At 43.6% G+C, this 144,179-nt stretch overlaps 4 protein-coding genes and 1 long non-coding RNA gene across 13 annotated transcripts in view; 2 read left to right on the top strand and 3 right to left on the bottom strand.

Annotated features, from left to right (window-relative positions):
* The window catches only part of NRG1 (neuregulin 1), a 513,412-nt gene extending 507,738 nt beyond the window's left edge, over nt 1–5,674 (bottom strand). For 7 of the 9 annotated variants that reach the window (XM_081176446.1, XM_081176444.1, XM_081176448.1 and 4 more), the window contains exon 1: nt 5,403–5,674. In XM_081176446.1, the coding sequence (XP_081032572.1) occupies nt 5,403–5,565 (163 nt within the window). In that variant the 5' untranslated portion in view covers nt 5,566–5,674. The remainder of the gene's footprint in view (nt 1–5,402) is intronic. The other 2 variants (XM_081176431.1, XM_081176435.1) reach the window with 2 other exon arrangements.
* A 12,441-nt stretch (nt 5,675–18,115) lies between these two features.
* On the top strand, nt 18,116–18,719 carry LOC308577278. Its single transcript, XR_014003565.1, has 2 exons — nt 18,116–18,470; nt 18,566–18,719. It is a non-coding gene; the product is annotated as an uncharacterized lncRNA (long non-coding RNA).
* Nucleotides 18,720–50,941: 32,222 nt separating this feature from the next.
* On the top strand, nt 50,942–86,071 carry LOC308576845 (uncharacterized protein). Its single transcript, XM_081176854.1, has 9 exons — nt 50,942–50,977; nt 52,466–52,734; nt 55,877–56,006; nt 63,559–63,674; nt 71,379–71,484; nt 80,560–80,703; nt 81,580–81,710; nt 84,118–84,288; nt 85,747–86,071. The coding sequence occupies exons 2-9, from the start codon at nt 52,651–52,653 to the stop codon at nt 85,870–85,872; spliced, it is 1,008 nt and encodes a 335-aa protein (XP_081032980.1). The 5' UTR covers nt 50,942–50,977; nt 52,466–52,650; the 3' UTR covers nt 85,873–86,071.
* Nucleotides 86,072–89,712: 3,641 nt separating this feature from the next.
* On the bottom strand, nt 89,713–106,168 carry ENAM (enamelin). Its single transcript, XM_081175954.1, has 8 exons — nt 105,935–106,168; nt 101,376–101,860; nt 101,233–101,277; nt 99,674–99,715; nt 98,643–98,984; nt 96,508–96,536; nt 96,241–96,326; nt 89,713–93,964 (listed from the first exon to the last, which is right to left on the bottom strand). Exons 2-8 carry the CDS (start codon nt 101,427–101,429, stop codon nt 91,143–91,145), a joined length of 3,420 nt encoding a protein of 1,139 aa, XP_081032080.1. The 5' UTR covers nt 101,430–101,860; nt 105,935–106,168; the 3' UTR covers nt 89,713–91,142.
* An 11,568-nt stretch (nt 106,169–117,736) lies between these two features.
* On the bottom strand, nt 117,737–135,228 carry AMBN (ameloblastin). The gene is made up of 8 exons (XM_081177240.1): nt 135,134–135,228; nt 131,916–132,034; nt 127,896–127,943; nt 125,913–126,032; nt 124,866–125,105; nt 122,033–122,077; nt 120,760–120,804; nt 117,737–118,735 (listed from the first exon to the last, which is right to left on the bottom strand). Exons 2-8 carry the CDS (start codon nt 131,967–131,969, stop codon nt 118,253–118,255), a joined length of 1,035 nt encoding a protein of 344 aa, XP_081033366.1. The 5' UTR covers nt 131,970–132,034; nt 135,134–135,228; the 3' UTR covers nt 117,737–118,252.
* Nucleotides 135,229–144,179: the final 8,951 nt, after the last annotated feature.

Below are 144,179 nucleotides of genomic sequence, written 5' to 3'. Positions count from 1 at the left end.
TAACATTCTCCTTTCCCTTCCTCCCCCACAACAAACACTCTGTGAGGTGAGTGGGGCTGAGAGACTTCACAGAAGTGTGACTGGCCCAAGGTCACCCAGCAGCTGCATGTGGAGGAGCGGAGACACGAACCCGGTTTCCCAGATTATGTGACTACCGCTCTTAACCACTACACCACACTGGCTCTCCAGTAAAACTGGCAGTAAAGTTATTGCTATTCTTAAAGCTTACTACTTAATACAGCTTTATAAGAAATCTCTTTAGCTCTGGACAGAAAATCCTTTGCAGCAATATTTTATGTAAATGGAGGCACATAGTCAACATACACTGACAAGTGCAATGTTTTGCTTTTAGAAATCCCTCACAGTAGGTAAATGAAACAAGGCAACAAACTACAAGAAAGAAATAGAAAATGCAAATGACTGGATGCCTCAAAAACAGCAGATCAATAGGCACAAAGGGAATCCGTTCTCCAAATACCTGATATATATGAACACAAAGCAAGTTCATGCATGCTATTTATTAATCTTCTCCTGCAGGCCAAATCAAAACACGTAGTACAGAAAGAAGACGCCAACTTTAATTTTGGCTGGACTTAAGGCTGCTTTGCACGATTCAAGAAAGAAGTACACAGATGTTTCTTGGCTCATTTAGAGTCCAATCAAACAAACCCTGGGCCAGATGGTCCCCTGTAATCAACTGCATGGCATTCCCCTGCCCGTTTTTTCTTAAAAAGGACCCAAGTAGAAGGCACTGGAATGTATGTAGGACAAAGGAATGGAAGCCATCCACAAGGACTAGGAAGCTACACTGCATACCCCATCTGTATGAAACAGATAATCAAGGGATATGTAAAACATCTGTGTATAGTGGTGTGCAGCAACAGCTGATCCACAAATTATGCAGACTGAAATGGTACTACTTCTCAGCCATAACACTTCAGGTTGCAGGTGAGGAAGACATGCTTCTGAATGCTTCTCCACAGACCAAAAAAACCCTCCACACATCTATGCTAATACATCAGAGAAAAGGTTTTGGTATTGTCTGATCCCTGGTTTATTACACAGAATGAGCTTTTTACAGGGTGAGTATTTTAAAAGAGGCCCTGTGGAACATGTGTACTCTGTAGCCACAGGGTCTCTTTTAAAGGATTCACCCTATATATCTGAACTTTCAGGAAATATCACACACAGAGAGAGACATGTATAGTCTAATGTAGTACAGTCCAGAATTCTAGCACTTCGGTATTGGTTTTCTTTTAGGGTGGTAGTCAGCGTTGGCCAATAAAGCCCTAACGAACTGCTAGATGCAGCTATCAAGTGATCAAGATGGGGAGGAGAATGCCCACATTTACCAGTAACTGTTGGAAGGTGGCAATGGAGACAAAGGGCACTTCTGCTAGCACTGGGTAACTACACTAATGTTGATGGGCTATATCACTATATCAGTGTGGGCAAGGGACCTATCAACAATCTTACACTTGCACATGGCTGCAATGCCCACCACCTGCTTTCAATGCCAAATCCTAATGATTACCAACCAATAGATGAAGGAATTGACATCCCTCCCTCCCCCATAACTGATTGCCCCCCCAGAAATGGCTGGCATTTTCCTCTAGCTTGACCAGCTGCTGCTAGTGTTAGAGAAGAATTGTAGTAAAATATGCACTGCGTGGAGAATGTATGGTAGCTGGCAGCATCTCTGATATTGGAAGCATATAATTTATATAGTGTGGACTTTATGCAACTAATGAGAGAGTAAGGGTGCACACAGCTAATCATTTGTACATTACAAAACAGGCAGATAAACAGCTTCTCCTTCATCAGGCAGCTTGTGTAAGTTTTACCGCAGCATGAAAAAAGAGCTTTATCTGACTGCTTTGATCTCTATATAATCTATAACCCACGATGTCAATAGAACATCTTATTTTGAGTAAGGAGCAATCACATCATCAAGGTTTATAGTCTTTATCTTTGAGTTATGTATTACTCCTGAAATGCAAGTAACTTTGGTGATGGTTGAGATAATACCCCTTCTTCTGTGAGATTTTACTTGAAGTCAAAAACCAGTTTTCTCCTACAATCCTGAACTGGGAAGTGGGGGGGGGGGAAATCCTCTATATTTAATGTATGTGGGGGGAGAAGGTTGCTATTAAAAAGTACACTTATAAAGAGAAAGGATTCATTCCTTTCAAAATTAAGTAAACAACAACATAAAATTAAGAACTTGATTGATAGATGAAATAAAACATATCAATCTATAAATAAAATCTCACAAGCATGAGACCTAGTTATCTAGATTCAGAAGTTGGCCTTTTGAATATATGGTAATGGATGTTCTCCATAATTAATACACCCTGACAAACCATATCAACCACTAATCATATAGTGAATCTATTCTGACAGACCTCACAGCTAAATATAGATTAAAACTCAAACTATGGTTACAGCTTCCCAATATGCAAGCAAACCATGGTTACAGCTTCCCAATGTGCAAGCAAAACATGGTTACAGTTATTCATCAGCTTTAATTTTACGTATGCTCAGCACACCAATCACTAGATGCAGTGGCCTCCAAAGGCAGCATGATGGCTGTTTCTATCTTCTGTTAATTCACACATCATAATTAGTACAAGCAATAATTTACAAGCCTATTTTAAACATTGTTTCTGATTCTGAACTGCTGATCAATAGCAATCCATGGTTTATCTGTTCAGGCATCACACTAAACTGTAGTTAAACTTCCATTAGTCATGATTCAGCATGGTATTAGAACTGAACTGCTGAGTTTGAAGCCAGAGATATTAATGCCATCTGATATTCCATTTAACACTTCTCCACCATTATTCACTAAATACTGTTATAACATATGGTTTACCCTAGTCCTTGACTTGAAAAACAAACAAACGTTTAGGGCCTCACTGCAGTGTTTAGAGCATTTGGAGCTCACCAGGTTTGACTTTTATGGAAGTCAAAGGCTGTCAGATGCTGAGAAGTCACAGCAGCAGGGTAAATTCAGTTTATTACAGACTAAGCAAAAGGGGTGGAATCCTATCTTAAGATGAAAGGAGGCAGTAATCCTGAGTCAGTAACTGCCTTAGATAAATAGTAAATATTTTAAATACATAAACAAGCATCAATCTATGGACAGAAAGATGGGAACTGAGACGTCAGCAATGAGACACCATCCATTCTTTCATTAATTTTTCTGGGAATGGCTAAACTCAATATGGTTAAGGCAAAAATCTGCTGAGAGCCCCCCCCCCCGTACCTCAGCAAAGGGTGTTATTCACATTTTATTACTTAATCAACAGCAGATACACACAATTAACCAACACCACAACCTACATTTTAAAATTCTAGTTCTGCAAAAAAAGAGAGAAATTGCCATCTTTATGTTTTCACATTTCAAGCTGAGAAGAAACTCAATCATGCTGTATATGTTCATTTGCATACTTCAAGTCCACAGCAGGAAAAAGGGAACAAAAACATTCCACTCTGGTTAACTCTTATACATTAACTCGCCTTTGCATATTTCCTCATTTTCCATAGAATGCCTCAACTACTGAAGTATTCAGATTTTTAAACACACACGCGTGTGTCTGTGTGTGTCTCAACAACAACATTGTATCCTACATGTAATGGAATATATATTTCAAGTTAGCTTGCAGATCACAGGAGCCTCAAAACTGTTATGAATGGAAGTCACAGGAAAAGCAGAAGCTTTATTAATGTTAACACACCTGTGAGATGTATGGCAATGTTTTGGAATAGACAAGAATAAACAGGATTCTAATACTCCCACAATTCTTCCCCCACACTTAATTCATATTATGCCAGTGTCCAGTTTTGTTTGCAGCAGCCCAATCCATTGTTGTATCTTGTTTAATCACACCAAAAACCTTACTACAAAGGATTGATAATGACACGTTCTTTCCTCACTGCACCATAAGAAAAAACAACCTGATGTAGAAAAATGTTCAGCTTTTATATCAGCCAATATGTCAGGTCCCCGCAGAGTATTTCCCTTGTTTTACAGTGACATCTATCCGCCAGTCCTGGGGAATCCCGACGTCATTCACTCAACATCAGCACCGTTTAATGTGGACAGCTCCCTTCTGCAGCTATTCTGAAGTAATTTGGCACAGGGTGGCTAGAAAATGCCGAAATGATTATGGTAACAATTACGAATTAAACAAACAGGAAAACAGAAACCGATTGAGTTGAGGTGAAAGTACACAAAATGAAAAGGATCACCAGGATTCGTGGATTTGGTTGGTCAGCCTCAACAGCTCTGCCTCCAACAACCATTTACGTTCTCCCAGCCACAAAACAAAATCATCTTGAAACCCTCACGTTAACAAGAGCTGACAGACTGAATTTCAGGTGCTATAAAACAAGACAGGGCACTGCATTTGCAAACAATCCAGTTAAATCCAGTGGCTCTCATGAGTACTAACACATCTAGAAATGGGAGGGCAGAATTACGTCTAGAGGACTGTTAACATTTGAGAGCCACTGAATTTCCAGAAGCTGAGAGAGAGAGCAATTGCTTCTTTTGTTGAGGGAAATGATTTTGGAGGCATCAAAACACTTTAAGAGTGGACACAACGTGAGCAGTTGAAAATGGCTGGGCCCTGCTGGATTTATTTACAATACATATCCAATCCCATGTGCCAAAGGAGATCCAGGCAAGGAAGTATTCGCCACGACCAAAGAGCAACCTTTCCAGATACAACATGCAACCAAATTCTTCGTTCGTTCTGCTTCAAAAGCCTACAGCTTCATCTAAAGTTACACATCCAACAACATACCAACGTAAACAAGGGTTGGAAAGCATCACCCCATCAAGCACCTTCCTCCTTCTAAGAAAGCGAACACAGACAAACAAACAGCCAAGGCCTTTATTCAGGTGATGTAAAGACACCCTGCCCCGCACCAAGGAGCCTTCCAGTTTCCTCCCTCTTTCTTGATGGCCTGAAATGCAGCCTTCTCTTAGCAAACTAACTAAAAAATAAATCGGCAGGAGAGATAAAGGCTCCATTCTGTTGCAGTAATATACCCACTCTCCACAACCCCAAACTCGTAGCCTGCTTGTTGCTGTGTGTATAAGAGAGGGAGCTTTCGCAAAGTTTCCCACCCATGGTTGGCACCCAACTTGAACGACCTGCGACCCACATCCACCTGCAAATCGCTCCAAAGAGGAAAGATCCAGAGCGGGCCACAAGTCCCACACCTCGGGGACGGAGGTGGCGAGAAAGAGGGCGAGCAGCGAAGGAACGAAGAACCAACCAACCTCATCCTTCTCCCCACCTTCATCCCCCCACCTGCCCCGCAAAGCGGATGCGGGCCAGCCCAGCGCAGGCACCGCTCCTCGGACACCCCTCGCCAGCCAGCTCACTTACCACATCCCCGGGTACACAGCGCCCTGCTGACCTCCTTCTTGAGACTCCTGCCCGTCTCCAGGGGCGGGGAAGACGCCCGGAAGAGCGGCGAAGGCGACGGCGACGGCAGCAGCAGCGAAGGCGCCCCAGTGCCGTTGACGCTGGCGGCGGCGACGGGCTCCATGAAGAAGATATAGCGGCTCTCTTCCTTGAGGCTGCTCCCGCAGGCGGAGCCGCGCTCGGCCAGCAGCACCCACAGCAGCCCGTCCTTGCGCAGCCCGCCGCTTTTGGCCGGCCACACCTGGTGCACGCGCACCCGAGTCACCCAGGAGACGGGCGGCGGGCTGGGGCTGGGCACCAGCGCGCGGGGAGCTGGCGAGGGGACGGTCCCTGAGAAGGTGGTGCTGGAAGCAGAGGCGGCGGTCGGCTGCTGCTGCTCCTCCGGCAGGGTGAGGAGCGGCGGCGGCGACGGCAGCAGCAGCAAGAGCGACGTCGCTTCTTCCCCTCCTCCTCCGTCGCCGCCGCCGCCGCCTCCGCCTCCTCCTGGCTCCACCACGCTGTGAGCTAGCACCTTGCCCTCGATCACCACGGAGGCGCGCCGGGCCAGCCCCTGCACCGAGTCCACGCTGGGCGGCGAGGAGGGGCACGGCGGGGCCGCCCCCGCCGAGGCCGAGGCGCCCAGCAGCAGCAGGAGGACGACGACCGGGCGCAGCAGGCGGATGCCACAGCAACAGCGGCGGGGGGCCATGGCCGGCGGGAAACGGCGAGGGCAGCCCCGAGCTCTCTTGGCGCCGGCCGCCGCCAGCGTGCCCCTCAGCCTCGAGCTTCGCCACCTGCGCGCCGCCTGGCCTGGCCGAGAGGGAGGGAGGGGGAGGGTGCCGCTGCTGCCGCCGCCGCCGCTGACTGAGGAGGGAGGAAGAGGAAGGCGGGAAAGCGCCTGAGGGGCGGGCGGCGGGGGGGGGGAAGGGGCCGCTGCTCTCTAAGCCCCACGCGCCTCGCCGCTGCGCGCAGGTGGCGACCGTGGCCGGGGAAGACGCTGCTTGGTATTGCCCAACTGTTAGCAGTCCTCTCTAGCCTCTGCCGCCAGGAGCAGCTCCTGCAGTGGCTGAAGCCGACTGACTGAGGAGGCAGCGAGAGGCCGGGAGGCGGCGGAGTTGCCGAGCTGCTGAAGGCGCGAGGCCACCAGCAGAAGCAGCGCCGGCAGCCATGTGTTTCCTGGGCTCTGTTTACGTTCCGCGCGGGCTCTGCGGGCGCCCTCTTTTGCGCGCGCTTTTACCTCAGCTGCTTAGGCTATGGGGGAGGGGCAGCATGTTTTCGCCTCACGCGCCAGTTTTAATGCTTCACCTGCATAGAAGCTCCTCCCCTTTCGGCCTTAGCCTGACCCCTCCCCCACTTCACTAATACAGGGGTGTGTCTGAGGATGCGACGCGATGCCTGAGCTTAGGTGCTGAGTACCTCTGAAGCATTGCCTTCAGTCACCACTACGCCCCCTTGGAGTGTGGGCATGATGACACCATTCTCCCCCACAGTCACGTGGGGTTATTTGTGTGCAGTTTGTTTATATGTGTGCGTCTTGAGAAAGATGCCTTTCAAACCCATCACTGATGTGTAAACTTGGTCAGGCGACAAGTGTGGGTGTAGCTGGACCACCAATTAAACCCGTGGTCTGAACCACTACCCATGAATGCTCATCACCTGAGGACTGTCTTGAGGTGATGGGCATTCATGTGGGTGCGTCATTAAGACAGCAATTGTACGTCCACTCTTGCCTAGGAGCAGTGCTATTTTTTTAGAAAAAGAGGTGTGGGAACTCATCACGAACTCCTACCTCTTTCTCTTAGAATGGTAATGGTCAGGCCCACCTGAGAGGTGCCGGAACTGAGTTCCTGTGAATTTTGGCTGGAAAAAATTCCTAGAGTAAGCATCATTTAACTTGGAATTACTCCTGAGTTGGCCTGCATGGGCTCTGCATAGTGAATGATGCATCATCATGTGGTGCCTTCATGCGACAATGAGAAATCGTACAACAAACACCACAGATGGAGCTCATTATTACACTTATGCTGTGCTCATGCTCCAAAGCGTTCAGAACACCTTACACGTGGTTCCCAGGTGAGTTTGGGCCAAACCTGCTTAGCTTTAGGGGAACTTCAGTGGTGTCAGGTGCCTCCATTTCAATGGAGGTGGTTCATACATTCATGTCCATACGAATCTGAACATATGTGTTGTTCAGCCCTTAGAATGCGGCCCCATAACAAGCAGCCATCTAATCTGATGGAATTATGAAAAGATATGTTTGGCAACAGTTTGTACTTGTATATAAACGAGGAGGAGAAATAGAATGTGTTGCCAGGGCTTTTTTTTTTCCAGACAGAACTCAGTTCTGGCACCTCTCAGGTGGGTGCCATTGCCATTCTAAGAAAACAAGGGAGATGTTCATGGTGAGTTCTGGCACCTCTTTTTCTAGAAAAATAGCACTGTGTGCCATTGTAATTGCTTTTCATCACCCTTCCCTTTCCTGGTTGACCACTGAAGAACCACAACAGAAGCTTCAGCTATATTTTACCTTCCCCCACATGAAGATCTTAGTAGCTTCAAAGTAATAATGTACAGTTTGTGCAAAGAGCTCCATAGTGGGAACACATTTACCTGGGTGCCTGTGTTGACACGAAAGGCAGTGCTGTCCAGACAGGAATTGGGGCAGAATTCCAGGGTCCCACTCAGCAAAATGAGCAGGAGCCCCACTACCCAAAAAAAAGCAGCAGGGCTGATTTACTACATTTTGAAAATTAACTGAAGTAATTAACATTACCATCTAAAGAGGTCCCCACTCACACACAAATGCTATTTGAAGTTAATGCCCATTACTATCTAAAGAGGTTGGGGAGGCATAAAAGCACGGGGTCCAGAATCTAAAATTACTTAACTGAACTACTGAACATGAATTATTTCTCAGTCCATATGCATCCATATATATTGTATTGTCATATGCAGAGAGGGGCAGATAAGAAGCGATATGAAGAATGCATTTTGAGTTATGCAACTTAACTTGTAACCTCCCAGCTGAGCAAAAAGCTATCTGTACTATTATTATTATTTTAAAAAGCTATTTATAAGCAAACCTGCCGTATAGAGAGAGAAAGAGAGGGACTAGTCAGGATTTTAGCCAAGAGAAGTATATTCCTTCCATTATTTTGACAAACCCACAAATATATCTTATTTGATTCAAATAATTAAATTGTGAGAACATAGAGTGGAACATTGTGTTATAGTGGTACAACCCCCCCCCCCGCCCCCAAGCAAAACTGTAGCACATTACTTTGTCATCCTAACAGCAAATAGAAATCACTTTAGGCGAAACTCTAAAAATCTGTCCCTGGCCATAGTAAGCTCAGCTGTTAAGAACCAAGCTACCCCCTGCCTGCATAGCCTCTTGCTGGATCACACTAGTGCTTGTAGGAAAACCAGGAACTTGAGTTCAGAAATACCAGGTCAGCCTGCTTAACATCAGGAGGCATACCGTTCCTAGTTTTCTACTAGGGCGGCAGAGCAGCCTCTGCTGACAAGTGGCTGTAGCTGCGTTTCTCAGCCACTTAATGAGAGTAAACAGCCAATCAATACCAACTGGGCAAGGATGGAGGGAGAGCCTGCTCATCACGGCTATTGCATAAATATGTCCTCACTGCCTCTATAGCTAGCCAGATGTCTCAAGATTCAAGAGGCAGTAAAAACTCCTGCTTTCCTTTAAGACAAATCTAGCATTTTCTTTGCTCTTCTTTCTCCCTCGCATGCCATCTGCAACAAAAGATCCCTCCTAAAATGGATTCGCTGTATGTTTATGTGCAGAATGTGGTTGCCTGATTGGTCCCTAGTGAAGTACCAAATACCAGGGTGATGCCTTCTATTAAATCAATGTGTGCTTATGGAAGAATATGCAAATAACAGAGGGAGAACAGTTTCACAGGCATCTTACATATAAGTATAATAAAGCACGGGGAACTTGTTCCATTATAACAGTATCTCCAAGCTTCTTACAAATAATAGCATAATACAAGATAATTAAATGGGTTCAAACGATAAGAAAGGAGATGCCAACTAAACATTAGGAATAACTTTCTGACATTAATGGACCCCCTCAGAAAGTGGTGGGCTCTCCTTCACTGGATTTTTTTTTTAAGAAAGGTTGGAAGGCCATCTGTCAGTGATTCTTTAGCTGTGATTCCTTCATTGCCGAGGGTGAGACTAGATGTTCCTTGAGGCCCCTTCCAACTCTGCAATTGTATGATTATAAAATCAACGCACAATATGAAGAAGAAGAAGAAGAGTTTGGATTTGGTATTCCACTTTATCACTACCCGAAGGAGTCTCAAAGCGGCTAACATTCTCCTTTCCCTTCCTCCCCCACAACAAACACTCTGTGAGATGAGTGAGGCTGAGAGACTTCAGAGAAGTGTGACTAGCCCAAGGTCACCCAGCAGCTGCATGTGGAGGAGCGGAGACACGAACCCCATTCCCCAGATTACGAGTCCACCGCTCTTAACCACTACGCCACACTGGTAATCAAATCTTAAAAACAATCCCTTGGTCTAACCACACACAACACAAAATCAGCCCCAAGGGGCGAGGGAAATATTGACTGCAAAATGCTAAGCACATCAACCACTCCATGTAGTGTATTTAGTTATTTTTTGGCGAAGGTCGCCCCATGTATATTTTAGGAAGCATGCTAAACTTTGCTCAAAGCAACAACATACATATTAAAGTTAGAAAATGAAACTAGGGGTTTTTCTATCAACCAGAAAAACAATGTGTTTCCGTTTAGTGTTATGGGAGAGAACCATGTCAGCCTTATTTCTACAAATAATCTCATTAACACCCCGCTGTTTTTGCAAGGTTCAATCTGACATAATTGAGGACATTTTAAGAGCACAAGCTGAATTAAGATGCATATGGAGCCAAAGTGCCCAAAAGGCAAACAAGACATTTGGACCAGATGTCAGCCTTGGGGGGCATTAAGCAGCTCTCTGCTGGGTGCTCCCACTGCTCCCAGAAACTCGCTTCTATGGAAGTCCACTCAGTAATCTTCCAAGGTTGACTTATAGGTAACATGAGGACTTTGTTCTATAGTTGCCTGGCAACTGCAAGACAACAAGCACAAACACTGCTTTATCACAGAATAGCAAAGTGGCCATTTAGGAGCTTGACCCAGGCACAAGTGCTGGTAAGGTTCACCCCCACCCTACCCCCCCCCAAAAAAACCTGGAGAGGCAGCAAGTACTTAGAAAATAAGGGAGCTGCCTGCTTGTGTTCCATTAAAGGTACCCAAGTAGCCCTTTCTCCAGACAAACTTGCCCATACAAAATGAATGGAGCAGAACTTGGCGTTACAAAGCAGGCAGTGGCTTGGCTCAGCTGTCTGTGACTATCTGATTCAAAGGACCAGGAGGACTCTGCTTCATGTTGTTAGCATTCTGGCTTGAAACGGTTGAAGTTCTCTCCTGTGATCGGCTGCTCTGGTGGCACAGAGAAGGGATGAGGAGCCTGTGGCCATGCTGGCTGAGGCTGATGGAAGCAGGAGCCCAGCCACATCTGAAGGAACACATGCTCCCTGACGTGGCTTTTGGGCTAAGCAGTGATACACAAGAAAGGTAAACAAAGGTGGTCAACAAAAGAGGTTTAAAGACTGTCTCAAGGCAAATTTTTTAAAAATGTATTATAAACACCAGCAATTGGGAAACACTTTCCTGCGAGCGCTCCAATTGGAGAACAGCCTTTACCAAAGGTGTCATGGGCTTTGAAGACACTCAAACTCAGGATGCAAGGGAGAAACGTGCTAAGAGGAAGACACGACTGGCAAATCCACACCGTGATCAACTCCTGCCCAGAAACCAATGTCCCCACTGTGGAAGGACATGTGGGCCCAGAATTGGCCTCCACAGTCACTTACGGACTCATGGTTAAAACCACGTTTATGGAAGACAATCTTACTCAGCTATGAGTGATTGCCAAAGAAGAAGACATGCCACAAGATCTTGGGGTTGGGAGGAACTTGAGGCTGGGGTGCAGTACTGTGCCATGGGAGGTACAAAATTTGTTGAGAACAGGTTTCCAAGACATCAACACATTGGATGCCATTATAAAGCTCCGTACATCGCTTGGGGTTAAATATGGTGCCACAAAGCCAGACTATGACCTGTCTTTCATTTATAAAACTAAAGCATTTCCCACTTCCATGGCTGCAAGGAGAGATTTGAAAAGGTAATAGCATAAGGACGTAAGAGCTTTGCTAGATCACAGTAAACATTCTCTCTAGGTCAGGATTCTGTTCATTCCATTTCTTATTCTTATTCTTGATTCCTTTCCTAATGGTCTCCAGCATGGAGCCCATCTTTTCACAGTGGACACACACTGGGTGTCAAACTTTTCATTGAGCTATCCACCATTAAGATCTCTTTTCTGGACAGTCATTACTAACTCTACCCTCTGTCTTGCAGGACATCTTGGGGAGAAGAAAAGGCTAAGGAGAAAACCCTACACAATCCGGAGTCCCTAAGATGGTTGAATTGCATCTTGTATGCCTCCTTCCAGCAACTCCTGCAGCCAAGCTGAGAGGTCTTGCCAGATGGGCAGCCCGAGGCCTCCACACACACTGCCCAGGCTTGCTCCCCAGAGAAATCACTTAGGTGCTGCTGCAGCAAAACCAGTTTGAGAGGCAACAGTTACGAGTTACCGGTCTCTGCAGCCACAGCGGGCGTTGTGATTCTCCAGCGATTTGACTTCACCCTTGGAGGTGCACTCCATTGTTTCTTGAGACAGATGGATGCTAACAACTGCCAACTCAGTGCCCATCAGTGTATATGCAAAGTTGGGATTTGTTTTTCTTTAGCATGGCTCACTGATGTTGAACTGCATTTACCACACCAATGTTAATTGGTGCATGTTGTATTGTCCTATATTACCCCCTCAGTCACCCCGGAGGCCCAGTCAAGCACTGAACGGCATTCAGAATCCTCATGCTCCATTGACTTGCATGTAGACTGCTTGCACTTGTAAATGTTCCAAAACTTTTTTTTTTAATGAAAACAGGGATGCCTGTCTTTGACACTAAATTTTGTTTTTTCAACCCCCTTAGCCACAGACGCCAGCAACATATACCTTTTGCTGCAGGTCTCCAGCTGAATCTCTCTAGCAATGTGTTCTATTCCAGCTAAACAGAATGACATCGCACAAACAACATTGTCTGAAAAGACATGGAAGCCAGTTTTCAAAAAAAGAGAGATACGGTTTGGTCATTTTCTCTTCAGAATAACTTGAGAGGCTTCTAATATAATACACACCAGTGGAGAGCTGAATAAGGTTAATAACTCTCCAAGAATTTGTTCTTTCAGGAGCCTTGTTATATATTAGCATTTTAAGTCAGTTAGTACTATTTAATTTGCAAGTGTAGAAACTGTGCATTGTATGTATCTAATCCTATTCTGAATCTTACCATTAGCCTTCATACTGTCTCTTGGCTGATAACGAGTTCTACAGGATAATTGCATGCCAGGTGAAAAAAGCTTTATCCATTGGTTTGCTAAGATAGGACCTTCCGTCAGAAACAGAAGGCTTAGAATAGCCTCTGGGTTTAGTGATGGGACTGAATTAGTTGTCAGCATGCCACTTTATTCATACCATCTGCTTATCTTAAAAAAAGGGGAAAGACCACCTCTGTAGTCTTGGCTCCAGTGGGCTGCCTCCAATTATACTGCTCTTCTGCTTCTTGTCTTAGCCTGAGGCCCAATTCATATATGAGCTCAGCAGTGTGGTTGCCACCTGCATTGAAATTATGTGGGCTCTGCTCCATGTGGCAAAAGTGATGTGTGAAACAAAACTGCTATGTTGTGGTAGCAATTGGAAGTGGCAACTATTAAACAAGCTGCCTCAAAAAGGAGAGGTTGATTTAGTGCAGGGGTCAGCAAACTTTTTCAGCAGGGGGCCGGTCCACTGTCCCTCAGACCTTGTGGGTGGACGGACTATATTTTTTTTTGGGGGGGGGAGGAAATGAATGAATTCCTGTGCCCCACAAATAACCCAGAGATGCATTTTAAATAAAAGTACACATTCTACTCCTGTAAAAACACGCTGATTCCCAGACCGTCTGTGGGCCAGATTTAGAAGGCGATTGGGCTGGATCTGGCCCCCAGGCCTTAGTTTGCCTACCCATGCTTTGGTGTGACTGCCACAACTGTAAGGGAGGTGCCTAACCCCCAGATGTTGCGCCCGGTGCGCCCGGCCCCCCCTGCACCCCCATGCTACGCCACTGATCATCGATCATCAGATATGCTACATACACACCATTTGAAGGGCAACTTTTGGGGTGCCCCCCTCAAACCTTTACCCCTAGAAGTTGGTGTTGCAATGTATGGAAGCACTCAGGAGTCAAGCTATATTTGAAGTAGGGCTTTATTTCAGTTGCAGTCTTCTTACATCCAGGAATCAGCATACACAGGTGGGATTACTTACAGGGGAGAAGCCACCACAGGGAAGTCAACCATACCACTTTATAGGTAAAGGTAAAGGGACCCCTGACCATTAGGTCCAGTCGTGGCCGACTCTGGGGTTGCGGTGCTCATCTCGCTTTATTGGCCGAGGGAGCCGGCATACAGCTTCCGGGTCATGTGGCCAGCATGACTAAGCCGCTTCTGGTGAACCAGAGCAGTGCACGGAAACACTGTTTACCTTCCAGCCAGAGCGGTACCTATTTATCTACTTGTACTTTGACGTGCTTTCGAATTGCTAGGTGGGCAGGAGCAGGGACCGAGCAATGGGAGCTCGCCCTGTTGCGGGGATTCGAACTGCCGACCTTCTGATCGGCAAGTACTAGGATAGGTGGTTTAACCCACAGTGCCACTAGCTGGCTATAGACCACTTGTCTTGTGATGCTGACTCAGCATTTCCACTTAGCACAGAGTGTTAACTCCTTGATACCCACAACACTCCAACAGCTGGCTCCTATGTTTTCAAGTTTATTTCAGCTGTTGCTCTAACACTTGAGAAGTTCCCTCTTTTGAAAACTAAAAATGATCATGTTATACTTTCTGGGTAATTTTTCAATTAGATTTATATTGAATTGGGTAGCATGTGATTACTGTTCCCAAGCAGTTTTGACAGCACTTACATCTTACACCAGATCTAGGACACAAATCAGGATTAAGTTCAGGGTCATATCCTCTATAGCTGACTTCATGAATATGTGTTGAAAGGTATAGTAGTTTATTGAATCTCAAAATATTATTTCTTTGTCATAACAAGAACATGTCATTGTGAAGATAATTTGTTATTACAACATTTCTTTTTATTTCTTTTAACAGCAAGCTGCTTTATGCATCAGACCATTGATCTATTTTTTCCATATTTTTAATTAAATTTTCTCTTTTACATTTTTGAATATTCATTTAAACAACCTCAAAATATCAATGACTTCCCTTCTTCTCTCTCCATGGTTCATTTTGCATAACATAAATCCCTGCATATTTTATATAAGCTAAACTATTAAGTATTCCATTATTACATCCATCAAAATTTATTTACACTGTTGAATTTATATTAATGCTACCCACATTTTCAAATATACACAATTTCCCCCATATATTCAATAAACATTTTCCAATCTTCTTTAAATGTATGTTCCTCTTGTTCTCTTATTCTATTTGTTAGGTCCTCAAGATGTGCATATTCCATCAGTTTAAGTTGCCATTCTTCTTTAGTTGGGACTTCGCTCATTTTCCATTTTAGGGCTAACAAAACACGGGCTGCAGTAGTGGCATACATAAATAACATTTCCACTATCTCAATAGTAGTCAGTTCAGTAGTACTTCCAACCAGTCTGAAAAGCACAGGCAAGCAAATGCCTACTTGCAAGGATCCAGTGAATCAGAAGTGGACAGTGATTGGTTTACACGTTGATGTGGACCTTCTCTGCTGTCACTTTCAAGAGACGCTATACTGAATCCAGATTTGACCTTTTCTTATTGATGCTCAATGGGACTGCTTCCAGGAAAGAGGCCAGCTACACTAGAATTTAACTCATCAGGCATCTCAGTGAAGCAAAGAGGTTTTGCAGTGGACTTTTCTTCCTTCATGGTGGCTCAGCAGTTATGCTCACTTCGGGGGGAACATGACCTACTGTACTTTACCGTCTATAAGACGCCCCCATGGATAAGACACCCCCTAATTTTCAGGACTCAATATCAAGAAAATGGGGGCGGGGGGAGATTGTCCAGAATGGGAGGAATGCTGAAAAAAAGCTCACCCAAATTCCAAACAGTTACGATCAAATGCAACGCAGTAGCCTCCTATAGTATTTCCAATCGATACCAGCAGCTGCCAATCACACGCCCAATTGCCGCAGCCGAGCCCAATCACCAGCAGCCATTGTCGCAGTAGCGACCAATCACCAGCGAGCATTCTCACAGCAGCAACCAATCGCAAGCAGCCGTTGCCACAGCAGCCTATCACCCACAATAACACCAGTGATAATCTACTACTCAAGACAGAAATCATTTCCACAGTCCCCCCAACCTCTGCACTACCCATCTATAAGACTACCCCAATTTTTAAGCATTGTTTTAAGGTAAAAAAACACCATCTTATAGACGGAAAAGTACTGTAGGGGCTTAGGTGTGACTTCGAACTCTCCAGCCCTGTTCCTTGCTTGTTCACTCCTTGCTAATCCCAACTCACAGAGTGGAGAGAAACAGCAGGCCAGGAGAAATGGTTTTCTTCTGTGTGCAAATTGAGGATCAAGCCCTTGGCAATCACAAAAAGAAACGAATAATTTGCAAAATCTACTGAGGATTCAGCTTTGTTAAACGGCTCAGTAATTTCCACCAGCATTACTACAATGAGGTCTGATTCGCAGTGACATCCAAGCTTCAACATCGCATGGCTTGCCAATTATTTTAGGCTGATCTGAATGTGAATCTGAAAATTTCCCTTTATGCTACTATAGCTCTCCAAAACATATACTGCCCCAACAGTTAAAAAGCATTCTCTCTAAAATGTCCCCAGACAATACCATTTACGTTGTATGTCAACTCTCTTTATATAAAAGAGTGCACTGATTATTCTGCTTAAAAGTTATACCATGTTTCCCTCATAACTGCATGTCTTATTGAATTCCACAATTTTTGGGGGTAAATTATATCTGCAGTGCTCCACTAAAGATTAAAAATGCAACAATTAGGGTGACCATATTCAAAGCAGGGAAAAGGTTACATATCTTTAATATGTGTGTATAAGATGGATTTTATTATCCACAAGTGAAAGGGATGCTTGAAGAATTGGACCTTTGCATGTTCTTATATCAAATGGCTTGCTCTGCACTTCTTGGCACATACTGTGCGGATGGAAACTAGATGGTCCACCAGATTTCACACATCTCTGAATATTGCAGCACAATTCTCAGTAGTTTAAACATACACATTTATATGAGAGAAAACACATGCTTTAATATATATTTTGAGGGCGTAAATATCAGGGGTGTATGTAAAAGATACAGAAAGTCCCAAATCAAGAAGTGAAGCAAGGCTGCTTGGGACAGTTTTAAAGCTGTCTATGCTGTAGCAGGATCTCTCCCAAGTGCCTGAAACTAAAGTGTTAGTGTATGTGTGTGTGTGATCCTATTGATTCTTCTAGACCTCTCAGCAACCTTCAGTCATAATCTACCCCAGCATCTCATTCTTCTGGGTCATTTTGCTGAAATGGGCTTGGAAGGCACAGCACCGAATCACTTGCCAACTATTTTATGCTGAACTGCATGTGAATCTGAAAATTTCCTCTCTCAGTTGTACCGTCTGTCTGTCCATCTATCAATCTATCTGTCCATCCATCCATCCATCCATCCATCCATCCATCCATCCATCCATCCATCTCCCTTTCAATGCTTTTCAAAACATTCACCTGTAAAACACATTCACCTGTAAAACACATTCACATGTAAAACACATTCACATGTGCATTGTGTGTTCATCACATATGCAAAGCCAGAAGTGGCTGGTGAGGAGGGGAGGCACCACACACCTGGTCTTCCAGCTTCTGAGTGCCTGTCATGTATTAGAAGAGGAGTGACAATGTGGCAGGGAGGTCAGTGTTGTGTTGGTGCATCAGTTGACCCAATCTGGTGCTCCCAGTGCACTCACACAGTGCTGACCTCCTTGCCACCTCATCCCTCTCCCTCCCAGTAACAGTAGTGACTCAGCTGTCAGGAGGATGGGTATGCAGCAGTGTCCTTTTTCACTCACCACTCTTATATAAAACACACATTTTTGGGGTGACCCCCTTTTGTACTCCAAAAAGCATTACAACATTCAGTCATGTGCATAATGTGACTAGGAGCTGCATTCCAGTCCACAAGGAAGTTAGGGAGCATCAGATGAAGAAGCGGACCAAAGGTATCTTGTCCAGCCCTGGTACCAGGCATCAGAAACACTCATAGGTAGTAGTATACATTGTCACTACTAGAGCTATACTGAATGTCCTCTAATTTTCTGTATTTGCCTCATATATAGCTAATCTAATGCAACTGATCAGACTGCCCATAGCTCAGCCCCTCAATTCATATTTGTATATGATTTTTTATTGTATAATTGCTGCCACCCAGTGCCCTGTTGTCATTCTGGCTGCTTTTGGGGAGGCATCATAATCATCCCTCTCCTTTACTTTTGTGGTTTTGCACATACCACTATTCAATCATGTTGACTACTCTTAACACTCTTGGAATGAGTGTGTGTGTGTGTTTGGTTTTTTTTTTTACATGAAAAAGATCGCGGAATGTGGTGAGTAGCCCTGGCTTTTGAAACTTGAGGTGTATATTTTTAGGACTTGCCATGGGACTTTAGGCTGAAAGGTGGGTATTAAATGAAACTGCAATCTTCATCATCCTCACCTCAGCCCTAAACATTAAGAGTTGTGTTCAATGTGGTGTTATGTGAATTTTCGTAGTGCATTTGCTCAGTGGAACATTCTCCTCTCCTTCAGATCTGATCTGATCTAGGGGTTCTTCTGACCCTCTGCAGCAGTTTTGGTGAGGACCTGGGACATGCACTTGGTGAGGAGGGCAAATCCCTTTAAACAAGTGGAAATCCTTGCATAGTTGGTGGCAAGTGGGAGCTGAATACCATCCTAAACATGTTTCCTTTTCAGACATACTGAACAGATGAGTCAAAAAGAAGCCCTTTGGATTAGAGCAATGTTTGTAAACTTCCGTGGACAGCTGAGATCATTCCGACAGCGTTTTCCAAAGGAATTTCCCTGTGTTCTCAGCCACATAATTTGCTCAGTAAAACCGGCAGCAGAATTTATGGTTTATCTTTCCTCTGTTTCATTTAGCATTATTTAAAGACATGCTTATAATTCCATCGAAGCTAATAGGATTTCTGTTAAAGTATACATTGGAGTGTTTTGCTGAATCAAAGCCTTTGAATAGAACTCAAAAGCAGCATGTTTGTGTTTCAGCTCAGAATACTACTTTAAAAAGTGCCGCTGGATGAAAGATGAAAGCAGGCAGATTTGAAACATGCATTGAAAATGTGACTTTAATTGACTGCTATGATGACTTCGGCGCATCCTGGTAGGATGTTACATATGTCACCTGAATTGGGTAATTCATATCCTTTGATCATTGTTTTGGATAGCATCACCACATATCTGCAGTCAGCTTGTAGAACATGGGTTTCTGTGCATATATTTTTTTTAGCTTGACATCCCATTTCCAAAATTTACAGCCATTCTATTTGCTGCTCTGTGCCGTATCTTCCTAATGTTTCTATTTGGATTAAAGGAACAACTCGCTTGGAAAATGCCATTTAAAAAACAAACGCACAAAAAATGCTCCTTTGCATAATCTGAATCATTACCTTCTCCTGGCCAGGGTACCATAGCATTCCTGCTAATAATCTGCAAAAATACTTTCAGCCAAGCAACTGGCCCATCAGTAGAACAGATTGTATTTGCCAGAATGCAATCAAAGCTACATGTAGATCCGTACCATTATTTCCCCTCCCTATGCCTTGACACTTTCAACACAGCTTAACCTTGTATCAATGCAGCCTCATCAGTCATGATTCATGTGTCTTGCAAGGATTCTAGCCCAGTGGGCTTATTCTTGAACAGGCAACTGGAGCATGCAGGGATTTAGTCTGTGCACCACTATGTGGCTCTTACCAAAGAGGGAGCTTCAGGGAAAACAGGCACATCAGCAAGGATGCATATTGACATTGATTGGACAGGTAGTCCTTCCTAATTCCTCATAAGGGAGTTCGGGTCATGACTGCTGTTTGCTGATCCACCTGCACAGCTCTGACTCCATCTGCCTTTTCTAGGTTTCACGAAATGCTAATTTTCCAGGCACATCAGAAAACATATATTTTCCTACAGAGAATTAATAGGAGGAACACACTATTCTTGCATTGGTACCTATCCAAATAGTTAAGGTAAACTGTAGAGCCTTATTTTGAGGGAATACGTTTTGGATTAAAAGTAAAGGGTGGCATATCTCAGGGCTGATTTTTAACCATGCTGCTCTTGCCCACAAGGCAGCTGCTGTGTCAGGAACGTGCCCCCCCCCCGAGTGCAGCAGAAGACTCAGCATCAGAAAAAGCAAGCAGGGGACTGACTCTGCAGTTGAGAGCTGGCTGTCAGAATCTAGAAAGAGCAGTTTGGCCCCCCCTTCTTCCCAGGGAAGACGCTGTTAGCTCCCAAGGAGAGGAAGACTTGGAAGGCAGCCAGAGCATTGCCAGGTAACCAGCAGATAAGCCAGAGTCTGAGGCTGTGTCCTCTGGGAGTGGGAAGGAGACAGGCCAGCCATTCAGGCCCCGTACTAGGAGACTGGAGAAGCTCAGAGAACAAAGGAAGGGAAGGAGAATAAAGGCGTGGTTTTGGTGTTCTTCCTGTTGGTGGATGGACAATGATTTAGACTGATCAGCTACTGTTAATGAGAGCAGGTGGGGAGCTGATCTCTCAATGTGTTTTTCTTGTAAATAAACTTACATAAAACTGATGGAGAGTCCTTGCTGCTTATCAGGCTGCTTGCCTGACAGAGATCATTATATGCTGGTGTAAAAATAAAAACAACAACTTCCCCATGGGTGAATCTCCATGCATAAAGTTGGAGAGCCTCTTCCCGGGTACATCAGTCCACAGCATGCAAGCACTTCCAGTATAATCCTGACATGGAGCTGCTGCATGAATTTTGGACAGTGTACAAAGGGTGAAAGGCCTTAAAAAGTTATTCTTGGCCTGTCACATGGAGCATCTCCATAGGAAAATGTTTTTTGGAAGCCTTCTGACATCATCTTTAGCAGCATTGGAGCTATTGGGTGTATCTCCTTTCCGTGCTGCTCATTGGACAGCCATGTGGGAGTGTCAGGCTTCAGGGAATCCAATCCCTCCCCCGGTGGCAGCCAAAAACCAGATAAACAAGAAGAGTTCTTACCATGTAATTTATTCAGTATTCACAGAGAGAGAGTAAGGAGACAATGAAATACCGGTGTTGATCCGAGTAAAGTCCAACCCTCTCCATCTCTTCTATTCTACATCATCCCTGTGCTGGCTGATCTGAGCTTTCTGTGTCTGCGCTTTCTGTTCTCCTACTCTCAATGTCCTCCTAGTCCTGGGAGAGGGGGCTCAGAAATGCTTTCCAAAGACACTCAATCTGTCAGCTGTCCCTCCCCCGGTGCTGCTTCTTCCTGCTCTTCCTCTCCCAATATTTCCCAGCTTTCCCCCTCTGCAACCTCTGAAATATGGCCTTCTGGAGGACTTCCGGGTTGACGCGATCTGGAAATGGCGGATTCCCTCCGAGCTGCGGAGGGAATCGGCTCTACTGAGGACGGGTCTTTGCCGCGCCGGCGACGCGGGGACCCTTAAAAACCGCAGGCGCGGAAGCCTGCGGACTGAAGACTCGGCGGGTGCCTTAAGCGCCCCCCCTGATCCACGAAGAGCCTTTTTAAAGGCTGCGGAGAGGATACGGGGGTGGCGTGGCACTGAGAGTCGACCGCTACCTCGGTGGAGCGAAGCCGCGAGCCATGACCAGAGAGCGCTGACTTTCTTCCTTGAAAATTTGGACTGAAAGAATTACCCGTGAGTAAGACGGATTGGGACTTTAAAAATTTTACCCTGAATTGGAGACGACCGGGGGGTGTGCTAAAAGGAAGTCCGCACCCCCCCCTGCAGACGATCTAAGCAACGACATAAGAGCTAAGCTGGAGAGCCTACCCTTGGTGGGGTGAGTCAAAAAGGACACTAACTTTCAAGATTTAGTTAAAGGAAATTTTGTGCTGGAGAGTGGAGTTTTGGAGACCCTCTTTATGTTTTGAACAACCCCCCCTCCCGGGCTCGGGAACGTCCTGCCTTTGTGCCTGTGTAAGAGCTGCGGAGTTTTGACAGCTGTCAAAGCTGTCAAACGGGCAGTTTAAAGCGGAAAAATCACTATTTGAGATCCCTCTGGATTAAGACGAGTTATAATTGAGCTAAAATTGTTGGAAACAAAGTAACAATAACAAGCTAAAGGACTGTTGGAGAAAAGACTAATAAGTAACCAGATTCCCCCTAGGGGGAATTCTGTGAAACTACAATGGATACAATGGCTGTGGATGGAAAGTTACTAGTGGAAATCGAAAGGATGTTTCAATTGGTGGGAATCTTACAAGAGCAGAGCTTAGCCATGAATAAACAACTTAACATTATGACCTTGGGAACAGGCAACTCTGCTGTTTGTATTGAGGACCTGAATGAGAAAGAATCCACAGCTGAATGGGAAACAATGTCTATAGAGGTGGAAGAGACTAAACAAGAAAAAGAGAAAGTAACCTTGGGAAGCAACAATCAAAAGCTGACATCTGTGGAACACAAGCAAGGAGACTCTGGGAACACATCTACCACAAGTCTGCGAAAGATGCAGAAGAAGAAGGAGGAGGTTCTGGGACAATATGGAATACAGGAACTTAAAATAAAGAAATATGATTGGGGCCTCCGTTTGGACTTGGACTTTGAGGATACAGGCTTTGTGGAAATACTCCAGCAGTTGCTTTCAAATCTCCTTGTGGGAAGAGAATATGTTTTGATGGTGAAAGATCTTTTTCCAGACTCGATGACTGACATAAAGGACTACCAACAAGACCGGCGGAGAGGGACTGAAAGGGACTTGAAAGCCTCGGACGTGAGGAACCCAGGCTGAGAATCTTGACTTTGGATTTTTATTGGGAAGGGACAAAAACCGGGGATGGGAGGGAGGGAAGAGGAGATTTTTAAAAACTCTTAAGACTTTCAGGTTTGGTTAATATGACTTTTAATCAAGACAAAATGAAAAATCGATGGAAGAGAACTTAAGTCCAACTTAGGAAAATCAAAATTTTTTTTTTTTATTAGAAAAGAGGTAACAAAATGAATAAGATGGTTAAGAGGAGAAATACCAACTTGCTGATATAATCCTGGGAATTGGGATGCACGAGGGGGGGTGGGGGGAAGTCAGGGAACAAGGTTATGAGAAGAGGATCTGCTGAATTTATACATGTTTGTGTTTTGTGTTATTTTTGTGTCTGTATTGTCTTTATAAAAGCGGAAAACCCAATAAAAATTTTATATATAAAAAAAATGAAATATGGCCTTCTGGAAACCACTGTTCTAAATCTATACTGTCTTCCTGTTCTCAGGAAGGTTCAGGAGAAGGGGAGGGCTCCACCATTCCTCCTCAGTCCAGCCCCTGACAGGGAGGGCTGCATAGTGTGGTTCTTTCCCACACAGGGAAATGGGGCAATACACACATGGTTTAAACCCGGCATAGGCAAACTCGGCCCTCCAGACGTTTTGGGACTACAACTTCCATCATCCCTGACCACTGGTCCTGTTAGCTAGGGATGATGGGAGTTGTAGTCCCAAAACATCTGGGGGGCCGAGTTTGCCTATGCCTGGTTTAAATCGAGTAACTCCAGCAAACTGGGATAGAAGCAGCACTATTTTTCCAGAAAAAGGGATGCCGGAACTCACCATGAATGCCTCCCTCATTCTCTTAGAATGGCAAAGGCCCCCACCTGAGAAGTGCGGTAACTGAGTTCCTGTGAGTTCCAGCTGAAAAAAGCCCCTGATAGAAGTAGCAACTGGCATATCTATTTAATTAAACACATTAACAAAAGTGTATTGCCTCACAAGCATTTGCCCAATTAAAAATAATAATATTTATAATGGTTATAAACATAGTTATTAATTCCTTCTCTAGGCAGCAGGAGTTAGCTTGCAGCATGCTCTCTGAGGAAAGTAAATAGAGACATTTCCACAGAAAGCATTTGCATTCATTTCTAGTACTAGTTGTACTTTGCTTTGTAGAGAATGTTAACTGGAAAATTGGTCTCTCTTTTTTACCACTGCGTTGTCACACTGACATTTAGAAAGAAATTAAGTGTAGATGCTGAAGAAATCATCTGGATGAGAAGTAATTTTTTCTTGATATGCAAAACTGAATTGATAAGATATTGAATAAGCACATAAATTACTTCTGCTAGGAAGATCTTGCCTTTTCAGGAAGGCTGAAAAGAAAGAAAATCAATATATAAACAAATGAAATATTCACACATAAATCTTAATCATTAATAATCTTTCTTGATACATGGCTGAAACATATTAACACTATGCCGTATATTTTACTATTTCTTTTTTTACAAAGTGGTTTAAATTGTGGGAAAGGATTCTATTATTTTTGTGGGTATGTGTGAATGTTATGTGATAATATATTTAGCTACTGTTCCAGACTGCAATTCAAACCCCATCTACCTGGGAGTCAGCCCCACTGAATTTTGAGTAAGTAGAATTAGGTTTGCACTGTAAGTCTCCCTTTAGGCTAGGTCTTAACAACATATATGGCCAGTCAAATAGGCAACCCCTCTCCCCTGTTTATGCAGGCCGAGACATATAGCAACCTCAAGTCCTTGGTGGTGGACTTGACTGGTCAACCTCTTTGGGTTGGTTCATAAGTTCTTTGGTTCAGATTTAGACAAATTCCAAGAAATATCTGAGCCCACAAGGGATCCCCCAACTAATGCTCAAAATGCCAGAAGACAAGGTTTTCAAGTAATCCATCTCTTCTTAAGTCATACATGTTCTAAACAAAAATCCAAAACAACTTCAGATGTAGGTTGCTCCCCTGTGCTCCAAGACATGTGTTAAATTGTTTCTGCTGCTATTAGAGCACTGGGGCTTGGGGGCCCTCAGTGGGGTAACAAGCGCAAATAAATAGTTAAAGGTAAAGGGACCCCTGACCATTAGGTCGAGTCGTGAACGACTCTGGGGTTGCGGCGCTCATCTCGCTTTATTGGCTGAGGGAGCCGGCATACAGCTTCCGGATTATGTGGCCAGCATGACTAAGCCGCTTCTGGAGAACCAGAGCAGCGCACGAAAACACTGTTTACCTTCCTGCCGGAGAGGTACCTATTTACCTACTTGCACTTTGACGTGCTTTTGAACTTCTAGGTTGGCAGGAGCAGGGACCGAGCAACGGGAGCTCACCCCGTTGTGGGTATTCGAACCACCGACCTTCTGATCGGCAAGTCCTAGGCTCTGTGGTTTAACCCACAGTGCCACCCAAAATAAATAGTTAGGGAAGCTTAAATTTCATAGATTTATTTGAACCAACCAGCCAATTCTTTGTCTATAAGCTTCTGGTTAAATTTCAATCCTTTCCATTGCAATTTATGACGCGGATTTAGAACAAAATGCTTGTGTTGTGCTGGTTGGCTTCTGATGCAAGCTCCCTTTCCCCTGACCATGGGAGACATGGTTAAACATAGAGATTTTAGAAGAAAACTAATTTCCGACTTGATTTTGCTAGCATCACTTAACAACATTCCCCTCATTTAGCTGGATGGGAATATGTGTGAGACAGCCTGCCCAAATGAGCAATTCACAGCCATGGTCTTTCATGTGTGAAAGAAGGCTCCGTAGGGAGGTATGAGGATTGAGTGCTTCTCTCAATGCTTCCTTAAACCAGTGAGCGTGCTTGCTTGTGCGTGTATCTACGTGGATACAAAACTTGTTCGTCATTAACAGAGAGACTAAGCTTTTGTACAACTGGTCTAGACTAAGATCTTATACCAACACTTTAGCTAGCTCTTATCTCACCCCTCACACCACTTTGACATTAATTATAATAAGGGGGGCTTGTCAATGCATCTCCCTCTTTTTTGGAAATGCATAACAGGCCCCCCCAAAAAGAGGACAAAAAGTACATAGCGTTGTATGAAATTTGCATTTGCTAATTTAGTTACTGATGCAAATCTAGAAATAACAATTCAAGTTTTAATCAAAGTATTGTACATTTCTCCATATGAGCAATTACTCTGAACAGCCAACCACTAGGCTTCACTAGTTCACTAGGTTCAGTGGTAGGCAACTTCAAGGTTTCTCTTCTCCATTCCTAAGATTTTTTAAAATACAGTATTTATATCAGTCTGAATAGCACTTCAAATATAGAACTCATTTATATAAGTGCCTGTCTTCTGTAAGACATGACCACCCTCATAATAATAGCTAGCACCAATATTGATAGGTAGCCATTATTTCATCAATATAGAGAATGTGCATTATTTCATGGTTTCAAACAAGCAACCAAACGGCCTGTTCCTTGTGCTCATTTGCACACCAGAGGAGGAGTTGGGAAGCATCCACTGATTTTAAATGACCCACTGTTTCCTGTGACATCTGAGCTTGGGAAACTGCCTTATTTAAACTATAGTTGTTAGTGAAAAAAGGTCATGATTAAACCATTGTTTCAGAACCATAGTTTAAACAAGCCACATTTCCCCAAATTGAATGACACAGAAAACTGTGGTTAGTTTAACATCAGAACCGGATGCTTCTGATTCCCTCCTCATAACATGCAGAAGAAGAGATGAGGCAAGGCGAGGGATTTTGTGAGCCTGAGACTTGGTCAGGCATACTTTCCCATCTGAACTGGGCCTAAGTGCATAAGTATTGTTTATGCCCTGGGCAGTCCTGGGCAGTTACTGTTTCCTGTTGCAGGAAGTGATATGCAATATATATGTAGCAATAGTAAAACATATATTAGTCCATAAAAAGGCAAGCCTTTTGGTTAAAATTTCTGTGGATAAAGACTCCAGCTTCAGCACATCACTGAAATTTAAAGCAGGGCGTATTTGTAGCTGTGTAAAGTATGTGTTTGTTCCTATTCAGAAAATCTTCCTACCAGAATAGGAAGCAGGCTATTACTTTTCCTGCTAATTCATGAAATTCATACATGGCTGATGACTCTGTAAGCAATATATGGCTTCTTATAGTTAAATTCTTCAGAGATAGTCATGGATAGATTTCTGTTGACTTTCAGAACTATAGTCTATTTCACATTTCAGTGATCTGCTTAACAGGGTGTTGGTTTCTAATAATTTTGTGTCAGACCAGAGCTTTTTATTATGGACTTCTATAGCGTGTTTTATTTTTATTTTTATATGATCTGTGTACCCAATGCATGTTTTATTGTTGATAATTTCACCTAATATTTCACTTTATTCTTCTAGTTTCCTGGGGAATAACTGTGTGTGTGCTCAATTGTAATGACGAGTATATATGGTACAAGAGATACATGGAACTGCTTCAGATGTGATGTCACTCTTTGTTTATATTTTTATTATATTCTTTAATTCTCTGGGTAACATACAGACAACTGAAACCCGCTGAAAAGCATAGAAACCCCACACGATGCAACACAACACTAAAATCAAATTAAACCAACCAACCAACACTAAAACAGAAAATAACCAAATTATACATAGAACTAAAAGAACCTTAAAAAGGCTAAAATGCACCCTAACTGCCATCAAAACAAATGCAAAAATGCAATATCAATATTTAAATGATATTATGCATATGTTTAAATGAAGCTAAGAGGATATCAAAATACAATGCTGAAAGGCCTGGGAATAAAAAAAGATTTTAAAAAGCAATTGGCACCAAAAATACATTAGCATGGGCACCAGTCTAGTCTTTCTAGGGAAAACCACCCTCCAAAATGAGAAGGAAAGCAGAGAAGGGCCTCTGATGCAGATCTTAAGGCTCTGGTAGGCACATATGGGGTAAGGTGATGTTGATACTGAGGTCCGAAGCTGCACTGGGCTTTATAGATCAAAACCACCACTTTAAACCAGTCAGAAATGGACCAGGAGCCAGTGACAGTGAAGAAGAAATGCCGCAATATGTTCTTAATTCCCATTCCTATCGGAATTCTTGCTAAGTTCTGCAACAGCTGTAGTTTCCGGATCATCTTCAAAGGCAGCACCATGTTCATAGAAGATAGCTCAGTTTGAATACAAAGGCTGTCAGTTTGAGTCCCATGTTGGGCAAAAGATTCCTGCATTGCAGGGGGCTGGATTTGATGACCTTTGTGGTCCCTTCCAACACTGCAATTTGATGATTCCACGTACTGTATAGTGCATGACAGTAATTCAAGTGGGCAGTTACCAGTGCATGAACCGCCAAAGAGTCTAAACTGGTTAAAGGCACTCCATGCCACAGAGACCTCATGAACCTCTAATGACAGTGATGAATCCAGGAGCACCCCAGCAGAAAAACAAACAAACATCAACACCCAAAACAAACAAAACAAAAACAGCCATCTGGACAGAGGAGCCACCTACTTACAGTGCCTCTGTCTTGTCCGGAATGGATTGAGCTTCAGTTTGTTGGGAGATCAGAAGAGGAAAGATGGTTGCATCAGAACTGCTGTCCATCTTAAGTTGGTCCTGCTTGAGGGATGAGACAGAATCTTGACGTATAGATATGTTTGGGTCAAGCAAAGATCTGCCAATACCACCTTCTGGAAATGGCCACCTACATACAAACACAAACTCTGCAACATAGTGCCACCCACACCCTAATTGGACAGTGTCTCCAGAAAGATACCATGGCTGGTGGTTTTGAAAGCAGATGGGAATCAACAGACTCACACTCCCCACCTCTCTCCCACAACAGAGATCATCCCAAAGGTGGTCAAGGTGGTTTCAGTGCCAAACCACATCAGAGTATTTTATTGATATATTACTTTGTGTTTTGATTGACATTGTATCACACTTTGGGACTGCTCCCCCTGAATGTGGACTCCCAGGAGAGTGCTGTGGTGCTCAGTTCCTGCTTGGAGGCATTTTGTTGGCCCCTGTGAGAGGAGGATGCTGGACCAGATGGAAATGTAGCCTTATTGGTGTTCACCAATTGGGTCTGCGTTGCTCCTGGACAGGAGGAAGGAAGTCAAATGACACCGAGGTGGATTCAAAGAAAGAGTTTATTCTGCTCTCCGGATAGCAGAAGGCACTTGTGTGATCAAGTCCACAACAAGTCCAAAGAAATGACAAGTTTCATGCAGTATATATATCCTCCTTCCTCCCCTAGGAGCCCAACCACGTCAGCCTATGTATGCAGGTTGACATCACATATATTCCTGCTCTGGTACTCTCAACCATAAAAGGATCTTCCTTCCTGTACTTCTGACCATAAAAGGATCTTCCTCTTCCTACTCTTATCTGTGAAGAGGTCATCATCTCCGGGAACACGCTTTTGGCGTTTTCCCCGGACATCGGTCTGCGAGTATTTTGTGGTCAGCACATAAGATAAGGTACTGACATGTTTTCTTTGTTCCCCTAGAGCAGTGTTCCCCAACCTTGGGCCTCCAGCTGTTTTTGGACTACAACTCCCATCATCCCTCGCTAGCAAGACCAGTGGTCAAGGATGATGGGAATTGTAGTCCAAAAACAGCTGGAGGCCCAAGGTTGGGGAACACTGCCCTAGAGAGCCAGGGTCATCCCTTGCCGTGACTGATAAAGGAGAGAGCTTGTTTATGCAGCTGTCCTTATTATGCTTTTGCTCAACAGCTCAAGTTTTACGCATTTTAGAGTGCTCTCTTTTGAAAGAACAAAAGGGGGGTGGGTTTGAGTCAGTTTTAAACTTACTACACAGAAACCCATTCCTTCAGGACCTTGGCCTGACCCAGCTGCAGAGCTCTTCTTGTGTTCTTATATTCTTAGTGAATGAGAAATGTGTAGCAAATAAAGGGAAGGAAATAAATAAAAGCTTAGCTATTATGAAGAGAAAGAAAATAGAGAGGAGGAGGAGGAAAGAAATAAGAATGGCACTATTAACTGGGCAATCCCTTGCTCTTGCAGTGGTGATGGCTGCCCATTCATCTGGAAACTGCTCAAGGATAGATGTATTTTTATGTAAGTAGGAAATGGAACTCCAATTTTGATCCAGAAAAAAATCCCCGAAAGCCACCTGTGACCCAGGCATAAAAAAAATGGGAAATGCAACTCTATCCTTTGAAACTACACCTCATTTTTAGGTGCTTCAGCTTTCCAATTAAGGATGGAAATGAAACATTGCGACAAATGAAGAGGAGACAAAATGTCTGCATTTATGACAAACAAATCTACGGCGAGAGAAGAGGGGTAATTTCAGTGACTGATGAAATCATCCTTTTATGATGAGCTGCGGGGTCTTCACTTTTGCACATGTGCTGTTTTATAAGAAAATTGTTCTTTTTTAGAGGAACAATTTAGCAGGGATTAATCCCTGTGAAATCTGAGTGAGTCAGTGTGAGCTCCTGTTTTCATAGCTTACTTCCAACATTGAAAAACATCTCTCCCTCCTCACCCCGGTCTAGCTCCCAGTTCGCCATTGCACTTCAATGAACTCAAGCATTCCCTGGCATTGTTGGTCAGTGTATGCGTGTGTGTATATATAAGACTTTGTGCAGTGAAGATGCAGCTGCTTTCTGAATGTATACAGAAGGCAAATGCTGTAGATCTGTTATATTTTTATATATGGGTTGTTTCAGATCTGCTTTTCATTTCCCAAGTGCCACATCTCAGCCAAGTGCAGCGTTTACATAATGAGCAGGGTGTGAGTGCTCACTGGAGGCTTTCCTTTCTCATCTCTGAAGTTGTTAAAGGTTGACGGCTACCTTACGGGTTGTCACAAATAGCCTGTCATGGAAGCTGCATAATCATGGAAGCCAATTGCAGAGAGCATCCTTGGCTAATTTGCACGGTGGGCAAAATAGATAGGACACTCATCCTCGTAGTGTCCTCCATCAAATGCGAATGTTCTGTGGTCCCTTGGAGTTCACATGCATTGCTGAGCTGCCCTGGTTTTGCATTTAAGAGTCCCTCCAGTAGATTAATTTGTGGGCTTAAATTATTGCTTCACGCTCCTCCGCTTCCTTGAGAAGGAGGATATTTTAGGAGCAGCCATTACAGTGCTATCACATTCATGTGGAAAAGTACTGGAGGCTCATCTAATAGGTGTTTATTTACAAATTTGCAGGATTTTTTTTAAAAAAAGAAATATATAGGATGACAAAGAAAAATAGCCAGGCACTCAAGTGAGGAGCAGCAGTCAGCAACAGCAGTGACAGTAGCATTGGTAGGGCATTTGCAGATCTAACCTCAGTCTCTACTTTCTGAGAACTGGTTACTAATCCAGCACCCAGCATCCAGACACACCTCCACGTTCTACAATGGCAGGTACAGTGGTACCTCTAGTTAAGAACTTAATTCATTCCAGGGGTACGAATTTTTTATTTAAAAAAAATTAAAATATGTGTGTGTGTGTTTGTGTGTGTGTATACACACACACATACATTTTAATTTTTTTTAAACATATCATTTCCAACCGTCCTTTAACATACATTCTTATCTTATACAATATTTTAGACTTCCGTCAACTACCTCTGAAGATTTTCCGTTCTTTATCACTTAATCTGCATTTCTTAATTTCTCTATTACTTTTAATTGTCCTTAACTAATAATTCTCTTCATAGTCTTCCTTGCAATATTTCACCGAATCCTCCTTACAAAACATCTTGCAGTCCTGCTAGCATAATCTGTTTATCACAATTGCTTTTCAATAGTTCAAATATTTACTGACATATAAATGACACACAAAATAAAATAATGGCAGAAGTCCAGGAAATGACAGGGATACTGAGAACAATCGCCTTACATTTTCTAGTGACGGGCGAGGGAGAAGGAAGCAGCCAGGAGATGTCAAATGTCTACACATTTCTGCTATTGAACAATCAGCCTTGGAATCAAGATACGTAGATGTTGTGAATGAACTAATTCTCTTTTTATTTCTTTCCATGCAGGGCAAGGAATTTGTGAAGCCACTCATTAAGTCCAAGAGGCCAAGTGATGAGCCAGATTAGACATTGTGAGGAATGTATGACTATCATGAAGGGCAGTAGTCTTGCTTAAGTGCTCCTCATGGCTTCCCAGAATCCCCTGGACCTCCAAGGTACATTACAGTGGTGCCTCGCAAGACGAAATTAATCCGTTCCGCGAGACTCTTCGTCTTGCGGTTTTTTCGTCTTGCGAAGCAACCCTATTAGCAGCTATTAGCGGCTTAGCGGCTATTAGCGGCTTAGCGGCTATTAACGGCTTAGCGGCTTAGCGGCTTTAAGAAAAAGGAAACAAACTCGCAAGAACTCGCAAGACGTTTCGTCTTGCGAAGCAAGCCCATAGGGAAATTCGTCTTGCGGAACGACTCAAAAAACGGAAAACTCTTTCGTCTAGCGAGTTTTTCGTCTTGCGAGGCATTCGTCTTGCGGGGCACCACTGTATTAGTATCACTTACAGGGGCCAAGGATAGTCTGAGCACAATGATGTTCAGTCATGCGTCATTCTTTCACGAGACATTGCTGGGAAGCTATGAGGAGCACTTAAGCAAGACTACTGCCCTACATGACAGTCATACATTCCTCACAATGTCTAATTTGGCTCATCACCAGGCCTCACTGTGGGATGTAATCCATTGGTGCAGTCAAATGCAACATTCCTTATTCCTCCCCCTGCATGTGATCTGGGAGATGGGCATGGCTCTGGCTGACTCCATAAAAGCGCTGAGTCATGCAGCCATTTTCTCAGTCTGTTTTGCCTTTCTATTGTCTTGATTCTTGCTGTCTTGTTGCTGCTCTCCTGCAGCCATTTTGTTGTCTTAATGTAAGTTTGTTGTCTGCTGGCTCTCAGCCTGAAGCCCATGAGTTCAGTCTCCATATGAGATGAACTCACAGTTTCTTTGTGTGACTACCAAGGAAAATCTGCCTTTCTGGGATCAAACCGTGAACTGAAATGTGAGTAAACCTTTTGTTACTTTACTCAGAAAGACTCTTATGTCTTTATGCTTTTAAGAGGGATTAAAGGGGACACCAGGAAATAATCTTAACTAAGAGATTCAAATGAATCTTCAAACTAGCTTCCAACTACCGTACTTTTGCGTGTATAACACCCCCTCCATGTATGAGATGCCCCCTGCTTTTGGGGACTCCAAATTTAGAAAATGGGGGGGGGGAGAGATTGCCCAGAGTTGTTGTACACCCCTCTCCAGCAAAAGCAGCCAAGCACCCACCCAATTGCTCCAGCAACAGCCAATCAACAACACAGCTTGCCGCACCCACAAATTTGGCAGCAACCAATCCTAAGTCCACATCAAGGCACTACCCATGTATAAGAAGACACACAATTTTTCACATACTTTTTTTTAGAAAAAAAGATCGTCCAATACATGATAAAGTTTGGTATACAGTGGTACCTCGGGTTAAGAACATAATTCGTTCTGGAGGTTTGTTTTTAACCTGAAACTGTTCTTAACCTGAGGTACCACTTTAACTAATGGGGCCTCCCGCTGCTGCCACACCGCTGCTGCGCGATTTCTCATCCTGAAGCAAAGTTCTTAACCCGAGGTACTATTTCTGGGTTAGCGGAGTCTGTAACCTGAAGCATCTGTAACCTGAAGCGTCTGTAACCCGAGGAACCACTGTATTGAGGGGAATTTGCTCTGCTACATCACTTCACTAGTGTGAGGGAGGGAGGGATAATAATTATTCAATATATCCTTCCCTACTGTCTTTAACATTCCCACACTCTTGTCAAGCAACATGCCTTCTTTCACTGGGCATATGGGAAGGACACATGGGATTTCTCCTTAGAACATCTCAACCCCTTCCAGTAACTCTCGCCCTTACAAGTGCATGAGTCTCTCTCTCTCCCCTCCCCCACATGAACAAATAATTCTTTTTATTTATTTATAGTAGCACAGAGGACATACAGGGTGACTCATTTCACATCTACTATTGTATAAAGTTGCCAAATGACTGTAATAAAATAAATCTCCACGAACATAAATATATTGAGACAAGAGTAGATCACTGCGGTAACATTTAAATGTCAATAGCTGTTACAATGAAATGTGCTTATTCAGAATAAATTTCCTAACAGGTGACTGGTGAGAGCTACACCTGTGAAATGCATTGATTTAAATCAGAAAAACCACTTGACGCAAAGGCTGTCCAAGGTACGCGTTTCTACACCTATGTTAAGCAAATCTGTGCAAACATTTATTGTATCATAATATGTAATTATGTTACTACTAGCAATTTCGCATGCCCCGAAGCATTAAAAATTAAAAAGAGCCTGCTGTTTCCCCCTGCATTTATAAGCTGCATGTTAATAATAGGCTGAAAGAATATCAAGAACATGTATTATTCCTTTGTTGATTTGCAGCTATTCAAGCCATTTGAATGTACAAAGCTAGCAAACATGTTTCTAAATTGTCCAGGCAGAAAGCTCAGCATTACACCTGAATTCGTAGAATTGCTTCCCATTATCAACACTGCAGAAGAATCTAAGTGAACGCTGAAGACAATCTGTTCCTCAACTACATGGGGAATGTAGCTTATTTTAATGTATTACATATGAAAAGGAAGCGGGGGAAATTGTTCTTTTTATAGCTAAACCAAATTTGGGGAAATATTAACTACCATATCTTTAGGGAAACCCATGGTAGTTTTCTCCCATAGTAGATTGAAACAGGTCTTAGAAATTAAGGCAGCAACTGTGACCCCACTTATCTAGGTGTAAGCCCCACTGAATTCAATAGGAGTTATTTCTGAGTAGGCATGGTTAGGATTGCACTGCAAATCATGAATTTTAATTGTAATGTAGCATCACACATTCTGTTGTAATGTTCCAGAACACACACACATATACAAAAGCACTGGTCCCAATGCTGACCCTTGGGGAACCCCATTGATTGCATCCCTCCATCGTAAGAACTACCCATTTATTCTCATTCCCTGCTTACTGTTCTTTAACCAGTTAGCAATCAATAAGGAGAGTCAGCCTTTCAAGTCTTCTTAATTTAAAAATTCCATCCCTTGTATTTGTCATGGTTTCACCCACTTAGCCCCTAACATCTGAACTCCCTCCCCCCCTTTTGCGTGGTATCTGCAGCTTCTGGGCTCTGGCAGTCATTGTGGATGGTGGTGGCAGAAGTTGGTCTTACTCCTTCTCACCCTCAATCTCTTTCTTTCATTTTGTTTTCCTCATCCTCCCCATTCCTACAGAACTTAGAATTCTGCTATGACCCATGACGACAAGTGAGCATATATGCTTACTTCTGTATGTTTGGCACAAACACATGGAGGTGTTCTTGAGAAGGAGTGAACCTGCTTATCCCCTGGATTTTGATGTGTGAACCAGCCCCCCAAAACCAGGTGATTTGCAATTGTAATTTTAAGGGGGTTTACACGCATGCAGATGTATAGGTTAGCCTCATCTTTCTTGAGAGCCATTACATGCATTTGGTATTGAATTCCTGAAGAGTGTTTAGGGACATTATAATCTGAGCCAGAGAAGAACCATGGAGAGCAAGAGTGGAGGGCAAAGAGCCATGGAGGCCCAACTCAGAATATCAGCGTGTATTCAACCACATCCAATTAGTATTCTGAACCAGGCAGTTATGAGACTCTGCAACATAACTCTGTGCAAATGAATTTGTTATTGGCCAGCTGACATGTGCTAATATTTAGCATCTGATAGCAATGCCATGCTTTTTTTAAAAAAAAAGTAACTTTGTAATTGCAAAATTATTAAAGAAAGAAAATGGGGAAAGGGGGAACCAGCAATGGGAAAAACACAAAGAAAAGGGGTCAAAACTCCATCAGCAATGCTAAGCAATATGCGATTGATTACATTTTATAACAATTTACCTTTGATGCCTCTTAAAATCAAAACGATAAAACGACACCAAAACCAGATTTCAAATTTTGGGGTTAAGTCTGTGTTGAAAAGGCAAATTAGAAAGTCAAAAATTAATGTTCAAAATCTGACTTTGAAAACTGGGTAGATTTTTTTTAAAAAAAATATGTGCAAAATATTGATTTCAGCTAAGGTGGAAGCAGTCACAGCTCATGACTATGGAAATCTAGGTTTCAAGCCATTGGAATGTTTCACACATAGATATTTGGTTCATTTACTATTTCAGAGCAGAGCTGCACTTATCTCAAATGTGTGATTCCCTTCTGCTTTTGGTTCAGCCATACAATTTCCCCTACTAAGCCCTGGAACCTGTAAAACCTCTCTCCCCCTGCCTCTTTTAACCTTTTGAAAACTAGACTTATGGCTTCCCCAAGGTATTATCAATTCCTCTCCCCCCACCCTTTCTTCCCTTGTCCTGAGGGGAGAGAATTATAACCCAACATTTCCCCCTACAGCTATTCATAAAGAATAAAAGCAATGAGGGAGGATATAAATATATTCATGAATTAGTGCTATTAAAATTCTATCTGCATTAGATGGAAATAAATTGCACTTATCACACCCCCTGCAGCTGCCGACCGTCACAGTCAGCTATGGGAAGCAAAGAGAAGGGCAGTGAAAGGAAGATCCTATCAAACTGGATTGGTGTGAAAATAAATACACACACACAGCCCTGGAATCAGAATAATGAATGGTCCATATGTTTGCTGTAGGGAAAATCCACTTCACTTAGTTTCTTGCTATCCATAAATATGTACTTTCCTACTTCACTTTGGTGCTGTTTTTACCTCATTCCATCCCCTAGCATACCTGAGTGGCTATATCAGGCATAGCTAATGTGGTTCCCTGCGGATGTTATGAACAACGACTCCCATCATCCCTGATCATTGGCAATGCTGGCTGGGACAGAGGGGACTTGTAGTTCACAACATCTGGAGGCTACATGATGATGTGGCTGTTGTAAGGAAGAACTCAGATATGGACCAAAAGTGGTGCTGAAAAAACAGCTGTTCCGGGGTGGGAGGACACTCGCTTTGGAGTTTTGCTCCAAGGCAAGGTTCTGAGGAACATTCACTGCATGTCATGACTGTGCCCCCCTTTGGAACCTCATAAAAAATCAGCAAAGAGGATGGTGAGTTTCACATGGGGGAGAAAAATATTCACAAAACCTGCACCTTATTCTGACTCAGCACTCATCTTAATGTCTTTTGTTACTGTGTACACAATAAGATTTGTAAGCCTGTTACCTCATCAGGACATTTATATGCCATAGATAATAAATGGCTCTTGCTTTCAGAGCAGGTAGGCATGAATACTTATTGAATCCCTGGTAAGCATGCAGTGAAGGGTCCATTTAGTGTTTTTCCTGGAGCAAGGGGAGCTAAACTGTCAGGGACTGAGCAAAGGAGGAATGGTAGAGACCATCTCCTCATCCTGACCCTTCCAGGGAGGAAGAAGTGGAAGACAGTATAGATTTAAAATGGGAGTTTGCGGGAGGTCACAGTTCAGAGGCAGATGAGGGGAAAAGTTGGGAAATCATGGGAGATCCAGAGCAGCAGCTGGCTGACATGTTGTCATTAGAAAGCATCCCAGATCTTCCATCTCCCAAAACCCGGCGAGCCTTAAAAGTAGGAGAGCAAAGAGCTCAAAGACAGAGGGCACGTAGCAGCACCTATAGAGGAAATGATGAGAATGATGGTGAATGAGGAAGTGGGAGAGATGGGGGGTGGAGATTCACTTGGGACAAAGCCATTATCCAAGAGGCTGAGTTCTATAACCTCTCTCTGTAAAGTCTGAAATAAAAAAGGATGGTAAGAAACTTTTCCTTGCTTTATACTTTCCTGGACAACCAGCCGGAAGCCACTGAGAGCATCCTGACATAAACCATGAAACACCATTCTTCAAATAATGTCATCAGGTTAGTGCTGCTGATATCACTCTTCAGAACCAATGCAAGAAAAATTCCACAACTGGTGGAATCTGAGCTACCTTTTAAGAAGATAGTAGGATCTAAAGGAGCACTAATTTCTAAACACAGAGAGAAAGGTAAAGTATTTGGATCCAGATTCTCTTGAATTAATTCACGTTTTCAGTTCGCGCAGCTGAAATAAGTGGTGTCTGATTTGTTTGGGCAGATGGGGCAGTGCTGTTTCTTTCTTTTAACCAGCCAAAGAGGTGGCACTGTCTATCAGCTTCCTTCTCCTTAGTCTCAATGTTGCACTTCTAGAACTCAGCAGAGAGGAGGAAGATGGGGACAAGACCAGAATTATTTGGCTCTGCCTAGCATTGGCTCCCACACTGCCTTTATTTTTGTTTGTTTGTTCCCTGCCTTCTGCCCTATCCATCACAATGGGTACAGCCACCATTGGCTGCAATATTCCACCACCATAATTTTTCTTATATGAATTCTTCTTCCCACGGCAGTATCTGTAATACAAGGCAGAAATGCTAATACACCACAGGACTTTAAAGCTTGCTCTCTCTACCCAAGCTGTCAAAACTTAACTTGAGTCTTTTGCACTTTGGCACCAGTGATGCTTTTTGTCCTGCTATAGTTTGGACTTACTGGAAGAAAAGCAAAATAAACAACAACACTGGCATCCACCAGTCTGTGCTAAACTCTTGGCAACAAACTGATCTGTGATGAAGTAGCTACAGATGACATCATTGTTAAGTGGATCAAATGGGATGAATTCTTTCCAGATCCTTCTTGGCATACGTTTTATGAGATGGAATTGAAGGTTGTAGAGTTGTAGAGTATATCTGAGACAGGGCTAGTAGGTTTGCTATCAAAATGCTTGGTACACAGTGTCCAGGCTGGTATGTTTCTATCTTTAGATGGTATGAAATAATCACCTTCATCATTCCACCTGTATTCCACCTGGCTTTAGCAGATGAAGGGATCGGAAGCACATCCCACTTGATAGGCTCTGCTGAAAGACAGCAGAACTGTTTCCATTCAAGCAGGTCATTATAGGAACTGGGCAGCTTTAAGAGCTGGGGTCAAGCTTTGCTTTTCCCACCTTCCCTTTTGCATTGTATTTTTTAGTTTAAGCCTGAACGCAGGGACTGTCTTGTTTGTACTGACCTTATTAAGCTGGGCTTTTTTCAGCTGAAGAGCCTGGTAAAAATGCTTTTAAAACACAACAACAACAACAACACTATAGATGTAATGCTTTACAGAGTAACATAAGTTAATTATAGGTCCCTGCCTCAAGTTTGTAAGCCTGAGCACAGGGACTATCTTGTTTGTACTATCTTATTGTGGGACGTGGGTGGCGCTGTGGTCTAAACCACTGAGCCTCTTGGGCTTGCCGATCAGAAGGTCAGCGGTTCAAATCACTGTGACAGGGTGAGCTCCCATTGCTCTGTCCCAGCTTCTGCCAACCTAGCAGTTCAAAAGCATGCCAGTGCAAGTAGACAAATAGGTACCAATGCGGGGAGGAAGGTAAACGGCATTTCTGTGTGCTGTGGCTTCCGTCACTGTGTCCCACTGTGCCAGAAGTAGTTTATTCATGCTGGCCACATGACCTGGAAAGCTGTCTGCGAACAAATGCTGGCACCCTGGGCCTGAAAGCGAGATGAGTGCCACAACCCCATAGTATACAGCCCCTTAGTATACAGCCAATATGTAGGCCCATATAAACTTCTGTAACAACTGTAGAAACAATACGTTGGCCAGAAATATAGGTGTTCTGGACAACTGCGTATTGCAAATGTGGGAGGAGGCATGCCCACCCTCTCTAAATCATTTATCTGGGAGCAAAGTGCCAAGCGGCAAAATCGAACACAGCTGAGTAATTGGTACACAACTCAGCAGCAAGGATTACAGAACCTTGGATAGCTCCATATGGGAGCTTTTAGCTGCAGTTCGGCTGCACTATTTGGCTCGCTCATATGTTCCCTGTAATCAGGATCAACCTGTCATACTAACAGACACAAACCCCATATGCCCTTACTACCAGGGCCCATAGAGCCATCCAGCCTTCATCCTGGGATCCAAGTTTGCAAGCCTTTATCAAATTAGTTTTCCCAGTGCCTCACTTTCCTGATAAGTATTTTCAGTCCTTTTTAAATATAACATAATTCGATGGATGGCACACAGTACTGATAATGGCCTAGTTCTTATAAAGAGGTAAGGTGGTAATGGGAGGGTAAAGGGAGAAAACTTATTTGCAGCAGCTACTCTTTCTTGCTTTTACAAAGAGCTTCTTTTTCTTTCTCTCTGTATCTGCTCTGCATTCCATGAAATATTTTTTGGACACCTGGAGCAATGTGCCATATTTTCCGTCAGTTTTTACACATCTGGACAATCTGTCTGGTTTCACTTTGCCATTGCAAACCATCCTATGAATAAGTAGCATCATTTGAAGCTGTCAGAGAGGCTACTATTGGGCGGCATATGAAATACGCTAGCAGATATTGACAAAACATTAAGACGGGGCTGGATCAATTTGGATGTGCATTGATTCATGCAAAAATATTTCTAAAGGTCCATATGACCTTTCCAAGCATCTCAGTATAAAGGAGATAACTGGCTTTAAATAGACTTTTATCGTTTTGTTTAAAGTAGACCTGCAGTGGCATAAGGAAAGGTGAGACGGCTCAATAACATTCCCTACTTGTTCACCTGGACAGTTACAGTTAGTTACATTGTATTTTCCATTGGAAGAAAACTGAAATGGTCTCAATGCAAAGACAGTCATACCTCTGGTTGCGAACATGATCCGTGCGGGAGGCACATTCGCAACCCGCAGAGTTTGCAGCCTGAAGCACCGTATCTGCGCATGCGTGTGACATCATTTTGTGCTTCTGCGCATGCATGAGCGCCAAAACCCTGAAGTAACCCATTCTGGTACTTCCAGGTTCAGCGTGGTCCACAACCCGAAAACACACAACCCACATCATTCATAACCCGAGGTATGACTGTATACTATTAAAACCATATATCTGAAAAGGCAGCTTATGCACTTCGTCGGTGAAAAATCTGTATACATGAAGCAGAGATGAAATGAACTAAGTGATATTGTCTGTTGGTAAAGACATCACTTATCCTATTTTGCACCATCTTCTTTTCTGGAGCACAAGAGGGGCAGGGAATGGCATGAACTGATTGTCTCCTGTGTAAACTCTGGCTAAATAAATTAGAGACCCAAAAGAGCACAGTAGACAATGCTCTTGGTTGTAATTACTGTATTCATAGCCTGCCTTTTCTCCAAAAAGCTCAAGGTGGTGTGTGTGATTCTCTCTCCACCCCCAATTTAATTCCCACAGTTATTAGCCAATTAGTAGCACAATCTGTCACTGCTCCCCAAGCCGGGTTTACTCTTCAAAATAACACTTTATCAGGTGGATGTAGGACTTGCAAAGCAGGTGTTGGCTCTCCACTCTCTGTGTCGCTGCCTGGGCTCCTGGCAAGAGGAGGAAAGGTAGCCAGTTCCAACTGGGATACTCACAGAGATTGCCTTCACCTGGCAGTCTATTCCATTTTTATGACACTTGCCTAACCGTAAATTTCTGCATTACACTTGAGCTTTCACACGGCATAAAAGCTGTTTTCATAAATATATCAGAAGACAGTGCTAATTTAGCAGTCCTTTCTGTGTTCTTTGCTTCCAGAGGACAAAAATACTCACCAGTTTTCAAATAACATGGAAATGAGTATTAAAATTGTGCCATATCCTGCTTTTACTTCATGTGAAAGTTCAAACAGAGCACAGAACTCAACAGTTAGGGAAACATCAGGAAAACAGAATAAAGTGCCGTGTGAATGCAGCCATGGCAGCCATAAATCCTCCTGACCTGTGGAGGCTGGTGGTACTGGAAAGCTAGCTTGGTGCCACTGGCTTCCAGATCAGCTTTTTCTTGGGGTGGCATTATTTATTTTTTATTTATAAAAGAATTTCTAAACCACCAAATCTATCTATCTATCTATCTATCTATCTATCTATCTATCTATCTATCTATCATCTATCTATCTATCTATCTATCTATCTATCTATCTATCTATCTATCTATCTATCATCTATCTATCTATCTATTTATCTATATCTATCTAGCCATCTATCATCTATCATCTATCTATCATCTACCTACCTACCTACCTACCTACCTACCTACCTATCTATAATCATCATCTATCCAGAGCTTTTTTTCAGCCAGAACTCACTGGAACGCAGTTCCGGCACCTCTCATTTGGGCGCCATTGCCATTCTAAGAGAACAAGGTAGTGTCATTGTGAGTTCTGACACTTCTTTGTCTAGAGAAATAGCACTGTACTCTGTCTCTGCCTGCCTGCCTGACTACCTACCTATCATTCACCCCAGTTTCCGATAACATGTTGATCTTCAGCCTGCCCCCTGTCTTACCAACTGCTGGTAGCCTGAACTTGGCAGACTGCCTATCCAAAGTATTTTATCACCCTGGGTCTCAGCACCGGAAAACTGAGGAGCAAACCCAGTTTCCCAGCATCTCTGATGGCAACAACACCCGCACTTGCTGCTCTTCCCCCCTTTCCCCGCAGCATATTATTTAAGCATGTAGCAGCATGTTTGGTTCCCATTTGTCAGCTATATGTAAGAATAAGCCCTGAGTCGCAGTGTTTTGACTGATACTGCTATGATGTATTGCCATACCTATCAGTGTCAAACGGCTGCCTAGCTCGCCTTCCCTTCAAGCCACAGTTTCCCCCCTTACTGCAGTACACACAAGCCTAGTGCAAGAGGAGCTGAATTTTAAAACCGAAAGCTCTGAGGCAGGCTGTGGTGCGGAGACCATACTGTGAGGTGGAAAAGGTTCCCCCCCAAACAAGCATACCAGAACAATGTGTTCCTCAAAGTAGCAAATAATTACTGTTCTATAACTCTCACAAAGTGCCCACTATTGTGATGGCTGAAGTGCATATCTGACTTGTATACTGCAAGGACCCTGGGTGTGTGCAAAAGGCATTCTGCTCACAATTACAAGGTATAAACACCCTGCAGAGTTCCCACCAATAAATTCCAGGCCACTCAGCTTCATGTTTGCAGGGTAGATTTTGCTCTCTCACTGCAACTGAGTGTCCGAGGGAGCCAGTGTGGTGTAGAGGTTAAGAGCAGTAGACTTGTAATCTGGTGAACCGGGTTCGATTCCCTGCTCCTCCACATGCAGCTGCTGGGTGACCTTGGGCTAGTCACACTTCTCTGAAGTCTCTCAGCCCCACTCACCTCACAGAGTGTTTGTTGTGGGGGAGGAAGGGAAAAGAGAATGTTAGCTGCTTTGAGACTCCTTCGGGTAGTGATAAAGCAGAATATCAAATCCAAACTCTTCTTCTTCTTCATGCTGTGTTTCTGCAGCCAATCAAAAGCCGCACCTTGGTTTTTGAACTGTTTCAGGAGTCAAACAGATTCCTGGAATACATTAAGTTCAACAACCAAGGTATGACAATACTGTGAACTGAAATAAACAGAAGAACAAAGGTTTTGCCAGATATCTTGTCATAAAGATAGAAGGCTGCTTAGAATAACTTATAATTTTGGAGCCTGTGGCCTTCTCCAGATGTTGTTGACTTCAGCTCCCATCAACTCCAGCCTGCATGGCCAATGGATGGTGGGAGTTGTAGTCTTTAAATCAGGGGTTGGGAACCTGTGTCCCAATGGTCAGGGAGAATGGGAGTTGTAGTCTAACAAAATCTGGAGGATACGGGTTTTCCAACTCTGCTTTAACCAAAAGATTTAAATCAATCTTTGGATCTTTCTTACAAAATATTTCCCTTCAAAATACATCACCGGCAAGAGTCCTGGATGAAATTGCTTGTGCCAGGTCTTCAAGCAGCTTGACATGAGTTGATAAAGTCTTTCAGAGCTTTGGTTTATGCACAGAAATATCATCTGTGAGCTATATAAGAACACCTTCCATTTGAGGGAGGGGGGAAAGGGGGGGAAAAGCAAAACAGAAGTGCAGTCATGTGCAGCAAAACACAGACGTTTCATTAAAGAAAAGGCAGGCACATTATTACAATTTAGCTGTAATTTGTCATAGAGCTTAGAGAGCTAAGTTAATATTCTTAGCACAGAGCACATTTCTTTGCCACAGTAGTGTGGAGGGATGCTGATGTTCCTCTTTTCTTGCAAGAAGAAAAATGTTTCAGAGCTGTTTTTCTATATGTTATCATGGTTGTGTCCTAACCTTCCTCCAAGGGACTCATTTATCTGCCCAGCAGTCCTAAAAGGTAGGTAAGTGTGAGAGATGTGGACTGGACCAGGACCACTGTTTCTAGACTGGAATTTGCACCTGAATCTTCCTCAGCACGGGCCTGCTACATCACAATTGCCGTTCCAAAGGTTCTCCTGCAAATCAAGTGAGGACATTGTGCTTGGAGATTCAGCTTACAGAGAGGGAAAGGGAATTTAAGGCAAATTGCAGGGTCAGTTCTAAATGGTGTGAGGCCAGGGCTTCAGGAACCCTGCCTCCCCTGCAATGGAGCTATCATCCTTACTTTGCATGGAAAGCAGTGTGTGAGGATTCTGTTTGCTCACCATATTTTTTCCATATGAAGAGGATGTGGATGCCTGGCTCAAGGGCCAATCAAAATCCCGGAGCCAGCACTGGCCAATGAGAAAGCGGCCCCAGATTTGTCCCTGCTTTTGATGACAAGCTTATAAGAAGTAAGCCTTGAGATATAAGATCTATATATTATCAATCGGATAAGGTTTATAATTCAATTCATGAAAAAGAAATGACGCAGTCTTCAGCATAAACGGAGGTGAAAGTTACAGCAGTATTCTCTGTCCAGCTTCTGCTGCTGGCCTTGTAGAACGTCAACCAAATATATGAACAGATAAATCTGGGGAACATTGCAGCACTTTGTTTTCTCGTGGCAGGAGATGCAAGGCAAAGTAGCAAAAAGGGCAGGGTTGGGAGGGGGCGGGAAGATCATTTTATTGGCTTATAATTCAGCAAGGTTTTTTATAGTTCAAATCTAAGTGATACCAGAGAAAGAACAGAAGCCCCTCTCTCCCCCCCCCTCTCTCTTATTCATATATGTGTGTGTGTATCACAGAGTATATATACTGTAAAATAATAATGATGTTAATAATACAGAGGCAGAGGCATGTCTAACCTTCTGAAGTTAAAATATATGTGTCAGCTTTCATTCTTAAAGTTTGCTAGAGGTAACACCAATAAGTGTTTTACTAACCAAATGGTAAATTGGCAGGGAGGCAGAACACTAGAACTGGTAAAGTATAAAAGCTCTATAATCAAATGCTGAATTCAGTACATACAAGGGCATTTAATTTTGAAATCTACAAAATCTAGATTTAATGATGCTTTGAATAGTGGGACTCATGTTAATATCTTGCCACCAAATATATGAATTCTGAATCCACCCAAGTTTGTAAAGATTGTATGAATTCGACTTTTTGAGATATAAGAAATTGTGTGATGTATGCATCTATATCTCTAGACAGACGGACAGACAGACAGACAGACACACACACTACAGTGGTACCTCTAGATACGAACGGGATCCGTTCCGGAGCCCCGTTTGCATCTAGAGGTAAATGTAACTAGCGACGGCACGTCTGCGCCGCCACTTCTGCACATGCGCGTGACATCATTTTGAGCGTCTGCGCATGCGCAAGCGGCGAAACCCGGAAGTAACGCGCTCCGTTACTTCCGGGTTGCCGAGGAGCGCAACTCAAACACGCTCAACTCGAAGCATATTTAGCCCGAGGTATGACTGTATTCACCACTCATAAAATACAAAAATAGGTTTTCAACAACAACAAACTAAATAAAACATCAATAAAAACCAACAACACTGTTGTTGCCTTCATTGTTCATCTAAAAGTTGAGAGAGAGCGCGCTAAATGAGGGCATTCCAGCTGTCCTGCTCATCTACTGTCAGAGTCCAACGCTGAGCAGGACATCATGTCAGAGGCTACAGTGTCACTGGTTGGGCACTGAACCAGGTTTCTGCCTCTGACCCTGATGGTGGTGACCAGGGGACTTCAGAACCTGAGGTGGGCAGAAACCTGCTGAACTGGATCCCATAACACCAGGGTCCATAGAACCAGAACCAGACTCATGGGTTTAAGAAAGTAGGTACCTCCCAAATAACTCACTGGTCCAATGACGCAGGAAGTAGGCCATTGTATCATGTTCAGGCTAGATGCATGGCCCTTTCTCTAGTATTCCAACAAAGAGGACGGAGCATTACAGTGTTAGAGCCTTGAAAGACATCTGTTCAACTTCAGCGAGTTGCTTGTCCTTGGTGGTAATATGTGCCTTGTCCCACGGGCTCCTCCTGGGGAGCAGCACAACATAGCCACGAAAAGGCCCTGTCTCATATACCCACTAACCTTGCTCCAGACAGAGGAGGAACACAGAACAGAGTCACCCCCAAAAATCTCAGTGGGTGGGGAGAATCATGCCGGAGCCAGCCGGCCTTTCAATTTTGGAGCCAAACCAATAACAGCTCATTAGGTGATGACCATCACTTTGAATTGGGCTCAGAAACAAATTGGAAAGCAGTAGAGGTTGAATAATATTGGAATAATATATGCTATGAATAATGGGCCCTCAACAAGGCTCTGACAGCAGCATCCTACACCAACCTCAGTTCCTGAATGTTCTTCAAATACAGTTTTTTGAATGGCAAGTTATAATTCCTGAGATTTCCTCTTCAATTAAAAGATACTTGCCCTGTCTGTCTATGCATTGGGCCCCTCTAGAGGAGGAATCCAGTACCAAATCTGGTCTTATTTTTACAGTGTAAAGTGTATGCAGTGTAAAGGGATTGTGCCAAGATTAATCAGACCTTTTGGGAATTGCTTTGCCAGATTTTGGCTGTTTCCTTCATCATCACCATAAGTTGCAATGATGTCATCCTTAAGCATACAGCACAAGGACACAAATGGGTTGCAAATATTTTGCAGTACCCTGTCCTGAGCATGCACAGCTATAACATCCCACCAACCTCTCTGCCTCTCTTAGCTATTCCAAGTCAACCACCTTGGTCTCAAGGAAACAAACTTGTTCCTGGAGAGCCAGGAGTTCATTGCACCTTGGACATACCCATGGCTTCTGTCCAACAGGGAGATAGTTGTACATGTGACAGACAGTGCAAAACAGTGAAAAGCATTTACCCTACCCCCCACTAGCATTCTACCTGCATAATTGTTTCTGTAGTTTAAGTTGCTTTATTGAGAGCTTGGTTTTGCTTTAGGTCAAGGGTGTGCCCCAACTTTGTTGCCCTGCTGCTGAACTTGAACATCTGCTTAACTCTCCTTCACCCTTTGTCAGATGGAGCTAAGGCATTTCATCAGCTAAGACTCCCTATAGCTCATGGAGGAAGCTCCCCTTGCTAGGTTGCTCTAAATTTATTTGCCTGGCTAGTTCCTCGCTAGGTCAGGACGTGTGGGGGAATGAGCAATGGGTGCTGATTGAATGGGGAATAGTCAATGATTTTTGAGTCACCTGGCAGTTGACTCCAAGGGAGGATAGGATTTCTTTCCTTACTGAGAAGGGCTCCTGTTTAAAAACTTTTAATATTGCTTCTATTTTGTTTACTGGCAACAATATTCTAGCTCGAATAGAGTAGGCTGAGTAGACTAGCTGTGGCCATGTGGCATTCTTGGATCAGACAGATATCTTTTGTGACACACACACACACACACACACACACACACACACACACCCTCCAGTAACACCCTGAACTTCATAACTATGAGCATTCTACGGGACCATGAAAATAATGTAATGTACTCATGCACAAATATTTTCAAAAAAGCTTTTGGTTTGCACATTGCTTGAGACCCAGAGCAATTTGCAGTCATCTCGGTGATCGCAGCACAACATCCTTGTCAGCAGTTTAACGAAAGGAAGACTTCATACGGTCAGCAACACAATGCCTGCAGTTCACAGCATTTCTTGTGTGTAATGTCTGCTAATTAATTTCTTCAGTTAATTGAAAAGATTGTCAACATAAAGCCAAGAGTTCGTGTGTGAGTTGAAGATCGGTGCCAAGATCTGCCTTAAATCAATTACAAAACTCTCCACACTATTAGAATAAAAGGAAGAACAGAAATCGCTGTCACATAGGTTTTTTTTTAATAAGACTCTTTAAATGCTGCATTTTAAAGTGTACACTTGAAAGGTACAATGCAAGCTTATACGTATTTACTCAGAAATAAGCTCCATTGAGTTCAAAGAGTTTGAAGTGTGCCACAAACCCTCATGTGCTTACAAGGTAGTTCTAGAACATCTAGGGAGGGTTCACCCCTCCTTGTAGTGAAATACAGTTCAATTACAATCTTAGAGGTCAGCCAACCTCCCACTCAGACACCACGATGACTGATGGGTTCTTATTGCCTATAACTAGCCAATTGGAGTGTTTTATCATTAAGGTCCCATCTGGACTATATATTTAAAGCAGTATCATACCAGTTTAAACAGTCATGGTGTCCATCAAATAATCCTGGGTGCTACAGTTGTTTGGAGACCACTATTTTCCCCAGAGAGCCACAGTTCCCAGAGTGGTTTAGCTGTCAACCCCTCTTTCCAGGGAACTCCTGAGAACTGTGAAGGGAATAGGGGTCTTAACACCATTAACAAACTACAGTCTCCAGGATTCTTCAGGGGAATCTGTAACTGTTTAAAGTGGTATGATACCGCTTTAAATGTATAGTGCGGAAAGAGCATGCTGGTAAGTTACGATCCTGTTACGATCTCTCTTACAAAGATGTTCTTTTTGAGCAATACCAAATAAATGGTATGTGTCACTGTTAATTGCTTTACACTTTCAACATACATTGCTTGATCCCCATAAATGTTGTCAAGTCATGAAGCTATTGATCTTTAATAAGGACTTTATTAACATTTCCTATCTTTAACATCTCCTAGGGTGTAAGTACCCACACTGCAGTGTTTAATAAAGACTGTAGCATCAGTTCTCATCAGCATCCATGCAGCCAGGGAAACTCAAGCCAGAGAAGAGAGTGCGTGGATGCTGCAACACCAATGAGAATTTGTATTTGGGCTCAGACTAATTATGAAGGGAGTATACTTTTTGGTAATTTTTGGGCTCAGCTTCCAATTAGCCTGGAAGCTCCTTCCTGGCAAAATTTTGTACTCCAGCCCATCAAGTCCTGATCATTGACTGAATCACCAGTTGAATCTACACTTTAAAGAGAAAGGTGGGAATCTGCGCTTCTTAAAAGTATGAGCATATGTAACTCATGCTGTTATAGAATAGCACACTTTAGTTTTTAAGAGGTTTCCCCTTCACAGCAACCAGCCTAGGAGTGCAACCCCATAATGTTTTGTCCTTGGCAACAGATTCAGACCCTGGACCAGTTTGTACTAAGTTTGCCAAAAAAGTTTTTTGGGGGGGGAGTTTAAAAGGAAGACTTGCATTAATTCAAGTCAATGATTTGGAAACATACAGGCCACAGTTTTTGCTTGCTTGTTCTTTGCTGGCCGCCAGATATATTTTTAAATTATGGCTGCCATGGTGGCTTGAAAGGCTTCTTAACTGAAGCTCATGCTGCCGCAGTTACTGTGTGCTGCATCCTGCAAGTTGAAAGGAAAATGGAAAGCGTTGCTAGGTAGCTGCTTGGCATGCTTAGGTTTGTCCTTGGAATGGGTCTAGCCACTTGAAATTCAATCTGGAAGTAACTCTGAATGAAGAGCTGAGCAGCCCAAATGTTTTATGGATGCTCAACAAGCTGAATCCAGACTCCAGACTGGATCTCGGTTGGGTCCCTGGCAAGAGGTGCTAGGCTTAAAGGCTGAAAACTCTGTGGCATATCGAAGACAACTGGTGGCTCCAGGATCTAAACAAAAAACTCACTGACCTCCTAGACAGTTAGATATTATATGAATACCCCTAACAATACTCCAGCAAGTTAAGGTTTTGTCAGGTTTTTCACTGGCTACTGCTCTTCTGCCTTGAATTGATTTTTTTAATTGCAGTCATACGTAGGTGACAATGCATATATCCTTGCTGTGTGGAAGGCACTGTCTTCTAGTCAAAAGAGAAAGCCAGGCCACTTCTTTAGTTGGTAACCATAGTCAGCGGCGGAGCAAGGCGTTTGGGTGCCTGGGGTGGCATGTGTGCCCTGTACCTGGGGGCGGGGCCAACCAGGGTAGAACACTCTGTGGGGCCGCTGAGGAGTCTGCCTGCCTCCTCCCAATCAGCTGCCCTACAGCTGAGGGGGAGGCAGCGGGAGGACCATTTGGGGAAGCACAGAGCCTGCGGGCAGTCAAGCCATCGTGTCACTCCCAGGAGAGATGTGTGGCTCGGGCGCACTGCAGGCCCCGTGGTGAAGAAGAAGAAGAAGAAGAAGAAGAAGAAGAAGAAGAAGAAGAAGAAGAAGAAGAAGAAGAGTTTGGATTTGATATCCCACTTTATTACTACCCCAAGGAGTCTCAAAGCGGCTAACAATCTCCTTTCCCTTCCTCCCCCACAACAAACACTCTGTGAGGTGAGTGGGGCTGAGAGACTTCAGAGAAGTGTGACTGGCCCAAGGTCACCCAGCAGCTGCATGTGGAGGAGCGTGGAAGCGAACCCGGTTCACCAGATTACAAGTCCACCGCTCGTAACTACTACACCACACTGGTCTCACTGGTGAGTGCTGCCTGGCATTTTGTCACCCCTCTCAATGGTGACACCTGGGGCGGACTGCCCCCACCGCACCCCCTTCCTCTGCCCCTGACCATAGTAAAATAGGGACTATGTCCAAAGCAGAGCTCCATTGGTGCTGAGCCACTTCAGTTTCCTCTCCTCCTGCTGCATGCTGGAATCAAATCTGCTAAGAGTCCCGCAACCCCTTTGAGCTGATTTTGAGATATAGAGGAGCTGCTGGGGAGAGTTCCATTCTGCTAGTGCAAATTTCTTATGCTAGTGGAACAGGAGCATTGGAGACTGGCCTAGGGATGTTTGTATCCCCTTCTTACACCCCTTCCTCAAAAACATACTTACTTTATACTAATTTGCATTGAAATTAACTATCTGCACAATCCTATGCACACCTACTCAGAAGTAAGTCCCACTGCATCTCTAAGCAACTTTAGTAGTTGAGGGCTGCAGACAAACATCCCATATCATAGGACAGGGAAAGGAATAATCTCACTGGAAGGTGATGTAGGAGGTTGTGCTTTTGGTACAACATTTTTATTCTACTTCACTTTATATCCTGGAAATCTAGGGCTGGCCCAACAGAAAGCAATTTAGGTAAAGCTTAAACTGTGACAGGAAAGACTGACATTTGCTTATAATTTCCGTGGACAGTTCATATTTTGAAAACTCTCTCCATAATAGGGAGAAAGCAGAGCATGGGTGGTGTTTGCTCACATGTTCAATGAGCAAACTGAATTGTGTGTCCAAAGTAAACATTCTTTGATCAGAGCTGCTTTCATTTGCAGGAACACATTTTTAAGGGCAAAGGGACAGAGTTCTTCTTCAAAAGCAGCAGAAATTTGCTAAAATGTGTGTGTAGGATAGAATTAGGGGGGAAAGGGGATGGGGTGCTGAAATTTTATTTATACTGGTGTTATCTTGTCTGTTAACCACACTCTGGAAAGCTGTACAGTGGTACCTCGGGTTAAGAACTTAATTTGTTCTGGAGGTCTGTTCTTAACCTGAAGCTGTTCTTAACCTGAGGTACCACTTTAGCTAATGGGGCCTCCCGCTGCCACCGCACTGCTGCCATGTGATTTCTGTTCTCATCCTGAAGCAAAGTTCTTAACCTGAGGTACTATTTCTGGGTTAGTGGAGTCTGTAACCTGAAGTGTATGTAACCTGAAGCGTCTGTAACCCGAGGTACCACTGTAATTGCCTTATGATAGCCTTTTCCATCCTGGTGTCCTCCAGATGTTTCAGGTTACAATACTGGTTGGGGATGCTGAAAATTATATCCAAAACTTCTGAAGGGCACCAGATTGCAGAAGGCATATTATGGGATAACAAGGATTTTGTGGCTAGATCCCAAGCTCTGTAGTTAATCACTAAAATAAAATGTCGGCAAGGTCCCAAGGATGATATTTTTCACCCTGAGATGTTGTACTCTGCCACAGTGAGTGGCTGGCTGAACTGTTCATAAGCTGGCAGGCTAATAAGTGTCAGCTCTAAGTGTGAGAGTCTTCCAGATCTCAGTCCCAGAACTTGTTCTCAATGTCTTGTATAACATACAAAATCATCCTAAGGGAGAGTTCATCTGAGCATGCTCAGAGGCCATTTCTCGTGAGCCCTATGCATAGAAAGGCTTTCAGGTGCGATGATGTGCTTAATAGGTAGAGATGGGTGAATGTGTCAGTTCTAGGCTTCCCTCAGTTTCTCATTTGCCCGTTCATCAGTTCTCTTCATTTTGGCATCAATTTGTGATATATTAAAAATGTCCTCGTAAAAATTGGTCAGCATTTTAAAGTGAACTTCTACTAATAGACACCCATGTGTGCTATTTTGCCTAAGACAAACAGGTTTGCAAAGCAATTTCCCTAATATATTGCTTTTTTGTATGTCATTTTTTATGAATACGGTATATGCATTTATATGCGCACTTTACTGTAGCAGATGGATTTTTCGTACACGTTACTTGGCTTGAGAACTGCATTGCAAAATTCACGTAAGGGCAAATGTCAAAGGATGATTGGATTTCAGTTTGCACATTACTTGGGAAAGTGTGAATTAGGTAGGTTCACCTTTCAAAGTCAACTGCATCAAATTTCTCCTCCATCCCTACTTAGAGGGAAATCTTGAGCTCTCAACAGCAAGTTATTTATTCAATTTACACATTAAACGATTTAATCTATTTAATTTACAAATAATTTGACTGCATTAATTGCTGCTCACAAGTTCCTCTTAGCAATAAATAAGGAGCAGAATTTTTTTTTTTAAGCCTGGGTTGTTCCCTTAGGAAGCAACCACTTATTTTGTTTCCTTGTACAGTGAGGCATTCTCTCTCCTTGCTACATACAGACAACAAAGCCCTCCTCCAAGCTCAACTGAAGGCTCTGGTAGCTCTGGAAGAATGAGACGAAGGCCAGGCAACAGCGGGTTATGCTGTTGTGACTCTCTCCCCCCTCCCCACCCCGCAGCCACTTGCCATGAGTGGAGAGCTTCTGGGCAAAGACAAGCCCTGAGAACTTCCATCCAATAACAAGATGAGGAGGCTTTTCCTGGATACAGTGCATTGTAGCAACCTGAAAAGGTGTGTTTGTGTATTGCAGAGAGAACAAACACACGAGGTGAGTGCATTGCTGCTCTTTTTGTCCCCGCTTCCCTGCTCCATTGATCTTGAGACGTTTTCTAAATTATGCTTGATCTTTCCTTTCAAGGTGTAATATTATATGCGAGGCAGAGCTGTCAGTGTGGGGAGTACTTGCTTCAGAACTGCAACCTCTCTCTCTCCCTCTTTGTCGGAGTTCTTTCAAAAGGATTCATCAAACTTGTATGTGGGAAGAAGGGGGCAAGGGAGTCCTTTGTTTTGTTTCAGGAAAAGCACCTGGGAGCAGCAAGACTGACATGTTCCTCAGCCATTTCTCTGTCTCTCACATCAGGCAATAGCAACCCCAGGCATATCTGTAACTTCAACTGCTTAAACTAGTTTAAAGGAGCAGAGCCCCCCCCCTCTCTCGGCTTTCTTCCCTCCCTCCCCTTGCAAATCTGCTTTCCTGGAATAATTTAAAAACAACAACTCTTCAGCCATTTCCCCAACAGCATTGCCAGAGGTGAGAAGCAGCTCTTGTTCCACTGAAGTGGGAAGAAAGAACATGCCTCCACACTGCCCCATTTAGTTTCTGCAGGTGTTGCTTCTGCATAAGGAGGGGAACTAGGCAGTGGAACTATTTCAATGGGTCCAGGACAGCAAGAAAGTGTGGGGCACTAAATTGGGGGTGGCAAATTTGTAACATCTAGCCCCCCTGCTCCAGTGGCTAGCAACCACTGCCATCACTACCAGTGTTTGAAGAGAGGCGCATGGGTGTATGTGTGGATGCAAGGCCATCTAAGATGGCCTTGTTTTTGGACATTAACAGCAGCTTGGTATCAGGGTACACAGTACCACTTCTAGGGTATGGCCTGCTGCAGATAGTGGGGGTATCTGCAAAGTATTGACTTAGAGTATTTCTCTTTCGGGTCACCCCTTCAGGGAGCCACAGGGCAAGACAACTCCCTAAAACCTTTGTTTCTTTTTGCCACAAACTCAGCAAAGCTGTGTCTCAAGTTAATTCAGATTGTGAATTAACATGATGACCTCAAAGTCAGAAGCACTTTTGCTATAGTTTGTTACTAGTTTGGCTGGAGAAACACAGGTCCCTACCTACACCCAAGCTCTGAGGCATCGTTGAGTATGGGTGGTATGTTTCTCATCCCATTCTATTCACATGTTTTGGTTTCAAAACAACAACAACATGTAAACTTGCTGGCTTGGAGACAGTGATTGGTTTTTTTTCAAATGAGTATGCACACCTCAGGCAAGGATGCTTCTCTCAATTTCCTTATCTATCTTCTGTAACTCCAGGCTCAAAATCTGTTACTGGCACATTTATTTATTTATGGGGGTGGGGGTGGGATGGGGGAGGGTGGCGCTTTCCAAATGAGTGTGGTGGGAGATAACTTCTGAAATGTTAAATATCCTCAAAGAGTTTCTTAAAAACTATTGCCTTTGCATGGAGCTTGTTCCAATTTACCTATGATACTTTCTTCCTAGCATTAGAAAATAAGTAAGTAAGTAAGACTTGAAATAGAACCCTACTGGATCAGAACAAAGGACCATTTTGTGCAGCATCCTTACCCTATTCTCATAGTGGCCGATCATAGGCCTATGGGGAAGTCCACCAGAACAATTCCCAGAAACTGGTATATAGAGACCTATCTGTTCCTGTACTGGAGATGGAATAAAGCAGGGTTTCCCAAACTCAGGTCTCCAGCTGGTTTTGGACTACATCTCCCATCATCCCTAACTAGCAGGACCAGTGGTCAAGGATGATAGGAACTGTAGTCCAAAAACAGCTGGAGACCTGAGTTTGGGAAACCCTGTATACAGTCATCATGGCTACTAGCAAACTGTAGCTTCAGATGACCTATGTTTAATGCACATAATACGAATAGGTCATGAAAAGATATATATCCAGCCCCATAGTATGCAAGGCCGAAAAAGTCAATGGAATTTTTTTCCTGGCAAGCAGTAGAGTCCTACAGCCAAATTATTCTGTGAACTGCCCTGACACCCCCGGGTATAGGATGGTACAGTGGTGCCCCGCAAGACGAATGCCTCGCAAGACAGAAAACCCGCTAGATGAAAGGGTTTTCCGTTTTGGAGGTGCTTCACAAAACGAATTTCCTATGGGCTTGCTTCGCAAGACGAAAATGTCTTGCGAGTTCCTGCGGTTTTCCCCCCTCCCCCCTTTTCCCCAAGCCGCTAAGCCGCTTATCAGCTGATCCGCTAAGCCCGCTAAACCGTTAATAGCGCTAATCCGCTAAGCCGCTAATGGGCTTGCTTCACAAGACGAAAAAACCGCAAGACGAAGAGACTCGCGGAACGGATTATTTTCGTCTTGCGAGGCATCACTGTATATAAATTCAATACATAAATAAAATTAAAATAAATATACAAAATCTTATATATTTTCTCGGAAGGAAATTCCACTGATTTCACTGCAACTTACTTCCAAGCACATCTGTTTAGGATTCCAAACTTAGTTTTCCCCAAAGCTGGGAAGACTTGAAACAGGACTGTGAAGGAGCCCGTTCAAAATTAACAGTTAACAACGCAGGGAAAGGGATGCAGGTGGCGCTGTGGGTTAAACCACAGAGCCTAGGACTTGCTGATTGGAAGGTCAGCGGTTCGAATCCCCTGTGACGGGGTGAGCTCCTGTTGCTCGGTCCCTGCTCCTGCCAACCTAGCAGTTCGAAAGCACGTCAAAGTACAAGTAGATAAATAGGTACCGCTCTGGCGGGAAGGTAAATGGCGTTTCCGTGCGCTGCTCTGGTTCGCCAGAAGCAGCTTAGTCATGCTGGCCACATGACCCGGAAGCTGAATGCCGGCTCCCTCGGCCAATAAAGCGAGATGAGTGCCGCAACCCCAGAGTCGGTCACGACTGGACCTAATGGTCAGGGGTCCCTTTACCTTTACCTTTAACGCAGGAAAGAGAGGAGGGTGTTTGTATAGAACCTAGCCTTACTGTACTTACTGTAGGTAAAATATACATTCCTCACTCTGCCCACACCCACTACAGGCCTTTTGTCCCTGAAGGCTTGCCCAGAAGGAAATGGAGCTATCACACTGAAAAAGTGTCCCTACTCTGCACTAGAATAAAGTGAGGGTTTCTAGTTCTCTAGTGTAGCAGAATCGAGTTCTCCTAACAGTAGTTTACTGCACTGCTTCAGGTTGTAGGATTTGTTTGGACTATGGGAATCTATGCCAGTCACTTCCAAAAGAACGATGGTCAGATCCTTACGGCAATTACAAATCCATCTCAAGCCAACTGGATTGCGATCCATGCCGAGACCTGCAAAAGTAAGAGCATCCCTTTATTTTTTAAAAAAAGCATCAGCCACTGCTGTGACTCACATCTTAATCTTCTCTCTTGGCCTCTGAAGGATAAAGTGCTATTTCTGTCCACACCAATAATTGCTGAACACATTCCTGTAATCCTTTTTACAGTACAGTATTTGCATGCTTAAAAAATGTATCCCTTCATAGTGACTTCATACAGCGCCTTTTACCCGTTACGTAGCCAAAATAAGTTTAATTAATGGCATATTTATGGTGATATTATTAGCGGCATAGTAATAGACTGTGCTGGTTTGAGCCATTTGCTCTCCCCTTTAAAATCTGTTAGATCTGTGAAAGGAATGGATAGAGGCCCAAGTAGAAAATCCTCAGCACTTTGTCAGACTTAAGTTCCTAGGATTCCTTAAGGAAATAATGATGGTCAAAGGGGGAATGAACCCAGCATATGTTTGTAATGGAAATGGGACCTTGGCTTTGGCTGGATGGTTACTCAAGGCAACTGTCCATTTCATCAGACCTTACACACCAATTAGACTATGTATAAAGCACCTTCCTATGTTTTTGCACTTTTTACAAGGGAACAATTTGAAACAGTTGCCGAGTCAGTCATGACTTATCTTTGCTGCCATGGCATGAAGGCAGAGGGCCTTCTTGGTATTGGCACCCACTCTGTGGAACGCCCTCCCATCAGATGTCAAAGAAATAAACAATTATCTTATGTTTAGAAGACATCTGAAGGCAGCCCTGTTTAGGGAAGTTTTTAATGACTGGTGTTTTAATGTATTTTTAATCTTTTGTTGGAAGCCGCCCAGAGTGGCTGGGGAAACCCAGCCAGATGGGTGTGGTATGTATGTATATATGTATGTATGTTTGTATAAATAAATATTATCTAGACCTAGTCACCATATTCCCCACCCCCCAGATAATATGTCTTCATTCTAGTGCCACTGGTTTGTGGTAGAAACTGATGCTGGCATGGAGATATGTGGAAGAATGACATGCCGCCCAGATTCCATGTGTGATATCATTATAGTAAGGCTAGCACATGCTGTGTTAAGTCTGTTGTGAACACAAACTAACTAGATCAAAATCCAAAAAAGCAAAATCTGAAGTGAAGGCCCAAGACAGGTGTTGATCATCATGTGAGCTGCGCACAGGTGGGCTGAAGCGAGCTGCTGTCATTCCTGTGGAGCCTCCTTTTATTGAGACAAAGATGCAAGCCAGGCAAATACATTTTGGGCTGTGACCTTTACACATCTTCCGTCCCAAGATCATGGGGTGGTACAAAGCTATTATGGCAGTTTCCACCGCGTCATTTTCCCCTTGCACAGTGTATGACGAAGGAGACAAAAGGTCTCAGGGACAAAGGTTACAGACAGGACACTGCAGGAGACCGCAAAAGGTCAGACATAGGGGACGATGTTCCGACAGCCGTGGCTTGTCTGGGGGGGGGGTGTTTCCTGCACCCCAGGGTCACGCGTGCAGGCAGACTGAGGCCGCCTGCTGGTGGAGAGTGTGCTCCTTCCGGACCTCACTGTCCACTCCGTGATATCCCTACAAAAATCTTAATGATTTACTAAGAAAAAACAATGATTTTGAACTTTTGTTCACGTGACTGCAGCTGCCACGTTAATTACAAACCCAATATAAAAGAGCAGATTTCATAATGTCCCATGGAGAGAAGTAATTTATTTTTACATCCAGTAATAGGGTGTATGCACACCCTACACGTAAAGTAGAGCACTCTGCCTTGGGATAGGGTGCAGTTTCCATCGTCTGAAGCCTACAAAGTGATTTTGAACATGGTTCAAAAACAGCTGATGTTGCAGGATGTTTGTCATCGGAATGAAGCAATTGTTATGCAAGATTGTGTGGTCAAGATTATGGAATGAGGCAGTGTAAGCTGTTTGCAGTTGACATCCATTTAAGGCATCCAGCCCACTTGGCATTGTACACATTTTTCGTGTTAGCTATGTGGATTGGAGAATGTGCAAGTCAATAGAGCCTTCAAACAGTGATGATGCTGAAAAACCGCAATGCACAAGGTTTAATGCACGTGCTTTAATATTGCATTAGATCAGTTGATTGTGCCAGGGCTGAACCCTGTCGTTACCATCTGTCCACAGTGCTAGGGGCAGATGAAGGAATAATAGATGAAAGCAACCCTGCGCAGGTTCAGGATGGGTTTCCTTTCTCATGGAGTAAGCACAGAGAGCCCCCACCCCATGCCTGTTGCCAAACATACTGGGGATTTGCATACAGGCTTCCAGCTGAGAGTGCTATTTCCAGATCCAGCATCTCTTGTTCTGGAAATTAAGCACTTATTAGGACCCACTCCTTCCAACTCATCAACATATCCATTTCCTCTGCATCCAATAAACAGTGAGGCAACAATGGCCAAGTATGTACTAAATCCTCAACAGCTCTCTTGTGATGTGCTAAGTTACCGCACACATGGGAAGACCAGGGGGGGTGGTCTGGAAAGTGTAATAAAGTGTGAGAAACATTGCACAGCCACACGGAGAATTTATACACCTAGGTACTGTATTTGCTGATTCCTCCCTTGCTGGTCAGCTTAAAGTATCTAAGACGTTTTCTGATGACAAAAGGTGCAACTTTTGATGGGAAGATTGGACAGCGAGGGCAGTGGCTATGTGGCAACATAGTCATTATGAAATGACATTTCCATATGGTTGTTCCATCACACACTTGGTTTATTACATCTGATGCCATTTATCTTTGTTTTATTCATTTATACCATACTTTTCAAGAGCAAATCTTTCCAACCCATAAATAGGTATTTGTTTTAGCTTCTGATACATTTTTTTAACTTTCCAGCTTCTTACAAAACAAATAATCCCTCTACCCTGAAGCAATGCCTAGTAGTAGCTTTGAGTCCAGCTGCAATCAGTAGTTTTGCTGAAGCTGGAGGGCACTGAATGTACTCCTTTCCAGGCCTGACGTTTGCCCCATCAGCAAACCAATCACAATTATAAATTGTACGGAGGGAAAGAATTGCAAAACAAGACATTACACACTCTAGTGTCAGGCTTCGGAGAATCGGATCCCTCCCCTGGTGGCAGTAACTAAGCAGATCAAATGAAAGGAGTGTTCTTACTAGATAAGTTCTTTAATAATCACAACGAGAGACAAAGGAATGCAGATTTCTCTCTAAAAAATGGTGTCGCTCCCAGTAAAGGTTTACCCCCCTCTGTCCCCATTAATATATGTCACTCCTACATCGGGTAATCTGAGCTTATTGCTATTGCGTTTTCTGTTCTATAACTTTCCAAGCCCATCTAGTCTTGGGTGAAGGGGGGGGGTCAGGAATGCTGTCCCAGGACACTGAATCTAACCAGCTGTATCTCTCTTGGTGCTTCCTCTTCTAGCTGTTGCTCACCCAGTATTTCCCAGTTTTCCCCCTCTGGGCTGTGCCCTTCTGCAAACCACTATTCTAAATCAATACTGTACTCCTGCCCTTGGGAAGGTTCAGAAAAGGGGGGTGGGGCTCCAACCATTCCTCCTCAGCCCAGTCCCTGACATCTAGTAATGAAGCAGTAACATTGCCTTTTGAAATTTTTCAGCTTTGCAACTAATTTTTAGATTAACACTTGGCTCCTCGTCTTGAAGAGGAGAATATTGGCCAGGTATTAACATACAATCCTATACCTGTCTACTCAGAGTAAATGCTACTAAATTAAGTGCAATCCTATACAGGTCCACTCAAAAGTACTGGTAATTGTGCATAGGACTGAAGCCCAAGGTTCAAAGCACTCTCAGCCAAAAGGTTTGTTCTGTTGCCTTGGGCAAACCATTACAGTCTCTTTCAGGCATTGTGTTCTTGTTGTTGTTTAGTTGTTTAGTCATGTCCGACTCTTTGTGACCCCATGGACCAGAGCATGCCAGGCACTCCTGGATTCCACTGCCTCCCACAGTTTGATCAAACTCATGCTGGTAGCTTCGAGAACACTGTCCAACCATCTCATCCTCTGTCATCCCCTTCTCTTTATGCCCTCCATCTTTCCCAACATCAGGGTCTTTCCCAGGGAGTCTTCTCTTCTCATGAGTTAACCAAAGTATTGGAGCCTCAGCTTCATGATCTGTCCTTCCAGTGAGCACTCAGCGCTGATTTCCTTAAGAATGGAGAGGTTAGATCTTCTTGCAGTCCATGGGACTCTCAAGAGTCTCCTCCAGCACCATAATTCAAAAGCATCAATTCTTCGGCGATCATCCTTCTTTATGGTCCAGCTCTCACCTCCATACATCACTACTGGGAAAACCATAGCTTTAATTATATGGACCTTCGTCGGCATTCAGCCATTGCACTCATATGTCAAAACAACATGTAAGTATTGATGAGCATGCTAAGCTCTGCCTGCTGTTGTCACCAGCCTCCCTAAGTTGGAGGATGAACTTCCAAAGTGGAGAGGTTATGGTACTTGTGGAAGGTCCCCTCACAATTGGAACCCTCTGCAAATACCACAAGCTCATAGAGGTGTAGAATTGAAAGGGACCTTGAGGTTCATTTAGTCCATCCCCGTGCAACACAGCGATCTTTTGTCCAATGTGGGGGTTGATTGCACAACCCTGAGATTAAGAGTGTCATGCTCTACTGACTGAGGAAATTCATCTTCCAGCTGACAGAGGACAACAGGAACGATGCTTGGCATACTTGGCCCCACTCTCCCAACTCACATGTTGCATTTACACATGAGTAGAACACCCAATGCAGTATTTATTTATTTCATTCCACCTTTTGTCCATAGACCTTCATAGTGGCTCATGACATAAGCTAAAATAATTCACACTGTATGCTCAGTAATAATTAAAAATGAACCTTTAAAAAAATATATCTCGTGAACCACTTTGAACTGCAGGTCTTTATCGATGATTTATTAATGAATCTGAATTTATGACAATAGTAATGCTTGCAATTGATACTGTTGCTTGATGTCTAGAAAAGCTCTATTTTTTCAGAAGTGAAAAAATTAGCAGTTTTATTGATGCTGAAATGCAACTAAAAATGCGTGAATTGACTTGAAAGCCAAAAACAAAACCCCAAAAGATGCCCCTTCTTTAGGACAAAGTATAAACCAACCTGCTGCCTCCCAGGTGTTGTTTAAATATAACTCCCAGCATCTCTGACCATTGGCCAAGTCGGCTGGTGCTGATGAGATTAATAGCCCCAAACATATTGAGGTCTGGTGTAGACACACTTCTAATTCAATTTACTTGACTTTTTGTTACAAAAAACAAAGCAATCGTTCTTCAATCTGGAGAGAGGGGGTTGTTTAGCCTTGCTTAGATTCTTGTCTCTCCAGAAAGCCCTGCAAGCAGTCTTCTACCCAGGGTGAATATCACATCAGCATTTCTTGATGCACATCTCCAGACAGAATTTAGTAATAAAATGAGCAATACGACTCCTGTAGCTGAGAAAGGGAAGACAACATCTGTCTTTGAAGCACTTTCTTGTTGCACCAGAATTCTGTCAAGCAAATAACAGGTGAAGCTTCAGTGACTCAGAACCTCCTTTGAAAACTAGTGCTGCAGTGAAAAAAAAATCACTTTCTGTTTTTGCAGCTGAGTTGGAATCTGCCTTGACAAAAATGCCAGCACCCACCCAGCACTCGTGGGAAAATGTGGCATGATCTCTTAGTGTAATCAAATGAAACTTTAACACACGGCATGATAAAAGTCTGTAATTTTATCAGGACAAGTTAGTTGCTGATTACTGTTGTAACAATTGTTTTCTCAAAATTTATCTTCTGTACCATCAAAATAAATAAAAACAGTATTTTTTTAGAGAAGCCTATTTTTTCTTTCTCATACAATGCAATTTCAAAAACTTTGATGGTAGTGGCAGTCTGGGGACATTTTGCTTTCCTCCTAGTTGTTCTTTGCAGTAGCGTGATGGTGGGAGCATCCAACTTGAATAAATAAGGGTCAAACTGGAGCTGACACTATGCGGTTAGCAATGGCAGAAATAGCTTTTGAAAAGTAAATTGGAGTGGTGGCGGGCACTACCTTGGCATGGGTGGTGCCTCAATCTTTTGCCCGCTCCCTTGTGGTCCCAATGGCATCCCGATCCAAGCTTGGCCTTGAAAAGGCTTGCTGCAAAAGACTACAGTCTTTTGGAGAGCCAGTGTGGTATAGTGGTTAAGAGCGGTGGACTCGTAATCTGGTGAACCGGGTTCACTTCCCTGCTCCTCCACATGCAGCTGCTGGGTGACTTTGGGCCAGTCACACTTCTTTGAAGTCTCTCAGCCTCACTCATCTCACAGAGTGTTTGTTGTGGGGGAGGAAGGGAAAGGAGATTGTTAGCCGCTTTGAGACTCCTTAGGGTAGTGATAAAGCAGGATATCAAATCCAAACTCTTCTTCTTCAGTTGCAAGTAGATATATGTGGAAGTAGAAGAGGAGCAACCACCCATAGTTTGCCCATATCTGTGTGATTGTAAACGAGGGAATACATGACCTAAAATCTGCTCTCGCTGGAGCTGGAGGAGCTTATCTCCAGTGGTGTCTCTGGTATCCTTCCCTCCGGATAAAAATAGCAAGTGGGGTGGGGAATTTTCATTGACTATGGCAGGGGGGAAGGGGTTAAACTTACTCTCCCCCACCCCTGTGTCCCCAGTGCTGATTGAGCTGCTATTTACATTCTTTAAAAATGTACACATTCACCACATCAAACATCTAGCCTGGCCTTAATCTAATATCACTCAATTCATTTGAGGGTTGTTTTTTTAGTGCAGGAGTGGGAAACTCATATTGGCCCCAGGGCCACATTCCCACATGAGCAAACTTTCAGGGGCCATATACTAGGGATAAGTGGCAAAAGTGAGTGGACCTCTCCATCTAAGCTGGGAAGATGCACTGTCATAGTTAAGCACTTAAGGGAGGAGTTGAGCAGAACCTGTGATGGGTGTGGCTTGGGAAATATGGTAAGCTTAGGTTTTTGCGATTTGAGGACATCCACCTCCCATACAGGGACGTGGATGGCGCTGTGGTCTAAACCATAGAGCCTAGGGCTTGCCGATCAGAAGGTCGGTGGTTCGAATCACCGCAACGGGGTGAGCTCCTGTTGCTCGGTCCATTCTCCTGCCAACCTAGCAGTTCAAAAGCATGTCAAAGTGCAAGTAGATCAATAGGTACCGCTCCGGTGGGAAGGTAAATGGCGTTTCTGTGCACGGCTCTGGTTCGCTAGAAGCGGCTTAGTCATGACCCAGATGACCCAGAAGCTGTCTGCGGACAAATGTCGGCTCCCTTGGGCAGTAAAGTGAGATGAGCGCCGCAACTCCAGAATTGTTCGTGACTGGACTTAATGGTCAGGGCTCCCTTTACCTTTACCTCCCATACATAGTAGTAAATCTGGTTATTTTACATTCAACAGGGTGCTATAGCCAATCACAGCTACCTGAGCTACCAGCATACCTGTATAACACATATTTGGCATATCCACACAATGTTACACCTAACATGTAATTAAAAATAAATAAATTTCTGGGATGTACTCTTAAAAACGGTCAATATTTTATTTGCCTTCTTTCTCTGAACAGTGCCAGTGCCAGAGGTTCAAAGATGTTGGAGTAGGTTCCTTATGTTTCAGCCAGACCAGAAGGGGAATGTGCCTCGAATGCGCCTCCTGCAAACCAACAGTCCTTTTGCCCAGAAGGTACAACCAGCAGCCGCTGGGTGAACTTTTCTGCTCTTTCTCTTAGATAAGGTCTGCCCAGCAATAAGCAAGGGGAGAAAGGAAAGTCGTCCAGAAAATCATTAGGAATCTCACACATTTGATAGAGATGTCACTGCAAAAGAGGGGCTCAGAAAACTTACATCACAGCTATACATGCATCCTTTCAGAACAACATTGGCTTCAGTTGGCTGCTCAGGTTTTTGGCTCCAGGCTTAACTGAGTAGCAACTGCAAATCTTTTTTTCTTGCATTCATTTTTCAGTTGTGGGTGTCCCTCTTCTAGAATGCTCTCCCAGGGGAGACATGCTTGGCAGCCTCCACGCCCTTTCAGTACCAGGCAAAAACCATCTTATTTTCCCTAACATTTCCCTTGTAATGATTTGTTCAACTAATGGTAGGTTATTGTTTTTATCCTACTGTTTCACTTGTTGTTGTTGTTATTGTTGTTTTGCATTGATTTGTCTTGAATGGTTTATATATATGTTTATTATTTTGTCAGCCTTCCTGGGAAAGTTTTGTATTTAAGGGCAAGGTATAATGGTAGAAAATGAAACGGAAAAGCTGTTTTTAATAAAAGGGGGTGGAAGAAGAAAACATTGGGTGATATTCAGTTAAGTTTTACTCAGAGTAGACTTATTGAAATGAATGGATCTAACTTAGTATTTTGCTTGATTATAGTATTATTATTATCTTGGAATGGCAATGCGAAGGGATCAAAATGTAAGCTAAGAGTTCATTTCTTCTTAGAGTGTTAAAGCCGCTAGTTGGTGCAATTGCAAGAGTCACTCATGGTGGTTGAGCTAATTGACAGCTAATTAAGAGCTCCTGGGGGGAGCCAAAGAAGTTTCCTTCAGCCTGAGTTTCTTGAGTATAAAAGAATGTCCAGCATGTTCTAGTTGCAGTAATACATTCATTTATTTTTAGCAGAGCAGAGCAGATTAGGCTTCTATCTGACTGCTAACCAGATGACTCTGTACGTTCTTATTTATAGCAATCTTACAGCTAGAATTTTGTTCAGCCTACCCGCTTATAAAGTTTGCCAACTTCTTCACTTTCTGCATTTAGCCTATTTTATCCAAGCCACTTCTACGAACAATTACCCCTAGGGGTTCACAGTTTTACCTGGTCTTTTGTACTTGGATACTGCCCTTCCTTGGAAGGTTCTAGCAGAAATAGCCATTAGGTAAGGGTTATAGCTCAGTGGCGCAGTAGGTCCCTGGTTACATCTGAGCATTTTCCTGGGAACCCTGGAGATCTGCTGAGCTAGATGAGCCATGTCTCATTCTGTACAAGGCAAGCTTCCCATCTGTAAAATGTTGCAGTCTATGTTTTCCTGCCTCTGGCACCAGCAGCACTGGCTTCAGCAGATACTGAAGCAAAGCCAGGACATGGACATTGTAATGATGTTAGAAGAATGAATATGCTCAACTAAACAGTTAGTGGGGTTGGAGAGCTCATCATGGGTTTGTTTTTGTTTTTTTGCCCCCCTGCTCTTTGCAACTTTTGCTTTCCGAGCAACTTATGTGGGGCTCCCAGTGGTCTCCTATCCAGGCACTGATTAGGTCCACAGCTGCTCAGCTTCAATGACGCCACAGCCCTGCAACATGCTTTACAATGTTCTCTGACCATTCACTCAGCTCCAATAAAGTTCTATTGGCTGCAGAGAAGCTGCAGTCTAAAAAAACCAACCTAGTTTAAAGCAGTGTGTTTTAAACCCAAGGGGCATCACCGTGCTGGCTTTGCTCCCCAGTAGACAATAGCCTTAAGAAAGAAGAGGCACTGGGTCATTTTAGCCAGGACAGCGAACATAATTTTATTAAGAGAGTTAAAAACCAAGCATGAATGTTTGTAGCCAGATGAAATAATAATCAGAGGCAGTGATTGCCAGTTGACCTACTCTGGATAGTTCCACTGCTATTAATAATTGACTATAAACAATAAAATCTCTCCCCTTATTAAAATGAGACAACTGCAGAATAGCCTGTTATTGTGTAACGTCTTAATTGCACTAAAGACATGAGAGCCTCAAAGGGAACATCATTTTATCAGCATCCCTTTAAAATATCTGGACTGGAATATTATGACACATACACACAAAATAATATTTGTCCATTGTTAAAGGACTAGGAACTGCTTTTGAAAGCTGACTTAGCTGATCCATTGCAAATGTGTTGTCTGATTATAAAAGCACATATTTAAATTACAATTCTTTTAGAAACAGGCCAACAATTTTACCTTAACATCAGTGATTTGTTTGTAGAATCTACTGGTTTACCAGAGGTTTCCACCCAAGGTGAGCACTATAAGAAATATTTTTATTTGTTTGTTAAATTTGCTATTAAAAATAAAGAAGGGAAAAGGAAAAGGAAAAATGACAACAAAAAACTTCAGCTCACATGAAATAACCACCAGCACATCCATCTTAAATTAAAACATATACATTTATATAATCCATCCAGATGTGCGAAGAGTAAGGGCAGTGAGGTCCTCAGACCATTATGTAATAGACAGTGGCTGTTTATCTTTATTAGCTCTTAGTATAAGTCTGAATCACAAACATTTTAAAATAATAAATAAATCTGATGTGAACTTAAAGTGTGGAGAAGAGCCTCAGAATCATGAGAGGGTCTTGACTCATCTCAGTTTCATTTTTGGATGCGACCAGATAAATGGGGGGATTATCTTGAATATTTCAAGGTGGATGCAGTTCACTTACTAGCTGTAAGTGAGGCAGGAGTTGCTGAAGGAACAAGAAAATGTGGCATGATAATGTGGGCTCTCTAGCTCATGCACAGTAAGGCAAGAGTATGCGATTTAGGATCCAAGCAAACTTAAGAGCATTCCCCATTGCCATAGCTGCTGTTCCTTCTGTTCCCCACCCACTTCCGTAAGTTGACATGGTGGGCATCTATGTCTCCTCAGGGGGAAAGATTTGACAGTTGCACATGCATAACCTACAGGAGCGATGTTCAACCAGTCAATGTTGTTTGTTGGTGTTTTGCGAATGAGGTGAGCGGTGTATGTTATTCCCCCTTAAAAATATATTGTCCTCCCGAAAAAAAGGTCAACAACTCTGCTCTCCCCCCAGAAAAGCTCAACAACTCCGATTTCCCCCCAAAAGTTTAATAACTCTTCTCTCCCCAAGAAAAGCTGAAGAACTCTGGTCAATTCTCAGTGACAATGGATAGATCACTGCCAGTTTTTTTTTAATACTGGGAGTAGATCACATTCTCTTGGGAGTTGGATGGGCCTCACCTACAGGATTTATCTTGGGAGGAGAGGGGCATTAATGATCTAGATAGTTACCAGTCAAATGGAATGAACAATTTTAAGGAGGTATCCAGTGTAAGAACTCGGCTCATAAATCAAAATTAATATGCATAGATTTTGAAAACATACAGCGAAAAAGATAAACCTAGACAAGCTGCGACATGCCTGCCACTTGCTTGCAGATTATAGTGTCTCCTAATGGGAAATATTTCTCATTAGTGCAGATTCATTTACTGTAGATATATTTCAGTGGAAAGAAGGCACAAATTGCAAAACACCATTTTCTTGTTGAGGTACATTTTTTTTACCATTGTTAAACAGAATGCTTTGCCTATGGAACATTTACTCTTCACTGCTTTGCAGCTAATAAGGAAACGAGCTTGATATTCATGACAATAAATTGAAATCCTTATTCCCCTAGTGTGTCTTTAATAGTGTTTTGGAAACCTATCTGGTTTTTAATTAGAGTCTGAGGAATTTATAATTGCTTTGCTGTCTGTGAAGCCAAGAAGTTGTTTCTTTCTAGAGATACAGAAAAGCTCCAGAGCCAGTCAGCCTACAGATCCACCCTGCAACTGAAAACAAAGATATCGGAAATAACATAGTTGAACTTTTCCACAGGTTCATAATTCCATAAACCTGCTGCAAATCAAGGTCATGCAGAAGAGCAACAGCGTTTCAAAGCTGTTGGATCAATTGTATATTTATAAGATGTTCCAGCCTCAAGGGGTTTCAAGAGGATTCCGTCTGCTGTGAAAGAACAAAGTCCAAAAATCGGTACACAGAGAGTTTGTTTACTAGGGAAAGGACCATTCTTATTTCTGCCATGCAGAAATTGTGAATTTCACTTTGCGATAGTGAACAGTTGCTTGGATTGCAACGGAGAATAAGCCAAGCCACACATGAACTACAAGGACATGAGGCGAGACTTACCTCTTTACCTCCTTCAAATAGTATTAGATTAGAAAGGGTATATGACCTGCTTGTCATGGCTACTATAGAGCTCAACAGCCAGTTTGGGAGTCAGGAAATTGTGTGCATCCTTCTTCTCATTTGTGTTCTGTTGTCACCTAGACAACCTTAGGAAGATGTAAGCCTTCCTGACTTAACTAATGGCTCAACATTTTACCATATTTCATTCAAACCAAATGCGTGTAATATGGAGAATGGAATCCTTATCTTTGAATAAGCTTCCCTTGTTCGCTTTGCACAAGCTTCCCTTCTCACCATCTCTACGGACTTGCAAAATTAGCTCCTGCCATAAGAGGTGGGCGGTCACCTTTTCCCAAAGGCTTTCGTTGTTCCAGGGCTGGATTCTTCATTCCAGGGGAATTCAGATTCAAGCTTCTGCTTGGAATTCTGTGGTCGCAGTCCTATTTCTGCTTTTTGTTCTCTGGTCATGTCCTTGAAACAAATGGAGAATTGTTGTCTGCCTCCTAGAGACTTTTAGACTCTATTAAACTGTTATTCAGGCAGGCATGTGGTACTCATACCTCCTCCACTCGCCTCCAACAGGGTGGAGTTTAGGTTTTTTTAATATAAAAAAGTATTGTTTTCTTTTATGTTTTGAATGAAGAGATCATACAGCTTGAATGCTTGCATCTATTGGACTAAATGCCTTGATAACACTTCCACTTCCTGCTTTTTAAAGAAAGGTTTTTGGGGGATTTTAAACAAGGATTTGTCCAAGGATGGGGAAAACCTTGCTTGGCGCTGGATGCCCCACAGGAGAACATTTGCAGTGGAAGCCAAGAAAAATATGATATTTATTAGATTTCTTCCCCACCCTTCACCATAAGGTTCCAGGGTGGGTTACAATATTATTATTTTTATTTAAAAAAACCACTGTAAAATAGACAATGTTCTATGAAAATAAACATATATCTCTATATAGAAGAAGGTTTATTTATGAGTCAATAAACGATATGCTTGCATTTCACAAGTGGTATTTCTGCAACAGATAGAATGTCTTTTGGGAGAACCTAATTGCAATGAAAGTATGAAAATGGTACATTTTTTTATTACAGCCAGCCTGATATTTTTGGTCAAACTACAGTGGTACCTCGGGTTAAGTACTTAATTCGTTCCGGAGGTCCGTTCTTAACCTGAAACTGTTCTTAACCTGAAGCACCACTTTAGCTAATGGGGCCTCCTGCTGCTGCCACGCCGCCGTAGAACGATTTCTGTTCTCATCATGAAGCAAAGTTCTTAACCCGAGGTACTATTTCTGGGTTAGCAGAGTCTGTAACCTGAAGTGTATATAACCTGAAGCGTATGTAACCCAAGGTACCACTGTAATAGCGAAATGGAAAGAAAACCCATCTCCAAACTGTGACTGTGCAGGAGAATTTTCTAAGAATTTCAGGGACTGAGGTGGGGGATTAGCTTACTTCACAGACAAGGTGGTCAAGGACAGTATTCCCCCTCCTTAAAAGAATAATAAAAATATGAAAAAGTCTTGCTGGTTGCTCATCACAGCCATCAAGACTCATCAACCTCACTGCCTTCTGGAGTTTCTTCCAGCAATGGTTTCTCTTCCTTTGCCAGTCTGGTCCTTGTGTAGTGGGGTTTCCATGGAGATTCTTGGCCCTCTGAAGGTACAGTAAGTCAGCCTTTATCCCTGAACATTCCTTAGAAATTTGCTCACTACTCACAGAACTAGCTGTTCACAGAACCCAGTTGCAGGAATGTGTGCGATGCAAAAGGTCTTGCAAGTATGAGAAGAACCTCCAGTAATCGTTACGCATCGTTAAAAACTTGGAACTGTAAGCCTACTATATATTGGCAGCCAGGACAAAACACATGTGGCCAAAGGCATAAAAGTTTTTGCCTTCATTCCACAGATTAAGAATGGGAAGATTTGTGGTTGGCGGTTGAAAGTGGAACAAAAGAAACAGGAAAACTGCTGATTAATGATAAGGAATATTTATTCTATATATTGGAGACTTTAAACTCGAGTTCTCTCTCAAGGGCAATTTCTGAAGAATAGTTACAGCACATCATCCAGATGATATACTATAAGTATTTTTCAGCAGTGACCCCCCCCCAAGGAAGACAGTGTTAGAAATGTGCATAGCAACCAATCTATAGAATCAATATTTTATATGAGAAAGCAGTGATTCTCTCTCCCCTGTTCCTATGTTCCTGCTGCTGTAGAAACAACACTTTTTTTGTTTTTATCCTTTCAGCTTAACCAACCTTGGAGGGTTGTTGTGAAGATTAAATATTGGGGGGGGCGCAAGAAAATAATGCAAGATTCCTTCATTGCAGGGGGTTGGACTAGATGACCCTCAATGACCCTTCCAATTCTACAATTTTTTGAATCCTTGGAAGAAAGGTGGATGAAAAATTAAGGCGTATAAGTAACCATATTTTTATATTCTGCAACATGATGAGTCTTTAAGAGAACAAAGAGCTGTTAATTGGCAAGTAATATAAATAATTATGTTTTGAAGTCAGTTGCAGTTGACAACCTGGTGCTTTTAAATATATTTGGTTAACCTATTTAATAAAAGGAAGCAAAGAGGCAGGAAATGCTGCTTGCTTAAAATTTGATTCTAGTGCTCCCTCCTGTGGCATGGGGAATGCATGTGCTGTACTCTTAAAAGAGATATGTGCAAAGCATAATTGGTGCAACAGTCAAAGCTGCTGCCAGTCACTTCACATAGAAGAAATTGGCAAATATTGTTTTCATTCTCAAGCTTACACAGTGATGATGCTATAAATCTCCAAAATAAGGAGCTTAATTGTTAGTTATATGTGTACGATAGCAAAAACTGGGTTCATCAATCCTGAGCACGTAGCCAATGGAGAATGCAGATATTTGCATTGCGATGAGTGTCTTGCTCTGCATGGAAAACAATGTCATTAATACACAATGGATCGCTCAGTACTAATCTCCACTTTTGCTAATATTTGGGGGTTCAGGAAGGTAGACAGTCTGTGCGGCACACATAGCTGTGTCTTCTGACAGAGAAGAACAAATAGGAGGCTCAAGTGGAGTGGCTGGATGGCTGCTGCTGCTGCTCCATAACACCTGTCATTTGAGGCGATTGCCTCACTATGCCTAATGTTATGGCTGGCCCTGCATGGAAATTTAGGAGAAAAATACAGTGGTACCTCGGGTTCAGTACTTAATTCGTTCCGGAGGTCTGTTCTTAACCTGAAACTATTCTTAACCTGAAGCACCACTTTAGCTAATGGGGCCTCCTGCTGCTGCCGCGCCGCCAGAGCACGATTTCTGTTGTCATCCTGAAGCAAAGTTCTTAACCCGAGGTAATATTTCTGGGTTAGCAAAGTCTGTAACCTGAAGCGTATGTAACCTGAACCGTATGGAATCCGAGGTACCACTGTATTTAAGATAGAGAAATCATTTATCTCCTTGGTTTTGAATAAGTTTGTCTGTTTGTTTCAGTTGTTAAAGCAAATTCCTGTCACGGATGGTGACCAGTTAACATTCCAGACTTACTGTAATGCTTTGTCCTGGCTATCTAAAAGCAGCTTGGAGACCAAAGTAAAAGGTAAGACATAATTCCAGGATTTATATTAGTCCTCTCTGTTTATTCAATTGCTCTTAAGCACAACATTCCGTTAGTTTCAGTGTTAAATCTTGCAGTAGACACTATCTGCTGACACATTCGACAGAGGCCTCGCACGGCACAGTATTATCCTTGTAGAATATGCCGGCATCTGATCTTGAGCTCTTATTTGCTGTCACAACAAATGTTAAGATACTGTCCCTAGCTGGGTAAGATAACAGCTGGAATATACTTAAGAAGCAGATATGCCTTTAGACTTTTTCCTTTCCTTCTTACCTGTTAAACATATAATAAGGTAAGACTACTGAGAGATCCATTCATGTCATATCTAAGGAGGGAGGAGAAATCCATTTCAATTTGCATTTTAAGGGGAACCTGCCATATTCACACTTTCTGAAACAGTGCATAAACCAAAATGGAGCCATCCTTTGAACATTGCATATCTCTGAATTTTGTACACAAAGTAATGTGCACAAATATGCATTTACTAGGGGAAAGTTTGCATAAAAATGCAGAAATAGATGAAAATAACACAAAATGCATTACATTATGCACTTTGCAAAAAATATGTATATTAGGCAGAACTACATCAAACCTGTGTACATAAGGGGAAAATGCACACTAAAACGCTGGTAAATTTTCAAGAGTTTTAAAAACAAATCACAATTGAATGTGGAAATATGGAGAACTGAACAAGACTGGGAAAATAAGAAACCGAGAGAAGCTTAAATTGACAGATTTATTGAACAGTCATTATGATGAATCTATATGATACCCAATCAAGGGTTAACGTTCTTGAGGAAATAATAACGAAGGAAATGATTAAGACTGATATTTCACTCACAAAACTAGTTTTTTTAAAAAAAAATAAAAGCCACCTATTGTATTCTCCGCATTGATTAGGAATGTAATTGCAGAACGTGCTGTTAATGTATAAAACTCTGTCTGATGTGTGTTATCTCACAAGTCCTTACTGTTATCAGAACACCAGTAAAGAAGGTTGAAAACAATCTAAATATTTCAAGAGATTCATCTTGAAGCATCTTCCAGAATTGTGGCTTTAGCCATGACACCATCACAACTCAAATAAATGTGTTTGTCACCCATCAGAGGCTGCTAGCTATTATGGCTATGGTCCATCTCTATAAGAAGCAGGAAGTCTCAGTTGCTGTTGTGCCCAGATCCTTCTTACTGGCTTCCTATAGACATCTAGCTGGCTACTGTGATAGCTGGATGCTAGGCTTGATGGGCCATTGGCCTGATCCAGTAGGCTCTTCTTATGTTCTAAGTACTTAAAGAATCTTCTACAGGGTTATCTTCTGGCCCAAACAAAAAAAGCCAGATCAGAGACCATGCAGAATAGACCAAGCAAGCACTATATTATGACAAAAAAATAAATGAATGATTCGAATACACAGCAAGGCAGAGCCTTGGAAGAAAGAGCAAAGGGAAAAGACCTATCTATTCAACAATGAAGATTTGTATAGGTGGTTGCACCCACATTGGTTGTAGCCCAATTCCCACCTCATTGTGGACAAGTTTATGGCTTGGGACATCAAATCAGCAAATGCCCTGTGCTGCAAATGAGAATGAATGTATGGCTATTTCAGTACTGCAGTCTGCAACCTATTGGCAGACTAAGAGTCTGAGTAAGATATGGGCTTTGCCTTTGTAAATCAGCCGAACTCCAGTCAAGTCCAGGGAGGTTTGCTTGCTTGTGTGGGATGATTATACAGAAGCAGTCGTGTGTGGTAGTTTTGTCGTGTTGTCGGGGGATATTCCTCTACCCAGTATTTTGTTCTCCAGGGATCACTATCAATTTTCTCTGTAGTTTAGTATTCATGAAAAGTTGTGTCTTGTGTCTCTTGGAATGGAAAATGCCATTTACTTTTTGATGGCATCTACATGTTTTCAGACACGGGCCCCATTTATTTCAATGGGACTTGCTTCCAGATGAGTGAGTAGAGATTGAAGCCACAGGATTTTCTAGTTTACTTGCTTTTTGCATACTAATTCATTACTGGCTTGTAGTTCAGAGTTTACTCACTTTCTTATGTGTATTGCATTAGGTTGTTTTAGTCCATTCTGCTGTAGATTTAGATCAGGACTTTTATCAGAATGATTTTATACATCAACTATCTTTCCTGGGCATGGGGCTGGATCCTAAAATGGTATTCTTAGTTCATGAAATTATCATCCTCTCTTCTCCCCTATTGCTCTGTAAGGTGACTATATGTTCTACTTTACAGAGGTCCAGTGTGGTGTAATGGTTAAGAGCGGTAGTCTCATAATCTGGGGAACCGGGTTCGTGTCTCCGCTCCTCCACATGCAGCTGCTGGGTGACCTTGGGCCAGTCACACTTCTTTGAAGTCTCTCAGCCCCACTCACATCACAGAGTGTTTGTTGTGGGGGAGGAAGGGAAAGGAGAATGTTAGCCGCTTTGAGACTCCTTAAAGGGAGTGAAAGGCGGGATATCAAATCCAAACTCTTCTTCTTCTCTTCTTCAAACTCCAGGGAGGGTCTCTTCCTGTAGTTGGTTAATGATAAATTCTATTGGATTAGCCTTCTTGGGAAATCCAAGAAACAGGTTGAATAACATTATACTCAGGCATCACATTGCTGTAGGTATAAATCTGTTGCCCACGTTCAGCTGCTCTGCATTCAAAATGAAATTATTGATTCATTACCCAGGCTTGGAAGGAGTGAAGAAGTGCTGAAAGGTTTTGCTTTTGAAATACCTGATGGGATTAGCTGTCTCAATTGAAAAACCCAGGAATACCAGTTTTGAAGTGCAGAGTTCATTTGATTAATTAAAGCAATTACAGCACACAGTGCATTTCCTGCAGATTAATGGCCAGATGGGGGAAACTGATATTCTGGAATTTTGCTTTGTTTTGGGCTATTACCTCCAGCTGGCTGCTGGACAATCCTTTGCTGGAACGACTATTATTGCTATTAAATCATTTTGTTTAAAAACAACCAAACAGGAATAACTGCTCCTTTCTTCTCAAAACCCCAGCCCCAGGCACACACCCAATGCTTTACAGAAATGATATAGCTCTAGGGGCTTGGCCTTCTCTGTGAAACAAAAGACTGTAATCCAGTTCTTATCTCACAGCATTTTCTAAAATTATTTCGCCTACAGTCATGGGAGAAAGGAGCTTTGATTGAAAAATATGGAAGTGAATTTCTTGAGAGTAACTTCAGTTGTGTGATTTCTATAGGTTATGACATGTAAAGCCCTAAGTGGCTTAGAACCGGGATATCTGAAGGATCATGTCTTTCCTTATAAGCCTACCCATCAAACTTCATTTGAGAGCCAGTGTGGTCCAATGACTACTTAGTGTGTTGGACTAGATGCTGGAAGACCAAATCACCAAATCCCCACTCAGCTACAAAGCTCATTGGGTGACCATGGGCCCACAATTGCTTCTCCACCTAACCTACCTTACAGAGTTGTTGTGAGTAGAAAGGGGTGGCTCTGTCATTAAAAAAAAAAAGATTCAACAGATATACATCTTAGAAAAAGAGGAAAAACAAACAAACAAAACACACAGACGTTATGGACATGCATAAATGGAAAATAGCAAAAATATAGATTTTACAGTACTCAGTATATAAATACCGTATTTTTCACTCCATAAGACTGACCATAAGACGCACCTAGTTTTTAGAGGAGGAAAGGGGGAAAACCCCATTTTTGGGGGGATCAGTTCACAGTTCTGCAGCTACTTTTGCAAAGGGGGAAACCCCTTTTTTGAGGATCAGTTCAAAGCTGTTGAGCTTACTTTGCAAATGGAAAAAATCCTGTTTTTATGGGGTTCAGCTCACAGTTCTGCAGCTTTTTTAGGAAAGGAAAGGGAGCCATTTCTACAATTTCCAGACATATAATTTAATCAGCCAGTCACATGTCACTGGGGAAAGAAACAGCCTCCGTCTGCAGAACATTCAACAATGGAGGCCTGGGCAAGGGCGCGGGGCCAGAAACGGAGCCAGCGATCAACCACACATTCACTCCATAAGATGCACAGACATTTCCCCTTACTTTTTAGGTGGGGGAAAAGTGCGTCTTATGGAGCAAAAAATATGGTAATTTGTGGGCATCCATCTGTCTTGGTAGACAGTGGAGGAGTGTGCCTTTTGGGGTGAGTTCAAGCTGTTGGACAGTTACAGCGCCTGCTGTGGATGTAGAGACTGATGTGGGAGAGATGTTTTGTTGCAGCTGGGGCAGATGAAGGTGTCCAGTTGTGCTGCTGCAGATGCATCACGGCGTTCCTTCTCTCTGCTCTCCTCCCAGCGGTCCCTTCTGCTCTGGCCACTACTTTGTTTACACAACTTTGCTGCCTGTCTCCAGGCACTGTTTTCATCTGCAAGGGATTCCCACATGGCAGGGTTGATGTTGCCAGCAATGCCACTGGGACTAGATGACCCTCAGGGTCCTTTTCAACTCTATGATTCGATGGGATGAGACATTCTAGCCAGACAAAAACAATCAAGGAGCAAAGCAGGGCCAACCAGGAGTGTGGCCTGGGAAGAGTCATGAGTGGCAGATACAAAGGGCATTTGACTCCTGATCCTGAGGTTCCCCACTCCTGCCCAAGTAAATATGCCTAGTACAGTGGTACCTCGGGTTACAGACGCTTCAGGTTACAGACTCCGCTAACCCAGAAATAGTTGTTGTTGTTGTTTAGTCGTTTAGTCGTGTCCGACTCTTCGTGACCCCATGGACCAGAGCACGCCAAGCACTCCTGTCTTCCACTGCCTCCCGCAGTTTGGTCAAACTCATGCTGGTAGCTTCAAGAACACTGTCCAACCATCTCGTCCTCTGGCGTCCCCTTCTTCTTTCCCAGCATCAGGGTCTTTTCCAGGGAGTCTTCTCTTCTCATGAGGTGGCCAAAGTATTGGAGCCTCAGCTTCAGGATCTGTCCTTCCAGTGACCAGAAATAGTACCTCGGGTTAAGAACTTTACCTCAGGATGAGAACAGAAATCGTACGGCAGCAGCAGTGGGAGGCCCCATTAGCTAAAGTGGTACCTCAGGTTAAGAAGAGTTTCAGGTTAAGAACGGACCTCCAGAATGAATTAAGTTCTTAACCCGAGGTACCACTATACTAGTTCCTCCTATACCATATATTCACTCAATTTTGGCACATTTCTCCTCATATATAAGTTCCTCATATATAATAAGAAGACACCTGGATCTTCCTAGCTAGGTCAGCGTCAGAGACTTATGAGTGGTTCACTTCATTCTAGAACATGTCTGTAGGGCTTTAAACTTTCGTGTACTGAAGCAGTGAGTCTGAAGGTATGAATGATATATTAAGGACCTCACATCACCATCATTGACAGGAAAACATACAGTGGTGCCCTGCAAGACGAATGCCTCGCAAGATGAAAAACTCGCTAGACGAAAGGGTTTTCCGTTTTTGCGTTGCTTCGCTAGACGAATTTCCCTATGGGCTTGCTTCGCAAGACAAAAACGTCTTGCGCTTTTTTCTTAAAGCCGCTTGAAGAGGCGCAGTTGCGACGGACCGTGCTTCGCAAGACGAAAAACATCACAAGACGAAAAGACTCGCGGAACGAATTATTTTCGTCTTGCGAGGTACCACTGTATTAGTGAAGGAATGGTAGGGACTAGAATTCAGGATTTCTACTGCTTTCTTTTTAGCAAGGGTCGTTGCTGTGGGGCTTGCATGCTTTAGGGACCCATGACTGTGTTTGAAGCTGTTTGCTGCAGCTATTGATCCAGACGTGGGTGATAGATCAGACTAGGATGTTCTTAGTTATCAAATTGTTAACAGCTGCACTAGATGCTTGATGGGGAAACGTTAAGGGGAAGCGAGGATCCGCCTCAGTAATAACACTTTTGTAGTTTTGGGGTGCTGGACTCCGTGATTGTTTTCTTTTCTCTTGGAATAAGATGAAGCTTGCTTGGATTCTTGCAAATCTGTGACAATGAAACAGCAACAAAAACAGATAGCTACAGAGCCCCCCAAGGGCCATGACAGATACTAATGCATCTTTCCTGTGGGCTGAAGAATTATTCAGATGTGTAGCTAGCAGGTGACGTCCGAATAAAAATTCATCAGCCCGACTGTACTAACTCTGGTCACAGAATAATAGCATCAAAAATAGATTCATCAGTCACTGTTAGGCATTGCTTGATTCTAAAGGGTGGCTATTTGAGAATCCCTGATAAGGTTCGTTGGCGAGGCCCAGCATTTCTGAGTAGGGCAGAGCATTAGTCCACAGTATTTGCGACACAGCCTGGTATCTCTGACCAGCGTTGAAATGTGGGCTTGCATCATGAGACTTAAACCATGAAATTGACTCTTATATTCCAAATTAATAGGAATTTTGGATTACTGCCAGGCTTGCAAGGAGATTCACACTTCAGTAATCTAGATATCCTCTGCTGAAGGCTGTTTTTCAATGAAGAAAACTGAGCTGTGGGGGAGAGAAAACGAAAAGAGAAGCTTGGGAGTATGGCAACATTTTAGCAATGTTGAAAGATTCAGGCAGCTGAATAAAGCAATTAATAGAAAGGATAGAATACTCCCGAGTAAACAGAGGGCTGATCGCACTGCATTTTAATTTCTCTTAGTTTCCATTTAAATCAATGGAGCTTACTTACACCATGACTCACTTGGCCCAATGATCTCAATGGGAATGAAGTACAGTTTCCTTAGTTTGGATCCACCATTGTGTGTTAAGGTTACTTGCAAACCATTTTAAAATAAAATTTTAAAAAATGAATTCCTTTCTATCATGCTAGGCCCTTTGTTTCCCCAGCCACTCTGGGCGGCTTTCAACAGAACATTAAAAGCAGAATAAAACTTCAAACATTAAAAACTTCCCTAAACAGGGCTGCCTTCAGATATCTTCTAAAAGTTGGATAGTTGTTTATTTCCTTGACATCTGACGGGAGGGTGTTCCATAGGGTGGGTGCCACCACCGAAAAGGCCCTCTGCCTGGTTCCCTGTAACCTCACTTCTCGCAGTGAGGGAACCGCCAGAAGGCCCTCAGCGCTGGTCCTCAGTGTCCAGGCTGAATGATGGGGGTGGAGACGCTCCTTCAGGTACAGTATACTGGACTGAGGCCATTTAGGGTTTAAAGATCAGCTTGTGACCTTGCCAACATCAGCAATGCCATGCCTAGGGTGTTTGTTTTTTTTCAGCCAGAACTCAGTTCTGGCACCTCTCAGGTGGGTGCCTTTGACATTCTAAGAGAATGAAGGAGGTGTTCATTGTGAGTTCTGGCACCTCTTTTTCTAGTCTCTTTTTCTGGTCGTGCCCACAGAAAAAGTGCCAGGTTTGAGCTCAAGAATAATCATAAACAGTTCTTGTATCTTTTGAGATCCTGCCCCTTAGCTCAATTAACTTGCTCCAACATGGGAAACTTGAGAAAAACCCCTTTGCAGATTGGCTTTGCTTAAGAACAAATCAATGGTTCTTAGAAACACCAGTTATTGACAGGATTTTGGGGCACATCTGGCTTTTAAACCAGCCAATACCTTTTTGTTTGTTTTTACCACATGAGTGGTAAGCCCTTTTGTTCAAATCAATAAATTACCGTCATTCCACTCTAATTCCCGTGATGCATGCAAACAATGCAATTATCCCAAATGAAGAGGATACAGCATCTGTGATTTCACCGAACTCATAAAAATGATAATGACGCACATCTAAAGATTTATTGATTTCCCAAGTGCATGTTTTTCTTTTTTTTCCTTAACAAAATTGGTGGGGCAGAGGGTGCTCCGGATTGTAAGTGTCATTGGTACACAGGAGTTTAGCTTTATAAAAGTGGCATTCTGATATTGTCACCAGAGAACAATATTGTGAATGCTAAGCTTGTATTTGCCTTGAGGCCAAAGTCAATTCTTCTTGAACCCTTTTCGGCTAAATCTCCTTTCTTTTGTCTGTGCGGTATTGGATAAATATACTTAAGAGAAGATTGTTTTCCTTGCTTCCTCAGACCAAAGTCCCATTAAATCCATGATTGAAGCCACTACCACAGAGGAGGGAGGAGATGCAGAGAGTGGCTGTAGGCCAGACCCAGGGCCAGCCCACCCATGAGGCAAGGTGAGGTGACCACCTCGGGCAGCAGGATCCATATGGGCAGTAGATCCAGTCTCCAAGAAATTATTCACCCATTGCCACTGCTGTACCTCCTTGTCCTGCTCCCAAAGCTGTGTCTACAGTGGCGTCTTGGTGAATAGGCAATTCCTGCTTAAACTGGTTACTTGCAGAAGAGAAGCAGTTTCTGGGGTGGTGCTGTTTGGTTGCTTCAGATTCCATAGTGTGATGTGGAAAGGTCTTCAGAACCTGACTGCTGATGCCAGGTTGCTGGCTAACATCATTGTGCCCCATCTATGACTTCCTGCCCCATCTAAAACATGGGTAGGCAAACTAAGGCCCGGAAGCCGAATCCGGCCCAATCGCCTTCTAAATCCAGCCCGCGGATGGTCCGGGAATCAGCATGTTTTTACATGAGTAGAATGTGTCCTTTTATTTAAAATGCATCTCTGGGTTATTTGTGGGGCCTGTCTGGTGTTTTTACATGAGTAGAATGTGTGCTTTTATTTAAAATGCATCTCTGGGTTATTTGTGGGGCATAGGAATTCGTTCATTTCCTCCCACCCCAAAATATAGTCCGCCCCCCACCCCAAGGTCTGAGGGACAGTGGACCGGCCCCCTGCTGAAAAAGTTCGCTGACCCCTGATCTAAAATGTTCAGAGATCTAGAAGGGCTTTTTAATCTGACCCAAGATTTCAGTTCTGTACCCACAAGATTTTAGCCTCCGCTACTGCCTAGCAACTTGTTAGATGGAATCCATGGCACAAAATCATCCTGTTCACTCTGTGATCCATGACTGGTTGGAATTCCCCATGTGAATAATCTTGAAAGGTGGAAGTATCAGTAATTTTGGGGAGAGGGGGTCAACGATGGCAGGGTTTTTTACTTCTCCAAAATTCTAACTAATAATAAAAACAGGGAAAATATTTGGAGCAGATTTAGAAAATAACCTCCAGTTTGTTTTTCATCTCCCTTGCTTAGGACTATACCAAACATTATTCTCTGGCATTGTTGGCAAGGAACAACTCAGGTGTTTGCTGCATGACTTATATCCTATGCAAAGTTGCAGTGCCGTTGATGAACTTTCTGCTACTTTCCTCAAGGAAGTGGATAAAGACAATCAAGGTAGCGTGCTGACTTTTTGAGAATATTGATTGAAGAAATGTGCATTCCAGGGTCCACGATGTATAGGATACCATGTTAACAGGAAACTTAAATTGACTGAAAGAAGATCAAAAACAATGTATTTTTTTTCATAAAGGATGTGACACAGCACCATCTTGTGGATTCTTCGTTACGTGGCAAACAGAAATGAGGGGGAGTTTGCAAAGAGATGTGGTTTCCAGGATTATTTTGCTTTTACATGACTCAACTGAAGTCAAGCTGTTCCTGTTAATTCCAATGAGACAATTAAGAATGTACTCACTTTCTCCCAACTGAAACCAATGGGGCTTAAAAGTGCTTAACTATGGCTAGATTGTGTTTATTATTTTAAAACCAAAGCATCGTATACCGTCACTGCTGGTTCTTTACATACATAAATTTGCAGTAAGTATTTATGTATGTAAATACATACCTGTAAATTACTCTGTGATCCAGAGGCTATTTTCTACGCAGAAACCCAGTGTGCAAACAGCTTTTCTGCATCCACAAGGACTTTCCTATTCATGACAATTCCAGATAGAAATATGTAACCATCCTCATTGCACTCATGTGCAGCTATTGCCCCTGACAATTCAGTGAATAGGGAGTCCTGCTCTTTCTAGGAGTCGTTTCTCCAGCTCTGAATATCTGAAGAGCTTTGGATCAGAGCACATTTTAAAACCAACCTTCCCTAGTAGTAGAATATCCATGATGCTTTGGGAACTTCCAGACTGGGCCACAGTAATGTGCTGTGTGTGGGGCTGCCACTGACGAGTATTTAGTAACTTTAGTTACAGGATAGCACCCATTATCTTGCAGATAAATAGCATTAATGTAAGAAGAACATTTTCTCCTTAGGGTATATCTCTGAAGATATGTTTGTTGCCTGGGTTCTATCCTTTTCAGAAGAAATAGTCAAATCTACACTAGATTTTCCAATAATACCTCCAAATCTGACACAAATTGAGCATCCTACTTCTTATCTGAGTGTAAGTAGACATTATGATTTATTTTTAAGATTTCCCCTTTTTTAAAAAAAAGTTGTCACTTTTCACTAATAATAATTTGTGGGAGAAAAGAAAGTGGTTACCAATCTATATTAAAGAATATGCACATGACATATTATACGTAACACGTGACAAGATTATATCTGTTGGACTTTTAATATCTCTGCATCTAACCAGCAATATGAGTACAGTCAACATCTCTTTCCAGAATTCTAATAAGTCCACATATTTGCAAAGCTCGTATCTGTTAAATACAGAGAACTGCAAAATGCCAAGGCTTAGCAGCCTTCTGAATGGCATTCTTATTGGTCTGGCTTTTGAAAGATCAAATTAATTCAGAAGGATGTGTGTGAGAGAGAGTGCAATTCTAAATCGTCCGCTTTTGATTTGTGTATCTATTTGAAGTACACTTAATCTGACCCAAGGGTTTGAGATGCAGTAGTCTAGAAATGGCAGGTAGGGCTGTTTGCATGGAGAGCATATGGAACATGTCTCAAATCTTGTGGAAATCCCAGTACTATGTCCATGTAGACTCTTGACCTGTTCCTATGGAATCATAGCTTCTAAAGAGAACTCAGCGGAACATTCTGAAATAGCGTTTTGGATACCATCTTGTCTTGTGACCCAAAGCGAGATGTTGCCAACCGTTTTGCCGAAAGCAGCCAACAGTTACTTGCATGAAGGGACAAGGTGCTTAGAAAGCTGCAGTGAGCCCACAAATCTGGACCTGCCCAGACACACACCTGTTTCTCCCTTTGTCCCCATCATCTACTGTGTGAGGTTCCAGAGCTGAGGAAGCCAGTAACTACATGCAGAGGCACCCATGCAATTTCATGAATTATATGAATGAGAGGAGCTGCACATGGTTTGGGCGGGGCCACAAGCACAGCCCTATTACAGTGGTACCTCAGGATACAAACACTTTGGGTTACAAACACTTTGGGTTACAGACTCCGCTAACCCAGAAGTAGTACCCCAGGTAGGGCTGTCCTAAGCACATGTGGCGCTGGGGTGCAAAGATCCTCCTATCCCCGCCCCCCAGCCCAGTGCAACAAACCAGCCCGAAGCGTCAGTATTGACGGCTGAGGAAAGCCGTGCGCCTCGTGGTGTGAGCAGCATGCTCTGGGCGGGCCTCTCCATGGCCCTACGCCAATCCCAGTCGTGCAGGAGGGTGGAGCCGCCTCAGCGCATCGCTGGCTCACTTGCCCCCGAACTCATAGTGCAGAGCCTCCAGCGGCAGAAGAGCCTGCTGCGGTGCTCCGACGGGCAAGCTCTTCCCCAGACTCCAACTCTCGGGCCCCAGACTCTCGGCCTGGCGCCCCTGAGAGCCCGGCACCCGAGTGCTCCGCACTCCTGGTGCCAATGGTTAAGACGGCCTCAGGTTAAGAACTTTACCTCAGGATGAGAACAGAAATCGTGCACTGGTGGCACGGCAGCAGCAGCAGCAGGAGGCCCCATTAGCTTAAGTGGTACCTCAGGTTAAGAACGGTTTCAGGTTAAGAACAGACCTCCAGAACGAATTAAGTTTGTAACCGGAAGTACCACTGTACATCATTCTACATGCCCTGTCTTTTCACAGAGTGTGAAGGGAGCAAAAGAGAAATATACAAGGCTGTTAGATGCAAACCTGATAACTCCTCCGAAGGGGGCTTGTGAAGAAGGTGCAGCAGAGACTGTACTTTTTGAGAATACTAAGGAAAAACCATCTTCCGCAGAAACTGCTGCTTGCCATCTATCACTGTGCAATTGAGAGCGTGCTCACTTATGGCTTATGTGTGTGGTACGGAAGCTGTACTACCCAGGACAGGATGGGGTTCCGCAGGGTTGTTAAGGCAGCAGAGAGTATTGTTGGCTGCCCACTCTCCACCTTAGAGCACATTTATGCTACAAGGTGCCATAGGAAGGCACTGGACATAGTAAAAGATCCATCGCATCCTGGTCACTGTCTCTTCGAGCTCTTGCCGCCGGGACGGAGATACAGGTCGATGAAGACAAGAATGAGCCATCTTAAGAACAGCTTCTTCTCCAGAGCGATCTCGGCCCTGAATGGGAAGCCCGGACTTTGAAAGTCATCTTATCTCCCTTGCTGTATTATACTGTATTGTTTAATTAGTGTTTTTATGGAGCAGTCAAGTAATTTCGTTGTCCCCGATGGGGGCAATGACAATAAAGATATTATTATTATTATTATTATTATTATTATTATTATTATTATTATTATATGGCTACTGTTTAGTTTAATGGGTTTCCGCTTAGCAAGGTCATTTAAAATATAACTTTATGTTGTTAACCAATCAGAATAAAGTTCTAACCAGAAGCTGAGTCCATCGAAGCCCATGTGGCTCACCCATGGAATGCAGTTCTCTAATAATCCACTTTGTTTTTGCAGTTCACTGCAGATATTCAGGATAAAGAAGGACTGAGTGACCTGCAACTTGTTAAGGTGGCCACAGAGATAGCCACAAGAAAAAGAAACTGGAGGCTTCTTGCTAGTAAGCTTGGCGTTACAGAGAAGCACAACTTCCATTTGGGGAATGAGCATGGGAAAACAAAGGACCAAGTAAGTCAGATTTGGTGTATGATGTGGATGGGTGTGGAATCTTTTGCAAGTGTCAAAACCAAATTGAGTCAGGAGTTGGGGAACATGCAGTAATTATAATAAAAATGCAACAGCCATATTGAAAGACAAAGAGTGGCATACCTGTTAGAGCGGCGGAGAAAGCCATGTATTGGAAGTTGCCTGTTCCAGTGGCAGGATACTTGGGCACTAAGCATAATCCAAAGGGGCATAGCTGGCAGCAAGGTGTCCAATACAGCCCATGTTGTTTCAAGAGAGTGTGGCATTCAGATAAGGTCTTCTAGAAGAGATGGAGAACTTGTGGCCCTCCAGATATTCTTAGACCCTGTCAGCCCAGACCAGCATTGTCAGGGACAACAAGAGTTGGAGAGCAGTAACACCTGGAGGACCATGGGATCCACATCTCTACCTCCTGTCATGATGGAGGAGTTGATGACGTCTGAAGCTGTACACCCCTTAACAGAGAGTGGAGTGGACTCAAAGGGGCCGTGTGCTAGCTTGGAAACGTGTGCATCTCTGACATTCAGCATCCTCCTTGTGTGCCTCTTGGTATTTCCAGTGCGGGATTACACGAGGGAGCTTGGATGTTTGGGGAGCTTACTCATGAGGAGGGGCTCATGCTGCATGCTTAGTTGTCAGAGTCCCCAACCACAGGGCTGAAGTCCTTTCCTGAGTCATCTTCCCTAGAAGAGCAGAACAGCTGGCTTGCTTTTGCATGGTTACTGTGACAAGATCGGAAGCAACTGGGATTTCCAGTCCATAGCTCTGGTCTTATGAACTTCCTACAGGAAGTTCACAAGGGGGATCTGAACACAGAATCTTCCAAATGTTTCTGTGAAGGACTGCTTGGTTTTGTAATGTAATGAACATAGGGAAACTGCCTCAGACAGAGTCAACCCATTGGTCCACCTAACTCAGTACAAATGTGGGAAACCTGGGCCTTCCAGCCATAGTTGAACTGCAACTCCCATCATCCCTTGCCACTGGGCATGGACTACCAGATACTAGGACTGCCCCTAGGGCTGATGGGAGTTGTAGTACAGCAACATCTGGCAGGCCAAAGGGTCTGAACCCAATCTATACTAGCTGGTGGAGTTTCTCCAGGGTTTCCAACAGGAGATATTTTCAACTCTGCTGGGAGATGCCAAGGACTAAAATTAGGGGCTTCTGCATACAAAGAAAGTGTCACTGAGCAGCAAGGCTCCCTCACAAGCCCATCAGTTTGTAGCTTACAGGAAGTGCCCCTCACTTTCTCGCAAACCAGCAGGCCTGAGGCCAATTGAAGTGAAATGAACAGATACAGTACTGATATATGAGATGGTATATGGTAGTTATATGGTAAAACCAGCCATATGGCTGTCATAAGATTTTACTGCTTTTCTATAGCTGTTGAGAAAGGTTCAGGGTAATATTTTGCTCCCCTCTTGTTTTAATGTGCAGATCCTGAAAATATTACTGAGCTGGCACAGAACATGTCAAGGAGCTCCTCTTCCCATACTTCAAGCAGCCCTGCGAGAAAGTGGCAATGTAGACATCTGTAACGAAGTGTTCCACTTGAGCTTTTAATATATATATATATTTGGTAGGAGAGGATAGTTGTTTGAAGTCAGGGTGGGTTAGCTTTCCCAGCCTAAGGGTGATGTTCTCTTTTGTGCAATGCTATTGTTATATATTTGTGTAAACCCCTCCTTTTCCCCTGATATGGACTCAAGACTGCGAGAAGCCAAGTTACAGGGAACCAGGCAGAGGGCCTTCTGGGTAGTGGCACCTGCCCTGTGGAATGCCCTCCCACCAGATGTCAAGGAAATAAACAACTATCTGACTTTTAGAAGGCAGCCCTGTTTAGAGAAGCTTTTAATGTTTGATGCATTACTGTATTTTAATATTGTGTTGGAAGCTGCCCTATGGCTAGGGAAACCCAGCCAGATGGGCGGGATATAAATAATAAACTATTATTATTATTATTATTATTATTATTATTATTATTGAGCCATGGACTCAAAAAAGTTGAAAACCTCTGCCGCTGGGAGGGGGGGGGGACAAGAGACAAAAGTAGGTGGGGCAATGGATGTGACTCATACTTTTGTAGACTTCCATTCTAGAAAGGCAAAAGTCAGAGTTGTCTACACACACCTCTTTCCATCCTCAATTTCACAATTTGGCCATCCATCCCAGTGTCGTCTGTCAGGGAACTGCCATCGGAGCTAGAGGCAGAGGGAAGGCTCCAAACGGATGCCGGAGAGGGTCCTAGTAGGGAGAGAGGCAGCCCATCTGTTGGGGAAGGAAATCAGCGTAACACCAGTGGAGAAGGGGGGCAGATGGGGGAATCGGAGAGGAAGCTCCAAGACTCTTTGCTGGAGACCAGCGGAGAGAGTACGGGCACTCCGCTGCCCACACCCTCCCTGCGCAGAAGACTTCCGCGCAGGGAGAGTAGGAGGAGACTTGGCGTCAAACAACTTTTATGCTGGAAAAGGTTTAAGAAACGCCCACTGACGGATACTGCCAGCGACTGAGACAGTCACGATGCTGGAGGCTGTTCAGTCAGAAAGGGTTAACCAGGTAACCTAGCCAGGAGTGGCGGCAACTTACGCATGAGCAACCCCTAAAACCATTACATCGTCCATACTGGAAATGTCAGGGATTGACCTCCTCCATGCAAAGCGGATGGTCTGCCCCTAAGCTCCTGCTTCTTCCCAAGAGTCAGATGGAGAGATGTCATAGGCGCCGACTCCATGGGGCTTGAGGGGGCTCGAGCCCCCTGAAAAAAATTTTTGGGGGGGCTCAGCCCCCCCAATAATCTCGGGCGGGCGCCCTTCCAGCAGAGCGCCGCCGCCGTCCCCCGCCTCCTCCCCACTGCTCCTTCGCCAGCCAGCCAGCCGCGCGCCCTAATCGGAGAGCCCCGGCCGGAAATCCCGCGAGAACAGGGGAATCCCGACTGGCCACACCTCCCAGCCAGCCAATCGGCTGGCTGGGGGGGCGTGGCTTGCCCTATTTAGGGCCGGAGCCACTTTATTTGCATATTCATGAGCTTATTTATTATTCATGAGCTTTCCCGGGCCCCCCCAATATTTTTTCTAAGTCCGCGTCCCTGAGAGATGTCAAGGGTTGCATCCAGCCCACAGGCCTTCCTTGAGCTAGAGGTGGCTGGAACCTTGGCATTTAATGAGTTGCAAAAGGGAAAACGGCACTGGCCACTTTCACAGTTGTGTAGTAGATGGAACTTGAGCAGGTGCAGCTTTTCATGCAAGCTACAGCTGCTGAAATCATCTCATTCACTCAACGATTAAAGCTACAGAAGTCTGACCCTCTTTTTCACTTCATCAACCAACATCTTCATTACCCTGGAGTGTGTGTGTCCAAGTACTACAAATGGCCCCCTGCCACACAAAGGATTTCAGAAAGTTGATGCACGTTGTCATTCAAATGGTATCAGTGCATCACCCCATGTGATCAATTATGCAGGGCAGGGCTTACCTCCCCCCCATATTTGCCCTGGGCATAAGTCTCATTAAACCCATTGAGACACGCATAGAAGCAGGCAGCAGCCACCCAGTTTTCAGACACAAAACCCACCATTAGTCCAAACATCCATTTGGGGACATGTGTCAGGAGCCCAGGCTGCCATCTTGACAACACAGTGCACAAGTCGTAATTAGCTTGAAGATTTATTGCAATGCAAACAATTAAGCCTCGGACATCTAAGCAAACATCCACGGCTTATGAATCAGTTGACCCTTCTGAAGAATGCCTCCTGGTTCTGCAGAATATCCTGAACCTATGACCCTTACGTTTCTGGATTTGCTTCCTGTCTAATACCTTTCAAATATGTCGACTCTTATGCTGTTCCTCCTGCTTTGCAAGTCTGCTTGTGCTTCTTGAGCGAGCTGACCTCTCACCCTCCCACTCTCTGCTAACTCCTTATCAACATTCCATTCTGTGGGGGGGGGGCTGCTCCCAGCTGTCTGACTGCTTACTAACACATGCTGTGTTTCTCTACTTGGGGCAGGTGTGTTCATGACCACATGTATCAAAAGGACAATGCCTTAATGCAAGACATCCAAGGCAGAATAGGCTAGACCTGTCCACCTTTAGGTTTAACTAAGTCCATTGAAATCAGCTCAGTGTGTGGATTGTTGTTACCATGTGCAAGACTGCAGCCCATCCTGTTTGTGTACACATAGCTCGGGGGCAAAGCACACACTTGGTATGTCCAATATCCCAGGTTCAGTCCCCAACATCTGCTGAGAAATACACCTGCCCAGGACTCTGGAGAGATGCTACCAGTCACTGTAGCAGACAATAGCTAGGTAGATGGGCCAGCTCCCTGACTATGTATTACCGTAATTTTCGCTCCAAAACACGCACTTTTTTGCTCCTAGAAAGTAAGGGAAAATGCTTGTGCGTGTTATGGAGCGAATGCACGGATCGGAGCCATGGCTGCCGTCAGTCAAGCAAAGCGGGAGCCGTTTACACGCTCTATGAGGCTCTCGCTTTGCTTGCTTTAAAGTGACCTGGAGCCAGGGAGGAGGGAGGGAAGGAGAGCCATGGCAGCAAAGCGGACACAGAGGAGGGACAGACGCTAGCAAAGGTCTGCGTGCTCTCTAAACAGAGCAATGAGGCTGCAGAGGGACAGCAGGAAAGATAAAATTTAAGCAACCAGCAGCAAAATAAAACCAACCTCTAGCTCTGAGCCACGCAGTGAAAACCAGGAAGTAAAAAAAAAGGCTGGGGATGAGGGAGAGGGGAAAACTTCGCAAATCCCCCGCATCTCAGCTGATCCGCTGGGACTGAGCAGCTTGTTTTCATGCAGGATAGATTTGAGCATTGTCTGGGTCCTAGTGCCCCTATCTCTTTTTTGTGCTCCATTCTATTGCTGCTGGTGGCTGCTTATCACTCAGGCTGCAAGGAGGAGCGCTTTTACACAGCTAATGGCGAATCCCCTACAATCCAAGTCCTCCTCACTTGCTCAAATCTATTCTGCCTCAAAACAAGGAGCGGAAGGAAAAGGCTGCAAACTGTTAAATGGAAAAAAAACCCAAGCACAGGGCAAATACCTTAAGTATACCTTTAAAGCAACAGTGCTCTTTCCCTTCCTCCTCCCCGCTCAGCTCCCCGAAAAGCTCCTTCTCCACACCCCCCACGCTGCTCCTTGTCCCTTGAGTGCTTTTCCTTCCCTCCCCACTTAAAACATGGTTACAAAGCACGGGTCCACATGGATCCTCAGGATTTTTGCACTGGGTCACCCCAAATTCACCATCAGATCACATGTCTGTGGCCACAGCATGAACCACAAAAATCATACATCCACTGTTTCATTTAGAATATTTTTTTCTTGTTTTCCTCCTCTAAAAACTACGTGCGTGTTATGGTTGGGAGCGTGTTATAGAGCGAAAAATACGGTAGGCAGTTTCCTGTGTTCCTGTGCATTTAGTGTCCCGTGTGCTTAAATAACATTTTAATTGCCTTCTGAAGGACAGAGAGGACCATTATCCCCATGTAACCTGACATCCTGGTACTTCTATTGTTGGATTAAATCAGCACCTTTTACATTTAATTGGCTTTAAGGTAGTACTAAACCACTTTGCTGTCTCCGGGACTATATTACATCATATCACTGGTGAAGTGACGGAGACTGCTGTTTTCCCTGGAAGCTGGTTAATTATGCTATTTTAAGAGCACCATTAAACCCTGCCAGTTTTGAATTCTGAACTTCTTTAAACTTGTGACAGTTTAATTGGCATCTTCTGTGATGAGAGATGGAACCAGGAAAATGCGCCACACAGACATGAAGGGAGGAAAAGTGTCCATAATAAATGCACTTTAATGTCAAGTAAATGTTCAGAAAAGAAGGGGAAGATTGCATTTGTTTCAAACAAGTAATTTGTGCCCCAGTAAGGAAAAGCCGTGCCGATGTTTCCATAATGTTGATGGTGTCGCCGTTTTGAAAAGCATTGTGCAAAGTGAAACCAGCAGGGAAGGAAAAGGCTTAGTGCATATACATAAGGCCCTATTCAGAGAGCCAGCAGGATTGCACACACTCAACATGGGCATATTGTGACATCTCAGACCAGTTCCACACTACTAACATGTTGAGGGAAGGTCTGAAGGGGAGAAGCTTGCCAGAACTACATAGTCCATCTCTCTCTCTCTCTCTCTCTCTCTCTCTCTCTCTCTCTCTCTCTCTCTCTCTCCATTTGAATTATGCATGCTTCCAAAGAGAATATTTAGGGAAATAACTTCCCCACCCTCACCTATCCCTATGGCTGTAATTTGTTTTAAATTGTTTTTAACATTGAATTTTAAATTATTGTAACCCGCCCTGGGACCTGATGGTGAAGGCAGATAATAAATCGAAATATATTAATAAGAATTTCACCATCCTCTGCAAACTGGTTATAGTAAGGTTACCAGACATCCCCGTTTCCCGGGGACAGTCCTTTGATTTACAAATCAGTCCCCTGACAAAATCCATCCCTGGAATGGGGAAGTTGAAAAGTGTCCCTTGATTTATTGGGGGGGAAATCTGGTAACCTTAGGTTTTAGAGAGTTTCAGGAGCCCATTTTAGTTGAGTCCTACGGAAAACCAGAAGAAAGGTTGAAGGTTAGAATGTTGAAGGGTGAAATGCCAGCCAAGGTTTGATAAACCAAATACCAAATGACCTACATTATGCACATGCACAAACTATCTACACAATTCAGCTGTTATTTCCCCCTCTTTGTAATTATGCAATTAAGTACGTTTCATTTTCCTGCATCTGTGCTCTGAATGAGCATGCCGTTGTCGTTTTTTAGAGATGCTGTTTTCCAAACTTGAAAAAAGGAGGTTCTTTAGCATTTCATTTGTTTGGGAACAGTAAACAGTCCGGTGTCCTTTCCTTTGCTTGCTCAGCCAATTCTTCTCCCGGGGATCCGAATTTCAATGGTGCTTCTTCTATATCATGAGATGGATCAGTACTAGAGATTGGCTGTGGAACAGGTGGCACCATGATGTTTGGCTTCCTAGTGGGCAATGGGTTATCTGGATAAAACTGATTGTGCTGCTGATCACCAGATGGAGCTCCCGTGCTGGATAAATACTGCTTTAACCAGCTTCCAAAGCATGGAGTCCTCTTGAACCCAAGTGCTGCGCGTTCTCCTTTCCTAACATCTTCACCATCATGAGATGCACTTCTGATCCCTTCAGGTGGCGGTGGTACATTTTCAGGAACAAACTTCATAGAAGCTGCCCTTTCAGATTCTCTTTTGGACTGATTTTCCCCCACGATCCAAGCAAGGACATTGTGTCCATCACCTCGGATGCTGCTTCCATAACAAGGTGTGTTCCTAGGTGCAGGTAGACCAGTTTCATAGTTGGCTTCAGGTTCATTCTGTTTTCTTAGGTGTGATTTGGAGCACGGTGGACCAGTCTGTAGGCCTGCTATTTCCTCTCCAAATGCACCCAAGTTTTCTCTCTGTGATTTGGTTTCCCCAGTCTTTAGAGAAATATCCCTATGATTAGACTGAATGCCGGCTGGGTAAGGGGCATGCCTGGCATGCTTTGCATGGTTGCTCTCTGGATATGTCGAGCTTCCTTTTTGCTCCCATGAAGCAAACTGGAAACGAGGAGCACTTTGCAGTGGTGCCAGTAAGTTCTCTCTTGGCACTGGGGAGTCACCTGCACAGCACAGGTGGCTGTCAGTTGTGTGTGAGGTGGCAGTTCTGGGTTCTCTTGGGTAATCACCTGGGTATCTCAGTGTGTCAGAATGATGTCTTCTTTCTGCAATATCACTACTGGAGATTGGTGCTCTCCCATGCATGGCTGCCTCTGGGTCTTCAGCCTGCGCTGGGCTTTTCCTGAAGTCTGTGGGGTAGGTATTAAAGTAGGGCGAAGTTTCTTTCGGAACAGATGGGCCCACCATTTGGGGGACCCAAACATCTCTTTCGGGATACTGTGGTCTCCTTTGGAGGAGAGTGCCGCTTTGTAATGGAGAATGTGGTGCTTGGTTCTCCAGATTCCTTTCTCTGGGTCCGAATGCATTGTTCAAGCGATATGGGGTGTTTTCCGTTTGTCTCAATCTTTCTGCACCACGAACTGGAGAATGTTCTTCTGGAGTCCACCGGTTAATTTCCTCATATGGCAAATTACTTCTTTGGTTGGCTGGATTCTCCATAGAATATTTTGGATATGCATGGTGTTGAGTTGGATTGTATGGAGGGTTTCTGTACTCTCTGTCAAGGTCAAGCACCTGTTTTTCTTGGGTCCATGGGTTTTGCCTGGGATAGGGTTCACGCTCCTGCAGAACGTTTCTGTGATAGGTGTTTCTTTGCATCTGATCTGAAGGCAAATCTGGAGAATATGGTGGACTTTCTCTTTGGTTTGCTGGGCTCATTGTGGGTGAATGTTCTCTATCCTCCCATCCTCTGGGATAAAAGGAATGGGTTTGTTGGCCATTGAGATCCCTTTCAGAGTAAGCAGCATGTCCCGTTCGTTGAAAAGAACTAGATGAATACATCGAGTTATACCTGGGAGGAGCATCTCGGAAGACCTGTGGATCTTCTTGGTTGTTCCACCTCCGGTTTTGTGAAGATTGAAATTGTTCTCTTTCGCGATCTGGATGAATAAAGGGCTTCTCCTTCCACTCATACCGCCGGGCTTCTCTTTCAAATGGAGTTCTGCTTGTGGCTGAGAAAGCTTCCTGATGGGAAAATGTGCTTGTTTGATGCATTCCAGAAGGCTGATGCCGTTCAGTGTATTCTCTTTCATTATAGACATCCTCAACTCGTCCTTCTGTATTAAACTGTGGATCCAGGGAACGGCCTTCAGATGGAGAATGATTTAGACCATTATCCCTGTAGACTGGAACTTTATTCCACTGGCCTTGTGGATCAGAACTAGGAAAAGGCACTCTTTCTCTTTGACCTGATGGGTTCCTCTCAAGATAATGGGGTTGCCCTTGTTGCTCATATAAGTTAGGTCTATTGTTTACTGAGGGAGGGTTGCTGTTTGTATTCTGGAGATTGCCTCTGTGGTTAGAGTACTCTCCATAAGTCAAGGAATTTGTTGGGTTTTCAGTTTGGGTAGAGGGGTTTCCTCTAGAAATCAAAGCATTGTGCCTTGTATCTCCCATATCTGGTTGGGGATTATAGACATGTGCACCATACCCTGGGGGTTGTTGGCCCCCTGAAGGAAAGCTTTGAATGGCATTGACATCTGGAGATGGAGGCCTTTGACTTGAGGGATCAATGCCATTCCATGTTGCTCCGTTCCTTGCCGACACATGAGCTGTGGGTGACGGTGTTGGGATCCCGTTTCCACTGAGCAAGTTCCTCTCAAGGCCTGGCGAATTAGCCCCATTGCCTGCTGAACTGAGCCCAGAAGAAGTGCCATTCGCTGCCTGGCTTGGTTGATTAGAGATGGTTGAATTTGTTTCCAAGACCGTCGAGTTGGTTGCAGGATCAGCTGTTGGGGTTTCTTTTTCTTTTGCCTCTTCAAAGTCTTGCTCAAGCATTTCTTCAGAATACGGAGGTCTGCCTCCCATCCCAAGGTAGCCATATCCATAATAGGGGGTCTGCAAATAAATTAAGAGAGTAAAATAGTTTGATACCACCCAATACAATAAAATTACTAGCAATTGTGAATGAAATGTTATTGTTAATAGAATTATAAAAGTTATTTTAACTGTGGGTTAAAGGCCTTGACCTCAGAGCTGCATTCATCACTCAGCAGTCCTGAGCACTAGAATCAGGAAACTTTAAAGCCATGTGGTCGGTGCATCCTGACCTTCCTGAAGGTCAAGGGGAGGGAGGGCTCCCAAGTGAACATTATAGCAGGAGAATGTAGAAGGATGCCTTAGAAGTCCTCTTTCCTGCAGCTTCATATATAGTTTAGCTCACACCATCCCAATTATATCAAATTGTATTTACCCCTTCTTCATTGCTGGCAGGTGGCTGTCCAAATGGCATACGCTGGAGAAAAAGAAAACCAAGTAAGTTTGGATAGACTTTGCGGGGAGGGCATAGAAATTAGATTGCTTAGCTATTCTAAAACATAAAGACCAGTGTCTAAGCACACATGATGTGTTGAAATTTGCAAGGTTCTCCCTCGCTTCTGAGACATGAGCTATCTGATGAATAATGAGGGACAGATTCAAACCCACCCACCACACTACAAAAAGTGCTTAACTTCTTCCCCCTTTGTTCTACTGAATTCATTTCTTTATGTTTCTAATGGAAGAATCAACAGCATTTTGGATTCACTGTATGCAGTGGCGTAGCGTGGGTTGTCAGCACCCGGGGCAAGGCAAGTAATTTGCGCCCCCTAACCCGTGGATTTGCACCCCCTAACCCTAACCCCCAGATGTTGCGCCCGGTGCGGCCGGCCCCCCCTGCACCCCCCACGCTACGCCACTGACTGTATGCATCTATATTAGTTTCACAGGGCTTGTTTATTTATTTTTATAACTTTTTCAGAACCACAACAACACAATTAAAACAACCATAATCTTAAGAATAAAACACAATCCCTAGCAGCCCATGGAGATACTAATTCAGACAAAGGCATTGTCAATCAATCATTCCTGATTAAACAAGCCACTTTAGCTATGGGATAGAGCTACCGTAAGTGGTCCCCAAAATTGTCCCCACTACCCCCAAGCCTTTAAATGGAATATCTTACTCCCTGATTTGGACCAAATGGTTGCTGTTGGAAGCCTCCATGACCAAACATCTACAATGCAGAAGAAAAACAGCCACGTTAGCATAATTGTAGTTTAATGAGGAAAGGGCAGCAATTCCATTCATCATCCACTCTTTTATTTGTAAGCTGCCTTTCCACAGTTAAAACAGTGATCAAGGCGGCTTACAACATGACAAGATTTACGTAATTACCAACATAACAAAAGTCATACACTATAAATAAAACACATCAAAAAGTACACAACCAAATGGAAAACAATTTCCACATAAATCATAAAATCTAGGTAAAAAGGTTAGAAAGGTAAAGGGACCCCTGGAGGGTTAAGTCCACTCAAAGGAGAGTGTGGGGTTGCGGCGCTCATCTCGCTTTCAGGCTGAGGGAGCTGGCGTTTGTCCACAGACAGCTTTCTGGGTCATGTGGCCAGCACGACTAAACCGCTTCTGGCGCATTAATATCAATCACAATTTAAAATGACATAGATAAAAAATAAAAGCATTTTTTAAAAAACAAACAAAACAAAAATGGGGCTCTCTCTGCTGAGCAGCAGCAGCACTCCTTTCTGGAGCCTGTCGGACCCCACCCCAAGTCAGGTGGAGAGAAGCAGGGCAGGGCCCTTCAGGCTCCCAGCAGGTCAGCACCAATTCCCACTTCCGCTTTTCAGAGATCAGAGCATCTGAACAGCATCAGAGTGACCAAGAAGATAAGAGAGAATGGGGAGAGAGCTAGGAGTCACAACGATCCAAAAAAAAATGCAGCCCCCTGATTCTGCTCAAGTTTTTCAGGGATTCTTCCTTCCACCCCTAATCACATGAAAGATCATTTTGGCACCTGTTGACTCTACCATAAGAACCACAGATCTGGTGTTTCCCAGTCTTTTCATGGTACAAAAACATGGATCATAATGGAACTGCATAATTTTTACATGGAATCTCCTCAAAATCACCCAACCACAGGCGTGGTTTCTGATTTATCGGTGGTTCGCTACTGTTCCTATGTAAACAAAAATCACAAAGATCTGTGAGGAAGCGTGCATTGGACCAATGTTGTCGTGGTCTGGCAACAAATCTATTGAAGAAATCTTAGTAGATTAACCATGTGAGTTTTCAGTGATCAGTTCAATCTGCATACAGTATTGACTCAACGACGGTGCTGAGGGGGTAGGCATTCTTTCAGATAAGGTACATACATGTCTCAATGGGGATCATTTTCAAAAGTATGATTATTGGCAGTTAATGATATTAATGAATCCATCAATATACCGCTTAATGCCAAAATGAGTTTCTGAGCACTTCCTCCCATGTTTGAGAGGAGGAAGCTTTGGCTGCCCTGAGAAAGCATCTTCCACCTGTGAATTTAGAAGAATTTAACTTAGAAGTATTTTTATTTTAAGGAGAGATCTGCTGGCCAATTAATCAGAAGTCCTTTCTAATCAAAAACAAAACAAAACAAAATACCCCACAACTGTGGCCCTTAAAAGTTCTCTCTGTGTGTAAAACAAGGAACATCCGTTCACCTGAGGGAAGTACCAAGGAAAATGTTGCTGTGTTGGGAATACCTGGAGAGGGAAAGAGAAGGTGTCATTATGACAAAATCTAACACTCCCTGCAAAAAAACAACAACCAGTCACTATGTAATGATTACAATAAAAAAGAATAGTGTGATTCCACCTACCGTATTTTTCGTCCCATAGGACGCTCCGTCCCATAGGACGCATCTAGTTTTTTGGGGGGGGGAATAAAGGGGGGAAATTTCCTTTATTTCCCCCCCAAAACCAGGTCGAGGAAACCGAACAAGGTTGAGGAACAGTGGGATGGCGGCGCTGTGCCTCCTTGCTGTCCCCCGAGCTTGTGGGGCTGGCCGATGTCTGTCCGGCGGCGGGGCGCGCGGGCACAGGGGGTGCACGGGGTGGCAGGCTGCTATCCACAGCATGGCGAGCCCTACAGGGAACTCCCGCAGGGCTCCAACACGCTGCGGATGTCTGCCCGGTGGGTGGGGCGCTCTGCTTCAGGGCGCCTCTTGCGCTGGGTGGCAGGCTGCTATCTGCAGCGTGGGGAGCCCTGCGGGGAACTCTTGCAGGGCTCCAACACACTGTGGATGTCTGCCCAGCGGGTTGGGCGCTCTGTTTCAGGGCGCTTTTTGCGCCGGGTGGCAGGCTGCTATCCGCAGCGTGGGGAGCCCTGTGGGGAACTCCCGCAGGGCTCCAACACGCTGCGGATGTCTGCCCGGAGGGCGGGGCGCTCTGCTTCAGGGCGCCCCTCGCGTCGGGTGGCAGGAACTCCCACAGGGCTGCCTAGGCTGCGGATGTGTTCCCGAAGTGCCGGGCGCTCTGGGAAGTAGGCTGCGGATGTGTTCCTGAAGCCTGGAGAGCGAGAGGGGTCGGTGCTCACCGACCCCTCTCGCTCTCCAAGCTTCAGCGAAAGCCTGCATTCGCCCCATAGGACACACCCAGATTTCCCCTTCATTTTTGGAGGGGAAAAAGTGCATCGTATAGGGCGAAAAATACGGTACATTTCCAGCTATCATTTTTTTGCTAAAATGACTACTGAGAGTAGCGTCTGTTCTGTTGGTTTGCCTGACACCACATAACACATAACACATAACACATATTCCCTTTAACGTGGAAAATGCCCCAAACTAAGGTTGTGTTCACACCATACATTTAAGACATGCACCCTTCCCGAAAGAAACATGAGAACTGTAGTTTACCCCCACACTGCGCCCTTAACAAACTACAGTTTCTGGGATGCTTTGTGGGGGGAAATGTGCTTTAAACGTATGGTGTGTACAGTCCAGTGCTGGCACATGTGCAATACGTCACATGCTCTCATTTTTCTTCCCCATATACCCCTCCTTTCTGATGCGTATGTCCTATAATCATAGCCTAAAAATGAAAACTAGGGTCGCCACCTGTGTCTTTTTCCTGTGTCTTTAGGGTGGCCACTTATGCGTGGGCACAATTTAGACATAATTTTTGTAATTTGCATAGGAAGAAAGTGAATCTCCCCATAGCAGGAAGACTGTGACTAAGTGACATTGGTGCCAGCTCAGTCTGCCATCCAAATACTAATTTCAAGGCCACAGCTCTCCCATCTTGGGGTTCTTTATTTTTAACCCATATACGGGCAGAGCAGTCCTTCAAATAGAGAATGCCTTCAAATATAGGACGCTCCACCGTAAAGTAGGCCAAGGGGTCACCTTAACATTTTGTGACAAGTAAAAAATTTGCAGCTTCTTTCCCTGGCCTGGAAATGCAGCGATGGGAGTAAGGGTTGAAGGCAAGGATTGACCCAAGACATATTGTTGCCTGAGGCAAAGGTCAATATGGCACCTCCTCTCAGCCCTGGTCCATGTACAGAAGCTGACTGGACTGGCAGCCGGCTCTTACTTCAATGGGACAGCATGATCCACCACCCACCTGAGCAAAACCAATTATATTAGGAGTTTCAGGAAAGGTTGTGTGGAACTCACAGCTCTGTCCTCCAACAGAGGGAAGTAGGTGTGTGTGTGGCTTCCACTGCTGCCCTACAACATTTGCTGCCTGAAGCATATCCCTCATTCTGGCTAATGATAGGGCCGTCCCTGCTGATCCCTTGCACTGGCAGACGGTGAAATGCCGGGGACATTGGAGCAATTCCCCCCCAGATCAAACTTGCTTGTTTACCTGAGGCTGTTGCTGCTTCCCCCTTTGGGGTTGATGAACCAGCACTTGTTGGTGAGTCTGAGAAGGGTAGGTATTTTGAGGCTGCTTTGGTGGCGGCTGTAATCGTGGTTGTGGCTGCGGACGCCTCGGATGTTGTGGTTTTAACTGCGGCCTTGGCCTGATGTTCGGCTGCCTGGCCACTGGAGTTTGGTGAGGTTGGCGTGGAGGCAGCCTGGCGACTTGATGCACTGGTGTCTGCTGTGGCCAGAGGAAAAATCTCTGCTGGGGCAACATAGGCTGCTGGGGGAACATCTGCGGGAAACCCGAGCGGTAGCCATATAAAGAAGCTGCCAAATGAGCCAGCTGAAATGTGATTAAAAGAGAAATAAAAGCAGCACATGGTGAGATAGCATTTCTGATTGGAGTTTTGGTCTAAGACCAGTGAAACCCAGGTTCAGACAGTGGCGTAGCGTGGGTTGTCAGCACCCGGGGCAAGGCAAGTAATTTGCGCGCCCTAACCCGTGGATTTGCACCCCCTAACCCGTGGATTTGCACCCCCTAACCCTAACCCCCAGATGTTGCGCCCGGTGCAGCCGGCCCCCCCTGCACCCCCCACGCTACGCCACTGGGTTCAGATACCTTCTCTGCCATGAAGTTCGCTGGATGGCCTTGGGTCTCCCTCAACCGTACCTCACAGGGTTGTTGTGAGCATAAATTGAAGGAAAGCCATGAAGGAGATCCTTAGTGGCAAGGCAGGATATACATGTTTTTAAATATATGTTGGAAGCTGCCCAGAGTGGCTGGGGCAACCCAGTCAGATGGGTGCGGTACAAATAATAAAGAAATAATAATAAAAACATGTAATAAAATCATAGAATAACAGAGTTGAAAGGCATCATCTATTCTAACTCTCTGCAATGAAGAAATATTTTGCCCAATGTTGGGCTTGAACCCATAACCCTAAGGTTAAGAGCCTCATGGTCTACTGACTGAGCTATCCTCTGAAGTATAGAAAGTGTATTTTTCAAGAACCAAGAAAAGAGTGAACTTACTTGTGGGGAATTCATGTAGCCAAATGGACCAAACTGCATCATCTGTGAAGAAATATACCTGTCAGACTCTGTTTCATTTGAATCTGGCTCTCTGTGAACAACAGTATTTAAACAGAACCGGTTTTCAATTGAATAAACTTGATTCTAGTCCCATTGGCTTCACTAGCACTGAGAGAGGGTAAATTATCCCTGGCCTGCATCCTGTCAGTCATTTCAAAATGCTGGAAGTGATAAATTATTTTCTAAGCCTGCTGAACCTCACTTGTTTTCAGAGCTGCCTAGACCATGGGTAGGCAAACTAAGGCCCGGGGGCCAGATCCGGCCCAATCACCTTCTAAATCCTGCCCGCGGGTGGTCCAGGAATCAGCATGTTTTTACATGAGTAGAATGTGTTTTATTTAAAATGCATCTCTTGGTTATTTGTGGGGCATAGGAATTCGTTCATCCCTCTCCCCCCAAAAAATATAGTTTGGCCACCACAAAGTCTGAGGGACAGTGGACTGGCCCCCTGCTGAAAAAGTTTGCTGACCCAGCCCTAGGCAATAAGCTGAGAACTACAGCTGTACACAGACAAACTTGAAATGGGCAAATTTGAAGCCAGGCATGGAAGAATTCTGCCTAGGGTGGACAGGGGTAAAGGAAGGCAGGGCTCAACCCCCCCCCCAACCTGACAAGCTACACCAGCTGAGTTTCAGTCTTCTACACAACAAATAAAGGTACAAGAGTCATGTCCTGTTCTGTTTTTCACTTGGCCACTCTAATGCTGCCAGATGTTGAGTTCATCAGGGGGAAATGTTTGCATAAGAGAGTGTGTGAGACTGTTGCTTCTCTTTGGGATTGGGGTGTATATACAGTGGTACCTCGGGTTACATACGCTTCAGGTTACATACACTTCAGGTTACAGACTCCGCTAACCCAGAAATAGTGCTTCAGGTTAAGAACTTTGCTTCAGGGTGAGAACAGAAATCGTGTTCTGGCGGCACGGCGGCAGCAGGAGGCCCCATTAGCTAAAGTGGTGCTTCAGGTTAAGAACAGTTTCAGGTTAAGTACGGACCCCCGGAATGAATTAAGTACTTAACCCGAGGTACCACTGTACAATGCTTCGGAACAGAGGTGAGTTGGACTCTCCAGAATTTCAGGCAGGGTTTTTTCCTAGCCATACTTAGGACTCAGCTATACAGCTGGAAATATAATGTTTTAAGTGCATTATACAAATGTTACCTTAGGTGGCGCTGGTGAGCTAATGGCAAATTCCATATATATTTTACGTTTTTTAAAAAAAGCAGCGTATTTTCTAATATCTCTGTAGATTCAGCCCTGGATATACCAATGATTGAATCTCAGACTTTCTCTGCCGCTATGGTCCTTCCCCTTTATTCACCTCTGGCTTTGGCCATCTCTGAGTCAGGGTGCTCCATTACGATGAAGCAGTGTTTACTAGCTGAAACAGACTGAACCACCTGCAAGGGGCTTGGATTATTGGGGGACAGAGTAGCCCCTGGAAATACAGAGCTGGATAAATCTGGTTGAAGGAGAAAAATGGAAGGGAATTTACTTACTTCTTCACTCTTACTTCCAAATCCCGCCTTACGGGGTTTGCGCAGCTATGGTAGAAAGAAAGAAAAAGTGGTCTGAGTGATCACACAGAGGAAAATTAAAAAGGGGAGAGGCCTAGCAAATTGGCTGGGTCTGAAATGCTCACCGACATGCCAAAAGCTGTGCCCATGAGGCAAAGATACAGGAGGGTTAGCTTCATCCTTCACCTTTTCCAGCCTATAAAAAAAACATACACAGAATCAATAGTCCATCACATATATTGGGCCATTCATTTTAGCACACTGCCTTGATTTTATCATGCAATAATTTTAAGAGTGGGCATCTTCAGACGTTCTTTACTGCAAATCAGCAGCCTAGTCTTCATTCTGGTTACATGCCTAGGGGTGGAAGAGACATTTGTGTGGCCTGCATGTTAATACAAACCTACCTAAGACACCAGGTTATGGAAGACTGACATAGCCTAGTTCTAAGATACGTAGAATAGTTGGAAGTGAAGCAGGAACAGATTTTGGTATACCTCAGCAAACAGATCCAGGCATACCTGATGTTGACTATGTCTTGAAAACGTCGTCTCCTTTACCATGGAGCCTCAGAACTGCACTGCGTAAGAAGACACCCCACAAACGACACCTGAGAGAAACGCAGAACAGTTATTTTTTTATAATTGCCAAGCACAGGGGTGGGGAAGCTGTGAACCTCCAGGTGAGGATGGACTCCAACTCCTGTCACCCCTAATTATTACATACACCTCAACAGGGCATCTCAGAATTACAGAAGCCATCCCAGCCTCTGACTGGATCCTGGGATGTCCCGTTTTGGCTCTCACGAGAGCACGGTCCCCAAAAATCGCTCATTAGAGCCACCTGCGAGACCCCAAGAGTTGTGTGTTCCAAATTTCCTCTGCAGCATGTAATAGGCCATGCAAGCTGGGGCTGCAACAACATCTGGAGGGCCAGCTGTTCTCCACTACTGCAATAAAAAGGTAAAGGGGACCCCTGACCATTAGGTCCAGTCGTGACCGACTCTGGGGTTGCGGTGCTCATCTCACTTTATTGGCCGAGGGAGCCGGCATACAGCTTCCGGGTCATGTGGCCAGCATGACTAAGCCGCTTCTGGTGAACCAGAGCAGCGCACGGAAACGCCGTTTACCTTCCCGCCAGAGCAGTACCTATTTATCTACTTGCACTTTGACGTGCTTTCAAACTGCTAGGTTGGCAGGAGCAGGGACCAAGCAATGGGAGCTCACCCCGTTGCGGGGATTCGAACCGCCGACCTTCTGATCGGCAAGCGCTAGGCTCTGTGGTTTAACCCACAGCGCCGCCGCCACCACTGCAATAGTTTTCTGCTAAATAATGCTTTAGGGAGCAGCTGTATCTTTCCAGCCTGTCTGCTGTGGGGCTGCTTGATCCTGTGAATTCCCCCCCTCCCCTGTTAGTGGAAAGTGCCTCATTGGGGTGGCAGAAAGGTCCATCACCATTACTCCTCTGGCTTGCAGCTGGCATGGGTATTTTCCTCCTGCTGAAAGCAACAGGAGGGTGGCGATCAAGAAAGTTATACCGGGAAGGAAGGGGGGGGGAGAAGACACCCAACTCTTCCCCCACTGACTGTCCTGGACCTGGCAGGCTGTAGGAAGTTCTGTCTCCTTCCCCATGTGTGTGGAATCCTTCCTGAATTAACTTTATTGTATGTCCCACATATAAGACATTCTCTCTCTCTCATGCATGTGTGTGCATGCATGCACACATTCTAGAGTGTGGGCTGAGTTGCCCCACACAGTTTGTTGTTTTTAAAATTTAACTGTTTTCACATAACAAATTATTCCAACAAATCATCTTCATTATATTTTCCCCCATTTTCCCCTTCCCTCCCCCACATACCCTCCCCCTCCCCCCTACGACTTCCCTCAGCTTCTCTCTCTGATTTTTTAATACATATTATTCTCTGCATGTTGCAAAAATGTAAAGATGCTTCAGTTATCCATCTATTATATTAGCAACAATAAATTTGTGTATGTTTATTCAAAACCTGCCAAGGAGTCCAGTTCAATTTGTTGTTGTTTTTAAGTACTTTGTAAAAGGTTCCCATTCTTCTTTAAAGTCACAGTTGTTCTTGTCACGCAGTTTGTACGTCAATTTCGCCAACTCCGCATAGTCCATCAATTTCCCTTGCCACTGATCTTTTGTCGGGCTTTCTTCATTCTTCCATCCTTGTGCTATTAAGACTCTGGCTGGAGTTGCCCCATACAATTTTAAGCTGCTCTGAACTCAGAGACAGCGCTGCTATTATATATGTGTAGCATAATAACCCATTTCAGCCATGGTTGTTCATTTACTAGTTATACAACAATTTACGAATTTCCTTTCTGTCCCCAAGGTGGTATACTGTTTAAAAATGTGCAGGATAATAGTATAAAGCAACAATACAGATAATGAAAAACCCCAGTAATTACAGAAGTGAGCCATGACTTCAATAGGAAGCAGGGTTGAGGGGGGGTGGCCCAAGTCCCTCCCCCATTCCATAAAGTGGACTGCCAGAAAGCTCAATCTCCACAGCGGCCAGTCTGTCGCCACACACTTCTCTTGCCTTGGAGTTGACATCTGGAGGACCAACTGAAACTCTCTCACCCAGGCACCTTCAGTGGCTGACACCCAGTTCATAATTCCATAACTTGTTTAATTTCTTGTCTTTTTACCTTTTCTGAAATGGCATTTACAGCCAATTGATGGTTGCCTCCTTTAAATAATGGTTATTATTTGCACCCCATCCATCTGACTGGGTTGCCCCAGCCACTCTGGGCACTCTGAGTCTATTGATGACATGGCTTTGAGTATGTGTCATCTGACCCATGTATTTTCATTGGTTTGATTCCATTCAGGTAAATGCACTTGTTACCTGGATGTAGTAGGTACATAAGACTATACAGTGTCTGATAAATATATTCCCAGAAAAGGCAGAGGAAGATATGATGCCTCTGCTATTTCACACCCAGGGTCAGATTTAGGTTTGATGAGGCCCTGCTGAAGGTAATGGGGCCTTTTATATGTCCAGCTGTCCTTTGTCAACAACAAATTGTCGCTGTTTTTTCTGTTACATATATGCTATATGGTAATTTATGGACCTACAGTGGTACCTTGGTTTGCAACTGTTTTGGATTACAACCACGTCAAACCCGGAAGTGCGTGTCCCTTTTTTTGGATTACAACCCATTTTTTTATTATTATAACCTCCGCCTTTTATTGAGGCCCAATTGGTGAAAGCACTCCTTGGGTTACAACCTGTTTTGGTTTACAACCGGACCTCTGGAACAGATTATGGTTGTAAACCAAGGTACCACTGTTATAGGTACCTAAAGTCATTTGCACATAACAAAATATGTATTTTATCAAAGTAATTGTTGAACTGAAATACAATTAAGAAAAAGTATATTCATAGTGAGATACAATTAAGAAGAAGTATATTTTGTGGGGGGCAAGAGAGTGGAGCCCTAAGCTATAGCTTGTTTAGCTTATACGTAAATCCGGCACTGTTCACACCCCACACCCTGCCCCACAGAGAAAGTAAGTCCACAACTGGAGTAGAAGTTTAGCCTCTCTAGTCTGCGAGCCTAAGAGATCTTGCATAAGTAGAACATTGCAAAATCTACAGATCACGCAGAAGAGATTAACACATGCCCCTAGGGACATTTATGCACATTTACCCCCAGCAGAAGTTCCACATCAGATCTGCTACTGTGGACAACTCCATCTTTTAGATTCAAAAATGAACACATTACAGTGGTACCTCTGGTTACGAACTTAATTCGTTCCAGAGGTCTGTTCTTAACCTGAAACCATTCTTAACCTGAGGTACCACTTTAGCTAATGGGGCCTCCTGCTGGCGGCTGGTGGCGGCCGATTTCTGTTCTCACCCTGAGGTAAAGTTCTTAACCCAAGGTACTACTTCTGGGTTAGCGGAATCTGTAACCTGAAGTGTTTTTGTAACCCGAGGTACCACCGTACCATATAGATAGAAGTAACAAGCTTTATTAATATTTTAAAACAGAATTGGGTTCCAAATCTCAAAACACAGTGAAAAAATCTAAATATTTTGTATCATACACAATAGGCATTGGGAAGATCAGGCAATATACATTACAACAAAATCCCAAGAAACATTACATCACATCACCAACCATCCTTGTTTTCAAACAGTTTAAATAAAAAAGGCAAATTACTGACATTTGCAAAGTTGATACAGCAAAGGAAGCATGGCAAAAGCCATACCTAAGAATTTTCGCTTTTAGATAGCCCCAACTGCATGTTGGATTGGGTCCCCACTGCCTTTTTAAACATCGATTTACAGTGCAAACCTATACCTGTCTACACAGAAGTATGCCCCACTGAGTTCAATTGGATTTATTCTTAAATTAGTAGGTCCCATGGATGAATGTTTAAATCTCTCCTGTCGGAATCAGTGGGACTTGTCACATAACTCTGATTGGACTGTGCTGTTGTTATTATTATGATTTTAAATCTAAAGCAATATCTATTTTGCTGCACAGTATTTGCAAAGTAATGAAAAAAAATGACACATCAATTAATACATAACGCGGTCACTGATTGCTTGTTGTTCCTTTCTCAGTTAATCAACCATTACGCTCTTTAGCAAAGTAAAACGCAAATTTCAAAAATCAAAATGAAGGGGAGTCATATGAAATAGAATTACCTCTTAAATGTGGGGAAGCATTCTTGGGATCCTGAGATGGGATGAGGGGGGGAAACAACTTAAGACTGAAAATCGAAGCAATTTGCTCTCCATTCTAAAATCATCTGCAGGGCAACATTTAAATGTTTTTGCAAGGTTGGAGCCAATCAGTGCTCGTGAGACATTTGACGTCATTCTAGGCTACAGCCAGGCAGTTGATACTGTATGTAAGGTCTTGCATATGTTATTACAGGAGCTGCCAAATCTCAAAGTCTCTTATTATGTTTAATAACAAGTCATGGGGAGGAAAAGCTTACAGTGCAATCCTATACATGTCTTCTCAGCAGTAAGTCTCTTTGGGTTCAGTTGAGCTTATTCCTGGATAGGGATGGACAAAGCTGTCCTTTCTGCTTTCTCTCATTTTCTCATTTTCCTAATCTTAAACTGAGTTCTTCATATTTCTGCAGTACTTTGTGAGGTTTTATTTTTCAGATCGTTATGAAAAAATGTCAGCATTTTAGTGTGAATTTCTCCTAATAAAAAGTTATGTATGCGAGTTTGTTAAGGTGCATATTTTTCAAGCAATTTCCCCTTGTATAATGCATTTTTGTGTGTTATTTTCTAATATACGTATTTTATGCACACATTATCCTCGTGTGTACATTTTGGTGTGTACACATTACTTGACCAGAGAACTGCATTGCAAACTTCACAGAAGTACAAATTTCATAGGATGGCTAAAATCTGGGGGACGGGTGCATTTTGGTTCATGTGTTGCCTTGAGAAATGCAAATTAGGTACAATGCAAACAAAATTGAATTTCTTCTCCATCCCTGCTCCCAGGTAAATGGATATAGAAGTGTAGCCTTGGAACAGCAACTTCAAGAAACTACATGACCATATTCAAATAATAGCTAAACTTGCATCGAAAGAGGGTTCATGAATTGCATTGGAAAAAAGAAGCTTTGAGAAAGCACTGTTTTACAGAAATCAAATAATTTACGTATCAAGCTAGTAAGGCATAGTAAATAATATGCACTGCTATGTGTGCATCCATCAATATAAGCATATGCAGCCCAATGGCCTTATTCGTGCATCACTTTAAACAATATAATAATAATAATAATAATAATAATAATAATAATAATAATAATAATAATAATAATATAATTTATTATTTATACCCCGCCCATCTGGCTGAGTTTCCCCAGCCACTCTGGGCGGCTCCCAATCAGTGTTAAAAACAGTACAGCGTTACATATTAAAAACTTCCCTGAACAGGGCTGCCTTAAGATGTCTTCTGAATGTCAGGTAATTATTTATCTCTTTGACATCTGATGGGAGGGCGTTCCACAGGGCGGGCGCCACTACCAAGAAGGCCCTCTGTCTGGTTCCCTGTAGCCTCACTTCTCGCAATGAGGGAACCGCCAGAAGGCCCTCGGCGCTGGACCTCAGTGTCCGGGCTGAACGATGGGGGTGGAGACGCTCCTTCAGGTATACAGGACCGAGGCCGTTTAGGGCTTTAAAGGTCAGCACCAACACTTTGAATTGTGCTCGGAAATGTACTGGGAGCCAATGCAGATCTCAGAACCGGTGTTATGTGGTCCCGGCAGCCACTCCCAGTCACCAGTCTAGCTGCCGCATTCTGGATTAATTGCAGTTTCCGGGTCACCTTCAAAGGTAGCCCCACGTAGAGCGCATTGCAGTAGTCCAAGCGTGAGATAACTAGAGCATGCACCACTCTGGCGAGACAGTTCGCGGGCAGGTAGGGTCTTAGCCTGCGTAGCAGGTGAAGCTGGTAGACAGCTGCCCTGGACACAGAGTTAACCTGCACCTCCATGGACAGCTGTGAGTCCAAAATGACTCCCAGGCTGCGCACCTGGTCCTTCAGGGGCACAGTTACCCCATTCAAGACCAGGGAATCCCCCACACCAACCCGCTCCCTGTCCCCCAAAAACAGTACTTCTGTCTTGTCAGGATTCAACCTCAATCTGTTAGTAAACTATGGTTTAAATGAAAATCTTTAGCATGGTGGCGTAAGCTGCTGAAATTGTGGGCACTATCTTTTCCCCCCACTCCTGCTGCTACCACACTGCTGGGAAACAAACCATGTTCAAACCCAGGTTCATGGTTTGTTTTTCCTGAATGAAAAACAAGTGATTGTCACCAGTGCTGAATGCAATTACAGATGGAAGCTGAATGTACTCTTTGGAATAGTCCCTGTTCACAATGGGTAAATAATGAGTTCAGCCCTACGGTATTTAATTGATTAGTTCATTGGATTGAAAACACTTTAATCTGCTAAAAACATACCTCTGATGAATTGGTCAGCAGGTTTTTGTTTTTTTTAATGCAATTATTTTTAAAGCTCACGCTTTCAAAAACTGCAGGCACAGCCAGTCAGGGCCGGTGCAAGACGTTTTGGCACCTGAGGCGAAGCACAAAATGCACCCCTCCTCTCTCGTCAGGAAAGGAGTGAGTGAAGATCTAGATCAGGAGCAAGCGGGGAATGAAGATCTACATGGGAATCTGCTGCCCCTGTGGATCCTGTCATCCAGAGGTGCCAGGGCGATTGGGGGGAGGGTTCAGTGTCACACGTGTGATGTCCCAATGTCCCAGTGTTTTGTGTGTGATGTCAGGACATTGGGGGGAGCTGGACGGGGGAGCCAAATGTGGTGGCTGCGTGATGAAGGTGATGGACTATATGGAACTGGCAGAAATGACTGGCAGAATCCGAGACCAGGGAGAAGAGTCGGTGGAAGAAGATTGGAAAAAGTTCAAAGATTATTTACAGAAATACTGTAAAATTAATGAATGTTAGAATGATGTTGGATAGAAACTAAGTGGTCTTTTGCTGTAATGCTATAAGGGAATATGAGAAGATGGTTATTAATAGGTAAAAAATTAATGTTATAATATTTAAAAATTGAAGATTAAGGTGAATGAAGAGGGGAGGGATTTGCTGAATTAACAATTTGAACTGGAATACAGAAAAGGAAGGCGTGAGGAGGTCCGGGAAATAAGCAAATGAAAAATATGTGATGGAAAGACTGAATTGTTTTTTAACTATTTTTATTTTGTATTTTTTTTTCTTTTTCTTTTGTAATTTTTTGAAAATCTTAATAAATATCTTATAAAAAAAACAAACAAATGTGGTGGCTGTGTGGCTTCAATGGCCAGTGACACCTCCTCCTGGTGTCAATTCTCTTTTCCCTCTGCTGCATGAGGAGAAGAAGCTGGCCGCTGGAGCCCTGTCATGGTTGGCTGTGGCTATGCCTCTACGCTTTTTGGGCATTGGGAGCCCCCCTGGCCCCTACCCCAAAAATATAGGGGTGACAAAGGGGAGCTGGTGTCCCCAGGAGCTGGTGCTCCTACTGCCATCTGAGGCAGTCACCTCACCTTGCCTCATGAGTGGGCTGGCCCTGCAACCGGTGTTATCCTGCAAGGGTTAATGCCCTCTTATATTTCAACCTGGAAGCAATTGCTCTTCTAAGAAGATGCATGCTGCGAACTGGTGCGCATCACCTTAAAAACAAAGAGATGCTTTTCTTTGTAGAACTGTTGGTTTTGTCTCACATGCAAGACTTCATGCAGACTTAATTGATTCATCAGCTTAAACCTGTAATCAAACACAATGCAAAACCTATACAGAAGTAATCCTCAATGGGGGTCAAATAGATTTATTCCTGGGTATAATGGGTTATACCCTAAGATTTCTGGTTCCGATGGTGATGTGCAGCCATACCCTATGTGCTCTGTGCATGCCCCTGACAATATTCTGTCACATGCTGTACACTATTGCATTCCAGCAGTGGCGTAGCGTGGGTTGTCAGCACCCGGGGCAAGGCAAGTAATTTGCGCCCCCTAACCCGTGGATTTTAGCAGGGGCAGAGAGCTGCGAGTGCGAGCGTGCCCCCCCCCCTCAGATGTTGCGCCCGGTGCGGCCGGCCCCCCCTGCACCCCCCACGCTACGCCACTGCATTCCAGCAGTGCTCAGTACTGTCAAATATAATAAACTAATGTATCGTGTAGCACCTTAAAGCACTGAGATTTACTACGGCATTTTTGCAAACTACAGCCATCTGATCTATAAAGGTGCATTCCATAATAAATTACCGTATTTTTCCGTGTATAAGACTAGGTTTTACTTTTAAAAATATGTTTAAAATTGGGGGTCATCTTATACACGGATGCAATCTCTCCCCCCATTTTCTTAATGTTGAGTCCCCCAAAACAGGGGCCGTCTTATACATGGGGGCGTGTTATACACGGAAAAATACGGTGTTTGGTTTTTAAAGTGCTGAGGCATGAATCTTTGTTGCCTTTGCTTCAACAGACTAACATATGTCTCTGGGGATTGCCAGATACCATTATTACACTTGATGTTAGTTTTCCAATACTATAAAAAAAACAACCAGCTGTCAATAACAAATACTAGTATGACTATGGGTGGATCTACTCTATACATTTAAAGCAGACGTAATGTCCATTTAAAGCACATGGCTGCCCCAAAGAATTCTGGGAACTGTAGTTTTTTCAGCAGTGTTGGGAGCTGTAGCTCTATGAGAGGGCAACTACAGCTCCCAGGATTCTTTGAGTGTGTGTGTGGGGGGGGGGAATCATAGAATTGTAGAGTTAGAAGGCACCCTGAGAATCATCTCGTCCAACCCCCTGCAATACAGGAATATGCAGCTGTCCCATATGGGGATTGAACCTGCAACCTTTGCAATCATTTGCTTTAAATCTGCACTGAATGTGCTTTAAATGCATAGTGTGGATCTGCCCTGGGTGTCGAACAGAAGACCCAGCAAATAATCAGAGACTACAATGCAAACATTTGTCATCAAAATTTGCAAATGACCATTTTGAGGTGATTTTATGTGCGCAAATCTCTCTCCCCCCCCCCAGCTCTTTCTCAAAGGTAACTTAGTTAACTCTTTCTCAAAGGTCCGTATAGTTAAAACCATGGTTTTCCCAGTACTGATGTATGGAAGTGAGAGCTGGACCATAAAGAAGGCTGATTGCTGAAGAATTGATGCTTTTGAATTACGGTGCTGGAGAAGACTCTTGAGAGTCCCATGGACTGCAAGGAGATCAAACCTCTCCATTCTGTAGGAAATCAGCCCTGAGTGCTCACTGGAAGGACAGATCCTGAAGCTGAGGCTCCAATACTTTGGCCACCTCATGAGAAGAGAAGACTCCCTGGAAAAGAACCTGATGTTGGGAAAGATGGAGGGCACAAGGAGAAGGGGATGACAGAGGATGAGATGGTTGGGCAGTGTTCTCGAAGCTACCAGCATGAGTTTGACCAAACTGAGGGAGGCAGTGGAAGACAGGAGTGCCTGGCGTGCTCTGGTCCATGGGGTAACGAAGAGTCGGACACGACTAAATGACTAAACAACAACAACAACCTAGTTCAGGACTCTTACCCATCCACTGCACCCAGCATACGGAGCCTTTTTATGCTGATCTTTTGGAAAAAGCGACAGAAATGTAAAATTATGATTGCACTGTCTGCCATGGCAGCGTCTGCCATGATTCTAGTGTATCATTCTGCCCTGTTTTTACATGTGTAAAAACAACAAACCCTCTCCTTGTTATAAACAGCCCTTGAGCGCATTGAGAACTCTTTACATTGCGCACCTTTCCTGGCAAAAAACGCTCCCTCCCTTCAGCTTGTTTTCCCTGGTATGAAATTATCCATCTAAGAGCAAATGAAAGTAGAAAGGTGCTGAACTGTAATGAAAGATGAAAGGAGAATACAGAACCATCAGCAGAACCAGGGTAGACGTCACGTTTCCTGATTATTCCTTTTAGGCTCCAGAGGTCTGGCACTGCTTCACCACTGTCTGAAAATTTCTCCTAGGCTTACTTTGTTTCTGTTCTCACAACATATATTTACTGCCAAACATCAGGCATTTTTAAAGAAAAGAAGTATAGCTGAATTGCATTTTGCTGGAAAGGATTTCGAGGACTGGTCTGGACAATCACCGTCATGTGCTGTCTGGCATTTATGGAGTGGGTTAGTATTTTATGAAAGAAAAGAAAACACAATTCACAGCAAATTCTGATCACAAGATTTTTTTTGGGGGGGGGGAGAGGGGAACCAGAAAGGGTAATAGAAATCAGTGCATAAATATTCAGCTGACTGGTCCAGGGACTTTTAGACTGCATTTTGGTGATTCCTTGACTTGGAAGGGGATTTATAGAATCGAAGTGTTGGAAGGGACCTTGAGGATCATGTAGTCCAACCCCCTGCAAGGCAGGAATATACAGCCGTCCCACACAGGGATCGAACCTTCAACTTTGGCGTTATCAACACCATGCTCTAACCCATGGGTAATAAACACACAAGACGTAATCGGCTGTACTTTTGAATAAATAAAGTATGCTATTCATTGTATCAAATTGTAGATTTCAACGGAAGTTTCATACATGAACTGACTAGAGAATGAACTAATCTACTGGGTCTTCTGCTTTTTTGTTGAGCTTTATGTAACCTCTGTTGAAATCTACAATTTGATACAATGAATAGTATACTTTATTCAAAAGTACAGCCAGTTACGTCTTGTGTGTCTACTGAGTATGTTTCACGTAACCATAAGTTTGTTGTTGTTGTTTTGTTAACCGATGGGTAGGCAAAGTAAGGTCTGGGGGCCGGATCTGGCCCAATTGCCTTCTAAATCCGGCCCACAGATTGGAGGGGAATCAGCGTGTTTTTACATGAGTAACATGTGCATCTCTGGGTTATTTGTGGGGCATAGGAATTCGTTCATTCTCCCCCCAATATAGTCTGGCCCCCCACAAGGTCTGAGGGACAGTGGACCAGCCCCCTGCTGAAAAAGTTTGCTGACCCCTGCCTAGCTATCCAGTCAGTATTTCTTGGTATGAAGATCAGCAATGGTGGACAAGCTTACCTGAAAGGCCACTTGCTTATTGCTACTGATGTTTCCTTTCAATATGAAGATGAGGGGGAATATTGAGTAAGCTTCAAGCTGGGGGTGGGGGGGGGAGAGAAATTTGGTTCACATTTAAATGTGAAATTACCAATTTCACACTTCCCAAAACCTAATCACAATTATCCCTCAAACTCTGCACCTCTCTGAATTTTGTGGTGCAGTTCTCCAGCAAAAAAATATTAACACAAAGGTGTAGATTAGGGGAAAGTCTGCATAAAGATGCATGCATTTGTGAAAACAACATATAACAGCGCCTCTGGAACATCTCACTGCTCGGAGAAATGTGATCATATGAGTAGTTAATTGCACAGCCTGTTTCAGTGGAAATCTTCCTTAGCAAAACAAGAATACAAATTGTTGACTTGTTCTTGCAAGGTTTTCTTTCTTTCTTTCTTTCTTTCTTTCTTTCTTTCTTTCTTTCTTTCTTTCTTTCTTTCTTTCTTTCTTTCTTTTTCCCTTCCTTCCTTCCTTCCTTCCTTCCTTCCTTCCTTCCTTCCTTCCTTCCTTCCTTCTTTCTCTTTTCTATTTGGTGCTGGCCTATTTTCACCCTCTGGGAATATATTTTCAAGTTACATTCATAAAACTGTAATGGGTTTCATCAAAACCTTCCAAACACCTTGAACAAATATTTCCATATTTCGCTGTGCTCTACAGCTCATAATATGCCTCCTAACTGTAAATTTTAGTGTGCTGTGCTGTTCAGTGCACATGGGCCAATGTCTATCCAAACACCAAGTCTCAGTTGTTAACAGAGCTCTGTGAATTCACAGTAGTGTGTATTTGTCTAGGACTTACAGTGTTGGATATACAGATCCAAAATACAGGTGGCCCGGTCATTACTTTTGTTTGTCCTGTCCCGTCCCCCCATCCCTGGATATCTTTAAGAGATCTTGGTATCTTTGGGGGATTCAAGGAAGAATGAGGTCAGACTCTCACTGTGTGATGAGATTTGCAGACTCACAGAGGCAGAAGAATTGCTATAACTGCCTTAGAGTGCCTTCAAAGCACAGCACAAAATAAGCCATTCACTCATGTTTAACAACAACTTTATACACCATTTCATGCCATAGGCTTCTAAACAGTTTGCAAATTATTAAAACCAGTTATACAAACATTAAAATATGATTAAAATATACGTTAGAACAACACATCAATACAAACAGGAGATTTGGATCTAAAGATCTTGGGAATGCCTGTGTAAACAGTGCAGTGCCAATACAGATTGGACCTCTCATGTTTCATCAGGGAGTGCATTCCAAAGCACTGGTGCCACCAGTGAAGAAGCCCCCTTTTGCGTCACCACAAGTAATGTGTGCTTTGAAGACACACAGAATCAGGCGAGAGAAAGAGGCGATTGCTGCATTGCAGCGCAGGGTCCTGGTGCTAAATAAGAGGTCGACTCTCTGCTCCTCATGATCAGGTTGCCAGTCCCACCAGGCACAAGACATAACCCTTCCCCTTCTTTACAAAGACTTTTCCATGTGCAGGGAATTCAGGGAAGGAGGGGGTGTTCGTGACATCCACATCATTCTGAGACTGGGCTCATGGTCACAAGGACAGGATTCGTTGCTCATGGCAACAGCATTTTGCAACGCTCCCAAGATAGCTGTGGAGGCACAGATTTCTTCTGGAGTTCTGAGTACTAAACTAATTATTCTCCACACATCTTTCCAGGCAAAAGCTCCTGCCAAGCAGCTCTAGAATATGGCCTCATTTTGCCTCTGGGGCCTTACATATTCAAAAACTTAAATGTGTATGCGGTTCATTTATTTTATTTTTTGCAAAAGTCTTCACGCTGTCCCAAAGGTCCGGTTCAAAACTTTCTAAGAATGGTAAGAATCCATATTTGCCAACACATCGCTCAGCTGTAATAATAAACGACACTGCCTCTGTGATGGCTGCCAACACAGTTTGGATTATGAGGCCTCTGTTTATGGCAAAGGTCCAGTCCACTACCTGGTCTACCTCAGTACCAGCCAGTGGGATGTATTTGTGGCAGTACAGCTCCTGTGGCCCTTGCACACCGAATCCCTACAAATGTCAACATGACTGCTCCATCTGTGGGACCTCTCATAATTTGAATGTGTCAATTCTTAAAGTACAGCTACAGGGATTCCCAGGGCAAAAATCCAGGATCTGAGGGAGGGCAGTGCATCTCAAAAAAGGCCATGTCCAACTAGGGTGGATGCCATGTGCCAAATTCTGGAGGACTATCCCCTTAGGGAGGATACTGAGGTAAACCTCATGGAGGTATTCTTTTTAGTTTTCACATCCCTTATGAGGGCCCTCTTTTGCAAGGAATCTGAAGTCGGTATTAGGCATGGAGTCTCTAACCTGGTAGAAGATAGATAAGGAATTTAACAAAGGCAAGGTTTTAGGCCTCTTTTCTGTCCCTCCAATGCCCTCTCTTAGGGTGTTGCGTCTAGTTATAGTGCCCTAGAAAGCCCCAAGTGAGTTTAAGCTTATTCACCACTTGTCCCATCACTCAATCATCACATCCCAGATCAGTTGTGCACAGTTTCCTATACCTCCTTTGATCTGTATGGTTCAGAACTGTGTTAGTGGGTCCCTGATGGGCAAATGTGACATTAAATCTGCCTTTTGCCTGTCAGCCCTGGGATTTTTATTTGTTGGGCCTTGATGGATGGCTCTTGTTTTGTTGATATAGCTTTTACAATTGGCTGCTTGGTACATGTTTGGTACATTTTTTGGAGTGGGTGGTCAAGAGATGACCAGGTCTGGCACAGGTGGTGCACTGTTTAAATGATTTTCTCTGGCACTTCTGATTCTGGGGAGTGCCAGTTTTTTGATGGAGTAGTTTTCTCAGTTGACCCTTGATGGCCAGGCTCATCTTCAGCTATGGTGGTTGAAGACGGACCAGTGTTGCAAGGATATAACCATCTCACTAGCCCAATGGGTGAGCTATGGAGGAAAGGGGAGCAGCTGTGTTTCAGCCTGGTGACCCCCTTTAGGCATGTTTCAGGGTGATGGGTTGCCCTTGAGGTTTCCTGTCTGGGCTTTGAGGTGGGATATGGGCTGCTTCTGACACTAAACTGCTTCATCAGCCTGAAGCTATGGAGCCTTGCTGGTGGAGCAGTATAGGCCTTCCTACACACATTCAGGGTATAGTCTGGAAGTAGAATGTAGGCTGGACAGCCATGCTTCCAGCGCCTGCACTCTAGAGGCTGCAGTTGGCTTCAGGTTTGCTCCTGCACCAATAGCAGACCCTCCACGGGTTCCTATTTTCCAGCTGTCCTGGTTTCTGATATGATCCCAGAATGCCCCGCTTTTCTTTAGGACATCCCTATTTTCATGGGAGAAATGTCGGGAGATATGGAGTTATGTTATGCGACCCCCAAGTCAAGGAGATAAGTAACAGTGCAACCTTTAGAAGACATCTGAAGGCAGCCCTGAATAGGGAGGTTTTTAATGTTTAATATTTTATTATGTTTTTATATATGTTGGAAGCTGCCTAGAGTGTCTGGGGCAACCCAGTCAGATGAGCAGGTATAAATAATAAAATTGTTGTTGTTGTTGTTGCTGCTGTGGAATGGGACATCCCTATTTTCATCAGAGAAATGTTGGAGGGTATGCAATAGTGTTGCCCTCTGCAGGGTTTCTCTGGGTTTTAATCTTCTATAAAGAGGCTCTAGTTCAACCCAGACTCTCTGTCAGACTCTTCATTTGGTCAACAGGTCAAAATACAGTAATTTATTTTATCACTGGAAAACCCCTCCAGTAAACAATGTCTGTGAAGGCTGGCGCAACTGGCAGTGGGAGAGCAAGTTCTTTCTTTCTTTCTTTCTTTCTTTCTTTCTTTCTTTCTTTCTTTCTTTCTTTCTTCCTTCCTTCCTTCCTTCCTTCCTTCCTTCCTTCCTTCCTTCCTTCCTTCCTCCCAGCCAAAGAAATAAAACCAGGTCTAGGTAAAGACAGGTAACTGGTTTGAGGTGTCATGAAAGGGCAGCAAATAGTCTGTCAGAAGAAGAAGAGGGTAGTGCTTGTGGAATATGTTGTCACAGTTCTTAAAACGCCTTAGTCCCCCTTGAATAGTTTTGTACCTTGACCTGGGCCTGAGGGTGGCAGGAGCAGGATGGCCTCTGGCAGCAAAAGGTATTGGATTGACCACCAAAAATCTTTCACAAAGTGTGTTGGAATTGCATGGACGTTTCCCAGAGGAATTTGGGCTGGCCGCTTTGGAACAGAGAATGCATGGACCCTGCTGTGATCCAGCATCACATGTCCCTAGCCTAGATTATGACAATTTGGCAGTTCAAGGTCTGTGCTAGGAAAGCAGCTGGAAGCCCTTGAGCTACCCCTGGCTTCTCCAGTTGCAAATCTATATGCTAAGTAAAGAGGGATGCGAAGGGAGTTGCATCTGTAAAATTGGGTGTGTCAGCAGTTCAGTTTATGGGGTTTGCAGTACAATCCCATGGCATGGTGCCTCCATGGGTACCCTGCCTCCCCCTACTACCGCTGGGGGGCACAGAGAGATTTCTGGCTGGTTTCCAGAGAGATTTCACCAGAAGCTACTGCCATGTGACCTGGTAAATGAGACTTCAGCTGCAGGCAGGGACAGCACTTTCCCATTCTTCATTAGGCAGCAAAACAAGATGGCTGCCCCTGGGGATTAGGGACATGACCTTGGCCACCCAGGGAAGCGTATGAATGGGGGACTTTGGCTTCCCCAAAATTAAATCTGGTTACCTGAAAGTTCTGCGTGTAATGTGCAGTAGGCAAAGTATCTGGGAAGGAAAAGGTGACCCAACTGAGGGTTAAGAATTGGTTATGTTTGCGAACAGCTTTTGCATAACTGCGCTGTCATTTACTCGACATTTTAAGAAAAGCAAGCCGCAAGAAGCATTAATATGGCTAAATAAAAGTTTATTACACGCTGCCTACATAAATCAATGCAACACAGTGAGCCTTCTAATCAGAATCAGAGACACACACCAACCGTAAGCTCCAGATTAACACGCAACTGCTTATAAATCTTGAGTGCATTTCTGGTTTCTAATGCCAAAGGTTTCATAAATAATAATCATTCTTTAAAATATCAATCAGGCGAGGGCTTAAAGCATATGAAAGCTAAAATGGCATAAACAAAAGGGAAGGGAACCTCCACGATTGCCAGCAGAAACAGAATTCATTTTTTAGCCATTAATCATCTGGCACCTCTGTTGCTTTTCCAGACGTGAAATGTAAGACATGGGGGGGGGGGGGCGGGAAATTATGCCATCACTGCCACAAGCTGCATACATTGATTAGCACATTTAATGCTTTGGTGCTCATTGTGTAGAAGATTAATAGTCCTCCTAAGCCAATGCATCAAGCACAGGAAATACCTGAAGAGCAGAAGTGGGCATGCGTTGCTTAAGGGCACTCAAGGCTCTTGGAAATGCCACATATCTTGACCTACTTGTGGGTAGCCAGCTTCATTTCCTGCATTGGCTGTGGGTACGGTGTTGGGGAACATGGTGGGATCCAAAGGCATGGCAGCGTCAGCGTTAAAAGGTATGAAGCTGTCAGGGAGCCCTTCAGCTGCCGGAGGGGCTGCTGTGGCCTGGGGTCCACCTGCTGGTCCTTTGCTCTGGGCCGCAGGGTTTAGCAGGTTGCTGTTGGCATTGGGCAAGGCACCACCCTGGGTGCCATCTAGGGAGATGATGTTGCTCCCCTTGCCTGAAGGGTTAGCTCCTGCGTTGGCTCCTCCTTGAACTTCAGGCTGCTCTGTTATTCCAAGCTGGTCGTCTTCCACAGTGTAATCACCTGGCCCACCGAGGTTCGGTTGCATGTTTCCATATCTAGCATCCATGGCAAACAGGTTTGGGCCTGGTGCGTGATAGGCTGGTGCGCCAAATCCACCACCCTGGGAGAGAAAAAATTTCAGAGTGTCCCATTACCATGACTGCCATAAATTCCTATTGCTAAGTTTTACCCTGCTATGAAAAACAAATGTGGATTTTGCCAAAGTTAGAATCTCAACTAAGATATTTCATAGAATTGTAGAGTTTGAAGGGACCCTGAGTATCACCTGCCCTGTAAGCAGTAATGTGTAGCTTTCCCATATGGGGATCAAACTTGCAGCCTTGGCATTATCAGCAGCATGCTGTAACCATTTGCACTGGTATTTCCATTTGTACCACTGGTGTCAACCTCCCAGTAATATTAGGAGGAAAGGTGGTCTCCAGGGAGCAGTGCTACATGTCCATGAAATGAAAACCATGTCTTAAATCTCTGCCCTTGCCCACCCCAGTAGCATTTAGCAGAGCTCTTCCAATATCCACACTGGCAGCCGTATTTTCACATTACGGTAAGCTATAGTTAATATAGCTGTGAATGTGCAGGGGACTCTCACTTCACTCCTTGCTTTGCACAACCCCTGGCTTAGTGTTATACCCAAACTGGAGATTGTGGTTTTCACTCCCTTCCTTTGCTCCCTTTCGTTTGTTCTTGGGCTTACCAACTGTGGCCTGAGTGAAACAAGGGAACAGTCCCTGGTTCAGATGAAAGGCTAAACCAGGGAGCATGGTTTGTTGCTGCTGCTTGTGCCAGGGGAGGAGAGAGGCGTCGAGCAAACTGAACCAATGCATGTTTTCCTGCTCCACATCATGGTCTGTTACTAGTGGGGGCTGTGACTTCAGTGCTGAAACATTTGCTCTAGATGTTTTGGGATGAGAAGGGAGTATTAAAAAATAGGGCTGGCATTTCTGATGCCAGGTATGTGTTTAATGGAATATTCGGGGCTTGATTCTCATTCACATCCTGGTGAATTAGAGTCTAATGTAGGATTTTAGTGTTGGGGATCACTTACTGATTCAGATTGGAGTAAAAGGTAAAGGGACCCCTGGCCATTAGGTCCAGTCGTGGCCGACTCTGGGGTTGCGGCGCTCATCTCGCTCTATAGGCCGGAGGAGCTGGCGTTTGTCCACAGACAGCTTCTGGGTCATGTGGTCAGCATGACTAAGCCGCTTCTGGCAAACCAGAGCAGCGCACGGAAATGCTGTTTACCTTCCCGCCAGAGTGGTACCTATTTATCTACTTGCACTTTGACGTTCTTTTGAACTGCTAGGTTGGCAGGAGCAGGGACTGAGCAACGAGAGCTCACCCCGTCACGGGAATTCAAACCTCCGACCTTCTGATCGGTAAGTCCTAGGCTCTGTGGTTTAACCCACAGCGCCACCCGCGTCCCTTCAGATTGTAGTAGTTTCTTTTAATTGAGGGGAAATGTTTTGTGTCAAAAAGGGTGTGGCTGCTTATTCAAAGGCCAAGCTTTTTTTTTTTAACCCTCCTTGGCACTGACAGGCTTAAAAAAAAGAAAAAAGAAAAAGAAACCCTACTATATATTTGTTTCTCCCAAATATTTCTCTTCCAGCATCAGTGGTAAACTGCATACATCATTCAATATTGGTGAACCTGTTCTTTGATACTTATCTAGCCATGTAGGAGAATTACGGAGATCTGCTGACATTACAATCCTGTAATCAGCATTATATCAGTTTGAGGGTAATGACCTCTCCAAGTACTGTCAATTTTTTTGTGAGGTAACCGAGAAATGTTCATTAGCAACTCTGAGTGCCATCACTACAATTCATAGAGTCCCTTGAATGGTAGCTATTATAATACTTAGCTTTTAATGTTTATAGCATAAGACAGCCATCCCCCAACCAGCCTTCCCCCAGATGTTTTAGGGTAGAAACCGCCCAACATCACTGACCGCTGGCTATGTAGACAAGATCTGATGGGAGCTGGAGCCCATCAAGATCTGGGTGGCACCAGGTAAGGGAAAACTGGCATAAGGTATCTTTGTAGACAGAATTTGCTTTTTGATTCATTCACAGTGTAAATTAATGTAGTAATTAAGGAGGCATATTTCAACTTATCACGACTCACCGGCATTTCTTCTGAGCTTACTATTCCTAGTCTGGCAGGAGCCGCCTAAGGAACATGTAAGCAAACAGCATATGAGGACCAAATCATCCCAGGCCAATACACGTACAGTGGAGGGAAAACACCCTTCATTTTAAAGCATATTATACCCATTTGCTTGTACTTCATAAAACATTTCTGTCTACATGGTTTAAAAGTCCACATTGCTGCTTATATTATTGCCTTCCCTTTGAAACATTAGTGTATCATAAACAAGTTAACGAGCTCTGGAGTGTTTTGCTTTCCTTCCCTGAAAATTCTTCCTGTCTTTTGAAATTAAAAAAATTGCAATGTGTAGCTTCCAGGGGTAGGTTTATGATCATTCCCATAAGTGTGCTCCCTCCCTCCCTCCTTCCCTCTCTCTCTCTCTCTCTCTCTCTCTCTCTCTCTCTCTCTCTCTCTCTCTCTCACACACACACACACACACACACACACATTTGAATAGCTAAATTAGAATGCAATTATTCTTTTGCAAGCAGCATACGGAAAAATCATTTCCTTGATTTCATCCGTTTGTCATATTTTAGTGGGATTGACAAAAAGGATGAGACTATGCTGATGAATGGGCTGAGATGCGTAGATGGGTGGCAAGTTAGTTCTCAGATACTCTTGTTGAGCTTTTAGAGACAAAATAATCAAACTGTGATAAGGAAAACATTGGGTGGGGAGGAAAGGGAGCGCTGGGATTGGCCGTAGCGGAAGGGCTAGCTCTGCCCTCATTCAGGTGGCATCTCTGAGTTCCTTCTCCATTCATTCCTGTGAGGGAAAAGTGCTGCACTTAGATCCACTTTGCCCTTTGGTTCTGGTGCTGGCTGGCCACAGCTTCTACTGGGGTGACAACAATATTGTGTGGTTGAGAGCGGTAGTCTTGTAATCTGGGGAACCGGGTTCGCGTCTCCGCTCCTCCACATGCAGCTGCTGGGTGACATTGGGCCAGTCACACTTCCTTGAAGTCTCTCAGCCCCACTCACCTCACAGAGTGTTTGTTGTGGAGGAGGAAGGGAAAGGAGAATGTTAGCCGCTTTGAGACTCCTTAAAGGAAGTGAAAGGCGGGATATCAAATCCAAACTAAAAATAATAATAATAATAATATATTGGTGTCGCCAGCATTCTCATACTGTGCACAGAGCACACAGAGATGTACCGCACCCCAGATATTCCTTTAATGTTTTGGTTGTCTCCCTGACATGATAATGATAAGGATTTCATTGCCTGTAAATGAATGCAACATACTTACTCCTTGGTTGGCTATGTAAGACATGTAATGCAAACTGGGTGGCATCTAGACAAAGGAGAAAACCAGTTAGCAGTAGTTTTGCTTTCAGGAACAGTACTCTTTGTTGTTTCATGCAAAACAGTGAAGAGCTTAGAATCAGACCATAGGCCCGTCAGCATCTTGTTCTCAATGGTAGTCTTGCCAAAATGCCCTAAGACACGGATGGAGAACCTTTGAGTTTCCAGGTGCTGCTGGACTCCAAATCCCATCAGTCTAGCCAACATGGCCAATAGTCAGGGATGATGGGAGTTGTAAACCAACTACATCTGAAGAGCCACAGGTTCCCAGTTCTTGCTCTTATAGTTAGCACCTACACTGTGGACTTAAGTCATCACTTCTTCGCAGCAAGTATAGAATCATAGAAATGTAGGAAAGGATCCTGAGGGTCATTTAGTCCAAACCTCTGCAATGCAGGAATCTTAGCTAGATCATACATTACAGATGGCCATGCAACCTCTGCTTTAAAACCTCCAAGGAAGAAGTGTCCAACACCTCTCCTGGGTGAGATTAAGGTACTGCAATAATTTTACGTGATTCACTGTACTGATGGCTTTTCTCCAGACAGATCAATAAATCCTACTAGTAAGAATGATTAAGTGGGATTCCCACACCCTGTATTGCCTAGTCCAGGCATCCCCAAACTCGCCCTCCAGATGTTTGGGGACTACAGTTCCCATCATCCCTGACCACTGGTCCTGTTAGCTAGGGATGATGGGAGTTGTAGTCCCCAAACATCTGGAGGGCTGAGTTTGGAAATGCCTGGCCTAGTCCTTTACTGCCCTGCCCAGACTTGTCTGTGAGGTCAATGTGGGGTGTGCATGTGGGGTAGCAAGGCTGAAAGGAAGGCACTTGATGACTGCCTTTGCTTTAGATCTCTGTGTTACCATGCACTGCTTTGCTTCATGATGGATAGTGCAGAAAGCACCCATATAAACAGAGTTCTTGCATAGCTTAACTTCTCAGAAAAGTCACTTTGGACATAAGCTCATTCTTAAACCTGTGCAAGATACTTACTTGATGCACTCAAGGTTGGACTTTGGGCCATAAGTCCAGGGCCAAACTCAGGAGAATGAGCAGGAGCCCTTCCCCCCACCAACCCACAAATATGGATGGGTGAGAAGTCTGGTTCAGTTTAAAGGTGACTGCATCAAATTTGCAATGTTAGAACTGAAACACATGGATCTTTCAAAATTGACACTTATCCAAATTTTGCAATGCAGTTCTCCAACATTTACAAAAATTAATATATTAGGGGACAGTGTGTGTAAAAGCTAATACAGTGGTGCCTCGCAAGACGAAATTAATCTGTTCCGCAAGTCTCTTTGTCTTGTGGTTTTTTCATCTTGCGAAGCACGGCTATTAGCGGCTTAGCGGCTATTAGCGGCTTAGCGGCTATTAACGGCTTAGCGGCTTAGCGGCTTTAAGAAAAAGGAAACAAACTCGCAAGAACTCGCAAGACGTTTCGTCTTGCGAAGCAAGCCCATAGGGAAATTCGTCTTGCGGAACGACTCAAAAAACGGAAAACTCTTTCGTCTAGCGAGTTTTTCGTCTTGCGGGGCACCACTGTATGTCAATGAAAATACCGGTAACATTAAAATGCCTTATATTATAGATAATTGCTTTTAAAAATGTGTGCTTGAGACAAAATTGCATGAAAAAATATGTTTATTATGAGAAATTCAAATTAAAATGCTGAGGGGTTTTTTTTAAAAAGAATTGCAGAAATGTGAAGAACTAAATTTAAGAAAAATGTGAAACTGAGAGAATTGAAATTGACAGCTCCTTCCACCCCTAGCAGAAAAACTGACTGACCACATTTCAGAATGATCAAAGTAATATGTATTACTGCCTCACACCTTCCCTGTACAGTGGTACCTTGGGTTACAGACGCTTCAGGTTACAGACTACGCTAACCCAGAAGTAGTACCTTGGGTTAAGAACTTTGCTTCAGGATGAGAACAGAAATTGTGCGATGGCGGCACAGCAGCAGCAGGAGGCCCCATTAGCTAAAGTGGTACCTCAGGTTAAGAACAGTTTCAGGTTAAGAATGGACCTCCAGAACGAATTAAGTTCTTCACCCAAGGTACTACCACTGTAATACCACAAAGTTCTGAGCCTGAAAGCACCTAACTGCACCACTGGGGTTGCATGTTAAGAGAGTTCAGCTATGGGAATCAGTGTGCTGGCTGCATGACTGTTTTGAGAATCAACATACAGATCTTTGCTGTGGCTGTTTGGCTGCATCTTGTGGGGTTCCAAGAGCTTTGCAAGAGAAAGGAACATAGAAACATCCAGTGAAATGCAATGCAAGGCAAAAACTAATTTATAGAGAGAATAGGTACAATAATACATACCCAAGAAAAGTATCAAAAAACTATGGGCGCTGCCTATTTGTGCATAGAGTTCAATGCTAATTTTTCAAGGCGATTGGAATAAAATTCTATACTGACTGTCTGACCTAATGTCCCTGAGTATTCTTGTATAGCGGGTAACTGTATCTATCAAGAAAACATTTAGAGACATAAGACTAGGAGACACAAAGTGAATAAGAAAAACAAAGACAGGGGCTTAATCCTAACTTGCACTTGAGGCTGGATACTTTTACAGCAGTGTTTTGGATGGAAATTTGAAATTCTATGGAAGAAAAATCTTCCAAAAATTCAGAAACTGGCCTTTGGTAGGAAAACGAACCTATCATCTGGGGGTGGGTGGAGCTCAGTTTTCAAGCACTGGAGTCCCTGAAACCTGTACTGGTGGTTTTGGGACTTAGATGTCACCTGTTTATAAAACTGACCTGCTGAGGTTGTCTCTCTGATGGCTGCTGTTGGACAACTGGCTGGTTTCCCTCTGGCAGCAGAAATGGCTTCTGCTGGAATGGTGGTTGCATATCATACTGCTGGAGTTGGACTTGCCTTGTAGGAATGAGATTTATGAGCTGGAAGAGAGGTTGCTCTTGCAGTTCAGGCTGCTGAAGCAGAATGGGTGTCTGCTGAGATGGTAGTGGAGGAGGGTGTACTGGCATGCTGATTTCATACTGTAGAGAGGAGCGTGGGAGGACAAACAGCCAGAAGGAAAAGGGTGCAGTCATTAAGAAGTTATGTCCATGATACCAAAGGCAGTGCATGCCTTTTTAAAAAGTATCTAATGTATTAGGCTCTTGCCTGCAAAATCTCACGTTCTTTCATTAGTATTCAAGATGCCAAATAATTAGCAAAAGATGCTAATGACTGAGTTGTACTGAAATAAAGATGATCTCTTTAAATGCCTATAAAGCACAATCCTTAATCATTCCTTATGTGTTCCAAGAGGGCTTTCTCCCTATAAACTGTGCCCTGACAGCAAACAGAAGATTGCCATTCTTCCTAGCAAATATCTTGGGGAATAGTTTGGCTGTCATCATTTAAGAGATATGAAAGCGATTGCATCACATCCAGATGCCTTGTTTATTCAGCATTCATCCTGATCTTTTTGCCCAAAATAGACTATGACTTGAGTATTCATTCCGATATTTTATTTGACAATGAACATTTATCCTCCATCCATCCTGATTTGTTTGCAGGCTGTTTTGCACATCTTCCTATTAATATTTCATTCTCCTCACACTTTTCAATGCATTTCCCCATTGCTTTCCAAACCACAAAAAGCTCAAGGGGTTTTTGGGTGTTTTTAAAAAAAGGATTTGTTGAACTCAGGCTTTAGTCCACTTTAATGGGGCAAACCTAAAGTCCGAGTAAGTGCTTGAATCTCTCCCGCAAAATTCTAAAGGCCTGGAAGCACCTTATTTTTAATCCTCATTATACTGAGTACAGTTCCCAAAATTACTGTAGCACAAGCAACTTACCTGTTGAGTTTCATGTTGCTGAGGTCTTCCTCTTAACCAATAGTAAGATGAATGTGGTGGAAGAAAGTTGTGTATCCACATTGTATTAAACGGATCTGCATAGCTATAAGCCTGAGCATACTAAAGAAATGGCAAAAATCAATGCAGATATTCTGCAGCTGCAATTCACATTTTAGCATTCTTAAAACTCGTGTTAGAATGTGGCATCATAAATAGTTGGGAATGGGTTTTCTTATTGATTTCTGTTATGTTGACATACCCAGTTTTTTTCTGCTCAATAATACAGCCATATATTTCATTACAGAGGGATAGAGGCAGAAGAGGAAGGTGGAACAAAGAAGTATTTACAATTATTCCGCCTTTGGGTACCCAAGGAACCCTCAAGTTAGTTTACAAATTAGTAAAGAAATACAGACAACATAAACCCATATCAATGAATAAAACATAAAGCCTTTCTTACAAGAGCACAACAGGATTTTTCAAAAGTACAGCATTAAACTCTAAGACCTCCAAATGCCTTCTGAAATAAAAAGCTCTGCACTTTTTATCCATAGTCCTCTAGATAAAGTTAGTTTGTGACCATACGTAGCTGCAATCCTAGGCAAGTTTGCTTGGAAGTAAGTACTTATTCCCTAGTAAGCATACTTAGTCTTGAGTAAACATGCATTAAAATAGGCTGCATATCCAAGGTACCAGTGGAACAAAGATAGCCCAGGCTAAGACTGCAGTCCTATATGAATTCAGCGGGATTCACTTCTGAGAAGACATGTAAAGGGTAACACAGTAGATTCCATTCCTCTCAATGTAGAACAGACAAATCCTTTCTACGTTTACTAAGCTATATGTCACACTGAACATAAAATAATTGTAGATTGGATTGCAGCATTGGTCATGGCCAACTTGAGCCAGAATGTACCTTTCCTTTGTCTCTTTTAATTGACTTTTAAACTGCTTGAGGGTTGATCACACATTGCACAGCCTTCAGGCCCAAGCTGTCTCTACATATGCACAAGTGTTTGTGTGAAGCAGTGCAATTCATGCATCTGTACAGCTCAGCTATTGTATACAGAGTTACATAGACCGCACACTTGTTGAACAAAGTATACAGCGCAACTATCTGGGTACACAGGCTGTGCGCATGTTGAACACAATGTGATTGTTATAGAAATATAGAAATACTTTATTGTCACTGTACCACTTGTTTACAGTGAGATTAAACAAGCCCCCCTCCCTCTCACAATCTCTCAGTCCTTGTTATACTCTGTGTGCTGTTGTATGACCACCAACCCCGGACATAAGCTGCACTGTTGCTGTCTTCCATTCAGCAGGCTCATGACCCACAGGTAGAAACTGTTCGTCAACCTGTTGCTGTGGCTTATCATGCTTCTATATCTCCTGCCCGAGGGCAGGAGATTAAAAAGGTGCTGGCCAGGGTGTGAGTCATCCCTGAGAATGTTCCTCGCTCTTCTGAGGCAACGGTCTCCTGCGATGACATCTAATGGACTCAGGGGACAGCCCATGATATCATGTGCTGTCTTCACCACCCTCTGTAGGGACTTTCTGTCCAGGGCTGTCAAACCAGCGTACCACACCGTAATACGGTATGAGAGAACACTTTCTATCGTAGACTGATAGAAGGAAATCATCAGTTGTTGAATATTAAGACAAGATCCAACATCATGCCAGCAGATAGGATGGGAATTCTCCTTCATCTCCTTCCCCTATGAAGATTTGGGCCCCCGCAAATCTACTCTAGAGGCACCCCCCAACCCTCCGGTTAACTTTTTGGAGATGTAAGCAGACATCTGCTGAGCAAGCAGGATATTACAATTGGATTTCTATTGCCAAAGGAACAACAGATTTTTTGGGTAGTTTGTCATATAGGAAAATATTCTAGAATTGCATCATGTATTTTCTATTGCAGTTACATTCACTTACAAAGAGAATTTTTCAAAGAGGTTATCTGTAGTTAGCAACAGTTACCTGCGGGAGTACACTTGCCACGTTTGGTCCCGCCAATTGTCTCATCAGCTGAAAAGAAATGAAAAACCCACAACATTAATACCAACCATTTTATCTTTGCAATATTCGTCTCCTTCTTATTGCCCCCCCCCCCGCCCATTTCTGATGCTCAGAATTGGTATTTAACTCAAGGTCCTTATCTTTTGATGCCAGATATAGTGCCCAGAACATAAGTAATAACACTTCTAAGCATGTGCAGAGAGCCTTCTTATTGTGGAAGAACTCCCTGATACTGTAGAATGCCTGTGTCAGATCAACATAAAAGAACCTTGCGGGATCACACACATCCAGTCTAGGCCAACATTCTGTATCCAAATACAGCCAGCCAGATTCTTTTGAGAAGCCCTCAAACGCAGCATGAAACCATAGCCCTTCTCAACTTTTTGTGCCCAGCAAATGGTATTCAGAAATACATTGCCTCTGAAAGTGGAGGTTGCTATCACAGCTAGTAACCCTTGGCAGACCAATCCTGTATTAAAATGGTCTGTTCCTCTTTGAAAGCCATCCAAACTAATGGCCATTGTGGCAGCAATTCCCACAAGTTGCTTATGCATTGTGCACAGAAGCACTTGTCTTTTATCTGTTCAGAATCTCCTACTGGACAGTTTCATGGGGTGGCCCGAAGCATTAGCGTCCAGGAGAGGAAAGGGGTGGTGAAAATTTGTCAAATTTCCTTCTTTGCAGGTTGTACGAGTCTTTGTTTAAGGCCCAGAGACACCCTTGTTATAGAACAGGGTTTCCCAAACTTGGGTCTCCAGCTGTTTTTGAACTACAGTTCCCATCATCCCTGACCTCTGCTCCTGCAAGCTAGGGATGATGGGAGTTGTAGTTCAAAAACAGCTGGAGATCCAAGTTTGGGAAACCCTGTTACAGAGCTTAACACAGTTTCCCACTGCTTGGCCGAGATCGAGATTTCAAATTCTTTATTCCGCTCCTCCCTTAATATATGTTCATTGAACTGGTTTGCTGCTAATAAATATTTCTATAAGGTAACAGGTTTTTTTTCCTTGTTACATAAGAATTAATCAGCTGTTTTAATATCTCTGGGGCCTCTGAGGTTGTAAAAGCTGTTGGTCCATAAGTGGTAGTCAGCAAATGCTTTTTCTGAAGATATTGTCATTGAGCATTTAAAGGTAATTCATATTTAGGTCTTAACACAGAGTACATTCATACCTTGGTTCATGAACGCCTTGTGAGTCAAACATTTTGGCTCCCGAATGCCGCAAACCTGGAAGTGAGCGCTCTGGTTTCCAAACGTTCTTTGGAACCCGAACGTCTGACGTGACTTGTGGGGCTCCCTGCAGCCAACTGGAAGCCAATTGTTTCTGAACATTTCGGAAGTCAAACGAACTTCCGGAACAGATTCTGTTCGACTTCCAAGGCACCACTGTATACATAAAATTCATCCTTCTTATCTATCAAATGGTTCCAGAGAATATATGACAGGCAGAGATAACTAATTCTACTTTGGTCCCCATCCTTTTCCCTGCTGACATCTGCAAAGACAATGCTGTGATGGTGGAGGGGGGGGGCAGAGAGATAAGCTGGCAGCCAGTGCCACCCCCTGGACTGGATGTCTGTAAGAAGGCAGGCAAGCAGGGGCTGGCAGAGGGCACATCAAGGTTGTTGGGGGCACTGCCACATTTGCCCTAGTGCACCAACCTCCACTAGCAGATTGTGCATATCAGCAGCCCAGCAGGTGTGTGCTGCATGTCAGTTCTTAGGTGATGTTGAGATTAACTCTTGTAACCATCGTTTGTTGCAGGTGATAGAGTAAATAATGACAGGTACAGTCCTGGGTGGTGAATTAGTTATAAAAGCCCATATGCAACAGAATTTAGTTGTTCCTAAGCATCACGGACGCGGGTGGCACTGTGGGTTAAACCATGGAGCCTAGGACTTGTCGATCAGAAGGTCGGCAGTTCGAATCCCAGCGACGGGGTGAGCTCCCATTGCTCAGTCCCTGCTCCTGCCAACCTAGCAGTTTGAAAGCACATCAAAGTGCAAGTAGATAAATAGGTACCGTTCCAGCGGGAAGGTAAACGGCATTTCCATGTGCTGCTCTGGTTCGCCAGAAGCGGCTTAGTCATGCTGGCCATTTGACCCGGAAGCTGTACGCTGGCTCCCTCAGCCAATAAAGCGAGATGAGCGCCACAACCCCAGAGTCGGCCACGACTGGACCTAATGGTCAGGGGTCCCCTTTACCCCTTTACTTAAGCATCACGGAAAATATACTGGAGAGAGCTAAAACATTGATGGCACCGCTAAAGCTGCCTTTGGTTCTGGATCATTCTGTGGGTTTGCCAGGGGCATGAGGGCGTTTTGGCCCCATGATCCATGGCTGCCCTGATGTGCCCCCAGAATGCCTTGGTTTGCCCACCCCCACTGCTAGTGGAACATCTGCACTTGCAGGGCTCTCTGTGCCAAGGCCTGTCTGTAGATCTCCCTCTCTGCAGGAGGATGGCATTTACAGCTTCCTAAGACAATTCAGCTAGCCTTTCACCAGCTGTAGCACTGCAGCCCTGGCTAATTATTCATTACTGCATTAATGATTTAAAACAGCAAACACCATCATTCAGAAAAGCTTATTTTAAGATGCTAATTGGACCGGCTCTCCTTGAAGGTTATCGTAATGACTTCTGGATATTTTAGAGATACAGTGGTACCTCTGGTTACATACTTAATTCGTTCCGGAGGTCCGTTCTTAACCTGAAACTGTTCTTAACCTGAAGCACCACCTGAACACCTGAAGCTGTCTCGCCAACGCTGCGTGATTTCTGTTCTCATCCTGAAGCAAAGTTCTTAACCCGAGGTAATATTTCTGGGTTAGCAGAGTCTGCAACTTGAAGCATATGTAACCTTAAGCGTATGTAACCCGAGGTTCCACTGTACTTGCAACTGCTGGTGGGGGGTAAAATATACCTCAAGGCTTATACCACCCCTTCCAGGTATCCCGGCATGTTGAAGAAGCATCTGCAGCCAAACAAAATATCTCTTGAATCTCTCTACCCCCCCCCTTTGCAACACTTACATTTGGGAAGGTGCTAATCATCTGTATTCAGAAAGGGAAGAAGCAAGTTTGCCATTGCTGACTTGCTCTTTTGCATGGAATTTATATTGTACTGAGGCTTAGGTGTCTAAAAATGGCCACAGATTCAGCTTTGTGCAACCACACATTGTTGACACAAAAACGAATGGACCCGATCCAAGCTGGGTTAGGCATGACATAGTCCTGATTAAAGCAATGGGACTCCTCATCACCTAGGCTGCACCAGCACTGCATATTTAAAGCATCATCACACCACTTTAAACAATAATGGCTCCCCCTCAAAGAATTCTGCAAATTGTAGCTTGTTAAAGATGCTGAGAGTTTTTAGGAGATACCTATTTCCCATTTGAACTTACAGTTCCCAGAGTGGTTTAACAGTCAACCCATTTCCCCAGAGAACTATGGAAATTGTAGCTCTGTGAGGAGAATAGGGGTCTCCGAAGAACTCTTAGCACCCTTAACAAACTACATTTCTCATGAGTTTTTGGAGGAAGCCATGTCTGTTTAATGTTGTAATACTTGCAAACAATAGTTTTCAGCCCTGGTTTGCATTGCCCATGGCTTCTGCTGCTGCTCATCTGAAGCAAAATTAAAGTTAATGTTGGGAGAAGAAAGGAAGGGGGGAAATTTCTATGGATAGGCAAAGAGGTTGTGTGAGGAGCAAGCCATCAAGCCCATAATCTGCTCCCAGTCTCAGCAGGGATGTAGCAACACTGGGCCTTTGTCATATAAAATTCAAACCATTTGTAAAATGCCTTGGAAGCCATCTTGATATTTATGGAGAAAAAACCAGAGGATCATCTACTCTGGAAAGCACTGTGCATGTCAAGTCTCCAAAATAACAATCTATACTACTAGTAACAAAACAAAGCATGAAACAGGTTCTCCTTAATTTGACGGACAACAGTTTGAGGTAAAATTGTATTAGTTACCGGCATTGCAGAGCAGATTCCTAATAGGACTGAGATAAGGATCCATTTTTTCATATCTTTGATGTTATGTCTTGAGTAAAAAAAAGGACCTGGGAAGAATTTCAGAGGATGATGAGGTCCTGGAAACGAAATATAGTAAACAGTGAAATAGTGGCATAGTCAGTGCAAAGACCCCTTTGACAAATGTGGTTTGCCTTCCATGCTTGAGGTACTTAATACCCATGGCTGGTGAAGTTCTTTTATCAACTGAAACAAAAACCCCACATCCCTAGGAGGATGGGGAAAAAACAATTATTATACAACATTACAATACAATGTTAATACAATGCTAATAAATCAAATAATTTATTTTAATCACTAATTAAATGGATTTAATTGCTGCTTTTTCACTATACCCCAAATCATGACATCACACTCAACCTAATGGTAGAGGGAGGCCTTCCCATGATGCTCTGCATGTCTAAGGATGCTTCGCCACTTAACACTATTGTCAAGCAGTCAGAAGGAGGAATGCGAGGCATTTTTGAATCTTCCCTGTTGAACAGAGTCCTGCTCTTCCAACAGGAGTAGCTTATGGAGAAAAGGAGAGGTACAGGAACTAAATGAACAATGCCTTGTGCCAGTTGTGTGGCAGGCAAGCCTTTTCTGGTACTGTAATGCAGCTATGGGGGAATCATTACCTGTTAATATTCTGCCTGTGGCGCTGTGGGTTAAACCACAGAGCCTAGGACTTGCTGATCAGAAGGTCGGCGGTTCAAATCCCCGTGACGGGGTGAGCTCCCATTGCTCAGTCCCTGCTTCTGCCAACCTAGCAGTTTGAAAGCACGTCAAAGTGCAAGTAGATAAATAGGTACTGCTCCGGTGGGAAGGTAAATGGCGTTTCCGTGCACTGCTCTGTTTCTCCAGAAAGCGGCTTAGTCATGCTGGCCACATGACCCGGAAGCTGTATGCCGGCTCCCTCGGCCAATAAAGCGAGATGAGCGCCGCAATCCCAGAGTTGGTCACGACTGGACCTAATGGTCAGGGGTCCCTTTACCTTTACCTATTCTGCCTGTCAAAAGAGCTTATTACTTGTGTGCATTTACTGATTTGATTTCAGACCCTACACTTCAGCATAGAAGCAGGTGAGGATAAACTTTCTATGAACTGAAGAGCTTGGATGAACTGGGAGTGAATTTGTTTGCTTTGTAAAAGTGCAAACTTGAACTCAGACAAGTTCATTTTTGGATAAGAGGAACTTGAACTAAACTTGTTCCTTTTAAAAATGGACTTTGCAAGTACCTCCAGTTGCGGACGGGATCCATTCCAGAGCTCCGGTCAGATCCTGAGGTTTCCGCAACCGGAGGTGTCGCTTCTGTACATGCACGTGGCACATAGAGCGCTTCTGCGCATGAGCGCGGGGCAAAACCTGGAAAAATACTTCCAGGTTTGCTGTGTACGTATCCCGAAGGATACATAACTGGAGGTGAACGCAAATAGAAGTACAATTGTACTCATGAGTAAACCCCTCTCTGGTTCCTGGTGGCTCTGCTGCTTATATATGTTTTGAGCATACACTAATCTCCAATAAGAATAATGCTGAAACTGTCTGAAACTTTAGTCTACAAGATAATGAGGGTTTTCATAACAATCACAATCAGGCCTACACAATATACACCCTGTGCCAAACATTTTTCTTCCCTAAAGAATAGCTTGTGTCATATGTTTATAGCCTAACACTGCAAAAAGTAATTTTAGGCTGAGAGTGCACAGAGATATAAAAAGCAATGCTAATGAATTGATCCCAAGCAAGCTCTCCAGCACAGCGGGGCCATATTCCACAAGTGGCAGGGCTTCTAGATTAAATACACTTGTCCTGTAATTCACTTATAGAGGAACGGAAGACTAATGTGGAAATTCTTGCTTGGGGAATTGGGGGTGGCCCAATATATTTTACTGCCTGAAGCAAAGCAGCAAATGTTATGTGCCCTTCCCAGTCAACAAACAAACACTTACACACACACACACACACACACCACAAAATGTATTTTGTACACAGAGCCAGTCAAGTTACTTTAGCACCTGAGGTAGAAAAGTGCCTCTCCCTGGGAATAAAAATACAGCAATAACAAGCCCCAAATCAGCTGCCTGTGGCGGCCATTACATTCTGCCTCGTGGCAGCTGAGGGAAGGTGAAAGGGTTTCTTAACGATAAATTTTAGGGAAGAAGTTATGACAACCCATTGCAGCAAAAATCAAAACCAAAGTAAGTTATTTGGCACCTTAAAGACTAAGGTTGTTTCCTGAAGACTGTTTACATCGCCTTCAACATTTATCTGATAAAAATAGGGACATCCTATTCAAGAACAACAACAATTTTATTATTTATTCCCCGCCCATCTGACTGGGTTGCCCCAGCCACTCTAGGTGGCTTCCAACATATATAAAAACATAACAAAACATTAAACATTTTTTTTAAAAAACTTCCCTATATTGGGCTGCCTTCAGATGGCTTCTAAAGGTTGTATAGTTACTTATCTCCTTGGCTTGGGAGTCACATAACTCCATGCCCCCCAACCCTTCTCTGATGAAAATAGGGACATCCTAATGACATTCCAGGATCAAATCAGAAACCAGGAGGGCTTTTGTAAATCTGGGACTGTCCCTGGAAAATAGGGACACTCGGTGGGTCTGTGTTTAGTGAGTCCTAATTAACTTGCACAAAGTTTGCAGGGCGTTGATATGATAACCTGCTACTTTTTGAACATTCACTCTGATTTGTTTCTGAGGAGGCTATAGGACCTACTTCACACAGTTATTATCCTACTTTCCCCCAGTGCTTCCCCAGACCACTTCCTTCATCACAAAAGGCCCATTGTTATTTTTTTTTTGAAAGGGGAGTGGGTTTGTTCTGCAAGAGCACCAAATCCACTTTAATTGCCCAAACTAAAGTTGTCAGTGTGCAATTAAATCCTACCCACAAAATAGTGACTCTCTGGAAATGGCCTAGCACACTTGCCTTGAGCTCTCGTAATGTAAGCTTTGTCACTTTTTTCCACAGGGTTCTTCACACACCCACACACACACACACCCCACTAGCCTGAAGCAGAACCAAAAATTCAGGGGAAAGTGTGTGCTGTCGTGACTGCTTTCTTTCTCAGACAGAAGTCTTGTCTGTGATGGAATATAGTCCCCTTCCTCCAAGCATATCTATTACAGAAGATGGAAAGAAATGTTTACCTTCACGCTGTCTTGAAAATCCCCCAACCCTTCTTGTCTTGAGGCAACTCGAGAAATCTTCAGAAGACAAAGCTTTCACAGGAATGATTTGTAAACTTCTCTCTCTAGAATATAAGCCTTATTGAAATGGCCGGCTAACCAATCAATACCGAGCAAAAGGGCAGGGGAATTACAGACTTCCAGCAAGTTCCCACCTACCCTTACCACAGCACATAAAACTCAAAGCCATGATATCTCATTACTTATAATTGCATCCTCAAGTCTATATTTATAGAACCCATTGTCTAACACATAGAAAATGAGCACAAAAACAGAATGTGTGCAACAAAGCAAAATGGAGATGAAATCTTGTTTATGACACCAGGTGTCTTGGAGGTCACCCTCTCCATGCCGCAACAGAAGTGTTCTACCTGAAACGGCTCCATTTTAGTAGCTGTCCCAAAGGTGTAGCTTTCCACCTTGCTGCATCTCTAGAAACACTGCCCTGTGGAATACCTACCTGCCACTCAGCTGTTCAAGTTGCAAAACCTGTATCAAAACATGGACACACTGCAGGTACAAAATGAACTAAAACCAGGAGAAAATGTTGATTTAAGGACATAACCTCATTTTCTGGTAAGAAAGAAAAATATATATGAAAGCAGCTGAGATTTATTTAATGGTTCATTTCATGTTTTCTTCCAGTGTCAACATTATATGTTAATCTGACAATCCAAAAGCAACAAGGTAGTCTAATAATATGATTACAACACTTTTATATCACTACTGAATTGTATCTTAATTTACAATCAGCGTACAATATATACATGGTGACACCACCTAATATGAGTTAAGAAAATGTTGCAAAGTAAGGGATTTTTTTGGCTAGTATAACTTCACAAAGAATCACTGAAACTTGAGGCAACATGCCTTCCAAGGTAAGTGTAAAATCAGACAAAGCAGTGTTTTGCAGGGAATAAGTTGAAGGATGTTGGTGCTCCAAAAACAGCAGCAGCAGGACAGTCCTTCCAGGATAACCGACTGTTTTAAATGTTCTTCCTCAATAGCTAACACTGTCAGCCAATTACACTGATTAGTGTAAGCTGAACCATTTGTATACTGTGTACCTTTTGGATGTTTTACTTGGTAATGTACCTCTTATTGTGTAATAACCGTCTGTAGAATGTTCAGGTATATCGTCTCATTTATTGTATTTGAGTGTAGTTGATTTTATTTGGTGGTCTCAATGGGTTGCCAGCCCCCCCCCCCCAGGTATGGCCAGGAAGCTCCAGGAATCAACCTTAATCTCCAGGAATCTCCTGAGGCTAATCCTGGAGATTTGACAAGCAACCATTGCTGTCCCACATTGGCTGATAGGGCACATCCAAATAGGGCCATCCTATTCCATAATAATAATAATAATAATTTTATTAGTTATACCCCACCCATCTGACGGGGTTGCCACAGCCACACTGAGCTGCTCCCAACATATATAAAAACATAATAAAACATTAAACCTTCAGATGTCTTCTAAAGGTTGTATACTTACTTATCTCCATGGCTTGGGGATCACTCCAACCTTCATGCCCTTCAACATTTCTCCAGTGAAAATAAGGATCTCCTAAGGAAAAGCATGGAAGTGAGAGCTGGACCATAAAAAGGCTGATTGCTGAAGAATTGATGCTTTTGAATTTTGGTCTCGAGGAGACTCTTGAGAGTCCCATGGACCACAAGAAGATCAAACCTCTCCATTCTTAAGGAAATCAGCCCTGAGTGTTCACTGGAAAGACAGATCGTGAAGCTGAGGCTCCAATACTTTGGCCACCTCATGAGAAGAGAAGACTCCCTGGAAAAGACCCTGATGTTGGGAAAGATTGAGGGCACAAGGAGAAGGGGACGACAGAGGACGAGATGGTTGGACAGTGTTCTCGAAGCTACCAGCATGAGTTTGACCAAACTGCGGGAGGCAGTGGAAGACAGGAGTGCCTGGCGTGCTCTGGTCCCTGGGGTCACAAAGAGTCAGACACGACTAAACAACTAAACAACAACAAAGGAAAAGCAGGAAATTCCAGGATCAAATCAGAAACTGGGACGGCTTCTGTAAATCTAGGACTGTCCCTGGAAAATAGGGACACTAGGAAGCCCTGGGGAATGTTCTCCAGCAATGGAGAAGCAAGGCTGGGTAAAGTGGCTACATGGGAGTCAAGAGGTCTGATCAGGAAGCTGCAGGAGATACAAGCACGTGGGAGGCATAGTTTGTAAAGAGAGAGGGAAAGGATGGCAACCAATCCTGCAAAATATTCAGCAGTTAAAAGAGGTCCTGAGACAGCCTAAGTATCTGGGCATTCATTCAGATTCATGGCTTTGGGGATTCATCAAGACTCCAATATTTGGGGATTCACTCAGACTCCCAGCTTTGGAGATTGTGGCATGTTTACAAGCACCATCAGTGTAGTTCTGGAGAAGTTTTGAAGCCCTTTTCTCTGACTGATGAGTTCCCAGTTTTAGAATTTCTCCAGGAATTTCCCATCACAGTAGGCGATTACATATAAGCAGTCATGTACAAACTCACCCACTCATTGATGTGTAACTGGGCCCACAGAAAATTCTGTTTGAGCCAGGTAAAATTAAGGTATTCCGGAAGGAAATTTCATCAGTAATGAGGCATAATATACCTACAGTTATTATCCCACCAAATCTGACTATCATCTGAAGGCTGCCCTGTTTAGGGAAGTTTTTAATGACTGATGTTTTAATGTATTTTTAACTTTTCGTTGGAAGCCTCCCAGAGTGGCTGGGGAAACCCAGCCAGATGGGTGGGGTATAAATAAATAAATAATGATGATGATAATGTTAATGATAATAATAATTTTATTTTAGGCTCCATAGAAGGAAGTCACAGATATCCTCAGTGCTTTTTTCTGGGGGGGCGCAGTGGGATGCATACCCCTAAACATTTTGTGAACCTAAGTTTGGCCTCATTGAGGGGCAGTATTTCAATATGAGGAGGAAAATGAGAGTTACCCCACCCCCCCAAAAAGCACTGGATATCCCCAGTTAATTATCATTGATTTAATGGCAGCCACAAGAACTTGGACATGCCCTGTAACTAGGGGGATCAGACAGAGCAGGATATAGAAGATGTTATGCTTATGTTGACATTAACACATCTGATGAGAGGATGTGTTGGATCAAGAATGAAGGAAAGGAATAAACAAGATAAAGAGACATAATGATAATTGGAATTGGTTTGTGGTCTTTAACCAGAAACATTTCGTTGACGATGTTGACTTTTCAGATAAGAGAGAAAGATGTGAGTGCATTGTTGTACACAAGTATGAAATGAAAACTTTGAATTGTTTTGTAATATTTCATCTCAAGAAATTTAATAGCAAAGCAAAGGTAAAAGGTAAAGGCAAAGGAACCCTGGACAGTTAAATCCAGTCAAAGGCAATTATGGAGTGCGTTGCTCATCTCGCTTTTTATTTTATTTTATAAATATTTTATTAAATTTCTTTCGTTATAACGAATTGCAAATACAATTATCCAATTTTACATTTTACAATCCCCACCCTCCCCAATCACTTCCCTCATCTTCCCCTTATGTTTTGTTACATTATTTTTTATCCTCTGCATATTAATATACTTTAGATGTTATTGCATTGTCTTTCTTCATATTTTACTTAAATAAGATTGTGAATGTTTATTCAAAACCTGCCAAAGAGCCCATCTCTTTTTGTTGTTTCTGTAGGTAAGCTTTTCAGGCTGAGGGAGCCGGCGTTTGTCCACAGACAGCTTTCCGGGTCATGTGGCCAGCTTCTAGGGCAACAGGACATCGTGATGAGTGCCAGAGTGCTCGGAAACGCTGTTTACCTTCCTGCTGCAGTGGTACCTATTTATCTACTTGCACTGGCCTGCTTTTGAACTGCTAGGTTGGCAGAAGCTGGGATAGACCGACAGGAGCTCACCCCATCATGCAGATTCGAACCGCTGACCTTCTGATCAGCAAGCCCAAGAGGCTCAACGGTTTAGACCATAGCACCACGCCGGATCCCTTACTGAAGGGGGGGGAGACCTTTACTGGAAAAGGTATTTAATTTTAATTGACATCATATGACTGGGATATGTCAGTAGAGCATGAGACTCTTAATCTCAGGGTCATGGATTCAAGTTTCACATTGGGCAAAAAGATTCCTGCATTTTGGGGGTTGGACTAAATCAGTGTTTCCCATCCTTGGGTCTTCAGCTGTTTTCCCATTATCCCTGACCACTGGTCTTACTAGCTAGGGTTGATGGGAGTTGTAGTCCAAAAACAGCAAGGCTGGGAAACAGTGGACTAGATGACCCTCACAGTCCCTTCCTACTCTACAGTTCTATGATTCTATGAAATGAAATGAAATGAAATGGTGGTTCTGTATGAGGTGATTATTTTGTGATGGTTCACACTTGTGAGTCACTTAGTTGAATGACTACAGTGAATGAATGTTGAACATACCCCCGCATTAAGAACAGGATGTTCCCATCCCAAAATCCCATGAATTCTTCAGAAAATATAAAGTCATATAATGCCCCTAAAAAAACCCCTAAACCAAACAAAAAAAAAAAAACCCTTCAGAACATGGCATCCAGATAAAAATCACTGAATACTAAAGAATTCAAAATAAAAAAAATTCCTTCCAGTAGCACCTTAAACACCAACTAAGTTAGTTCTTGGTATGAGCTTTCGTGTGCATGCACACTTCTTCAGATACCTGAATTCAAATCACTTCTTCACTTTTTTTCCAAAGGGGACATAGAATTGTCACATGACCATTTTTTAAAGCTCACCTAAAACCAATATATATATAGGGTTAAACCACAGAGCCTAGGACTTGCCGATCAGAAGGTCAGCAGTTCGAATCCCCGCGACGGGGTGAGCTCCCGTTGCTCGGTCCCTGCTCCTGCCAACCTAGCAGTTCGAAAGCACGTCAAAGTGCAAGTAGATAAATAGGTACCACTCTGGCGGGAAGGTAAACGGTGTTTCCGTGCGCTGCTCTGGTTCACCAGAAGCGGCTTAGTCATGCTGGCCACATGACCTGGAAGCTGTCTGTGGACAAATGGCGGCTCCCTCGGCCAATAAAGCGAGATGAGCGCCAAAACCCCAGAGTCGGCCACAACTGGACCTAATTGTCAGGGGTCCCTTTACTTTTACCTTACAACCAATATTAATGCTCCAAAATGGGAGATTTGAAATACTATATATATTTGAAGTAAATTTCTGATAAATGAAGTTAGAATATATGTACCTCACACCCATTCTGAATGCCTCCCTTAACATAAGGCCTTTACATCTCGATATTCCTTTTAAATATGCCCCCACGTCTAAATGAAATTATAACAATAAAGCTGTCTCTGTTTCCTGCTGTGGCACTATTTTTCTTTCACTGAACTTTTTCTCTTAACTTGGAAGAAAGGACAAAACCAGCAGTCAGGCGTTTGACTTCCACTGTGATGTGATTTGACTTGCTTTCATCCTTTAAATTAAAGGCTCGAGGCAAAATTACTTTGTCACATAGCCAGATTCTCTGGGGAAATTTTGAAAGTGCCTAAAGAATTCAGGAATTGAATTCAAGAGAATGTCAATGGAAATTGTATTATTTAAGTGCTCTAGATATGTTCAAACAAGGCAGAAATTCATGGCAAAGTCAATTTTGTCTCTACCATCTCCTGCTTCCCTTGTAGTTGGGAATAAGGAGGCTATGGAATATATTCTTAGTACTTGTTGCATCCATGACGAAAGAAATACAAAAAAGACCAAAGAAGAAAAAGGAAAGGTTTTGGAAAGAATTTGCATGCAAACAGAACTAAATTAAGCCAGTGTGGTGCACTGGTTGAAATGTTGGGCTAGGACTCATTAATGGTTCCTTGTTATCCTGGGGAAAAGTGAAGAGTGAGGTGCCACAGGGTTCTGTCCTGGGCCCGTTATTGTTCAATGTCTTCATAAACGACTTGGATGAAGGAATTGTCAGAAACGTCTTGCATGCACAGACATTCTGCCAAGTGTGGTGTTGAAAGGTGTGGTGGTGGCTTATAGTGACGCCATCTTGGATGGAAGTCATTGTCAATATTAGCTTTGTCCATGGAAAATTCCTAAAATTCTGGGATGCACACAATTTATATTCCAACACTGTGGGCCTTGACAGAAGGGCAATGTAAGTGGTCTTTGTGCACCCTGTTGGTGGCCAAAAGGCTGGCGTTACAACACTGGAAGGAACACTTTTGATGCTGTGCCTGAAGCATAACCCCAGAGCTAGAGAGAGAAACCTGGTGAATGTTGATGAGTTTGTTTCCATTTCGTCTTGAATATTCAGATGGCAGCCTAGCCTGAACCATAGGGTGACCTCTGCTAGTATAGGCAGGAGATGCAAATTACCCTCAGCAATGCTTGTGAAAGGGGCTGGAAGTGGACCAAGACAGACTTTGACTCATCAGTTGTCTGAATTATGGGTGACTCTTGAAGAAGACAAAATGGCTGAAAGTTGATGTTTCTGGGCAGGTGTCGAAGAAGTGCCTGTTTTGATCTCTCTGCACATTTCAGAAGGCTGGGTTATGTGTGAAAGTGAAGTAGTGTCTCAGATCAGAATGATGAGGCAAGACTTTCTGAAGCTTTTGCGTTTCACTGTTGCACAAACGGTAATTAAAATGGGGCAAAATTGCTGGTAATGGATGGTGCTCTGCTTGCTGATACACACAAGCACAATCTGTGGCGGTTAGAAAAATATAGCTTTACTTAGAACTCAGCAAGGCAAGCAGAGATCTGGCTAGACAATGGAAATGGCCTAATTGCCGTGCGGTATTGGTGGCTGTCTGGCCTCTGGTGCAATATTCCTAAAAATAAGTGGCAATGGTGGAAAGGAAGCCATAATATGTTCCAGTAACTAAGAAAGGACTTCAAGCCACCTTTGTTGTTGTTGTTTAGTTGTTTAGTCGTGTCCAACTCTTCGTGACCCCATGGACCAGAGCACGCCAGGCACTTCTGTCTTCCACTGTCTCCCGCAGTTTGGTCAAACTCATGCTGGTAGCATCGAAAACACTATCCAACCATCTCGTCCTCTGTCATCCCCTTCTCCTTGTGCCCTCCATCTTTCCCAACATTAGGGTCTTTTCCAGGGAGTCTTCTCTTCTCATGAGGTGGCCGAAGTATTAGAGCCTCAGCTTCACCATCTGTTCTTCCAGTGAGCACTCAAGACTGATTTCCTTAAGAATGGATAGGTTTGATCTTCTTGCAGTCCATGGGACTCTCAAGAGTCTCCTCCAGCACCATAATTCAAAAGCATCAATTCTTCGGCGATCAGCCTTCTTTATGGTCCAGCTCTCACTTCCATACATCACTACTGGGAAAACCATAGTTTTTACTATACGGACCTTTGTTGGCAAGGTGATGTCTCTACTTTTTAAGATGCTGTCTAGGTTTGTCATTGCTTTTCTACCAAGAAGCAGGCGTCTTTTAATTTCGTGGCTGCCGTCACCATCTGCAGTGATCATGGAGCCCAAGAAAGTAAAACCTCTCACTGCCTCCATTTCTTCCCCTTCTATTTGCCAGGAGGGGATGGGACCAGTGGCTATGATCTTCGTTTCTTTGATGTTGAGCTTCAGACCATATTTTCCGCTCTCCTCTTTCACCCTCAATAAAAGGTTCTTCAATTCCTCCTCACTTTCTGCCATCAAGGTTGTGTCATCTGCATATCTGAGGTTGTTGATATTTCTTCCGGCAGTCTTAATTCCGGCTAGGGATTCATCCAGCTCAGCCTTTCGCATGATGAGTTCTGCATATAAGTTAAGTAAGCAGGGAGACAATATGCAGCCTTGTCGTACTCCTTTCCCAATTTTGAACCAATCAGTTGTTCCATATCCAGTTCTAACTGTAGCTTGTTGTCCCACATAGAAATTTCTCAGGAGACAAATGAGATGATCAGGCACTCCCATTTCTTTAAGAACTTGCCATAGTTTGCTGTGGTCGACACAGTCAAAGGCTTTTGCATAGTCAATGAAGCAGAAGTAGATGTCTTTCTGGAACTTTCAAGCCACCTAGTAATGGCTAAATCATAGAGTTGCAGTGTTGGAAGGGAACCCTGAGGATCATCTAGTCCAAACCCCTGCCATGCAAGAATATGCAGCTGTCCCATACGGGGATTGAACCTGCAACCTTGGCGTTATCAGCACCACCCTCTAACCAACTGAGTTACCCAGCTTCTCATTTTCCCACTCTTAAGTTCACTTCTCCACGTTTCTACATCAGTTTGCATTTTTTCCTATAGGAAGTCTCCATGAAAATCCAGCAGCACTTTAGTGTGAATTTTGTGTATTGCATACAACTTTGCAGGCAATTTTTTCCTAATGGGCACATTTTTGCATCCCTAATAGTTATAGGCATCTTATTCAAACTTTACTCTACTACATGCATTTTTGTATCCACTACTTTGTTTTAGTTACTGGACTTTTAAACACTTATTTTCTGGGTTTTGGGGTGCTGTAAGAAGGAGCAGTTCCTTCATACACTTCCTGTATGAACTGCAGTTGGGCTTCAGGAAGCTTTGATAATTGTGCCAAGTCCAAAGACTGGAGGGAGCAAAATAAATGATGGCTAAACATCCTTGAATACATGGATCATTCTTTCCACCATACAAACTTTGACATTAACAAAGAGATGGACACTATATCTTCCTTTGAATATAGTTTTGGTTGACAGTTTTCTGATAGCAGCAGCAAAGGAATCCCTGGAGAAGTGGATTCTGGTTACTCCCTATTCTAATTAAAAAGGAGTGGATTTATCACTGTGACCCACTCAAGCCTGTTCTGGAGCAACACAGAATTGTTGCTTAATTGGGAATGAAATATCTTACTCCTTTCATCCATTTGTATCTTTAGTTACCTTTTGATGTTACATATTGTTTGTTCTGAATTTGAGAGTTACCAATGTCTCTCCTCTTTTATTCAGATAGGAAGCAGCTGTTCAAGGAAAAACACCCCAATTATAAACTATGGGATGAACTTTGGGGGTATAAGATATGAACTAAAGTTGTGTGAG

This window comes from Podarcis bocagei, assembly GCF_964188305.1.
Source record: "Podarcis bocagei genome assembly, chromosome: 17".
Taxonomy (NCBI): Eukaryota; Metazoa; Chordata; class Lepidosauria; order Squamata; family Lacertidae; genus Podarcis; species Podarcis bocagei.
Note: the sequence above shows the minus strand (reverse complement) of the source record. Positions and strands in the feature narration are given on the sequence as shown.

What these genes read in the sequence shown, in the direction of transcription:
- LOC308576845 (XM_081176854.1), top strand. Translation starts at nt 52,651, where the DNA reads ATGAGGAGGCTTTTCCTGGATACAGTGCATTGTAGCAACCTGAAAAGG. An exon ending in AGAGAGAACAAACACACGAG is followed by an intron (nt 52,735 to 55,876) that starts GTGAGTGCATTG and finishes GCACTGCTTCAG; the next exon opens with GTTGTAGGATTTGTTTGGAC. An exon ending in ATGGGAAAACAAAGGACCAA is followed by an intron (nt 84,289 to 85,746) that starts GTAAGTCAGATT and finishes TTTAATGTGCAG; the next exon opens with ATCCTGAAAATATTACTGAG.
- ENAM (XM_081175954.1), bottom strand. Translation starts at nt 101,429, where the DNA reads ATGAAGCTAACCCTCCTGTATCTTTGCCTCATGGGCACAGCTTTTGGC. An exon ending in GCACAGCTTTTGGCATGTCG is followed by an intron (nt 101,278 to 101,375) that starts GTGAGCATTTCA and finishes TTTCTACCATAG; the next exon opens with CTGCGCAAACCCCGTAAGGC. An exon ending in ACTCATTTTGGCATTAAGCG is followed by an intron (nt 93,965 to 96,240) that starts GTATATTGATGG and finishes TTTAACCCACAG; the next exon opens with TTAAAATAACTTTTATAATT.
- AMBN (XM_081177240.1), bottom strand. Translation starts at nt 131,969, where the DNA reads ATGAAAAAATGGATCCTTATCTCAGTCCTATTAGGAATCTGCTCTGCA. An exon ending in CAGAGAGACAACCTCAGCAG is followed by an intron (nt 122,078 to 124,865) that starts GTCAGTTTTATA and finishes TCCTTTGTCTAG; the next exon opens with ATGCCACCCAGTTTGCATTA. An exon ending in CTTACATAGCCAACCAAGGA is followed by an intron (nt 120,805 to 122,032) that starts GTAAGTATGTTG and finishes CATGTTCCTTAG; the next exon opens with GCGGCTCCTGCCAGACTAGG.